Source organism: Diorhabda sublineata, chromosome 10 (assembly GCF_026230105.1).
Source record: "Diorhabda sublineata isolate icDioSubl1.1 chromosome 10, icDioSubl1.1, whole genome shotgun sequence".
Taxonomy (NCBI): Eukaryota; Metazoa; Arthropoda; class Insecta; order Coleoptera; family Chrysomelidae; genus Diorhabda; species Diorhabda sublineata.
Genome location: NC_079483.1, coordinates 10,619,072 through 10,750,854, shown reverse-complemented (window position 1 = coordinate 10,750,854; position 131,783 = coordinate 10,619,072). Strand labels below are relative to the sequence as shown.

At 32.8% G+C, this 131,783-nt stretch overlaps 3 protein-coding genes across 9 annotated transcripts; 2 read left to right on the top strand and 1 right to left on the bottom strand.

Moving 5' to 3' along the window:
* The first annotated feature begins 1,100 nt into the window (after positions 1-1,100).
* Positions 1,101-37,946, top strand: LOC130449607 (nocturnin). 7 transcript variants are annotated; one of them, XM_056787544.1, is made up of 7 exons: positions 1,101-1,360; positions 14,552-14,755; positions 31,105-31,322; positions 32,760-32,825; positions 35,080-35,201; positions 36,096-36,302; positions 36,473-37,945. In XM_056787544.1, the coding sequence occupies exons 2-7, from the start codon at positions 14,694-14,696 to the stop codon at positions 36,974-36,976; spliced, it is 1,179 nt and encodes a 392-aa protein (XP_056643522.1). In that variant the 5' UTR covers positions 1,101-1,360; positions 14,552-14,693; the 3' UTR covers positions 36,977-37,945. The 7 variants fall into 7 exon arrangements, with proteins under 7 accessions (XP_056643522.1, XP_056643518.1, XP_056643523.1 ...); XM_056787545.1 differs by lacking the exon at positions 1,101-1,360 and adding an exon at positions 12,613-12,630; XM_056787547.1 differs by lacking the exon at positions 1,101-1,360 and adding an exon at positions 17,099-17,219 and having other exon boundaries at positions 14,435-14,755.
* A 1,501-nt stretch (positions 37,947-39,447) lies between these two features.
* LOC130449845 (uncharacterized) lies at positions 39,448-41,914 on the top strand. The gene is made up of 2 exons (XM_056787885.1): positions 39,448-40,236; positions 41,012-41,914. Exons 1-2 carry the CDS (start codon positions 39,448-39,450, stop codon positions 41,912-41,914), a joined length of 1,692 nt encoding a protein of 563 aa, XP_056643863.1.
* Positions 41,915-55,002: 13,088 nt separating this feature from the next.
* LOC130449456 (BTB/POZ domain-containing protein Tiwaz) lies at positions 55,003-129,128 on the bottom strand. Its single transcript, XM_056787276.1, has 7 exons — positions 129,037-129,128; positions 128,902-128,986; positions 104,071-104,160; positions 102,721-102,912; positions 66,490-66,695; positions 62,858-63,155; positions 55,003-60,110 (listed from the first exon to the last, which is right to left on the bottom strand). Exons 2-7 carry the CDS (start codon positions 128,970-128,972, stop codon positions 59,957-59,959), a joined length of 1,011 nt encoding a protein of 336 aa, XP_056643254.1. The 5' UTR covers positions 128,973-128,986; positions 129,037-129,128; the 3' UTR covers positions 55,003-59,956.
* Between the last annotated feature and the right edge of the window lie 2,655 nt (positions 129,129-131,783).

Genomic DNA, 131,783 nt, shown 5'->3' with positions numbered 1-131,783 from the left:
AGTACATTTGGATAACACCTTAGTTTCTAAATTTGAAATTACTAAAATATCACTATTTGTCACTCGCTCTATAATAGTTTCCTGAAGATTCACATCACTAACGAAACAGTTTGTAGGAGATTTTAGTTTACTGTTTCATGATTTCTTTATAAGATAAATACACCAGTTATTAACAGTGTTCCGATAATTGACACCTGAAGGTTAAAGAAGCTAACTCCACGTTCCAGGGCCATTTTCAATACAAAAACTTAATAAATTTGATATTTGGTAATACTGTACCACTGTATGAAACAAATCGGCTGATAACTGCTTGTCATTTCAAAATGTGAAAAGTTTCGTTACCCATGTGAAAAAATTTGAGAGATTAGTAAAAGTAAATGAATCAGATATTATTTTTTAATGAGTTGGAACTTCTGGAACTGTTGGTGATATTCATACTGCTTACACCTTTCGAGTTCAGAGTTATCGTCTTCAGAGACAAAAGTTCTTGGTAGCGATGAATCCAAGTTTGAGTTATTCAGTCCAAAACGTTCGACGCAGTCCCCAAGAAAACATGATGCTAGACTGTGTAGTCCCAACGATAGTTCAGTTATGGTCTGGGGCTACTTTTTTGACCATGGAATTGGCGATTTTATCATAATTAATGACATTATAAAAAAGGAACAGTACAAAAAAATTTTAGAACAAAATGCCGTACCGGGTTTGCGATTAATTGGAGATGGATTCATGTTCCAACAGGACCATGATCCCAAGTATAGTTCCGAATTATGCAGAAGATATTTGGAAGAGAAATAGGTACAATGGGTGTTAATAAATATGGTTTGGCCTCCTCACAGCCCCGATTTCAATCCCATGGAAACTGGAGACAATTCTGGACCTTTTCTAATGAAAATATAAGATGAAGTGTACGTTATATAATGTAATCTCGGTTACAAGCAAAAAATGTTAATTATCAAGTCAATTATTTTATGTGCATCAGCTGAAATCAAAATTGACCAAATTTGGCGGAATATAATTATGAGAAGAACATTCTTATCTATTTGTAAGACATTGCCAGATTAAAAATTCTCATTAGAATTGGACTTTTAGATTATCATTCTCTTGAAGCATTTAAAACTAAAAGTTGTATATCGGTTGACCCTGTGAACGATTTAAGCGAGTTCTAGTGATAATAGAAAATACTCTGATTGTCGTTATTTAAAAAATGGGGATTATCTTAGGAGGCGGTCATTGGCAAATGACTTATTTACAAGACGAGATCAAATTTCATAGGAAGTCGTGATTGTGAATGTTTATTTGTTACAGTGAAATTTACCATCGGTTAACATACTGCATCGTCAATTATTTTTATAGTATGTCGGTAAGTAAGTAAATATTTATTTGGTCATTGTTTTTTTTTATTCTGATGTGATTTTTGAGAAAAATTATGAATATTTAATCTACAACTGAAAATAAAAGTGTGTCGTTATCGAAAATTTCTTTTTATGGAAAAGTAAAGGGATTATTTGTCTTACAAACTTTGTTCGAAGTTAGATGAAGAAAGTTAAAGAGAAAACAAAAAGAAAAATCTTTTTTTGTCGACCAAAGCTGACCAAATATATTTTAGTGAGAATTAAAACAATTAAATTTGACTTACGACTTTTTAAAGGTTTCAATGAAACTTTTTTAGAATTAATAACCGCCTTTAAAGAACAAAACCTTGATCTTGATAGACGTTCTCCTGTCTTAAAGCCGAGTTTACATGTATCAAGTAGCTAAAGCGAGTTACTAAAGCCAGTAACTAAAATTTAAGTCCAATTTTTCAACGAGTGTCTACATTTTGATAAGTATTCTGGTTTAGTTGTCATTTAGTACTGTGGAATTAAACATGGCTGAAAAAATACGTACAGCAATACGGCATTGTATCTTGGACATATGTGGTGAGTTATCAGAAACACTTGCAGTTCAAATTGTATTCAAAATCTAATTTTGGTCAAGCCCTTTCGATACAAACAAATCTGTTGTGCTATACCACATAGCATCCTGAGCGTGTTCATGCATATGTCGCGGAATTCAGACGTATGTTGCTGGGAAAATAGTTGTTCTACCTACATTCTGTGCATTTCCATCAGCATTGATAACATCCCGTACATGAATGTATTCTTCAGAACGCAGTTTTGCCTAGTTCCACCTGTTAAATGTGAATCGCTCAGTTATTCAGAGGCTGAACGGTAAACTGTTTAACTTTCAGTCTCTGAAGACGATAACTTGGTGATCGAAACGCGCGTCAGACAGCGTAATCGAGAGTGTTGGTGTAGTGGTGGTGTAAACAGTGTATTCAGTAGGTTAGGTTAGGTAAGACATTTGACTGTGGCCGAGATATTTTTGGGTTATATCATATAAAAGAATAGGCACACGTAAAAATTGTGTATAACATTTTTTTGCAGACCTTTGCATAAACTTTATTTTTGTTAGAAAATTTTTCCTTTAAAATCAATATTTCCGTAGATATTTGGTAAAATTGTTATAACATTGAAGGTGGCTGGGAGGCAAACGAAACTTTATTAGTTGGGATAATCTTCTCTTATCAAGGGCCAAATTAACAGCATGAAACTTCTCGGAATTTTATCGATCATTTATTCGGTTCGGCAAGCAACCGCTTTGGATAATTTCCATTTTAACTCACCTTGTATAAACGTAGAAAGGTCCTTGAGTTTTTGAGTCAAAATCTATATGCACGCGTCAGTGAAAAGTCTCAACTGAAGCTCTACTTAAAGTTTCAAAGTGCTATTTCGATCCATTTTATTATAGCAAAGCTTTATTATAGCAACTTGAGTTATAAAATTTTTGACTGGAGAAGTATTAACACGAACACAAATCAAAAATAGAATAGAAGTTTATATCTATAATTTTAAATAATTAAAAATTGGTCTAAGTTGTTTCGCTGGGGACGGAAATCATTAGAATATGACTACGTGCGGGAGGTTCTGAGACGGTGACTACTTCATAAAACATCAAATTACTGGAAGAAATTGTCGAGAGTGACCAGCACCAAGAAACAAAAGAAAATGTAGCACAAACAGGCATTTCCAGAATAAGTATTCTAAGGATCCTAAATGAGCTGTAAAAATCCAGCATCCAAAAGAGATTCCATGGAATGGCATCGGAAAAGAGAGTCCATGTTTTATGATAATGCTCCAGTTCACATTGCTTCGGTTTCTAGGCTTCTGTACACGAATATGGCTTCATAGAGATTATACACCCACCTTATAGTCCTGATCTGCCCTTATCATTTTTAGGCCAAACGCCATTGAAATTTTACAGACGACGTCGATATTTTTGAAATTCCCGCGACCTTGCAATCATTGAAGATATAAAATTTTTGTATCCTGGAAAGAATGATCGACCTCCAATGGAAGAGGATGAGAAAAGTGACTAAATTTTTGTGAAATAAAATTGCTTTTCATTTCTTTCTATTGTTTTTATTGCTCTCCCGGGATCGGGAAATACGTCGATGCTATCGATTCGGTTAGGTTAGGTGAGGTTAGGTGAGGTTAGGTGAGGTTAGGTGAGGTTAGGTGAGGTTAGGTGAGGTTAGGTGAGGTTAGGTTAGGTTAGGTTAGGTTAGGTTCGGTGCATTTACCATCGTATTTTTATTTTTCTTTCCTTTTTCGTGGCACGAATAGGCCTTTTTTGGCCGAATTTCCAATACCTCTTGGCGTTTTTCGGAGGTTTATCCCATTTTTAGTTCTGAAGGCTGAGTAAAAGATTTGATAGCGACAATGAAATTAAACAGGTGGTGTACGAAAATTTTGATTCTAAAGATGAATCATATTTTAATAGTGACATAAAAGTTTTAGTCAGACGTTCTGTAAACTCGGTATTTTCCACTGATTTATATAATACAACTGTTAGTTTTGTTCCCACACATTACGTAACGTTTTGTTTTTATTTATTTAAATACGTTCACCTCGCATTGGATTTTATCCTCGAATATAAAGATCGTGCATGGAATTTCTTCCTTTCGAGAGAGAAAGGAGTTTTGAGCGGAATTTTAATTTCTATTAACCATTTAAAATGTCATTTAACTTCTTCTGAATTAATAGAATAGTTAATTAGTTCCATATTTGTAAACATAAACTTAGGAGGTCATTTGTTTTTATTTCCTTGTGACTAATATAAAAACTACTTATATCCTACTACCGCGTTTCAACGTACAAAGCTAATAATTAAGGTTTATGTGATATATTACTATAAAATTGTTAGTTTAAATTGTTCAGGATCGTATTTAGTTAAATAAACGCAAAATACTGCATGATTATTCATTTATGGTACGACATAATAAATTTCTAACATTTACCGATGTTGATATGATAATTGATCCTATACCTAGCAATAAATCGGAAAAGTAATTAGCGGAGGAAGCTTTCTTTTCATAATTTTTCAAAAAAAAACCAATATCCCCTTCATTATAACACAGGTAAATGTAATTATGAATCTTAAGCGTTTACTACTAACCACTGTACTAAAGTCAGTTTTCTAAGGATAGTGTACGGGTACTGTTGTAGATTTGAATTTTGAATTTATTTTTGTGTGCATTTAAAGCTATATTTTCATAGTTTCTGTTTGAATTTCAACATGGAACCTTCGACTTCAGGTATGTAACAACATTTTAATAAAATTATATCTACAAAAAAGTTTATGTATTTAGTTAATATTATTTAAAACAAAAAACAAAATAGAACAATATTATTTTAAAATTTTCCATAGTTTTCATTTGGGTTCCGATATACTACAAGTTTTCAAATATTTTCTTTTATAATTGGTATTATCTAGTTTTTCAAAATTGTTTAATTTTCTTGCACTTATTTGCACTTTTCCTTAAAAAATTTTTTTTGTCTGTGTACTGATGAAATAAATTATTGTATTTCAGGAACGGAATCAAATAAAAATGAAATTGATGAACAATTTGATTATTTAGAAGATGGAATAATGGAACGAACGAAATGTGAAAGTGAAGAGCTTTTAAAGCGCTTAAATAAAACTTTTTCCTATTTCAAATCACAGTTTAAATCGCGCTGGATGAAAGCGTTCGGGATAGAAAAAGGTTTCTCAAAAATAATGCTGAGTGGCTTGATACATCAATTTCATTTACAATAAGAGAAGATGGAAAGATTCCTAAGAGGAAAAAAAGTCGTCCAGAAATTCCATTTGAATCTACTTCCCAGAGAACGAAACTACTAAAAACAAAACAGTTGATAGAGTCTTCATCAATTAATGTATTAAATTATTCCACTCAAATGTGTTTAAGAGCTACTGGACAAACGTGAGCTTCAAAAGTGTTAGAAGAAAAGCATTTGGGAAGTCGTCTGAGAAACAAATTATGTCAGGTGAAGACGGTTTAGCGGTTTTAGTGGACGCGACACCAATATGACATAATCAGGATGAGTACTCCAGATAAATTTCCTTCTTACAAAGGTTTTCAAGCTATATGTAATAGCCAGGGGCGTATCAGTCGTATCAATGATACGGGGCCCCCGGGCTACCGAGGCCCCTAACGTGTGTAAACAAAAATTAATGAAATGTTATCCCCAATGTCCCTTAATCTCGTGTTTCCTGGGAAAAAAACATATGAAAAATTCAGAAATGACAAAAGCCAAAAAAGTCCTTTTTTCGGGTTAAGCACTGCGTTATTCTTGTAAATACTTTTAACACGCCAAGCCTCTTCAATATTACAGGGCGTGCACAAACTATAGATTTTTCTTAGTGCTTGTCACATTTTTTCTTTACTATTTGAAATCATTGATCCTGTTTCTAAAGCTCTACAGCATGAAAATAATGACTTACTGAGTGAAATAAGAAATCAAAATTCATTCAATGGTTTGCTAAATGAGCCCAGAGATTTAGAAAAAGAGTGGAAAGTAAAAACTGTTTTTAAAAATAAAAGACGAAAGATAACGAAGCGTATTTTTAATGAGTTATCACAAGATCAGAGAATTTTAGACCCGGAATTATATTTCAAAGTTACTGTATACTATTGCTGTTTAGATATATTAATTTCTTAAACTAAACAAAAATTTGAGAGCCTTTGTGACCTGAATAATATGTTCTTCAAACGAAGTGATAAAAAATGCTTCCGGAAAACTGCTGGCTAAATACAGTCAAGACATCTCAGTTATGAACAATTAATTACTCTGAAAACATGCTAAAAATCTGATATTCAAAAAATTCTTTCCATTAAGGAACTCATGGAATTATTGATGATAAAATTCAATATCCTAGCATAAAGTTTTCCAGAGGTAGTAACAGCATGCCTTCTATTCGTGACACTTACAGTTACGACCGCAACAGCTGAAAGAAGTTTTGCAAAATTAACTGATAAAAAATTACCTTGGGACTTCGATGGAGCAGGAACGTCACTTTTGTCTATACAGGCAGAAATGAAATCGTCTTCAGCTATAGATGATTTAATAAATCAATTTACCGAAAAAAAGGCAAGACAAGTGTATGTTTAATTTGATTTATTTGGCTAGCTCAATTTCTAGGAGGAAGCGATTACTTATAATCAATAAATACTTATTTTAATTTAATGCAAGCATTTTTGTTTCTTTTCTGAGAAAATTTTACCCTTCATTTGGGCCCCCCAACTAATTTTGATACAGGGCCCCTCCAAAGCACGCTACGCCACTGGTAATGGCTGTATATTTTGTCTCTGGATATCTAATCAAGTAAATAAATAACTAGAAGAAAATATTTATATCTTACGATAATGTCTTTTTGAATTAATGTGATTTATTTGTAGTAATAATACATCCTATTGATAATAATCAACTTTGGCATATAATACAGGGTGCGGCAGCATAACTTCCTTTTTTAAAAAGTTCGCCATTTAGTCGGTAGATGTCGTAACGGAGTGCTAGTGGTCTCGTTCGAGAGGGGGGACTATAAAGTTTTGTCCCGGCACAGTTCAGTCGCCATCATGCGTTGGAACAGTGAGGAGCGTGCGTTTGCCGTTGAGGTTTACTTTTCGAGCGGATGTTCTGTGATCGCAACCCAGCGCGCCTTTCGGAATCGCTTTAATTTAGCCCCCTTGGCCCCTGTCCCGGACCGGAAATCAATTGTTACGTGGGTCACTACGTTCAGACAAACTGCAAGTGTGACAAGACGAAGAACTGGAGTCCCTCGGCCCATTAGATCACCGGAGAACATTGAGTTAGTTAGAACTTCAGTGTTGCGATCACCACGGCGTTCTGCGCGCAAACATGCGTCTGCCCTTGGACTTTCCGATCGTTCTGTGAGGAGAATACTTCATGATGATCTTCATTTTTATCCATACAAGATGGCAATTGTGCAGGAACTTTCTGAACGTGACTTCAATTCTCGGAGGAACGCGTGTGAGGTTTTTCTGGAAGTCGTTCCTGAGGACGCTATTGTTTTTTTTAGTGATGAAGCCCATTTTCATTTGTGTGGATCCGTAAACAAACAAAACGTGCGCTACTGGGCTGATACCAATCCTCGACAATTGCATCAACGCCCTTTGCATTCACCTAAAGTCACAGTGTGGTGTGCAATTTACTCACGTGGAATTATTGGTCCCTGGTTCTTTGAGGAAAATGAAGTCACAGTGACAGTGAATTCGCACCGGTATGTAAACATGTTACAGGAATTTTTTTTCCCACGGCTAGATGAGTTGGACTTAGGGGACACTTGGTTCCAACAAGACGGAGCAACGGCACACACTTCAAGAACATCGATGGCTGTTTTGAGGGAACACTTCCCAGAGCGCCTTATCTCAATTAGGGGCGATTTGGAGTGGCCAGCCCGCTCTCCCGATTTGACCCCTTGTGATTATTTCCTATGGGGTTTTTTGAAATCCCGTGTGTATGTGAACCGTCCAAGGACCCTACAAGATTTGAAGACGAACATCCAGGAAGAAATTGCCAACATAACGCCTGCTATGCTGGCAAGAGTCATGACAAACGCCAGAAATCGGTTTACTCAGTGTATGGAGAATGGGGGACGTCACCTAACTGATTTGATCTTCAAAACTCAGTAAAACAAAACTTTATGTATGTGCCTGTATTATAAAAAACGAATAAAAATTTTCTGATTCATACAATAAGTTTTATTAACTTTTGAAAAAAGGAAGTTATGCTGCCGCACCCTGTATTTATATGTAGAGTTCTTGATTTATTACCAGGTATAGGACCTTTTTGCCCCAGTATGCATTAGATGATAACCAGCACAACTAAAAAATATTCTATTCTTCTCTTTTTCAGTTTCTTTAGACAGTTTTCTTTTTCTGTAAACGGCTCCAGAGAGTTTTAGTTCCAAGCTTGACATATGAATAAATTTAAAAAAGTTTTGTTTCAATTTACTTCTGGATTACAGTCTTAACAGACTATCAAAGCGGCTATAATGTGAAAATCATAAAAATAAAAAAAACTAGCTTACCTTTAATAACCAGGCTCTACAACACACGTTTTATTATGATGAAGTTTGATATGAATAACTGGGTAATATAGATCTTCAATCAGTACCACAATATTTTATTTTCATATAAGGGCACAAAAATAACAATGGATCTCAATTCGGGACTTCATAAGAATGATTTGCTATGATTTTACAGATTTCTATCTTAGTTTTAATCGTTTTTTGGACATTGATAGAGGGTGCTAATTATTAGAAAGGCAAAAATTAGAACACAAATGATTGGTAACAGTTTCAAATTTATTATTGATTTTGTATTAAAATAACTGTAAAAAAGGCAAAAAAACAAAAATTGGGATTTTGACTAACAATAAAGTGGTGTTTATTCTTTGTTTGTGGTTTGCATTATTCAGAGATGTTTCATTCTCAAATTACTTATTTTTTTGAATTTAAATTTGCATAAAATCGGTTTCGAACGACCGACCCGGATAACCATTAAAATGCGATTGAAGTTGGAGTATTGTGATAAAATTATTATTACAGAAAAATCAGGATAAAAAAACAGAATAATTTTTCCAAATTATTTTTTTATTCATATATTACATAATTTACACAACTTTCATCATTCATCTTAAAAAAAGCGCCAAGCACACTACCTCATAAGTGGTGAGGAAATGGGTGCATATTACGAATAAAATATTTTTTTCAATTCTTTCAACTGCGATATCACGGAAATGGTAATACTTATGAAAAAAGTGTTGATACATTTTTTGTAGAGAATCGGATGATCTACAATTTTTGTCTAAACGATTTTTGCCGTAAAACTCACCGTTTAGCTGAAAATCGCGAAAAACCTATTTTTGCAAACTTTCACCATCAATAAAATTTTTTCCCCAAGCGGGATTGATGGGGACTTTTCACAATTCATTTATAATAGTATTCTGAGCATTCATACCAATTTTTAGCTCTATAGGAATTTTTGTAACCTTACTTTTATTTTAAGGACTAATTTGACTGGACTATAATTGTTATCTAAACATTTGGTCTTCCAAATTATTTAGGAAAATGCATTGAATGTTTGTACGTTAACACTGTCATTTGTATGGGAAGAGACAGAAAAAAGTAAACGACTAGAATGGCGTTGTTTGTTTTCCACAGAGCTATTAGTTCAAACACAACGTTTATCGAGTGTGTTTTTCTTATGAAAAACCTAGGCTAGGTCAAGTTTTTTTTGAGGCTCCCTCAGGCGCGAGGCCGTCGAAGGTCGCTGACGTCGCCGACGCCTACCTCTGCCACTGGTTGAAACTAACTCTTACAATTTAACCAACTGGTAAAAGTTATCTTCTTGTTGATAAACCTAATTTGAAATAATCACTGATAGTTGAGAATCATCTCACAGGTAAATTGTAAATGATAATCCGGCCTTAAGTGTATAGGATTTAAAAGAGATAAAATATTCGTTTTAACAGTAGAGTCACGATCAAACCGCACTCATAGTAAAATTCCCTGTAGTTTGAACGATAAAAAACTCAAAATAATTTGCAGGTATGTAGAGTAACCGCCTTCCACCTCGTAAAGAAGGGCGTAGGTCGAGCTATGTAGATTAAGTGTTTAGTGGTACCCTAATTTTTGCTGTGACTTACAAGAGGTGTAACTGTTATATCTGGTTATTGTTAGATAAGTTTTTACAGCTCACAGAACGAGACGTAACCAGTGGGGGAACTGCTGGGTGCGTTATGCCAGGTCGGTATTAAAGAGAGAAAGGTATCCGGATATAAGGAATAGTAAATGTGCGAGTCCAGCTTTTAGTTATTTGTTATTTTATTCTAATATTTTGTTATTTATAATAAAAATAAACTGTGAACGTGAAACTTTTTTTTCGAAACTCAAAAATACATGCAATAAAGAATGAATTAATTAGTTAGGTCAAATCGTAGCAAATATGTCTAATATATGAATTAAAAGTATCAGTTTCTGGCTGATAAAGAATGAGAAAAGTTGATATTTTGTATTAGTAAACAATTTATCTTAAACTAACGACAAATAAATAATTAATTTGGTACACAACAGATTGTTAAAATAGATATTCTTTCCTGGTATAATTTTTGAATATTAAGGTCCGTAATTCGATGATATATTTAAAGATACATCAAAATTACAAGCCTTTTAAAGAAAATTCGTTTTTGTAAGAAGAAGAAGAATGCAAAACTTGAAAGCTTAAAGCCAATCATCTTTTGATATGTGCATCCTCAATATTTTTCATACGATTCACTCTCTTAATGATTCCAATTGAGGAACAGGGTTCTACTAGCACTTGCCATGTTTCTTTAAAAGCGGTATACTAGCGAAACACAGTTGCTTCTGATGGAATTTCATCAACAACTTCACGTTACAACCAAACAATACTGTAAGTTGTAGTGTTCGGAAACGACATGCCTTGATAATTGAATTTCCAGGCTTGTACTTCTCAAAAGAAAATAATCCCGATAAATTGACGTTCTGGGCATCTGTAGGCGAACAGAGTATTCATGAGCCACGTCTGCCTGTCGAGTAGATCTTACAAAAACTGCTCTAGGTGGGATTATCATCTACTGCCATGGTAGTATCAGTCAAAGAGAATCAAAGAGATTCAAACCTTTTTTCTCTGCTTTAAACTGTCCAATTGCTCTTTTTTGTATTGAATCAAGCATCTTCAGGGTATGCTTGAAAGGCTAGCTCCAAATGTACGAGCAATACTCCAAAGATGGGCAAATCTGGGCTTTTTGAAGGGCTGGAAGTTGTTTCGAGATATGAAGCTTTTTGATCCTAAAGACGGCCACAAGGTTTTGTGAGCTGTCTTAGCTAATTCGGTACCGTGACTAGAACCAGGACATATTGCTCTCAAATTAGCACCCAGCAAACGAATTCGCGGTGATATTTTATCTAGACAGAACCAAATTCTGAGTCGCAGTGCCATCCTTCTTTGTAAAAATAGCAGCCTGCATTATTGCAGTATTAAGCTCAATCAGATTACTTCCATCTTACTCCAGAATGTTTTTAAGATTGGTATTGATGGTGGTGATTACAGATTGAGATAAACCCCTGGGGAACGCCAGTTTTGATCTAAAGCCTTTCTGAGGTGTGAACATCGATAGCAACCTGGAGTGAACGGTCTTTGAGAAAGCTACTAAGCCAGTAGATTAGAGAGGACAAGAAATTGTAGAATCTTAGAATTTAGAAGGGTTGGCATACCAAGCCCTGTCAAAAGCCTTCATTATTTCCAGTACGATTGCTCGGGATTTTCCATATTTTTCTATAGCTTCAGTCCATACGTTGGTGACATAGACCAGGAGATCTATGTTTACGGAAGCCGTATTGATGGCCACTCAAGATTTGCTGGTTTATAACTTTCTCCATGACCTTGGCGATGGCTAGGACTAAAGCAATCGGATGGTAATTATTGGCAAAAGTGTTTTTTCCATTGTTTGGTATGAGTTGAACCTCAACAAGTTTCCAAACTTCAGGAAAGATACCTCTTTTATGTGATAGGGAAAAGAGTTTCCAAATTGGATGTTTACTTAAACCAATTTTGAAATAGCAATTCATATGTTTTACTACTCACTACTAACCCAGGTATAACTATTAGTTTCCTGGTTTGAAATATTGGGATATTCTAAAGCGAGAATGATACATTCACTAATAGAAGAGGGGAAAATCATTTCTATTATTATAAGAAGTATGTCCGGACCTGGCTTCTACAATATAAATGAATTGAATTTATCATAAAAAGATTTTGATAGACTTCGTTGACTCCAGTTTAAGTCGAAACTTTTCACGATTGCATTTCAAATACTTGACGAGATTTTAGGCTATTGACGGTTTATTAGCATAACAATAAATTACTTGTAGTGTGAGAAAATAATTTTAGTTCAGTGAATACGAGTTTTCAAAGATTGCGAAGCTTGAAAAAACTCTGATTATTATCGAGTGTCAATTAATTTTTAATATTTTTTTATAAAACTTCGATATAATCATGGCTGGTGTAAGTTGTGAGGATTTGGTTATAACTTTAAATAATTTTCGTGAAAAAATGGATTTAGCTGAAGCGTTATCTGAAATAAATATAAATACAACGTCGAAATCTAGGAGAAAAAATATTAGAAAAAATCAAAAGTTTGGATATTATGATGAAGTTTCCGGGAATTTCGTTCCACCCAAACAGCTGCTCATATATTTGGCAAGGTAGTGTATCATTTTTTATATTTAGATGACCTTTTGTGTGAACTTATTAAATTAGAATTTTTTCTCAAATAATACGATTTAAGTACAATATATATAATATATACCTTTTAACCCAAATGGAAGTTTTTTTTTATCTGCCCATATAAACAGTTTTGTAAACTTGTCGCTGGTTCCAGAATATTTCTTTTTGTCCTATTTTTTCTTATTTTCTCCATTCAGAATTTCCCTAATATATACCAAAAGTGATCTTTGTTATTATCACTTTACGCAACGAGTTCATATTTTCCTTCTAAATTATACAGTGTGAGGCAGCTGTATTTATAAGGTCCTAATGATGATATTTTTCAAAATTATTTTCTCATAGTAATTTATCATCAATTTAGTCTACAATTTAAAATTATTTCCACCTTTTTCTGAGTAAAAAACTATTATCTAACTTCGTAGTAGTTCGGTTAGTGGCTGCTGTATGGAGATGCCTGTATATATAAAAGTTGTTCCAAGATTAGTTAAAAAATCCACCATACGAAGCTGGAAGTTTTTATTATTATTATCGCACGTTATTAGATGCATATTTTGAATGAGCAGGTTCTTGGGATTAGATTGATATTTTTACGTCAATCGCAAAGACATTGATCAGAAAAAAAAAATGAGTAAACTAAAAAAAAACGCGTTTTGAAAAATGTGGCTTCTGTTTGACGAAATAATCCAGTAAAAAATATTTGAAAAATCATTAAAATTACATTTTTTATTTATTAAACAAAATTATTTCGGCTTTGTATAACAAATAGAAACCACTTTTGATGGCAATTGCCAGTTAAATGTATTAATTGCTGAATAATTGTCCTTCAAAATCCCGTTTACCTTTGGACTTACCACCCAAAAAGTAGAGAGAGAGAGAGAGAGAGAGAAATGCTTTATTATCAAAAAATTGTAGACAAAAGCTTGTAAGAACATAAAAATAACTAAATAAAATAAAATTTCAGTATACAGTTTCATAAATCGAATTAAACCATTATGCAGCATGTCCGGAATTAAATATTATTATTAGAATAGAATTCGTTTACAGAGTAGAAGGCTCTTTTCGGTAAATATACACTCAAATTATTGCGGAATGCGGGTAAAGATGATATCGATTTGATTTCAAGTGGCAAGTGATTGTGCATTTTTTGCATTGTAAAGTATTGAGCCCTTAACTAATTATGAACAGGTAGATGAATGTCGTGCTTCGCGTTTCTGAGTGGATAGCCGTAGAACCTTTTCGAGGCGTGCTTAGGCAAATGGATTCAAAGATGAATAAGGAAGGAAGAGTCAGAATTTTTAATCTTTTAGAGAAGTTTCTGCAGTGAGCCCTGCTGTTTAGTTCGAGTAAATATCTAACAGCTCCCTTTTGTAGTTTGAAGAATCGCTTAAATTGAATCGCATCACACGTACCTCAAAGGGAAGGGCATATCGGAGATGCGACTCAATAAGGGCATAATAGAATGTTAAGGAGAAGTTCAGTTCTTTTAAAACTGATCTCAGCGTATATATACGGCAACAACAATAGACTTGTTCTAAAAATAATATTGATTATGTTGATAATAATTATTGATACATCGTAATTAACCTTCGTACTCTTAATAAATGAAAATAAGGATTTTAAAAAAATATGTGTTTTCTTAATTTATTATTTATTACATTTGACATAAACAAAACAGAATGACTGTTGATATATGTTCCAAAACAGACTGAGTGATACGTAATTTGCAGTCTAAAATTAAATCATTAGAATTGAACAAGGTAAGCAAGTAGAAATTGCGCACTTTTCAGTTGTATTTTAAATATCAAACTCGACGTGTTTTTCAATCTACAATCTTATCTATAACAATTTCTAACAATTATTCATATTCTTGATTATTAATTTTCCGTAAACTTTATTCAGCTCACTGTAATGACAACGAAAGGAACAAACGTCCGTATATACAACTTCCGAGAATTGTGTTTTAGTGAATATCAAAACTGTGAAATAAGAACCTTCAAGTTTAATTGACGAACTGAAAGTAATAGTGAAGTGGTTTTCGAGGATGGCTACTAGAAATATGATTCGGGTAGTTAGGCGGTTTAGTAGACTCAACATTTTACCAAGGTAAGTTTATACAACCTAAAAAAATATGTTATAAAGGCCTTATACTTTAGTAGGAGTCTCGAATACGAACGAATGAATTTTTGAGTTATGATAAAGTAAGGCATCAAATTCAAAATAAGTACGATGTTAATTTTTGAAAAAAATGCAAAAACGTCATATAAAAAGACTTGGAGAATTAATGGAAAACAAAATAAACTCGATTTTGATTTTACTAAAAAAACTACATAATTAAAAGAATTAAAGGTTAAGGAGGAGGTTGGATCCACACTATAAAGTCGATTAGGACTTGAATTCATAAACACTTTCACTCACTTATTTAATTTATTTAAATACTTACACTAGACATAAAGTTAATTATTAACTTACCAGGAAAACTTTACTAACTTATATAATTTGTTTAAATTTTTTTATGTCGTTCCGTTCATTATGACTTTTAATTATAAACTAACTAACTCCGCTAAACAAACTCGTTTATATACCCAAAACGAATTTATCAAAAATTCTAGAAAATAAACAAACAACAAATAAAATTAGTTGAAAAAACAATTTAAGCAAATCGTCGTTATGATAAAAACATATGTAGAAACAAACATCAAACGAATTCCGCTTTCGCAAAATTTTAAATATTTATTATAACCGGACAAGGCGGGCTTCATGGGCCACGTCCTGGACGAGTTAGTAACGATATCATTACATGAAAAACAATGTATTTATTCATACTATGTGTAAAAGCAAGTTCCGGTTGAATTCCTTTCTAATCTTTAAGAAATTGAACTTGTCACATCATTAATCATCTTTGATATTTGCGCCAAATGTCAGTACTAACGATGTATAAACAAGAATAAACTTTTGAAAAAGGTTATTTATGCATAAATAATCGATTTTTTGAATTATATTTACAAATAACATAAGAATTTTAGTATTGACAAAATTTTATTACTGAAACTGAAATTTCTGTGACTCATTTCAATACTTTTTTGGACCTTTGGAAAAGTTAGTTAGTAGTACGCCCCCGAAATAATATCAATCAATCAATAGTGGCTATCACCAAAAAGACCAACATGAAAATAAACTGGAATGAGTAAGTCGAAAGTGACAATTTCAATGATCTGCTATTTTAATAGTCGTGGGGTGGTCTACAAGGGGTTTGTTTCAACTAGACAGACCTTGAATAAAGTATACCATCGCGAAGGTCATGAACAATTGGGTGCAGCTTGACGATAATGCACCCTGCTACCCTCCTGCGATTTATTTTTATTCCTCAAAATCAAAAACGTTGTAAAAGGATTTTATTTTGTATCGACTGATGATATACAAATATTGCCGAATACTGGAATCAAATGACTCCAAAACTGCTATAACGCATGAAACAATTGCTGGAGATATTCATACTGAACATACTTTTCACACCACTACTACACCAAAACTAACAAATACACTCTCTGACGCTTTAGTCTCTGAAGACGATAACTTGGTTATCGAAACGCGCATCAGACAATGATAAATTGAATTGAATTATGCCATTCTACCACAGAAGAATAAGTTCTTTCAAAAAGGAATGTCTTTGTCAATCTTCGGAACTTATTAAATGTTTTTGTCATTTTTAATTCCGAAGGTAGCTGAAGATGATGAAATTTTTTACCAGATCAGAAGTGGGTATAGTTAAGTAAATGTTGAGTCTCTCAGTAGAGTTGCGAAAGTATTTGCTAAACAAACAAACGGATTCTGAAAAGAAAAGAGAGAGTTAGAATTTTGTATTGTTTTAAAATAGAATTCGTATTGTGTGTGAATTCAATGATAGATTCGAAGAGGTGCAATCTACAAGACTCCCAGAAAGGAAAGCCGTACCGAGGATTCGAACAACGAGTAGTAAGTTGTTAAAGCAGTACCAGAATCGAGCTGTTCAGACACATATTTAATCGCAAAACAAGCAGAAGATAAGCTTTCTACATGTATAGACCATTGAAGGGCACCGTCAATATGTAGATCAAGAAACTAGAAACTCGTATTAAGTCACTGTTGAGCTTTGGAGCTGGTAAAGCTCCTTTATAGGATAAAAGTTTTCTTAGTGTTTAAACAGAGACCATTCGCGTCAGACCAGGACTTAATAGAGATGAGATCTTTGCCTGAAGTAGAATGTAAAGTTTGTTTATCTGCACCACTCTAGGTTACACTGGTGTCATCTGCGAATAAACTGAATTTACCATTAATTCGTGAGTCTGTGATATCATTAATGAATAGCAACAGAAGAATTGAACTCTGAGGTACTCCACTACTAGCTGGCGATTTATTTGAAATTTTGGACTTGGTCCTTACCAATTATAAGATATAAACCATTTTTAGGAAAACACCTCTGATGCCGTAATATTCCAGTTTCTAAATCGGAACTTCGTGATGAACACAATCGAAGGCATTAGCATAATCACAAAAAACTGAAGCCGTATAAAATTTATTGTTAAGTGAGGTGAGAACAGAAAACGTAGCATCATTACTGCATTTATTAGGTAGGAAATCAAATTGTTGAGCTTTCAGGATTTTATGTTTAAAAGAAAGGGTAATAGACGGCTTTTTATTAGTCGATCAATCTTCTTCGATAGAATTGGTAATAATGGAATAGGACGATAGTTAGTGAGTACCAAAATAGTATTTTTTAATAAATAATTTCCACAACATTACTCATTATTTAATTGTGAACCTCGTGAAATTATTTAATCAGTATCGGTAATTTTGATTGTATTGTAAACATTGGAGGAAAAACACTAACACCTCGTACATGAGGATTTATGAAATTATATTCGAAAGAACCTGTAAAAAATAAACGTTTCAATAGAAAAAAAAAAAAAACAAAATAAAGTACAGGGTGCGGCAGCATAACTTCCTTTTTTCAAAAGTTAATAAAACTTATCGTATGAATCAGAAAATTTTTATTCGTTTTTTATAATACAGGCACATACATAAAGTTTTGTTTTACTGAGTTTTGAAGATCAAATCAGTTAGGTGACGTCCCCCATTCTCCATACACTGAGTAAACCGATTTCTGGCGTTTGTCATGACTCTTGCCAGCATAGCAGGCGTTATGTTGGCAATTTCTTCCTGGATGTTCGTCTTCAAATCTTGTAGGGTCCTTGAACGGTTCACATACACACGGGATTTCAAAAAACCCCATAGGAAATAATCACAAGGGGTCAAATCGGGAGAGCGGGCTGGCCACTCCAAATCGCCCCTAATTGAGATAAGGCGCTCTGGGAAGTGTTCCCTCAAAACAGCCATCGATGTTCTTGAAGTGTGTGCCGTTGCTCCGTCTTGTTGGAACCAAGTGTCCCCTAAGTCCAACTCATCTAGCCGTGGGAAAAAAAATTCCTGTAACATGTTTACATACCGGTGCGAATTCACTGTCACTGTGACTTCATTTTCCTCAAAGAACCAGGGACCAATAATTCCACGTGAGTAAATTGCACACCACACTGTGACTTTAGGTAAATGCAAAGGGCGTTGATGCAATTGTCGAGGATTGGTATCAGCCCAGTAGCGCACGTTTTGTTTGTTTACGGATCCACACAAATGAAAATGGGCTTCATCACTAAAAAAAACAATAGCGTCCTCAGGAACGACTTCCAGAAAAACCTCACACGCGTTCCTCCGAGAATTGAAGTCACGTTCAGAAAGTTCCTGCACAATTGCCATCTTGTATGGATAAAAATGAAGATCATCATGAAGTATTCTCCTCACAGAACGATCGGAAAGTCCAAGGGCAGACGCATGTTTGCGCGCAGAACGCCGTGGTGATCGCAACACTGAAGTTCTAACTAACTCAATGTTCTCCGGTGATCTAATGGGCCGAGGGACTCCAGTTCTTCGTCTTGTCACACTTGCAGTTTGTCTGAACGTAGTGACCCACGTAACAATTGATTTCCGGTCCGGGACAGGGGCCAAGGGGGCTAAATTAAAGCGATTCCGAAAGGCGCGCTGGGTTGCGATCACAGAACATCCGCTCGAAAAGTAAACCTCAACGGCAAACGCACGCTCCTCACTGTTCCAACGCATGATGGCGACTGAACTGTGCCGGGACAAAACTTTATAGTCCCCCCTCTCGAACGAGACCACTAGCACTCCGTTACGACATCTACCGACTAAATGGCGAACTTTTTAAAAAAGGAAGTTATGCTGCCGCACCCTGTATATGTGGTGTATGAAATTACTTAACACATGCCTTCTAAAAATAGCAACAGTTATGTAAATATTTTTATTTCCATTATTCAACATGTGAATTGTATAGCATGAAATGAAATAATGAATCGACAGTTTTAATTCAACAAACTATAGTTTAAAGTAAAATTTTCTTAAGTTTATTTTTATCCAAGTTTTCTTTAGTACGTCTATTATTTTTAACAAGTTTATTTAGAAAAATGTGATGCTCCTACGGTCATTATTTCGTACCGCCAGTAGATTAATACCAAGGTGAGTAAAACGGAAGCAATATCTATCTTGACCTTATCTGAGTTTGAAAGTAAGCCCAACAATTAAATAGTATAGAGAACTATACAACGACTGAAGTTCTATTTATTGTTTTAATCGGGTAAGATTATATTTATTTCAAATAACTTTAACAAAAAACTATGTTATTTCGAAAATTACAGTATACAAGGGGCGTTCAAAGTTATCTTAAATTGTAATTCTTTTGGTTATGGTCTACGAAATATAAAAAATCCTTGCCGACAATTTTGTTTGATCTACCATAGGCGTAGATACCTCATTTTATAAATTTATTGTTTTTATTATGCGAATTATTCTTGTTCAAATCTTATCAAAGATAATAAGTGGGATAATGCAAACAAAATTATTCAAATTTATTTGGTCCTTTTTATTTTTTTTTGTAACATTGGGACAATATACATAAATAAATAATGCACGTTATTTTGACTAATTATTATTTAAGAGCAACATTTATATAATGGTACCTAAATAGTTAAGTTATTGGTATAGTTCTTGGCAAAAAATCATTATTATACCTCGTTAACTTGCTACAACTGAATATTAAATTATAAAACTGTAAAAGTAAAATGTATATACCTGTAAGGGCGTTTGGTTTAAACAAGGTACCAGACATGAACTGAGCCCTTTTTGTACTCCATTCGTCTATTAGAACTTCGGTAATCTTTTAACTGACGCAAATCTTGTCGCTATCGATCGATCTTTGGCGGTTATTGCCATCCGTTTATTCAGTTTTTTGTGTTTAAAACCACATGCTGACAAAACTTGACGCAATTCTTCTAAACTGGTATAATTGTATTCAGGATAATTTGCACCCTCCGCATATAAACTACAAATTATCCTACGTATAAAATCTTGAGTAGCTTTGTCAGTTTTTTCTACATGTGTTTCCGGTCTGTGAATGATCCAGAGCAACCCCTTTCGTGACTACTCGATAAATGGAAAATTTATTTACTCTAGTTAATTCAACAATTCTTATTATGATTGCATCATCAGATTGCTAAATATTTCCATTTTTTAACTTTCGAATATATTTAAAATAACTTGCTGTATTTGTACATCTAAATCTTTATTATTAAATTCATACCTGTCTTTATTTTCACTACACTGTGCAATTTCTTTGTCTTCATTCGCCCATACGAAATTCATGAATTAAATTGATCGCAACAAGTGACGCCACTGTTGTTTGGCAGGAATATTTCGAAGAAATTGTGTACATACGCCGTCCGACAGCTTCGGCCAATAGAAATGCATTTATGTTCACAATTCGATGTTTGTATTGGTAAACAGTGGAGATGATAAGTCCACGTGGACTGACGGTTTGTTAGATGTTCACCAAATTTTATGGGAAGTAAAAAAATATAGCCATATACGTCGATATATTTTACGACATAACAGTAAAAAGAATAAAAAAATTATATAACATTTTTTGTATAGCTTCTTATTTCTTATGACCTTCATTTTTTGTTGGATTTTTTTACTAAAATCAATATTTTCGGATATATTTAGTAAAATAGTTATAACTAGTTATAATAAAAGACAAATTCTGGCAAAAAATTCGGCGAAATAAGGCGGTTTATCTTTTAGGAACTCCACCCTTTTTACACGCTAACAATGTTAATATTTTTTTAGGTTTAGCGTATTTTTGATATTTAAAATAATAATAAAATTATTAAAACAAATTTTTACCAATTATCTTATTTTCTTATGATAGACTTTCTCGGCATATAGATTTTACCTTTTTAATACCATTCGGTACCGTCTATGATTATTACATCGATAAACAGTGAATTTAAAAATAGATTCCACATTGATCTTGCCTTGCATTAAAGCAATATTGATATGAATAGTTTTGTAATAAAACTTAGTGTGATTCTAAATTGTAATTGATAATGATCAACGGGTTTCCTTATGGAAAAAACGCTGACAACGTTGAAGATTATAATTATGATACAGATAACGTTTGTGTGGATGCGGTCAAAAAATGGATTATACGTGTGAAATTGAAGTAAGTTTCATATCATATGAATATTTTTATTATTTGTAAAACTGGTTGTAGAATCAAAGTGCAAACTATATATTTTGATAATGTATAATTCGGTGCGTGATTTTTTTGTTTTAGAAAAATAAATTTTATACAATATTGTAGACGATATTACGGGCACAAATATTTCGCTTCGTTTTTATTATTTTTAATTATCTTCAAATATAGATGTTCGAATGAAAATGACTCTTGAACATACATCAGATTTTCTATATTTTCTATATTTTTTCTATATTTTCTTATAATCAAAAAATCCATAACTTCGGTTCTACTTAACTAATATTAGCAGTCTTAATATTCTGTAAAACAGCCTTTTTCATCAAAAAAGAGTTATAGCCTTAACCTAATAAGTTACATTTTGATGTGGTAAATTCTACCAGAGAAATTTAGGATGCAATTTTTGTACATGTGAACTCAGTCTGCCTAAAAAATCTAACCAAACCCAAAAATGTTAAAAAGCTCTAACAATGATTAGGATGCGAAACTTTTAAATAAGAAAGGGGGTAGTGTGGAAAGGGATTTTAGTCCTCTGTTTAACAATATAGAGTTTTTTAAATTTGGAGTATTCATAACTGAGAAAATTAATTTTTAAGATTGAAAATTTTGATAATATCTCTATCACAAAACAAATGATGTCGTATAATATTTAGAATGTATTTTTAGATGTACTTTATAATTATTTAATTAAATGGAATGATCAAAATGACCACCATTCACTTTTTGACAATAACCGAGGCTATTTAGGAATTCTCGTACATTTTGTATGACCTCAGGGGTTAATTTGTTAATTTCTTCCGTTATCCTGATTTTTAAATCAGCAATATTCTCTAGTCTTTTCAAATTTACTTCAGATTTTAAATTACCCCATAAGAATCAATCGAGAGGAGTCAAATCGGGGGATATAGCCGGCCATTCGATTGAACCACGTCTTCCAAACAACCTAATGGAATAAACTTGTTTTAAATAATTCCAAACTGAAGGTGGAGCTCCGTCTAGTTGGTAGTAAATAGATCGATCTATCTCATTTGGATGATTATCATCAGGAAAAAATCTTTGTAATGTAGGTACTAAGAAGTTAGTGTAAACCTCATCGTTAACTGTGCTCTCAAAAAATTAAGGACAATAATTTTATTGGTAATGATACCAGCATAAACGTTCACTTTTTTCGAATATTGAATGTGAGCCTCACACATCAAGTGAAGATTTTCTCTGCTCCAATATCTACAGTTCTGTTTGTTAACCGTTCCGTTTAAATGAAAAGTCGCTTTATCAGAAAAAACTGTTTTGATTATGAACTACAGGATCATCTATATTTAACTTCTGAACCAACTGAACTTTCTAAGTTTTCAAGTTGAACATTTCTACCTGGGTTTTCAATATTTTTTTCAGTACCTGTGTCAATCCGAAAGATTGTTCGACGAGTGCACAAGAAAATTTGATCTGCCGAAGTGAGTCCTAGAGATGGACAAACATACGAACTTTTGAATAATTATTATCATCAAGACAAAACGAAAAACTATCAGAAACATCTAAGATTTTCCAAAATGAGTGTGCAATATTATATCAACTATTTAACTGAAATTGATGAACTGAATTGAAGAATGAATGCATTTTTGGTATTAGGTTCAAAACAATTGAAAAATTACGTATTTCAAATTTTCCACAAAAAGCCTTTTAATTTAAAAATGGTTAGATTAGGTTAGGGTAGGTTAGGTTAGTTTAGGTTAGGTTAGGTTAGGTTAGGTTAGGTTAGGTTAAGTTAGGTTAGGAGACTATGACTATAATCGCATTGATGGGAAAGTATTAACTCTTTTTTTCAATGTCCAGTTTCACGAAACTTTTTCCCATTTTTGATACCTGTAGACGGCGACGTGGGGTATTTATTATTAAAAATTTCACTGTCATGCCCTGTGAGACTTTTTATCCAAATTTATTAGTTAATTTAAAACAACAGTTGGGAAACCGTAGGTCAGGTAATTAATTTGACATCCCTCGTAAAATAGGTCAAAACGTAAAACGTCAATCCCGACGATTTATCAAGAAAAATATATGAAAAGATTTAAGAAATAAAAAGATGAAAAAATATATAAGTAATGTATAGTTATTGTCATCCTATAAGGCTTTATAAAATAATTTAGTTAGTGCCATATGGATGGTAGAGTTGAAAAGAAGTTTCTCTTAACTTTCAAATGAATCCGTTTAAAAGCGAAAAATAGTATAGATGAATAATTTTCGGCGATCGCAAGCAATTCGGGAACTATCTGAAAAGGCAATGTACGACGATTGATTTTTTTTCATTTTTCAACATAATCTTCTTTTAAGGCGGTAACATCCTCGATTGATAAAAATCTGTCCCCTGCAAGTGAAGGCTAAAACAGGAAAAAGTGCAATTCCTGAATTTTAGCCATGGTGATCACCGAAGTTGTCTTGAAGCGCTTTATTCCTTTCGAATGATTTATCTTTTGAAGATAGTTGATGAACACAGTTCCGTGAATTTCCAAAAAAAAAAACGGTAGTCACTTTTTCGATCAGGAAAAAAAAAACCGTTTTTACTTCTGCAATCTTGCCTGTACGTTCGTTCCAGGAATGTAGTGGTGGAGCTATATTTCATCCAAAGTTAAAAATATCCTACTCATTTTGCTTAAATGTGGCCTGGGAAATGTATATTATGAGTACAGAAATCTTCAGATCGTTGTCGGAAACTTACCAGACAACCCCCGTATTCAAAAATATGCAATGATACGTCACAGTAATTTTATGGGAGAAAGCTTGTAGATTATTTGTTAAGATATAATGGATTGATAGAATAGTGGGACATTAAATGATGTAATAAAATGTTTAGTTTTTGTAATATTTAAAATAATAATTTCATTGGCGTTTTGCAACACGTGTTTATAAAAAATACAAACGTTACTGTTCACTATCAAAAGGTTGTATTCGAAGTCCATTCTACGGCTAGAAATAGATTGATCGGATGATTCATTCTCTCCGAGTTTATAGTCAGGAAGCCAATAATGTTGAAAATTCTCTAATCACATTTTTATAAACTTCCAATAAAAGTGTGTTTGAATATATTATATAACCTGACCCCTACTAGAACAAAGTTTTTAAATTTAAATACAGGTAGCTAGAGAAATATGTGAATTACGATATAGTCTAGGAGCCAGGTACAAATTTGGTCAATTTGGTCAATTATTCGAGGCGAAACTTCGTAAAATTCAGTAGAAACTTATACTATGAATTATCGCGACCGGCAGCTGCAACTCCGTGGGTGGGGCAGGCAGCAGCCTCGCACCTATTTGAAAATTTGTTTACCTAATATTTTGAAGGAAAAACAAAGTCAGGTGACAATAACATGGTGGTGGATTTCATCTCAACTGAAAATTTGCCTGGTCATTGTTCATATGCTGCTATGAATGAAAATTAAAGTCAGCTTGTTGTATCTCAGTGGAAATTCGTCAGCTGATAAGATTCAGTACACCTTACAATGTACGAGATAGTTAGCAGTCAAAGAGTAAATGTGAAGATTCCCGTCAAGGAGGTTTTCCCGCTGGAATTAATTTTTGCGGGAGAAGGTTTATTGGTCGGCAAATTTTGTATAAAACAGGTAAGTCAAGTCATTAGGTTTTAGTTTATCTTCAATCTCTGAAGACGATAATTTGGTTATTGAATCGCGCGTCAGACAATGTCATTGTGAGTGTAGTGGTAGTAGAAACAGTTTGTTCTCTGAAGACGATAACTGAAGACTGAAAGTCTCTGAAGACGATAAATTAGTTATCGAATCGCGCGTCAGACAGTGTCGTTGTGAGTGTAGTGGTAGTAGAAACAGTTTGTTATCTGAAGTCGATAACTGAAGACTGAAAGTCTCTGGAGATAATAACTGAAGACCAAAGGTCTCTGAAGACGATAACTTGGTTATCGAAACGCGCGTCAGTTAGTGTTATTGTGAGTGTTGGAGTAGTGGGGGTGAGAGAAAATCATTGAAATTATAAAGTTTTTTCACATTGAAGCATCCAGCTGACGTATAATCCACCATGTCATGGTCAGCTGACCTAGTTTTTCCTTCAAAATATGAGGTAAATTACAATCTGACAAATGTTCGAATGAGAGTTTTTCTCCATGGGAGGGAAACTCCCACTGCCCGCCCCACCCACATATAATTATTGGTCTTAATCTTCATGTAAAGAAATTGTTCAACACATTCTATAAATATGGAGGAAAAAAAGAGTTTCGTGTTTTAAATAAAATCATTTTTTACGTAAAAAGAAACCAACAAAAGTTTATTATTATGCTGAAACTGCTACATCCAATGGAATGATTTATTGCCTGATTTCACTTCTTCCTATTAAGTTCTGATCTAACCTCAAATATATGACGGAGGAAAGCCAGCTCAGATTAATGAATAAGTCATGTCAAAGCGCTCTCGTATTCAAGAGAGAGAAAGAGAGTGAAAGAAGAGAGAAATAGAGAAAGAGACAGAGAAAGAGACAGAGAAAGAGACAGAGAAAGAGACAGAGAAAGAGACAGAGAAAGAGACAGAGAAAGAGACAGAGAAAGAGACAGAGAAAGAGACAGAGAAAGAGACAGAGAAAGAGACAGAGAAAGAGACAGAGAAAGAGACAGAGAAAGAGACAGAGATAGAGAAAGAGACAGAGAAAGAGACCGAGAAAGAGACAGAGAAAGAGACAGAGAAAGAGACAGAAAAAGAGACAGACAAAGAGACAGACAAAGAGACATTCAAAGAGACAGACAAAGAGACAGAGAAAGAGCCTCATCCGGATGATTTTATTTAGTAATTAGGATAAATTTCATAAGGGAGTTGGTTAATTTCTGGAATTATTCTGATATAGGAAATATCTTCCTCTGCAAGGCTAGGATTGTGATTGTGCAGTTTTTACGAGGGGTTTAATTTGATGTGGTATCGCTTCATTGTGTACCTGTCCGCATACCATCGCGTGAGGGATATACGAAAAGTGGGTCAACGAATCAAACAGCTTTTTGTCGAGTGTGATGGATTTTTTTGTATTAAAGTAAATGCAGAAATAGCTGCGACTGTATTATTCCTTATCGTTAGCCATTTGGCTGGTGAATTGGTTTGAACAGGTTTCACGTAATGGCGAAGAGGGAGTTGTCGAAGAAAGCAAGATCATGTTCTGAGAGATCTTAATATGCCGTACAAGCAGGGGATATTTTCTCTTGGTTTTACAGGAAAGGAGCCGTCTAGCGATTAATAAGGGATTATGTCAATATCAACTTAAACGATGTCATCATGTTTGCGAGGCTTTAGCTGATTAATTTATAGCTATGACCTCAAACTATGCCCTTCACTGCAGAGAATATTGTTAGATTATGTTATTCAGTTGGTTATTTCAGTTTATTTGTTATACTAATTTGCTGGAAATATTTACTTTTTTTCTTACTGTTTGGAAAAACAACTGTACTGACCTTTGATCTACCAGTATAAAACGTCAAAGATTATTTTGACTAAGAAACAAACGGACGAGATAATATTTTTCATAAATTATTTATTACATATTCACGTCAATTCCTTGAGAAAAAAAAAGATGATTTCATCATTTTTCTAGAAAATTGTTGATGTTAATATGTAATATTTTCTTTAAATGTACTTTGAATTGTTTATGTCTATGCGACTCGAATATTTCTTGGAATTCAATTTTACTGCATTGTTAGTTCGTGTTGTCGTATTTAAATTTGAATCAGAAAAAACCGATACAAAGAATTTTATAAAAATGATTTTAGCTTAAGTGAAATTGATTAAAAATTTTAAATAAATGACTGTGTGAAAACTCTAATGAACACTTTTATAGCAAGATGTTCAGGCATCATTAACAGTAATATGCATTTAAAAAAACCTAATTTTCTAGAAGATGCAATGGCCTACATTGATGAGTATGAAAATCTCGGAAAGTTATATTGCCAATTCTATGAGCCTAAACCTCGAAAAAATTTGAATTTATTGATAACGAAGTAATCAATATAAGATTTAATTTCCTCAATTTCTTACTTCTTTGACCTCTTTTTTATGGTTTTGTTGATAAATTATCTCGATTTAAGGTCTCTATCAATTGAAATTTCGTTTAAAAGTATATTATATTGACGTTTCGACACTCGGTCTTAATCAAAATATTTCTGATGCTTCAAATTATATTATCGATACTGAATTATCTTAGGATGGACAAAAGATTATATATTCGATAGATCTGCCACTCTGTATAAAAATTTGACGACAAAGTTCGTTCGTATTAAGAAAAAAGATTTCTATAATCAAAGATTTGATCTAAGGCTCATATTCATGCTAATTTTGCGGGAAATTTAAAAATAACTCAAGTAATTTTAAGTGCTCGAAGCTAGTATAAAAACAGTTATTTGCCGATAAGAAAACATTTAAAATACATTTTGTAATGTATAAGAAAAACCAAAAGATTAACATTTTAGGTTTTGATATTGAAATAAAGGGTGGTGCGTTATTTATGGCCACGAGTTTATTTTATATAAATTGAAAAATATCATTTCCATAACACACGGTGACATTGTTAAATAAATTGAGCTGCTGTTGATTTTAGAGCAATAATATATTTATTTACAATTATCTAATTTAATAATTTTAACGGTTGCACGAAAAATAGTGTGTATGCAATGGCCCCGAAACTTTTCAACGACCAAACCCGGATTGAGCTAGATCACTTATCAGTTGATTGCGTATTCTCATACAGAACGTGATCTACAAGAACTTTCGATTTTTATTACTTTTTTTTGCGTTAATTCTTCCCTGATATTTATCTAGTTGTATAATAGATTCTAGACGTTTAATGATTGTTATTGACGCGTATTTTTCACTAAATTTTAATACTGAAATGAAAAAAAGTATAAAATCGCAAACCTGAGTAACTAAGCCATTTAAAGACAAATTAAGACCCGATACTTCATTTCTTCTTGAGTTTTCAATGAGACTGCTAAAACTAGGTATTTAATTAATTATTTATTTACAATTTCATCACAGATTGAAGTGATTATATAAAGAATAAAATAGCCATTTTTTCATTACAATTTTTATCTGTAAGGATTATAATTTTTTAGGAAGGGTGCAAATTAGTTAAGGATAATTTATGGGTAGTACATATGGGAACAAACAGAATTATGTATTATTTTTGTTTAAATTTAATCAATCATTGAAGCATCTGATCCGCACAAAATCATTTTTTTTTTTCGTTTTTAAAGGGCTGCAAATGGAAAATTAGAATAAAGGTATTTACTGCTTGATATATTCCAAAGCTTTCCTTAGAAGTATGAGTTTTCCGACATTACGTTTTGTTTATTAGCTTTTTTGGGGGATGCAAATTATTCAATAGCATTATTCTTATAGTACAAATAAAAATTAAGCCAAGCATGTGCGATTTTAATATAAAATCAATCATTATTCTGTCAGGGTCTTTCCGATGTCTCTCAAGGTAGAAAGGATCGTATCATATGACTACGAGCTAATTAACTTAACAGTTTCCGAACAGGTGAGTTTCTGAACATTCAGATCACGACATATTTGTATCAAAACATAATGCAGAGCAAGAGAATAAGCCGAGCAATCAAATTAAGAGTCTACAAGATTGCAATAAAACCAGTAGTTACATACGTCGCTGAAACTCCGAGACTAACAAGTATGGATAAAGAACAACTAAGAATATATGAGAGAATCCATGGACCAGTGAAAGTTGGAAATAATGACTATATTAATACTTATGAACATTAAGAATAAATTAGAAAATGAGGATCTAGTGAATGGGAGAACGGTAGGGTACAAGAAAAATTACAGAATCAAATTGTTGTACAAGATATGCAAAGTCTAGGAGTACGTCGAACAAACAGATACAGGACAGAAAGAAAGAAATGGAAAAGAATAGTCGATGCTTCAAAAGCATAATTAAGTAGTGATAAAATGTGGGCTGACAACCCACAAAAATACAGGATCAAAAGAGCTCAATTTGAGCGACTGCAAATTCTAAATAGGATGTATAGCCTTTTATATATATATACTAGCTGACCCGGCGAACTTTGTTCCGCCTTAATGGCAATAAATAAGCAGTTTTTTTTAATTGGAAAAAATAAAAAAAAAATTAAATACCTACATTAATCATTCATAATTATTTCTGTATTTTAGTACATAGGTTCCTCTTCATTTAAGTACCTTGTGATACACGACATTTTTTGTTTTATTATCAGGCGCAAAAACAAACAACGCAGATGGTCTTCCGACCCGTGAACATGCCACGTATAATTGACCATGGGAAAAACATGAATGTTCTAGATTTAAACCACAAACTTTTAAGAATTGGCCAATTTGTTGATGGTCATGGCAAATGCAAGACGTATCGGAAATTGAAGTCTTTTAAATTCAAACGGCATATCGGTTGGGATCATCGGTATCCTCGGAATGAGAATTTCTTCACCTTTGAATTTTCCTATCATTATCGTAGCGTAAATTACTACGGAGCCAACCTTTAGGCGTAAATTGAGCGGTGGTAAGCCAGGCACGTCCAAAGAGTTTAAAAATTCAATTGGATAGTTGGTGGCTTCATCTTCATTTGTGACGCAGTCAATAGATTTGAATGAATGCATTGTTCCAATGATCTTATTTTGAATTATGTGGTTTAGGTCATCTACATCTTTATTCTTAGCCGCTAAAATTGCTCGCTCACTCAACCATTCATTATTTTTGTAGTTAGAAATAATTTCTGGAAATACATTGTTGATAAATTCGTCTTTTGATGAGACAAAATTACAGAAATTATTTGGAAATGATATTAATCCGCTCGATTCATCGACAGGTACTTGACCATTACTGATAGTCAACAATTGCTCCGAGAAATCTTCAGCAGAGGTATCATTAAGCAATGTAACTCTCATGTTTGTTGTCAGTTGCAGTTTCTTCACATAGCGCCATAGATTTGACGATTTGAGGCAAGCGTTTATTTCGTCGAGAGCCGTAGATCTTGGAATTACTGGCAGTATTTGGCGGAAATCGCCAGACAGTAAAATCATTGCTCCTCCAAAACATCTCTCACTTCACTTTTTACGAATGGGCAATGGCACTATCATTACATTATAATTGTTAATTATTTATTTAATAGAAATAGTTTTATTATTGATTTCTTGCAAATATCAAATTGTCATCCATACGTCATTACATATCTGTCATTATACGTCAATTACATAGCTGTCATTTGCGTTTTGTTATTCCAAGTCTGATTCTTTTTTGTTATACCACGTTTTATAGTGACTGACGTTTCATGTCAAGTCACACGGGAATGCTGTCGAACGGGATAAATCTCATGTCAAGTCACACGAGAATGCTGTCGAACGGGATAAAAAGTATCCTATGTCCTTCTCCTGGCTCTAAACTACCTCCCTGCCAATTTTCAGCTAAATCGGTTCAGCCGTTCTTGAGTGGAGTAACTAACACGACTTTCTTTTATATATATAAGATATGTATGTGTATGTAATTGAAAGGCCGTTTCATATTTCTACATATTTACCCTTAACGTTAAGACTGGTACCATGTTATTGCTATTTGTATTCTATCGACAAAGATAGTTTCCGCCCGATTAGACAAGTTTTTCTATAATCAATACTAAAATTATAATTTAATGTAATGGAAACTATGAAAGAAATAGTGGGTAAATCTATTTATTTGGTAACCATCGAACTGTGTCCTAGAGATTTCTGGAAAAAGTTGGTCAGACTTTTCGATATTTTCTGTAATTTTACCACAATCCGTTGATTGATGCAATATTTTTTACAGAATGGGCAGCTTCACTTCAGCACCGAGGGTCCTAAATGCAGACATTCTCGATGACGATGTTAATCTTCCCAAAAATATTAGTAGATCAGAGCTGATTCAACATTGCCAACGGCAACCTAAAATACATCCTATGGTGAAGAGAGCGTTCCGGAAAGCTAGAAATTCGTCTGATACAAATTGTGGGGTCAAAGTTAAGAAGTTAAATGCGGTATCCAGAGGTAAATAATTAGATCGATTAATTATGTGATGAAACTTGATCCGAAATGCCAAAGTAACAAAATTATTACGTGTATTTATTATCGCTTTCAAAATAGGCTCCTTTCGAGCATACCAACGCTTAGTTCAATTTTCCATACAGTGGTTGTTGTAAGCCTCGGCTGGGATGATCTTCAGTACATTTACTTTCGATGGCGTGTTTTCCGAAGTAGATTTTTGCGTTTTTAATAGAAGAAAAAATCGCAAGAAGCCAAATCGAATACGGTGGCTGAGCGATGACACTCGTTTCTTGTTTGTCGTTTCCGAAAAATCAAACACAATCATGGAAAAATGTTGTGGACCATCATAGTGGGGAAAAATCCATGTGTTGTCTCCCTGCAAATCCGATCATTTACGACCAATTGTTTCATGTAGATGCCGCAAAACGTCCAAGTAGTACTTATTGACCATATTGGAACAAATTCATGATGTATCACCTTGATTTTCGATCGACTTCAACGTGTTTTCTTGTAGGAAGCTCAGCTACGCTGAGCATTTCTTTTGACACCTCTATTCGACTTCAAGATTCAAGTCTTATGATTCGAGTCTAGTATTGACACGTACACACCCAAAACATTAACCAAAATACGAGGATGGTTCGAATATAAACCGGAATTTTGCTATAACCGTCACACTCTACACACTTTTGCTACATTTCCGGAATCTTGCGAATGCCTTTTCCGTGAAAATCTCTCTGCTTGTCACGTAACCATTAGCGTACGAAAGATTCTGCATTGCTTTAGAATCGCAGTCCGCCAAGTGCCTCTTTCGATGGATCAAATAAATAATAGTCGCATGGCGACAAATCGGGACTGTAAGGAGGGTGTTTCATTCTTTTCCAACCCAATTCCCAATCTTGCAGTGGAATTGGGATATTCCATCGTTTTGATCAGTAGATAGGTTCCGCCGAGTTCTTTAGGAGGTTACTATAATACTGCGCGTTTCCAGTTTCCCGCTGACAGTGTAACCTTCGCTTTAACTGGCTCGCCTTCGTCTTTCTTCCTTAGCTATATAGACTCGCGTTTACTCTCCGAGATATATTGTTGTTTTACCCAAATCTCGTCTGTGTTGAATATTTGGTGCAATATATTTTCTCCTTCCTTTTCATACCGCTACAAGAGATGCCTGCAAACTTCTCAGCGTGTGAATTTCTGCCCAAAATTTAGAAGTTTCAGCACCCATCTGGTTGACATTTTGCAGTAACCGAACCGTTCATAAAATATTTGCTTAATACTGCGCTGGTCTCGTAAAATAAGTTAAAGCGCATTCAAAGTTCAGAGGCAAAACGAATTTAGATACTGTATACATTCATATTTTGTTAGGTGACGGACGAAGAAAAATATTTAAACAATCATTTAATTCAGTTATACAAATAACAATAAATTTTTTTATCATTACAGCATGCAGTGAATATACTTCAGGTCCACATAATATTAGAGTCTTACAATGGAACATTCTATCTCAAGGTGAGTGTTTTGCAAGAAACATTACAATCACAGTTGTATTTCAATAAATTATTGTTTTCGTTACTTGTTATATAAACCTAAAATAAATTGCTTAGAAAAATTCTTTTATAACAATTTATCTAAAATGCAAAAGCGAAAATTTAACTATCTCAACAATTTTGTCGGTTCTACAACACTCAAATTAAAGTTTAGATTAACTTTTTTGCGAAAATGGATCTTCTATTAAATTTACATAGCGTAATAAGTTTTTTGAACGGCCTTTTATAAATGTTATAGATGTTATAGATGTTATAGATGTTACAGATATTATAGATGTTATAGATGTTATAGATGTTATAGATGTTATAGATGTTATAGATGTTATAGATGTTATAGATGTTATAGATGTTATAGATGTTATAGATGTTATAGATGTTATAGATGTTATAGATGTTATAGATGTTATAGATGTTATAGATGTTATAGATGTTATAGATGTTATAGATGTTATAGATGTTATAGATGTTATAGATGTTATAGATGTTATAGATGTTATAGATGTTATAGATGTTATAGATGTTATAGATGTTATAGATGTTATAGATGTTATAGATGTTATAGATGTTACAGATATTATAGATGTTATAGATGTTATAGATGTTATAGATGTTATAGATGTTACAGATATTATAGATGTTATAGATGTTATAGATGTTATAGATGTTATAGATGTTATAGATGTTATAGATGTTATAGATGTTATAGATGTTATAGATGTTATAGATGTTATAGATGTTATAGATGTTATAGATGTTATAGATGTTATAGATGTTATAGATGTTATAGATGTTATAGATGTTATAGATGTTATAGATGTTATAGATGTTATAGATGTTACAGATATTATAGATGTTATAGATGTTATAGATGTTATAGATGTTATAGATGTTATAGATGTTATAGATGTTATAGATGTTATAGATGTTATAGATGTTATAGATGTTATAGATGTTATAGATGTTATAGATGTTATAGATGTTATAGATGTTATAGATGTTATAGATGTTATAGATGTTATAGATGTTATAGATGTTATAGATGTTATAGATGTTATAGATGTTATAGATGTTATAGATGTTATAGATGTTATAGATGTTATAGATGTTATAGATGTTATAGATGTTATAGATGTTATAGATGTTATAGATGTTATTTATTTTCCTCTACTCTATTTTTATCTTTTGTCTTCCACCCTATATTTCCAGTTCTTTTTAGTTCATTTATATTTCTCTATATTGCTTTTTGCCTCAGTCTCTTTTCTTGTAAGTCTGTTAATTCCCATTTTGTAAACGTGTCCACACTGTTTTTTCTTCATTTTTCTCATTATTGTTTCATTTCTATTTATCGTACTTTGTTTTTCCGCTATTATTTTTAGGTGTTTTATGTCCGATAAATTGACATACTGGACGTCTGCAGGCGAACTCGGTGTGCATGAGCTAGGTCTTGCAAAAAATGCTCTAGGCGGGACTATGCTTGGAAGAGAAAAGTCAGGCCAACGACTTTTCTTCTATGCTCTAAGCTGTCCAAGTTTCAAGTAAACTCTGCATCGCCTTTAATTCGAATTGCTCTCCTCTGTATTGAGTCGAGCATCTTAGGGTATGTTTGGGAGCCTATCTCCAAATGGGTGAACCGTACTCCAAAGAAGGACAACTCTAGATATTGAAGCTGATTAGAAGCTGTTGCGTTGTTAAACATTTACAATTTTAATTTAGCTTGGTGAGTCCGTGCTGTACGGAAGATATGGCATAATACTCCACCTTTTTTTTTTTAAATCTCCTGTGTTTAACAAGCGACGTGGGATGGGGCATGGTCGTGAAGAAGTATGGCTATCTCCGTCAGTCGTCATTTCCGGCGATTCTGGATTATCAGTCGCCCACTGCGCTTGTATCAGTTTCTTTAGTGGCGATGAACCAGAGTGTGTGTAATGAAACACTCATGTTTCATCTCTTGTAACAATAGAGTCCAACAACTTCTCCTTCCTGTGTTAGTCAGTCATCAGCCGGGGTTCCAACGAGCACTCACCCTGCTATAACCCAACATTTATGTTAATATCCTTTAAATTGCGTCATGTAAAGCGTTCAACGACATCTTCTGGAAAATCGCGATCTTCCATTCCGTTCTTTATCCGTGCAATCTTCAGCAAAACCCTGCGTCAATTCAGGAGATAATAAACGGATATGTACTTTTCAACATAAACCATGTTTTTTTTTTTCAGCTTTGGGTCAAATGAACGACAACTTTTCCAAATGCCCCGATGAAGCTTTGGAATGGAATTCAAGAAGATATTTGATAATCGAAGAGCTAGTCGAATATTGCCCAGATATAATTTGTTTACAGGTAGGTATAGATGAATTATGAAGTCCATTTCATGACTATTGGCAAATAAATGTAGTAAATGGTATGAATGAGTCGCTTAGTAGCTCTCAATATTTTAAGTTCCAATCTCCCAATCTGCATCTTTGAGTGGCAGAAAGTCCAGAAATCCACAAAGTGGTACTGGATGATCGTCAACTGAAGGTACAGGAACTAGCAGACATTTTTAAAAGTGCGGTACCTCGCGTATTATTTGCAAATTTGGATATTGGAAAGCTGTGCGCAAGATGGGTGCCGCGTTTACTCACAATGGAACAAAAACAGCGTCTTGAAGGTGTTTCTATCTAGTGTTTCATAGAAATAAGGGCAAATTTTGCGCCGTTTCATAACCACAATTCATCACTTCATAACCAACACAAAAGAAAAATCAAAACAATAAATTGGAAAGAAGAATCGGCTCCAAAGGAGGCAAAGACCGTTCCATCTACAGGCAAGATCATGACGTTGGTTTTTTGGGTTATCAAACTTGTTGAACATCACTGGGACAAGTATATGGAGCTAAAACGATACTGCACACACTGTTTACACTACCACTACACTTACAATTAAATTATTTATTTTCAGTATCTGAAGACGATAACTTGGTTATTGAAACGCGCGTCTGACAGTCTAATTGTGAGAGTTGGTGTAGTGGTAGTGTGTTCAATATGAATATTATCAACGGCTCCAGAAACTCCAGCTTGAAGCTAATAGGAGATTACGTTGAAAACTAAATATATTTTTTTCCAAAATTTTTGTGTTTTCATTGTTGGATCAGGAGTTGGGTCAAGCTTGCCCTTCTCAGTGTTGGCCACTATAATTTGAACAGAAACTAACGATTGATTGTACCTTAATTAAATTAATATTTTTTTTGTGTAGGAAGTGGATCATTTCAATTTTTTGAGCCATATCTTAGAGACCCAAGGTTACACTGGATTGTTCTTCCCGAAGCCTGATTCTCCTTGTATATATATCGATGGAAATAACGGCCCCGACGGCTGTGCAATTTTTTATAGAAAAGATAAATTCGATTTAATGAAAGTGGAAACGAAAATTCTTGAAATTTGGAAAGTACATAGCAATCAGGTAGATTTTATTTTATAACTTTTTGATGTTAATGAGTAGAACTTCCATGATAAACTTTGAGATAAAAGTCGTTACTTGAAAAAAATTTTTTTAAGTCCTTATTTAACTTGAGCGTACACAAGCCCGATCAAAGTATTTTTATATAATAATATGATTGATCTTCTTTTCAGGTGGCGTTATTATCTGTTCTAAAAATTAAAGAAACTGGACAGGAAATTTGCGTTACGACAACCCATTTGAAAGCGAAGAAAGGTGCTTTACTATCGACGCTTCGGAACGAACAGGGAAAAGATCTTCTACAATTTGTTCAATCTAACTGCGGAGACCTTCCATTAATCCTGTGCGGAGATTTTAATGCCGAACCCAACGAACCTATCTATACAACAGTTTTAGAAAATTCCTTGAATCTTGGTAGTGCTTACGCTGACTGTGATACCGATCCTAACTTAAATTCCGCCGAAAGAGAACCTTCGTATACAACTTGGAAAATAAGGGGAGAAGGAGAAGTTTGTCACACTATAGATTACGTATTTTATAGTACAAATAAACTTGAACTGGAAGCGGTGCTAGATTTTCCAACTGGAGAGGAAATTGGGGAAAATAGGGTACCTAGTTTGGCTTATCCTTCGGATCACTTTTCTTTAGTTTGTGATTTCAAGATCGGAAATAGTTAATAACTTTTATTTATTAGTAGGTTTATAAGTTATATGATAAAAATTTTATTTTATATTAAAATGAAATGAATTGGCTATTATTCTAAATTATTCAAATTCCATGTCATATCGTCCATGTTTTCCAGATTATTTCCTGGTTTATCGTTTTTCCCTTTAGTTGACTCTCCTGTATTTGATTCAATAACCAAGAATAAATTGCGCCAGCTGGGAAGAAATTGCGCAGATCTTGAAACTCTTCCTACGCAGCTCATATTTATATTCAGGCATAGTTATATGAAGAACTTGAACAAGTATTAAATAACATACAAGAAGAAGAAGGATATGTAAAAGTAATGAGGGGTAATGCCCTCATAGTATTGTTTTGGCCAACACACGTTAATCACAAATAGACTAGTTTCATCAAAAGCTCTCAGAACCATAACAAATGCATACATATACTTGAACATAATATGTTACCTCCATCTTTTGAGGTCTCATACTTTCGGCAGTCTCCAAATATAGTAATAATTGTGATAACATTGGAGCTTTAAGACTATTTTCAATAGGTCCCCGACTAAAAGAAACTCCTAAACACAATCAGAGTATTTGACCATATGAATTTCCACAATGTTATTACCATCTCATGGTATAGCAAATAACGAAATTGATGATGTCCTGATATAAAAGAAACGAATAAAAAGGTAACAAATATTCGATGTTAAGGAATAGCGACCAATTTCTAGTAATTACAGTACTGGAGACGATAAACTGCCTAGAATTAAACAAGATAATATAAAATTAAAAAAAATATATAGAGAGAACTAAATACGAGACCCAGAGTAGAATGAATGGAGGTCCCAGATAGAAATTTTAATGATTGATTCTAAAGGTAGTACTAAGTGGTTCGATGAAAAATGTGAGCTCTGGAACAAAATAATAAAATAAGGCGAAAAGTATTGAAATAAAATAGAAAAGAATAAAATAAATCGAAAAAAGAAGTTAAGCAGATATGCAGAAAGATCGAGATACATAATTCACTTTGGAAGGGATTTATCGAAAATTAAAGAAGTGAAATATTTTTTACAGAAAACGAAAAGGAGGTAAAGGATAAAGCCGGAAAGCTCCTTGGTTTCTTAAAAGCAAAGAGGGATATCTACTAGGAGACAGAGAAGGGGAAATAAATGGATTCACACAGTATGTTAAATATTCACTGAATGGAAATGAGGAAGGACTAAACGAAAATGAATTCGAGGGAGAAATGAATGAATAGGAAGATCTAGTCATAACGGTACCAACAACAATATTCCAAGAGACATTTTTAAATATGAAGGAGAATCATTAACTAAAAAAATATGGCTCTTGTTGAGGAAGAATGCTACAACTGCCGTGAATTAGTAATTTTGGATGAAAAATACAAAGTTCTGGCAAAAACATTGGAAAAAACAAATAACTCAAAAAATGGAGATCGACAATAGACCAAATATTCGAGTCTGAAAGAAAATGGCCTGGAAGCAAATCCATCGGCCACATAATTTTCTAATGATTCTACTAATATTTTTCAATATTAATTTCAATATCTTTGGTCAAATTAAGGGCGTGAGCCAATTCGGGATTTTGATACCCGCTATGAAATTTTGACTTTTGTTACAATGTACCAACTCGTTATTGTGATTGTCATGAAGATTAGACAACAAGATGCAGCTCGGTATTTTAATTATGAAATGAAAAATAAAAATAAAATAAAATATATTTACAATATGTTTTTTTTATTACATTATAAGCACGAGTTGTTCCTCCATTTTATCAAATGGATTTCCAACGTACTTCGGTATGTAACACCAATCGTTGGAAGTCTTCATCATTTTGTTAACTGCTTTAATTACACTTTGGATCGCACTTACTTCTGGTATAATTCTGTTAAGATGGATTATAAACTCCCGATATTGCCCGAATAAGTCAAGAGTTCTATCTGTTGCCACCGAAATAATGTTTGTGAATTGAATCAATTTTTTCTAAAAAAAATCACTCAGAACAGGATTGGACCCGTTGTACTTCTTCTTAAAGTATTATCTGCCTATATTTATAGGAAAAGTCAAGTAAATATTTTAGTTCTTCACAATTGAAACCAAAGAAATTTTCATGGACCCCCGCTTACGATTATGGACCCCCGTGGACCCTTTGTGGTCCACTTAGACCACTTTGAGAAACACGGATCCAAATATAGGTGATCTGTAAAGTGTGGAGTATATAAAATGAGTGGTTTGTGATTCACATCCAATTAATTATTTTATTTACAAAGTTAACGCATTCTCATAATGAAACAATTTTAAAAATGAAAAGTAGAATTAGTTGATTGTTTAGCTCTGTTATTGTTCAAAATTAACAAGTAATTCAATCAATCAACTACCATAGAAAACAACCAATAACATTAATGGGTTAATAAATAGTATTTTTCAATATAAGGACCTAGTAGTAATTCATTAGGTGTAGACATGTTCTTACAAAATATTGTTTTGTTCTGTTTAATTGTACAAATTTCTACCAAAATAAATTTGGTAGACGTTGAATTACGTGCATTTTTCGAAAAAATTGCAAGTTGTGAATCTGTTACTGTGCCGACTTGTCTTTTGAATTTAGATACCAGAGAGAATATTAGACCTGTCATTAGTTGGTACATTTCTCAAAATAAATGCGCAATATTACCATACATCGATAACATCAACATATACGAAAAATTCAAAATACATAGAGTGATTATTTTTGTAGCAAATTATCACCAAATATACGAGGAGAGTATTAAAATAGCGGAAAGTGTGTTATATAAAGTGGACATGGAAATATCTTTTGTTATATGCGAAAGGGTAATTAACAAAAAGTTTTTAAATCGATTACTGCCACATATTTGGTCGAAACATATATCTAAGTTCATCGTAGTTTTCGTTCATAATAAGTTACAGGTATATACGTACAACCCTTTCAAAGATAATTCAATTGTGAGAATCAAACATTTCGGAGAACGTTGTCAAAAACTTTTTGAAGATAAAACAAAGAATATGTACGGATATCCGATAAGAGTATTATTTTTCAAACGACCACCCTATGCTTATTTAAATAAATATAACGTTTGGGCTGGTGAAGATGTTGCCATTTTGAATCTAATATCGAAACAACAAAATTCTTCTACCACCATCCTAAATACAGATGTAACTCTTACAGAATCAGATGTTGGAAAATACTTATATTACAATAAAATTGATTTATTCATGGTAAGGGTATTTGAGGTGAGTGGAAGGGTGAATTAAATGTGATTTCACACAAATTTTCTAACAATATAATCATCTTTGGTACTCAAAATTTCACCACCTATAGTAGGATACTACAAATGTATAGAGTGACTCATATTTTTAAAGGACGGATGTAAATTGGTAGCCAAAGTGTTGTTTAAGTAACGCATTTGAATATTTCTTTGAGAATAACACACAATTTGGAATTTCATTTTGACGTAACTAAAAAGCAGAGATATATAAATTTTTGAAATTGGCACATTTATGATTGAACTACATTTTAGACCACCAACCATCTATGTCAAAATGGTATTCGTATGGTAAAAGCTTGTTTTAATTTTCAAAATAATTTCGGTACGGAAGTTTATGGAAGTTATTAGCTTTGTTCGCGGTAGATAATTTGGACTCATCCCGAATGTGTTTTGAATATCTTCTGGACGTGTCAAATGCGCATGCTTTGTTCAGAATATGTTCTGAACTTACATATTTACATGAACCATTTATGAATATCTAAAATTATAATTTATTTTTGATATTTGTGAGTATAAAGTCAACGACCACGTTTTTTGAACACAATTCCGTAGAAAACCACATAAGTTAGAGGTTATTTCGTAATAAATATCACAAAAAGGATAAATGCATACAAAATCCATTCCCACGTCCGAGGTTACATTGGACGAGTTCAGAATACGTTCGGAATTAGAAATCTGAGCGGGTTTTAAATCCTGAACTGTGTCTTGATTATAATTTTACGTGTTATTCTTTCTTTCAGTGTTTCTATTGGGAAAATTCCTCTTCATCTTATCCATATGGTATCGAGGATGAAGTAGTTTTAGTACCTAAGCCGAAAGGACGACCTTTATATCAGCAATTTTTCAAAATATTCTCAAAAGAAGTTATTATTATCGATATTTTATTGATGTTAATTGTATCTTTATTAACGTATGCGAGGCAAACACGACAAAATCGAATGGATATTGTGAAATATATTTTGAACGGTTCCTTGATCCTGGTTAACGCACCGATACCTGGCTTCAACAAAATCAACGACAAAATCAAATATCTCATCATTTTATGGATATTTGGTGTGGTAGTTATAAATACGCAATTTAATTGCTCTTTAACGAGTATGTTGGTGATGAGTAGAACAGAAGGAACGATAAAAACTTTAGAAGAATTGAGAGAAAGCAACTTTAAAATTTCTATTAATGATTATTTTCTCAAAAACGGATATGTGCCGGATTCGTTAGGATTGAAAGATAAGTTGCTTCCTGTTATTCAAACCGAAATAGAAATATTTGATTCATCACGTTATGACGATTTGGCTTTTGTAATTCGAAGGGACATTGCCGAATATTTTATTAATAATTATGAATTCAAAAAAGGTGATACTCGATATGATATACTGAAAGAATCTTTAATTCCAGGTTTTAATGTGTATGTTTTTCAAAAAAACTCACCTTATATTAGGAAATTTAATAAGTATTTGTTAAGATTGAAACAATTCGGATTCAATTTTAAAGATAAGAAATTTAAAATCAAAGTTACACCCGATAAAACAAGAATTCTAACTTTCTCTCATTTAATTGGTGTACTTATGATTTATTCGTTTGGAATGTGTGTGGCATTATTAGTATTCCTTGGAGAACTATTATGGAAGAAATATAATAAATAATTTCTTATGAAACTATAATAGATTTTGATTTAGTTGAGAATTATTGTATGCACTGGTGTTAGGATTCGTACTTTTTGTCGTAGAGAAAATATAGTTCGTTACTTGGCAGGAATAAGAAGAAAGTATTTTTTTTTCACCACAACCTCATTACAGAATATATTCTCTGTCTCTTTCTATTATTCTGTTAGGGACGTACCGTAGGGTGGCTGTTATGGTCCTTAACAGTATTTTTTTAAAGTTCTGTAGGATCTCTAAGTTCGAGAGTCCATAGGGGGTTTAACACGGTTTTGTATATGGGGGGCTTAGTTCCGAGTGATAAACGTGATTGTCTGCCAATTATCCGATACACTTGTTGCAATTTGAACCCAAACTCTTTTCTCTTGGTGAATATACGCCAAGGGTCTTGACAAAGGGGGTGTCATTCGTATTAGGACGAGTCCTCCCCAAAGACATAGAATCTTAAGCCTTTTATCCACAAAATATAACTACTCGAGAGTAGGACTTTGAATGCCGAGGTGCGAGTCCCGTAGAGGGACCAGAGGAAGGCAAATGAATCGAAAATCGATTCTTTGGAATTGTTCATCTAAAAGAGCGCTCTTTCGAACGAACGACGAAGAGCTGCGACTCTTTTTGATACCATACTAAGCATTGTTTTATTTCCAACGCCTCGGCGGAATAAAAATTTGGTAATCTAAATTTTTTAACATGATTAATAATTGAAACATTCGGTATAGTTACAAGATTATAAAGAAAAATTTAAAACTGACAGAAAATATCAAAAATTTCAACCTTAAGAAAATTAAAACATCAATATTTTGAAGAAAATATGTTACAGAATGTTATTCCATTACCATTGGGCAAAAAAAGTTTTAGAAATAAATTTTCAGCAATTCAAGCTACATACACGAACTAAAGATGATAATTTTTATTTTTTCTGCAATTACGAAATCCCGAAATAGTTATTTGTATGCCAAGGACTGACAGTGCTACTTTGTTAGACGAGTCTGACGAAGAACCAAAACTTTTTCTTTCAATTACACTGAGGAACGAAAATAAATAGTAGAGAACTATAAACATTTTATTTATTGAACAATATAATGTACTTAATGATATTTGCAATGTTTTCTTTTTCATCATCATTCATTGTTATTCATTAATTTAGACAAAACTTCGGAAAAAACAAGTAATTTCAGAAAATTGAAAATTTAAGGTTATGCAAAATCATCGAAGTGAAATTGTCAACTGTCAACAGAGTCACATTTGAGGTAGTTCAAGTTTTCTACTCCATAGTGTCCCGAAAGTGTTTTGCAGTACGGAACTGTCACTTTCACTACATGGAACACTCAAAACGTAACTTTCGGTATGTAAATGAATATAGAACGAACAACTTTCAGATGGCGTCGTTTAAAAACGTTTTTTCGAACCACCCCAATACATAGCGCTGTTTTGAGTTGAGAATGTTTTATTTCTTATCACTATTACTATTATTATTATATTATTATAGTTAAAATGATATTTTCTAATGCAACTTATAGTCCAATATTTTGTTTATTGTAAATTTCACCCCGAATTAAAATAGATTCCTTGGATCCATTCGATGTTACGTCGTTGATTGTAATTGAGTTTTGCAAATGTTGCAAAAGCGCCTTGAGTGTAAAACTTCTCAAAATTAATTATTCAAAATTACCATTCCTGACAAATTAAGAAGAGTAGGTAATTGAAATTAGCTACGAAATTAATATAATTTTTGAAGTGCCCGTAAGGTAAAAGCATTATACTTTTTGGTCCCGTGTCAGAACAAGATGCGTGTTAGGGCTCGCCACAACTTCTCTTCATCCCCGTTTCCACCCCTTTCGTGGACCAATATACCTCTGGGGGATTAATTCTTGTTATTAACAATTCATCGCTGTTGGGGAGGATGGGATTCTATTGAATTATGTGAACTTTTGTTTTCGATACTTCCACAAAATATAATAAGGGTGTGAACAAACACAAAAAAAACTTTCAATAGGTTGAAAATCTGAATGCGTGCATCGAGCGAACGTGAGTTGAAAAAAATTCCGACTGCGTGCTATAAATTGTTTCAAAAGGCCTAATGTTGAGAATTCTCTATCTCGTGCGCCTGTTTTTGAGTGGTGTAAGTGCTTTAGTGACGGCCAAGAGAGCACTGAAGATGACCAGCGCCCAGATCGACCTGTGACTGTTTCAGCTGCGGAAACAGTGACCAAAATCAACCAAATTGTGCGTGAAAATCATGGAATGAGCATCCGGATGATTGCCGAGGCTGTAAACGCCGATAAAGAAACGATTAGAAAAATTTTACACGAGAAATTACACATGATAAAAGTCTGTAAAAGTTGGTGCCAAAAAATGTGACTCCTGACCAAAAGTTCCTCCGTCAACGGGTCTGCTCAGATTTCCTTGAAAGGTTAGGAAAATATCTGCTTTGAAAGGGACCCGATTTGAGTCGATGGAAGCGGTAAAGCAAAAAACAGCAGAGCTGCTAAAGGCCCTCACCAAGAAGACTTCCAGCACTGCTTCGATCAATGGAAAAAACGTATGGAAAGGTGTGTGGCGAGGGGAGGGGGATATATTGGAGAGGAGGATTCGAATGTAAGATAATTTTTATAAAAAAACCATTTTTCGTAATGAGTCTTGTTATTTAATAGCCAGAACTCGTATTATACACTTAACTAGGTAAACTCGACATACTCTACAGATATGTAGTTCTGGGAATTTTTAACTGGTGTTGTGAAAAACATGAAGGGATGTTCAATGCTTATCTAATATTTTATTTAATGTTCACCATCCAGAGACTCAACAGTAAAATCGTGAATATACTATTAGTGCGCCGATATATTATATCTATTAATATTCTTGCTTCTTCGATATTAATGTTTTGTAATTTTTCTTTTTAAATAAACTACTTACACCGTTACCGAATTGGACGTTAAACTGAAGAGTTTATTTATTAGAGGTGTGTTTAGGAAAGAAGAAGCAAGTGTAAAGGTTCACTGAAAACAACTGCAGTCAAATACGATGTACTACAAGCAACGCCTCATCAGTGTATTCCAGATGTATCTGACCTCTAACCTAACCTAACCTAAGGGTCACTCGGAATAATTCTTTCTACTAATTTAATATTCTCTGGAGGCTTAGGACCTTCCCCACGTGGGTCATCTTCGTCCCTAATTCTTGAAAATGATGGACACAAGTCACTGTAAATAATCTGTTTGTATCGGTTTTAATATTTTTTCATAACAACTCAATTTGAGATTTTTTAAGAACAACTTGACTGTGTTTAAGATCTATTATAATGAAATGGATCGAGGCAGCAACTTGAAATTTGTGTAAAGCTTTTTGAGATTTGTCACTGATGCGCGCATAAAAATTTGCTGTTTTTATAAAATTTTTGGAAATCAGGAAAAATTTCAGTATATCTTTATAAAAGGCATAGTATGCCTAAAGTCTACCATTTTTTAATTATTTCACATTTTCGAAATTTTTTGACTAATGCAGCCCTCCACTAAAAACATTATATTTCTAAGTGTAAGTTAGTCAGGTCTAATATTTTTGGGATTTGGACAAATAACACTTACAGCTTTCAAAATCTGTGAAAACTTTGACAAAAATTTTTATAGGGTATTCAGGAAATCTAAAAACTTCGAAAATTTAATTTTTTCAAAAGGCAACCCTCATTTTTCTCTTTACCATTGGACTCTACGCTTTAAATTAAGGGGACTTTGTTTGTAAATTCATATATCTCAAATAAACGGTTTTTATAGAAAATTCAAAAAACTGAAATTTTCATGTCTTTTAATTGTCACCTGCCGATGGCGAACTACGAATAATAAAAATTAACGTATCAAAAATTAAAATACTTTAGTCGATTAAAAAATATTTAAATACACTACTAAGTGGAGAAGAACCAAATAAAAAATTAAACTAAAGTAAATGTTCGAAATGGTTACCCCCAACTTCCAAACATTCATGGATTCTTCTTAAAAGCCCGTGCTGAATGTCGTTTCGAATTTCTTGCGGTGAAAGAGTTCGAAATGCATTCCGAACTCTTTTCTGGCAGCCTTCTTTTATAGTTAGCGGCGAAGCATACACGATATCTTTTATACGACTCCAAAGAAAATCTAATGGGGTGATATCCGGTGAACGGGGAGGCTATTGATGCGGTCCATCGTGTGCTATCCATCGGTCCTCAAAATAAGTCTGTAAAAAGTTGTTTACAAGCTGATTCCAATTCAGATTTAGTGGGTGTAAATAATTTTCTAATATTTCTAGATATCTGTTACCTGAAAAAAACAAAATTCACCCTCAAATTTAAATAGTAAGATTACCATTCAAATTTTCGTCTGAAAAATGTACCACCAGCAAACTGTCATTTTTTATCGCAGCAAAAAATTTAAATTCCAGTACCCTTGAAACTGTTTTTCACGCAAAATGTGAGAATTAGTATCACTCCAATAATGGGAGTTATGCCGGTTAAATATTCCATTCTGAATTTTACACATTACACACCTGGCTTTAAATTTTGTACCAACGAGATTGAATATAGATAGAACTTGTGTTTATTAAGAATCCTGTGAATACTTATCTCTGATATTCCCAAATCTCTTTCCGCATCGGTTAATGAATTGTTTCATTGCCTTCGACAGGTTTCATTTTGCTGTTCGATGCAACAAACTGACAGTTTTACAATTATGAATGAATCGCGTAAGTGAATCAGGGGTGAGTAGTGGTCTATCCGGATATCGCAAACGGAAAGTATCGCAGGCTCGTTTAATAACCCTATCATATTTCCCGTATATTACCAGTAAATTGAAATATTCTTCATTAATAAATCCCAAACGGGACATGATGAACACTCTTGCGACGCTTAACGTCAAGCTGTTTTCATTGTTTGTTTATTTCTTTTTAAATTAAATTAAAAACCATGAAGATTTCAGTTTTTCAAGTTTCTACAACAACCGGTTATTTGAGATATATGAATTTACTAACTAAGTTCCCTTAATTGAAAGCATAGAATCCAATGGTAAAGAGAAAAATGGGGGTTGTCGTTTGAAAAAATTAAATTTTCGAAGTTTTTAGATAGCGAAATTCGGCACCATTTTCTGAACACCCTATGTAAATTTTTGTCAAGGTTTTTACAGATTTTGGAAGCTGTAAGTGTTATTTACCCAAATCCCAAAAATATTAGACTTGACTCACGTAAATTTAATTGAAACCATAGCACTCCGTTTAAAATAATGAAGTTTGGGTTCACTTCCGGAAGTTTCAGAAAACTGAAATTATTTTAGCTGAAACGAGCATTTCGGAAAACCCATGCAAGCAAATTTTCAGAACACTAGTCCCAGTACTTTCACATAATGCATATCGATTCAGCTCGTCGCGAAGAACCTTGTACATATATACCAATTTAATAACAGCATATTAAAAACGAACTGAAGATTTTTTTTGTCATTTTTCAGTTAAAATTATTGTACTTGCACTAATAGTTTCAATATTCACATGAATAATGTCATAGTAGTGAAAATGCATTAAATTGTTTTATATAAATAAGAAAAATGCATCAAGTCAATAACTGGATGCTGAAATTATATTTTAGATTATTCCATAAGCACCTTGTATATACACCTTCCAGCTTCGAAACTCAATATCATCATCAACAAAGAAAAATTTGCTCTAGGCGCTACAGGCAGGGCCCCAACAGCACCCGTGGCGCTTTGGGTGCCGGGACGCCTGCGGCGCTAGACAATCGACGCCGTCGCCGTACAGTGACACCCTCGAGCACTGTGCCCGTTTTTATTAGAGTTGTGTTATTATTTAACAACTGTTATTCATAACGAAAGTTTATAGCCTGAGGATTGTTTGATATATAATTGTATAATATTCCATACATCACATCATGTAAAACATAATACAGGGTATTATGTATATGTAAAACCACTTCGTACTTATTTTTAAAGCGAATGTCATAACATAAAAAATTTTAACGCGTATGTGCTGATTCCAAATGAGAAACTATTTACTGAGATTTGTACTGAACTGGGAGTCTATATATTAAATGATACCACGAAACTTGGGCAGTTCTTATCTGTTATCACCGTGTAAATTCAATTTAACATCATCATCTTCATACTAAAAATGTTCCTTTAGGTTTACGAATAATAAGAAATCCTATTTGGCCAAATCAGGTGTATAAGGTGGATGTTCAATGAACTTCTCACTCAACAGATCAACTGTCCGCTCTGTAGATTGATGCATTATCCAGATGCAGCATTAACCTTCAAATTTTGATTGACTCAGAGCTGCAGGTTATCATTTTTCTTTTTCGCTATTCTTTGAATTGATAAATCTTCGTGAATCCACTACGGTTCTTCTGGCGGGTAGAAATAGCTTACAGTAGTATGTATGTTCCATCACCTGTTACTATTCGAGAAAAAATACGATATCCACCATTTTTTAACATTTCTAACTACGAGGGCTTTTTTTTAAATCTCCGATCGCTCCGTGCAGACGCTATACAGGTAGAAGAAGCGGGCATGCGCTGTAGGCAACTGCGAAGCTCTCACATTACACACTCCGCCATTGTTGACATTCAGGTGTCAGTCGGCGTTGTGCTACAGACACGTAAACATGTACGCCATTATAGATGCTAATGCCAAGAGTGGCAAAGTATGATTCCGAAGGCCATAGTGCTGCAGAAACCCATCGGAGAATAAGTCGTGTGTATGGGGAAAACTTCATGAGTGATGGTATTGTGCGTGAATGGTGTCGAAAGTTTAAAGATGGCATGATGAAGGGAGCAAAGGACGAAAATCTGTTGTTTAAGATGACCTGGCTCTCAACGAGTTTACAGAATGGTAAAGAAAACTGCAGATTCACTATTACTGCTTTTTCTACAGAATTTCCAGAAGTTCAAGGTCTGTTTTGTATTGTTATTGAACGGTAAGGCTACATTGGATGCAACTTTCTTTGAAGAGGGTACTGTAAAGCTTGTCCACAGATATGACAAATGTATCAATCTCTTCGGTGATTAGGTCAAAAAGTACCTATCTTTTGGTAATAAAATGATTGTTTTCTATTTATAGTCTAACGGAGGTTGAAAAAAAAACGGTCCTCATAATATTTCTCAAGAGATTCTCACTCGTCTTTTAAAAATCATACAGCCCTCGTATAACTGCTAGTATTTATATAAAAATTTCATCGTACGTTGAAAACTTAGCTCGTGTTGGGTAGTTTTGTATTATTTATAACAATTTCATCACTATACCAAACAAATTTCAAGCTTCAGGCTATTCTTTTCTCAGTCCTCTTTTAGGAGGTTAATATTTCTATATTTCTTCTACTCTTTAATGAGATGGTTTATAATATGAACGTCTTCGGGTATAAAAAATTGTTTATTGAAAGACTAACTCATGGAGGTACCCAGGTACCTCGATTATTTAAAATTTTTGCAACAAATGGGTATCGACGAAGATTGCGTACAGATGGAATTTAAAGAAAACGGCGTACAGCCAGACAGGTTGATGTTGGACGACCCTAGCCTAAGCTACCTTAACCTAACCTAACAAATTTTTATTCATCAAAATATGTGTGCTATAATTCAAATGTTATATCCGCTGTATTACTTTTTAGTCCATTACTCTAATTTATATACGAGGGTTATGCTATAAAAATGTTACTATTAAGTTACAGAGCTGATATTTTTCAGTTTTTCTAGATAGTCTTCATCACTCTACACACTTTTGCCACTTCTCCGGAAGCATACGGATGCCATTTTCGTATAAAGGAGGGTGTTCCAAACCCAATTCGTTCAATATATACATTGTTAGCCAAGCTGTACGGTATGTCGTTGTCTTGCAGCAATATCTCAATTCTGATTGGAATTTCGCATCTCCAAACACGGTACACAACATCTTAGACGCGTGTTTACTCTCCGGAATATAGTGGTTTATCCAAGTCTCGTCTATTATTAATTAATATTTGGTGCAATCAATTTTCTCTTTTATACCACTACAGGAGACACCAGCGTGTGAATTTTTGTTTGAATTAAGCAGTTTTGGCACTCATCTAGCTGAAATTTTGCGCTAACCTATGGTTATAAGTGCACTAAAAAGCGAGGTTATGTAGTACGCTAGACCAATCTAACATCCAGTGTAGCAACTTTAACGACACTAAATTTTTCGCGCGTTTATTCAAAAAATTCGGTGCATATTTTAAGCAACCTTGTTGTTAGTGAGTTTTATGTAATCACTAAGAATTTTTTGGCTGTTTATGTCAAATGCTTTAAGTCAAAAGCTGGGGGTGGTTCTTGGTTGTGTACTCTTTGTTCACCTGTCATATTCTCGTGTATCAAGGATGAGGACTTGTCTCATCCTCTTCAAATATCAAAAGGCAAGTTGTACGCAATCTTCGCGACACCATTTCGCAAGGATTGAAATGATCCCGAATTATTCCCTTTTAAGAATTTGTTAGCATGATCCAACTTTGTGAAGTTACATACATCGTTTCATTTCATTATATATATCATTTTAAATTTCATTATTTATTTCTCATTTCTTAGACCTTTTGATATATCAATGATTCTAGATGTACATGTTTCTTGGTCTTTACTATTTTAAAATTAGTTTTTTTAAATAATTTTTGATAGATAAAAAATTTATTGATAAAAAAATATTATTTCATGGTTCGTTAATGCAGTTTTATTTTTTTATCGTATTGATGACCTTTTAGACTATTTTCTAAATAATGAGATGTCTGTCCCATGTATACAGCGTTACAATTAACACAAGGCACTTGATATATAATATTACTTCTTTTGCTTTTTTTGGTCTTTTAGATTTTCATTTTGTGAAATATAAACGTTTTATGTCCTTTATGACTTATACTAATATCATATTGGTTCTCAAGATATTTGACCTTCAATTTATGTCATCCTATGTCACAAAAAAGATCATTGATAATAAGTTTGGCTGATAGGTATATCCAACTATCAGATCTTGTGTTTAGATGCTTAGCTATTCAAAAAGAAAAAACTGCTTTGAAAGAAAATCATTATCCGAAAAAAATGATAAACATCATATTCAAAAAAGGTAATCCGACTACTACAATTAATTAAAAAACAAAACTGAAACGAAACATCAACACATAAAACATTTTTCCTTACTATATTTACAAGACTTTTCCCAACAATTATTTCACTAAATTGAAATCTAAAACACCAAAAAACAAAAAGAAGTAATATTATATATCAAGTGTTAGTTGTAATGCTGTATACAAGATTCAACATTCTTGGAATAGAATCTAATATACGAAAAAGAGAACTTTTAGAAATGGTTGACGAAAAAGCTATAAATGATAAAAAAGATCTAAATAATTTATAGCTCCATTTTGTAAATTCTAATAAAACTATAAATAATTTAATTGATTAAGTACAGCTACATGTTTGAGATTTAAGGACTGAGGAAAAATTAATTTTTCTTATTAGAAAAAATCCCTTTTTTGATTTTATTCTTATTTTGATGTTACTGGTATAGGTGATCTATTGATTGATGGATATCATATTTTGATAAAGACTGAAGTCTTTATCTCAATCTCTCAAAAATATAGGGATGTGGTAAACCCATCTCTATAAACCGTTTCAGCTCAGTCTCGGTATCATTTCTCATTCTCCTCGTTCTCATTATTAGGCCGTTCTTATACACAAAACGGTTAGGAATTTGCTGCGGGATATATTCGAGAACTTTCGTATAGGCCAGAATATTAGGGTTGCTATCCTGAGAGAGGATTAATATATAAATACAAATAATTTTTGATCGATTTCAGAAATGCTAGAAATTTTCGGTTACAAAATTATAATGAGTACTAATAATCTTAGAAAAAGATAAATTGGCTGAGAACTAACAACGAAACTTCTCTATTTTATTAAAAATATCATTTGCCATAAATCAAGAACGCCAACGCTAAGCGGCCAACAGTTTGAACAACTACTGTAAATTTGTCAATTTTGTTATTGTCGTAATACAGTTTTGTTCAAATTTAATTTGTGCTATTATTATTTTTAATTTCATTGCCAATTTTCTTATTTATAAAAAATTTAAAGACGTTCTTGATTTATTGCGAATTTTTGATTTAAAATTTTGAACACCCTATATATCAGCAACTAGGCCCCTTAAGGGTGCGTATTCCTATATCAAAATGAATCTTTTATTGAGATCTCTCTGTGGCAGAGCGTTGTCGGCTGAATATAGAAACACCCTGTATAAAGAAGTGTAAAGATACAGAAATAATATTCGTTGTACAAAAATCTAAAACTGTTAAACTAATTTTCATCGTAGCTTTCGAAAATTTGTAGGCACTTGTTATAGCGTGGTACAAGTTTTTGTATGTCTTCTTTGTAGAAGGTTCTCGCCTGTATTTTCAACTACGTGGTAACAAGTTCTTTCAGCTCCTAATCATCGTTGAAATGTTAACCAGCATGGAAACATTTAAGGTGTAAAAAGTCGCTAGGAGCGAGGTCTTGGCTATACGAAGGATAATCAAAGATCTCCCAGCCAAATTCTTGTAGGAGTGGTCTGTTCTGTATAGCACGAATTGGATGCTACAAACACGCGCTCGATATCTCGAGCTCGAAAGTTGTTTTTTAACACATACTAGAAGATTACAGCAATCTTATATAATGATTTAATCAACAATTTTGCGGACTAATTCACTCAGATAATTGTTGTTTATTACAATTGAAATATGTCTTCGATTTTTCTTTTGAATTAAAATTTGAAACTACCAGTTTGGATAGATTGGAAAGACTAATGTTTTGACGCTCTGATCGTTAAATTCCAAGTTATAAGAGTTACTGTAATAAAATAAATAAAATATCTATGTCTTCAGCAACAATCGCGACTGGCTTCTTGTCAAATGCTGTTTGTACAATCAAAAAGTTATCATATTTTCATATTCATGTTTTATTTTCTTATTATTATAATCTATAGTTCAATCCTCTGCAGCGTTTAGTCCTAAAATTGTTTTTATTTGTTCAATTCTTTCCACACATCTTTTATAATAACTTTGTCATAGGTTCTTCTGAAATATATAAAGACTACAAGCCCATTTCTGTTATGTTTCCAATTTTTTATATTTACATTTTTGGTAATACATCATTGTCGACCTTCTTGCTTTAAGTCTCTCAGATTTTCGAAGTTTATCATTTAAATGTGTTTCTTATATGCCATATTTAGTAACGTAATTAGTATTTGGAGACACGGTTAACTAGAGCAAGCAGTTCTCGAAGCAGTTAAGGCCGTTTTCGACTCCCTATAACTTGTGGATCAAACTAGAAGCCTAGTGACCAAGTAAACATTGTATAAACACTGTAAATTTCAATTTGAGCTAGTAGTTTAAGAATTATAACTAGTTAAAGTTTTTAATTTTGTTACTCAATGACTGACTGATCATCAAAACTCTAGGTCACTTCTAGTATACATAGAAGCTTCAAATTTTGAATACAATTAGTGTTTAGTGAATAAATTACGAAAAATTGAGATATTTGACAATTTCAGTCTATTTTAATATATACACAATGACTTTGTAGTCCCATAGAATATATGAAAAATAGAAATCATTAAACGTTAATGGTTCTATCGGTGCAAAAAGTCACAAGCTTTCAAGATATCCCCCCAAATATGAAACTATTGCATTTAATTCTATGCAAATGGACCCCGTCGACCAATCCACCTATGGAAATATGTTATCAAGATGATTTTTTACATCATTTGGGAAGTGGAGAAATTCTAAGTTTCGCTGACCATTTAGGTTATTATGAAAAAAATGTGGATCTATCAAATTATTACCCACTATTCCTGCCCTCACGTTAAAACAAAATTGATTCTTTGTTTGAATTGTAGCGGCAGATTTTCATCTGCCCATAAATCTTAATTATGGGAATTAATAAAACCATCTCGTGTGAAACCAGCTTTATCAGTGAACAGTATTTTTCCAACAAATGTATTATCAGTTCGTTGTTTATCTAGCAACCAACGAGCGTAGGCCAGTCTTACTGGATAATCCTCTACTTCCATGGAATGAACTTTCTGGATGATAAAAGGTTAAAGAAGTTGCTACTGAAGAATCCTATCAATAACTGTCGTTGAAGCGTTGAATTGTAGTGACATTTTGCGTACGCTAGTTGTAGGAGCAGCATCAACTACATCTAACGCATTTTGCTCTGGATCAATAGTTATAGTTGGTTGTTGACCTTCGAAACCATTTTTCGGTAGGACTAAAATATCATTTTATAAAAACTAATGGAAACTAGTTTACTTAATTAATTTAATGTAGACAAACCTGTTTCCCGTAGGCTGGGATCTACCCGATCAAAAGTTATACAGTCGGTTATAATTTTGCTCGGAAAGCGTTGAGTTACCAGAAGCCAAATCAAATGCATGTTGGCATATACGATGTGATAATTATTAATGACAAGCTTTGAAAAGATTGTTTTAATACCTCCTGTATGTATTTACAATAATGTTTATGATAATTTTCTTCAGAATGTCTCTTTATGGCAAACGATTTGCTTGGTATGTACAATGACCTAAAACTCTAACCCTAAATATTATCGAGTTCAACATTGAGTACCTTTTTATTGAAAGAAGATTGAAAAATTGATTTTTGTAGTTTTTAGATTGTACAAGTTGTCCCTTTAAAAGTCACGGATTGTTAACCATTAGGCATGAGCCGCCTCGAGCCTTCATATAGTAATGTAGAATTATTTATTGCGTCAAACGTAAAAATTCATTATGTTCGAATGTATAATTTAGAAAATATAATTAAATATAAGTTCTGATTTCCCAACAACGCATAACGAAATTTTTTTGATGTCACGGCATTATTTTCAAGTCATCTATTCACTCCCGAATATTTTGCATCAAGTCCCTGAGCACCCTGTATCATTTTTTTATTCCTTCTTGAATTATTCTTGTATTTTCGCACAATTGGGGTAATTAAAATGTCTTCTATCATTTTTTCCTTATCGTATAAACGTTCTTGGAATTTAAAAGGATAGTAAAACAATTAAATTATTTCAAATAATATTTTATTAAATACATCATATAAGTAATATATTACAATAGTAAAGTGGTCGATCCAACTAAATTTTTAGAAGGATCACAGCCGATTAGATCTATTTTGAGATCAGTACATCTGCTCAGGAAATAGTTACAGATATATAAAACGATTATTGATGAAAAATTTTGTTAATCATATTTGGAATCGTTCAGTTTTCCTCAAATTAATGCTTTAATTCTATCCAGGATTCCATCATTACATTTGCATTAGTTTTTGAATATGTTTACTAAACAACAGTTGATATTAATGTAACTATAAATCCACATTGCATCCAGAATGTATCCAATTATGTTTTATCAGAAAATCAAATATACTAACCTCAGATATCAAATGTTTCAAACCTTTTACTAGATTTGTGAAAAAAAAGTATGAGTTTTACTCAATAGTTCAGTAGATATAGAGAGAAATGCTTTATTCTCAAAAAATTGTTACAATTTGAAGATAAAAGCTTATAAAAACTAATAAACAAACATAACAATAACTAAATAAAGGTACAAATAAAATAAAATTTACAGAGAAGAAGGCGTTTTCTAGTAAATATGCCCTCAATTTATTACGAAATGCAGGAAAAGGTGATATCGATTTGATTTCAATTGGCAAGTGATTGTGCATTTTTTTGCATTGTATAATATTAAGCATTGACTTATTCCGAACGTGGAGTTGATCAACGTTCTTTTTGAAATTGGAGAAGGATGCTTACGAATTAGGCAATCGGATTTAAAGATAAATAAGAAAGGAATATTCAGAATTTTTCTTTCAAAGAAGTCTCTGCATTGAGCAGTGCAAGATATAATCGTAAAACAAGCTTTGATATAAAAATATAGTAGAGAAATTTATTGTACACTATTATACGACACTCATGGGATATTTTAAGCATTTGTTCCTATAGAATCAATCATAAATGACAGATCTGTCAATCGTTATTCTTTATCGAAATCCCTACACATATCATTTGAACTGACATTTTGAATGAAGTAAATTTAGCTCAAATTGTTCACTTTAGTCTCTAAGTAAATTTAGTGAAGATAAAACTTGTTTTAGGTAACTCTTGCATTCAGTGCCAAGAAAACGATAGTGGGGGTGAAGAAATGATTAAAAAACGTGGATAAACCGGCATACAGATCCGCGCATATCACTTTTGTGTTATCTTCATTCACAAAACATGGTTAAACTAAAAAAACTGAAGTTTGAAAAATAGAAATATTCAAGTTAATAGAGCATTTGGCAATATACGAAAACGCAGTCGATACAGCGCTTAATATATAAAGCTCAGACAGAGAAAAACGCTTGTCCGCTCATTGGCTCGTTGACTTTTAAGCTGAAGCATGAAAAAAATCAATTGTTAGAACTTACAGAATTCATATTATCACATTACACTAAAAATATAATTCTTATTTATTTATTTATTTAATGTCGCATCAACTGCAAGGTTATTAGCGACATGTCAGTTGTTCACAATTTATGATACGGTTGAGTGTTTTTTAGATATTTGATCAAGTCTGCGGTATTACAATTATTGTTCAGCATCATGGAACTTTCGTCTAGATCTACTAAAATGGACAGTAGCTCTCCGAGAAAGCTTTACTGGCTCGACTTGCCGTGAAAAGATTAGCAAGACTGAGATGATTATAATTGAATCAATAAACCACCATTCAGACAGTAGGTTTTCTGTCCACTCACATAAAAGGCTTAGAATATTCAAGAAAAAAATATTTAAAGTAAAATGGAACATGAGGAAGACTAATTAATAGAGAAAACATTTTTAAGAGTGGTGGAAGCAATTTGATTCAGTTTAATGCAGCAAAGACCAAAGCTGCTGTTTTTACAAAGACGGCTGGATTTGGTCCTGTCTGGATATAAATAAATATAAATCACCTGGTCAATTTAGTCAAGGCAGCTTCACAAAAAGCTACATACTCTGCAACAGCTCCTAATCTTGTACAAGTCTCAGATTCGTTCATCTTTTGAATTTTGAATATTGCTTGCACATTTTGAGCTCGTCCTTAGCATTCCCTGAGGATGCTCGACCCAATACAGAAAAAAGCATAGAAGAAAGGTGGCAAACCTGACTCTGTTTTACCGATAAAACTACGGCAAATGCTCTTCCGAGTTGTCCAATACAATCCCACCTAGAGCAGTTTTTGACAAGCAAACATGGCTTATGAACACCAAGTGATATTTGGAGAAGTGGAGTACAGCCTACGGAAGATCAATATCCACAGGCATCCCTCACGGCAGACATCACTCGAATTACTCTTGTGCTTGCTTTTTATATAAAAAAAGAACAAAGAAGCAGAATTGCAGCACTGAGACATACCAGTAAAGTTCTTTTCCAACAGGCATGTAGCAAACGACTAGAGGGCAGAACGAAGAACAATTTATTAGATGCGATCACACCATATAGTGAATGAAAACCACAAGTACAATGTAAAGAACATAAACAGAAATTGTAGGTTTTACTCATGCCATGAGACTTCGATGCTTGTAGCTCATAGAACATACTTTTTAGAAGAATGTGAGGTGGAAGACATAGTCAGATGGGGATGTAAACGTAGAACAGCTTGAACACGTGGACAGAATGACCAGGGATACGATGACCTTTAGGAAGACCTCCAAAAAGATGGATGGATTCATGGACATCAACATCTCAAGGATGACAAGCTGGAAACTACAGGCCTAATGCCTACAATACGTTGAAGAAGAAGAAATTACTAATCATTTTCCATCAAGATCAGTGCCAAGTGTCCTCGAAACATTTCCAAAAAAACTTTCTATATTTCTCATCCAGCAATTCGAATAGGGAATACTGGCTTCAAAAAGACAAAGTCCGCCATTAGGTTTCCTTTATTTACAAGGTGAGGATGAGTATTCCAAAAATTGGCTTCATATCAGGCGATTTGCTGCAATTACTTTATTTTTCAACACAATCTTTTTTAAACTCTACATACGATTCCTTACGGAGAATTTTCAATTCTTTCAAATCATTCAAAAAATAGCCCTATGCTTTTCCGGAATATAGTATTTTGAAATCCCAATAGACGGAGAACTTTAAGGATAATTTTTAGGTCTGAAAAGTCACTCATTACCAAATGTTTGTATGCTTGATAGGGTGACGATTCACTGAGACCTGAAAGATCTTTTGACCCCTTTCCTCTACTCAGTCCAAGAACTGTGCATAAAAATAATAGTTTTTTTATTCCTATTCATTTATAATTAATTAAAGGATATCTGTCGGATTCAGTTTTCCAGATTGATTCAGTATGCTTGCAGGTGCCGAACTCTTAGAACTTAAGTGCTAAAAATACTTTCGATTCTCAACATATTTTCAAGACGTATTTATTATATTTATTACCTCTTTAATTCAGATAAAAAACCAGACAAATCTTCTCCACATCTCAAGATATTTTGGACGCCATAAACTGATAGGTACAAGGATGGTGCCAGAAGTACTGGCCTGATCTAGAGGGGGCGGTATTTGAACAATACAATCTATACAGCACATATGTTGAGTTTGAAGATGCCACGTTGTTTAGTATTTGTTGGCAGCTACCAATAGTGAACGTGTTCAGTGAATTTGTTAACATTGCTCATCGTTATGTGATACAATATTTTAATTTGAAAGACCTTAACTAAGATAAAATCTGAGCTAGATTCTACTCTGGGTGAGACTGCTCTTTAGCTATTAACGGTAAAATATTGGTTAGCACACTTTGAACGAGGACGTACGACCTGCGAAGACCAGCATCACAGTGGTCGACCAAATGAGGTGACAACTCCAGAAATTCACGAAGCGGTACTGGATGATCGTTTATTGGAAGTGCGCGATCTAGAAGACATAGTAGGCATTTCAAAAAGTGCGATACATGTTATGTTAACTTAAAAGTTGGACATGTGTAAGCTGTGCGCAAGATGCATTAGCACACAATGGAACAAAAACAGCGTCGTGAAGATGTTTCGTTTTCATCGAATGTTTGGTAATGTTTCACCAAAATTTTTGCGCCGTTTTATAATTATGGATGAAACGTGGGTCATTCACTTCACACCCGATACAAGAAAACAATCAAAATAATGGAATGAAAAGGGAGAACCGGCTCCAAAGGCAAATATCTTTCCATGCGCAGGCAAGGTCATGGCGTTCGTTTTTTGGGATACGCATGGGATAATTTTTATTGTCTACCTTATAAAAGGAAAAACTATCAACATCGAGAATTATGCGAGTGTATTTCAACGTTTGAGCGAAGATATCGAGCAAAAACAGCCGCATTTGGCTAAGAAGAATCAAGACAATGCACCAGCTCACACATCTGTTATTGCAATGACCAAAATTAAAGAATCAAAGTTTGAATTGCTACCTCATGCAACTTATTTGCTAGATTTGGCCCCCCAGAATATTTTCTGTTCCAAGACTTGAAAAAATGGCTTAGTGGTCAAAGATTTTCCAACAATGAAGGGGTAATGTCGGCAGTTAATGGCTATTTCTAGAAGTTTGACGATTCTTATTATAAAAACTGGGAAAAGTGAATGGAACTAAATGAAGATTTAATTGGAAAATAAATATATTTTCACCAAAATTTTTGTGTTTTTTTGTTGGGCCAGATACTTCTGGGAACATCCTCTTATTGAATATTATTAATTAAGTGGAAAAAAGCTTGCTTACTATCTAAGTAGTCAAAGGCTTCATCAAATCGAATGAAAAAGAATATTAACTATGTCTGTTAGGGATATTATTTCCAATAACATTATTATGTTGGCAAGTAAAATTTTTTTTAATGAAAATCGATGAGATTTTATAGTTACATTCTGAAAACAATTCGCAATTATCCGAATCGAGGATAATTTTTCTAAAATAATTAGAATTCTTCATTTATATAACTGCAATGATTGTCTGTTAGTTGGAATGGAACTGAATCAACCAGGTAGAACTCTTCTGATGAACAGGTACTCGGAAAATTGTTGACCTTCAACACCTCCTCCATTGCTAGCTGCTATCTTAAAACCGGCGTTTAAAAGTCTCGTTATCACTTGCACCGAATTCAATTTGCAGTAGCCGTTTAGAGGAAATCTGAAATAAAATTATATTATAATAAGAAAAAAGGAGGAAAGTTGCTTCAATGGTGTCAAAGTAGGTCAAAGTAGCACATATTCAAGAAGTATGTTACCCAGAGCCATTGGTAATCTATACATAATATGTGGTATTACCCATATTTTTTTTTCGAAAATTTAAACTATTTTTTTTGTTTTGTTCTTTATTTATTAATAATCGCAATAACAAAACCAAAAAGCCTAAAATAAAATTTTTTACACAATTGTTACAAATTTTTTTAAGATGATCCAAACAAATTGGTTTATCGCATTCTTGACAAACAAAAAATGTCTTCCGCTTCAATTTTTAGGGGCATAAAAACAGGTCTTTTTAGTCTGCAGTCGCTCATCGTTTGTATCTTTTTCTTGGGGATCATCTACTATTTGCAGTAGACACTCTATATGATTTCTTAGCTCTCTTGGTAATCTAAGGTTGTCATTATATCGGTGTTGCATGGATGGCGTGATTAGATTTTTTGCCAGTATTTTGAGGAACTCTGGCTTTCCAGTATCTGGGTCATCTTTTGGAGAATGGCGAGAAAATTAGCAATACAGTCTTATTTTTCTTAGGAACATGGGAAAGCAGAGTAATGTTTTCTTTGGATCCGTATAATTTACTACCGACTTCTTTCTTTTTGTCTGACAAAAAAGAGGCCGGATTCATCGGTTTGTTCTTTTTCAATGTACCCAAAAATGTCAATTCTCTGTTTTGTAATTCTGTCACAAGTTGTAAACTGCTAAACCAATTATCTGCTGTCACGTTTCTGTTGGACTTTTCTATGGGCTTTACTAACCTTACCACAGACTGAGGGAGAGCTTGCAATTTTTTTTCTTTTGCTGATAATCCATGACGATCCGAACCTTTCCCACAATAAATGTAAACATTATACAAATAATTATTTGTGGCATCTGTGAGGCACATAATTATTATGCCATATTTGGCATGTACGTTACGAATCCGCATGAGCCACTAGGCACTCATCCACTCAAACAAATGTCTTCAAGGAAAAGTTTTTTGTGAATTATCAATAAACTTCCTAAATAGAGCTGCACCTCTATCTTCCTTCGTTCTCTCTGCTATATCCCTGTCATTATCAAATCTCAGTGCGACTTAGAAAGTTTCAAACTTTCTTCCTGATATTGTACACCTAAATACAACTCTTGCAGTGCCATCAGTAGCAAAAAAACCCTCTAAACTCTGTCTTCCTGCCTTAAAAACTTACACAGGTATGTAAGCAACCCAAAAAAGCTCTCTTGTACTGTCCGAATTTGAGAAAATTTATGATTTGTCCAATGTACAAGTTCATGCAGCATATCTGCGCTAAATAGTAGTTCCCATACTTGCAGAGGGCTTGCATTTTCTTCCAATGCTTTTGCTCGACCTCGTAACCCGGGTGAACTCTTCACTAAGTTGTGACTTCTTGTTCTATAATTTACTGGAGGCGGTTGTTTTGACTATTTCGTAGCGTTTACCTTCTCACTTCCGTAAAAAAATCTTGTCTTCTTAGATTTTCTTCAAGTTCATTGTTTACTTCCTCATGTTCTCCTTCATTTCCGATTGCTCCGATTCTGTATCATGCTCACTTTCAGAGACGTAACTTTCATCCTCGTCGCTTACGAAATTATTGTCTTCTTCAATTGATTGATTCAAGCATTATTCCCCAAATTTTGGATCGTTCGGATGCATCGACGATGGCACCACCCTCTGTGATATCTTTATAGAAAAAACCCTTAGAAAAACGAGAAATGAAAAAAAAAAACAATAACAAAAATTCCAGCACCTAACTTACACGTGTTATTCCACTGACTACCAGCGCGTTACTAATGTACGCATCAACATAAACTTGAAAGGTACTGAAAGTCTCAAGGTCAGCAAAAATTCATTTCAAAAATTAAGGCAGGAAATTCAACAACGTCGGTATGAGATACCGCTAGTTAGCGGTTAAAGGTCAAGTATGTTTACAAATATCAAATTCATTTAAAAATCGAATACAAACATGCATACACATTGTAGATGGAAGAAATAACAGAAACTAAGTAAATAACTTTAATTTTTTGCTCACACTGTGTTCAGAAGTACAATTACATAGTTTGAATTCTACACAACATTTAATGACTAGTTATTCGAGAAATTTCGTAGCAAATTGGATATAAAAATGGTCATATCTTTTAAAATACACTTTATAGGAGGAGTCTAACTGTAAGGAAATATACCAGGTGTTACAATTAAAAAACGTATCGCTATATTTTCCAGATGAAGAGCCCTGCGCTCTTTCTCCGCAACCAAGAACTTTATCTTATTCGCATTGAACGTGTCACTTTTACTTTTATAAAACAAATATACTATTTTCGACCCACCCTATTAACCCTTCGTGAATAGATTTGCTCTTGCTGACCAAATCGCTCTTTTCATAACTAGTTACGTAAATAACTATTTCCTTCATAGTAATTCGAATAAAATAAGATCAAAACGTTTAAAAATACTTTCAAAATTCAATTAAGAATTAGTTAACAAATAATTGAATAATTTCATGAAGTTTCTTACATACTGAATAAGTTGGTGTCGGTTAAGACCCGCCCAGAGAGGGAACGAGCTAAAATTAAGATAATTAGGAAGTGTTTATTTGGAAAACCTATTATGGTAAAGCAAATCTGACTCCTAGGGTACCTAAAGCGCTTTGACCTTCAAAGTTATTGCGCGTTTGCTATTCTTAGAATAATACTGACCTGATAACATGATGCGCATCTTGTTGATTCCAAGCAACCCCCGACCTGGCATCCATTACTGCTTGATTAGTTTCTGGAAAAACCTCATCGAGTAGAGATCTGTCTCCCGATAACATTATACGTTCTCCTAGATCCGGACTTACGTGCAAAGCTACGCACTCGTACATTTCTTGTCCTAATCGGTTATTCTCAGTCGATTTGTGATGGTTATTTTCGTTTCCGGTAGATTGAGATTTGTGAAGAATCACACCGTTTTTTATCCTTTCCCTTTTTAGCTGTTCAAGATGTTTAACCATAGCTGCAAATCAATTTACTTCGATAATAGCCATTAAAAACAATTAATAATTGTATAACTTTATTACCAACATAAAAATACTAATTTATATTATTTATATTGATGCTTAATTATTTTTATAACGACAAAAGAATGTAGTAAGTCGATCTACAAATGTTTTTGTATGTTTGAACAGAATAATTCTGGTCGTAGTAGTAATTTTAGTGTTCAAACTAAAATATGTATCAGTTGATAAGTTTGTAATAATACACAATTTAAAGGCGCATTTCATATAATAATTAGTAGTCTGCTTCATTATTGAGGCCTGCCGAAGCATCTGCCAAAGTACTTCAATGTTGCTTATACAGGCTTGTTTTGATTGTTATTTACTAAAAACTAAATTTAATAAAAACGACCCAAGAATATTTGGTTTCCCATCAAAAGCTGACAGTATTTTTGATATTCAGACTTTGTGAACACCATCAAGGAATTCGTGGATTTAGTAGTCATTTTCTGATCCAGAGAAGTTTACTATTTAGTATAAGTTCAAGATATTTCCTTTGTGTTTTCCATTCCATGACTTGTCGTCTACCTTAATGGACTTGAGATTGAGTTTTTTCTTTCTAGTGAAGGTTTTAAGGCAGGTCGTTTTCGGGTTCACATCAAGTTCCACCAATCCACACCACTTCTTTTATAGTAGAGTTTACTTTGAGCTTTGTCACAGAGTGTATGTTCAATACTTATACTTTCATTTCTGCTGTTCTAGTGGATAGTAGTTATGAACGAGGACGGTCCCAGAAGTACCTGACTTGACTTAAAGATGCCACGTTGTTAAATATTTGTTGGCAGCCATCAATAATGAATTTTTTCAGTGAACTAGAATCTATTCTGGGTGAGACTCCTGCTTCGTTATCAACATTAAAATATTGATTAACAGAGTTCAAAAGAGGCTGTATGACCTTCAAAGACCAGCATTGCAATGGTCGACCAAATGACTCCAAAAATGTTGAAGAAAATTTACGAAACGGTGCTGGATGATTGTTTACTGGAAGTGCGCGAGCTAGCAGACATGTAGACATTTCCAAAAGTGTGATACATGGCATGTTAACTTAAAAGTTGGACATGAGAAGATGGGTAAGATGGGTGCTGCGTTTGCACACAATTGAACAAAAACAGCGTCGGGAAGATGTTTCCATCGAGTGTTTGGCAATCTTTTACAGAATTAAAGCCGAATTTTTGCGCCGTTTCATAACCACGGATAAAATGTGAGTCCGTCACTTCACACCCGAAACGAAAGAACAATCAAACAATGGAACGAAAAGGGAGAACTGACTCCAAAGAAGGCAAAGTTCTTTCCATCTGTAGGCAAGATTATAGCGTCGGTTTTGGGATGAGCATGGGATAATTTTCATTGACTATCTTTTAAAAGAAAAATCTATCAACAGCGAGTATTATGCGAATTTATTGCAACGTTTGAGAGCAGAAATCGAGCAAAAACAGCGGCATTCGGATAAGAAGAAAGTGGTGTTTGGTCAAGACGATGCGCCTGCTCACACATCCGTTATTACAATGACCAAAATTGAGGAACTAAAGTTTTAATTTCTACCTCATGCACCTTATTTATCAGATTTAGCTTCTTCAAATTATTTTCAGTTCCTAGATTTGAAAAAATGGTTCGGAGGTCAAAGATTGTCCAACAATCTAGAGGTGATGTTAACGGCTATTTTGAGGAGCTTCACGATTCTTATTATAAAAAGGGTATCGAGCTAAAAGGATATTCAAAATTTTTGTGTTTTCTTTGTTGGACCATTCTCGTAATACATCAGGAGGCTGTCCCAACTACTCCTCTCGTATCTAATACTCCTTTGACAACTTCGTGTAAGGTTTCAACTAATCTCTGTTTGTTCATTGTGTTTAGTTAACAAGATGTCAGGATGCTTGTTGTGAAGGATATCGCATAAAATTCAAGCTTAAAATTGGGGAGAAAATAGGTTAAGATAAAATACAAAACCTTGTCTGATACAATAGCCTTGATTCCCATAACATCAACAAAGGTAAGAGTTTTATCTATCACATCGAAACATTTGGTGGTGTAATGGTTTTTCCACCCCTTTTGGTATTCGTTGAATTAAATTTACGATCCGTCTTAGGGATTATGGAATCTTCAATAAAAAATTCATATTCTAGCATTGAGAAACTTGACAATGTTTCAGTATGATCTTCTGGAGCTTAGAACAGAATCTTATTAATTTTTTCACGGGCAAATGTTTTAAATTTTTTGGGTCTATAGCCAACTGTTTCATTTTTCAATTATGCAATAAATTTCGAGTATTTGCTGATGTCTACGTCGTTAGTTACTATTAGGGTGCCTTTCAGTTTTGTATAAGTCGATCAAAGTGTTGAAGCCTTACACATTTTGGATTTAGTTTCAAAGTATGCTAGTAACACTGTTTCTGTGAAGCTGTTTATGCCTTTTTTAGTACGCCACTCCATAAAAGAATTATATTCCGTTAAATACTGTTTCCTGGATTTCTCAGGGAGAAGATTCACAGTTGCAGTAGTTGCCGATTCAACAACATCTTCTGGTGTGTACTTCTTACCTACTCGATCAGGATGCTTTCGTTATGTCGCTAGTTCTCGCTGTTAATATTTCCATTTTTTGAAAAGAATAATGAAAAAAAATTGCTGGACTTTCGAGTCGTATACATAGATTCTTAGGAATTTTTAAATAGATATAACGAGCGGAAGTTAGTGCGGTTATTATAATTATTTATGGGTGGTGACTATAGTTGGTTGGAAATTTAAGTTATTTATAATTTTCTCGATGTATTTTGTCTGGATTCGTAAGAAATTGGAAATCATTGAGTGTTTCCCGCAGAACTATTTCTTTTTCACTAGAGAGTGCTCGTATAGATAATACTTTGGAAATTAATTGTCTATAAATCGACAGACTAGCATGAAAACAAAGAACCTTAAGAAAATGTTACCGAAAATACAGAATACCTGCGTTGATTGTGATTTTTTTGCCAAAATTCAATTTACAAATATTGACAGAAGCTATTAAGTACACCTTGACTAATATGGTGAAAGATATGCGTGCCATCACTAATAATAATACTACTCCCTTTTTAACTAGACACAAAACAGATTTTCTTGAACGAATATCAAGTGTGACACGTTACGGCACTTTTCTTAACGCCAAAGCGTGACAAAATTAACCGCTACGGCACTTTTTCCACTTTTCCACTTTTTTTTTGACCGCTTCGGAAATTATATTCTTTATGAATGCAAATTAATGAAAAAAAAAAAACGTGAATATTATAACGGACGTAGAAAAAATCAATTTATTGATACTTACGAGTGATATCGAAATATTTAGCTTCTTCTAATAGTAAATCAAGATCTTGGAAGTTTTCAGGAATAAGTAATCTTGAATTACGCATGAAATTAAGTATATGTCTAAACATGCCACCATCTCTGTCTATAAAGTAGTGTTGTTTCAGTGAATCAAGAACAATGGGTATACTACCATTGAAAAGTTTCGCTAATTTAGATTCTGGGTATCTGAAAAGATAAAAAAAAAATTAGTTATAATTATAAATGTCTTCAGGAATTCTATCAGCAAATATGATCTCAAATAAATAAGGAAACCTTATACAGAGTGAATTTTATGTATGAAACGCCTCAAATATCTCGGAAACGGCTACAAGAGTCTTGTGATACGATCGATATTATGGTGTTATCTACATTGTTGTCAGATCTTACCTTTTCCGGACAAATAATGAGAGTGTTATTTCAAATAGATCACCCTGTATATATTTCGCTTTAAAAATCCATAAGAAATACTTATTATTTTTCATCTGATGTTTCCTATACCTAAATGTCATAATTCAACAAGAAACGTGTAATATCTTTAATAATTTATATCCTAACCGAAATCCCATAGGATCTACTGTCAGTAAATTAATGAAAAAGTTTAACGAAACTGGTTCAGTAAAAGATTTATCCAAATCCGGGCGCAGAAAACCTAAAACAACTGAAGACAAATCTTTAGATGTTTGTTTCCTGTTAGAAGACACATTTGAGTACTAGACAAATATCCAGGGAACTTGATACATCGCAAACATCTGAAATGATAAGTGATAATAAATTCCATCTATACAAAGTAACTTTGGTTCAAGAGTTGTCAGATGCTGGAAAAATTTTACAATCAAATACAATCAAATTTCTTAAGTAATGTTATGTTTATTTACAACCATATATGCAATGCTGTCAGTACTAACGTCATTAAAGGTTAGAAAGGTCATATTACATACGCCCTCAATTTTGATCGAAATATGATGATTGTAAATAAAATAACATACAAACCTCGGTAGGAAGTTTCATTTTTGTCTCGAGATCGACGCTTCGCGTTTTGGTTAACTGTATCTAATCTCTCGACAGTAACCAAATTCTTCCCACCTCGGTGTGTAATATACTATTTCGTAGTCTTCATTTGTGTATATTTAAACCTCATGTTATTTCAATTCAACCATAACAAAATAATAATGAAAGAAAATAATTATCCGGAGAAATCACTAGAATCATTCAAAAACAGAAACGAAATATCAAAACATAAAACATTTTTCCTTACCATATGTACAAGGACTTTCCCAACAATTATCGAATTATTTCAATAAATATGGTATTAGTATAAGTCATAAAGGACATAATACGTTATTCAAATATTTCACTAAAATAAAATCTAAAACACCAACAAAACAAAAGAAGTAATATTATATATCAAGTGTCTTGTACTAATTGTGACGCTCGCTACATAGGGCAAACATCTCAGTACTTTGAAAATAGATTAAGAGGTCATCAATACGATTAAAAAATAAAACTGCACTATAAAGATTCAAAAATTCAAAAAAGGGGAATCTAATACGAAGAGAATTTTTAGAAATGGTTCACATTCATAAGAACGAAAAAGCTATAAATGATAAAAAGGATCTAAATAATTTAAGTGAAATATATCTTTTAATTTCTAAATTCTAATAAAACTACAAATAATTAAATATTTGAGATGTAAGAACTAAGGAAAAATTAATTTTTCTTATTAGAATAAAGTTCTAGTTTGATTTTATTCTTATTTTAATAATTATGATGTAGGTGATCTATTGATTAATATAAATACGCAAATTACCAGTGTCAAAATCATATTTTGAGACTTGAAATTAGCCGAAACGTTAATATTTATCTTTCTTTTAAAAAATTTAAAAAAAAACTAATTTGAAAACAGAAGAGATCGACATCAACAACATTTAGAAATATAAATAATGTGCACTAAGCTATAGCAATTCTCCAAAATAGTTAAAACAATTATATTATACAAAACAACAAAAGATACTAAGAAAATTTAAGCTTAAATCGTATTAATTTTAGGCCAAACTTCAACATAATAACATGATTAGTACGGAAAAAGTTTCAGGTTTGGAGCTCTGCCTTCACAGATAATGGTTTTAAAATTGAACAGGACTTAGAATGCAGAACGCATGTAAAATATAAAAATATAATTAGAATGTAAAATCAACAAAACGCCATAACTTATTTCTACAATACAACTAGAAATAGCATTGAGCATGTTTTTATTTTCAGTGGGTTTGGGTTCTTTGTTGAGAAATGATGAAGTCCAAAGTTTGAGAAAATGTTCAGTTTATTGAACAGAGTGTCAAAATTTACCTTTTGATTAACAAAACTCTTGGTAAACAATCGTCGGATTGTTACTCAATACTTAACAATTCTTGAAATTACAAATTGGAGCACGTTTTCCTGTCAACATTTCATTTCGCTTTTTACTGTCACTTGAACATATCAAAAAGTGCTTATAGCCTGCCAACTTAACTAAATTAAAAATTGACATGAACATGGCTACCAACTTTGACTCTATATAAAATAAGGAGGTAAGGATAGGGTCAAGGTTGGGATAGGTCGGCTCAGCTGTCAATTTGATCAATTCTCAATAAGTAAGGAAAAAGTTTCTGGTTAGGAGCTCTGCCTTTACAGACAATGGTTTCAAAATAGAACAGGCCTACTCAATTAGAAAGCAGAACGTATGTGAAACGTAAAAATATGATTAGAATGTGAAATCAACAAAACTCCATAACATATTTCTACCATACAACTAGAATTAGCACTGAGCACTAATAACAAACATTGACGCGAGCGACGATGTCGACTGTCAAGGTTGAGTAAAGTTCAGTAAACAAATGATGTCACATCAATATCTCTACAACTGTCAAGTCAGAAGCGCCTGTACGTGGATTTGTGGATTCCAACGTGACGACACATTGTATGTGTGTACGCTACCATTTTTAGAAATGTCACAACAGTGAAAGAAAGATATTAAAAAAAAAATCATTTATTCAGATTCACAAACAATAATATACCGAATGTCTCAATCATTTGTTATTTGTTATCAACTTGAATTGTATCATTTTCCAGTTTAGCGATTCCCTGTTTAAGAAGTTCAGGCATTTCAGGTTGAAGAACGGACCGATCTTTTTCGATTTCCATTATAATATTATTTAATTCCATCTTGATTCTATCGTTGTCTGCTTCGAGTTCTTTTATCCTCTGTTCCAATCTCGCCTCTTCGGTGGCGTAAAGTTCATTAGTAGCATCGTCGAATTTGTTGCCTTCGATGAACGTTTCGGAAGATACTTCTCGCATGAAAGTGCCATGTAATTCACTTTGCGTTTGAAGAAATTGTTGAGCACTATTAGCCGATACTGAGTGAAGTTGTTGTAGTAGATTCGACCTTTCGTTTTCTAATTTCGAAACTATTTGATCTAATTCTTCTTGCGTATTTTTAGATTTTGTTTCGTTTCTTTTTTCTGAATTAATATACCAATCGTTATTTAAATTCTTAGTCAAGTCGGCAATTTTCATTTCTAATGATTTAGTCAAATTTTCCATTTTAGTTTCTCTGCTATCACCTTCTTGTTTTTCATTATAAGACATTGATGTGTTAGGATTTGGTGGCAGCTCTTCCGTAACTGGAAAATTGGGAGCAGAAGATATTTTGGGAATAGTTGTTTCGTCTTGTAATTTTGCCAATTTTAAATTATACATCAATACTGTTTTCTGAATATCAATTTCATGTATTAATTTTTTAATTTCTGGGTCTGATAATTCCGATCGGATTTCATCGATTTCGTTGGAAGAATTCTGAATAGTTTCTTCTAAATCGTTGTATAATTTCATTTTCGCTTTTTCTAATTCGATTATTTTCTTATCAAGATGGGAATATTTCGTTTCTTCGGTTAATGCTGTCTCTATTTGTGGAAAAGCTATCAATATTTCTTTTTCTTTTGCTAATAATGAGTCTGTATCTTGTTGGTTTTTGGACTTATCGTTTACTGCTATTTTTTTTTCCGAATCTTCGATTTTACCGTATTGCATTTGTGCTTCTTTTTCTTCAATTTCTGATAGTTGAGCTTTTAATTTACTACTTATAGCAGTCAAAATAGATTCTTTACCTTCAATTAATTTTATACGTTCTTGAAGAGATTGTTTTGTTGCTTGTAGTTCTAGAATAGTATTTTCTAGTTCAGTACCTTCCGATTGTGACATGTGTGTTTCTTCATTGTTGTTGTTAATTTTCTTGCCCGTTTCGTCAAGTTTTGATCTTAATTGTATATGTTCGCTTTCTAATTTCAATAATGTCAATTTAATATTCTCTTCATCACTCATTAATGCAGTAGCTAAAAGTGTTTCTAGATCGTTCTTGGTCCTTTCCAGATCACATACGGTACCCTCCAAAGATTTAGTTTTTTCTTGTAACAACGAAGCGCTGGCAACGTTCTGATCCGCTACGTCTAAAGTGGATATCAATAACCTTCTCAGCTTGTGATTTTGATTTTCCAAGTGTTTAATATGTTTCAATATTCCTGGATTTTGTTGTCGATCCGCCATAACTACATGAATAATTTTTTCTATGTTGAATGAACAATTTTTATGGAAGGTATTATTTTGTAAATCAAATTAATTTTGAAGGAATTGTAACGTATGTCATCCTGAATAATTATTGTCTTTAAACGTCAATTGAATATGACGTTTTTAACTGTTTTATCAACTCAATCGTTATTTATATGCCAAGAACTGAAAGTGCTACTTTGTTGGACGAGTCTGAGTCCAACAAAGTAGTATTTCAACCGCGGCGCACACAACATTTTTTAGACGACGCATAAGATCCAAAACTTTTTCAATTACGCCGAGGAAAGAAAATAAATAATAGAGAATTATAAACATTTTATTTATTGAACAATATAATGTACTTAATGATATTTGCGATGTCAATATTAATTTATTAATTATTTGCAAAAAGTAATTTTGATTGTACCTCCAGAACAATTATTAATATTTATTGGATTGGATGCAGATGGAATATTTATATCTCTACTAAATGTCAACTGTCAACATTCAAGTGGCTAGAATAACAGTTAAGGAAGTTAAAATTGTATACTCCAAAACGTCCCGAAAGTGTTTTGCAGTACGGAACTGTCACTTTCACTACATGGAACACTCAAAACGCAACTTTAGGTATGTAAATGCATACAGAACGAACAACTTTCAGATGGTGTCGTTTAAAAATGTTTTATAACAGCACGCGGCGTCGCGATCCTATTGGCAGCATCAATAATTAGAAATACACAAAATAAATTAAAAACCCCTTTAAATTCGCTGCCTTCAGCACATATGTACCAATTTCAGTAAAGGTAATCCCATCTATAGGATATATAAAAAACTAAAAAATATTTGGGGTTTGCTTGGTAAAAAATTTTCATAGCGCCATCCGTATTCAAGATAAAGGGCGTTGAAGAAAAAAGATACTAAACCGCCATCTGGTTGGTGGGTGCGTCCGTGTATGATGTTTCATTTGTTAAGTTTCTATGATGTCATCATAGAAACAGCAGCCTTCTACATTCTTTTGTCTAAGAATTCTCTCTGTACAGGTAGCAACCCGGTGCCAAAATTATACCTCGTGCAGCATCACCTGGACGATATTGTCAGGATTTATGCTGGCGACAGTCACGAAGAACGTGTGTTCGGCATCATCAGAGTGTGAAGATACCGTCAAAAGCTGGGTAATGTCCAATCATCTGATACCAATCTCACATTCGATAATTGTATACAGTATTAGCGATCATATTCTGTGTTTATGTCTATTCAGAATGTTTGACAATTTGTTTTTTTTGACATACATACTTCAAACGTCTTTTTGCCTCCATTTATCTAACTATTTTAATAAAGAAAATGGAAATTGAAAACGAAATAAATAAATTAACGCAACGAATCAATTTGTTGGAAAATCAAAATAATCGTTTTAAAAATTTATTGGACTCAGCGATGGAGATGACTAAACAAAATATATCTCAGACTCAACTTCAGAATAACGAGAAAGAATTTTTATCTGAAACTATCAAACTGATAAACGCAGAAAAAACTCAGCTACAAGATGATCTGATGAGCTTGAAAGAATCCGAGAAAGAAGATATCATGAACCACATCAATCATTTGAGAACAGAAAATACCGATTTAAAAAATAAAGTCAATACTCTTTTATTAGAAACAGAAAAAAACAGAAGGGATTTGACTCAACTGAAACTTGAACACAGCGAATTCAAGTTTTTATTAACACAATCCAATTCAAATGCGGATCACTTGAAAAATATCTTGTTACTCGACAATTTTCTGGATGAAAATGCAAATATAAATTTAATGGAACAAAGATACCAGCTACAACAAAAAGTTTATAAACTAGAACGCAAGAAAACTGAACTTCTCAATGCCATAGACGATATAGCTGCTCCGAACAGCATTAGAGAACCGATTACAAGCAAAACAGAGCTTGAGAATACTCTAAACAACACTATTGATGATGCAACTCAAAAAGAATACGAAAATCTACACGTTAAAATCTTAGATTTAGAACAAGAACGTTCGGTTTTATTGAGCCAATTGCAATACGTTCTCGAGCGTTCCAGGAAAGAAATAGCAGATGAATATTGCCAACTCCAAAAAAATATATTAGAGATACAAATGGAAAAAGCTGAACTGAAAAATATTTTATCGGAAAAATCTACCGACAATGAAACTTTGGCACAAGAAGATGTAACGAGTGGGGATGATATTACCGAAAAAACAGAAAATGAAACTATCGAAAATGTATTAAATGCTTTTGGTAATACGACTACTAAATTTAGTCTCAAATCTTCAAAAAGGAGACAATCACAAACTGACGTCCGAAAAGGAAATGAGTTTTGTCTAATTTCGTAATAAATTTTTAAATTGAGATTTTATATTTTCACTTTTCATACGGTTCGAATTGCATCTTAAATTCTTTATGTAAAATTATAAACCTCTAGTATGAAATTTTAAAGGTTAATTCCAATTTTCAGGGTACATTACAACGTATATCTATCCACAAATCGGTGGTAAATTATTTACATTTTACTTGTTATCGAAACGTCCATCTGGTAGTGTTGGTGTAATGATTCGAGTATACAGTGTGTTCAGCTGGATTGCGTAGATATAATTTTCCTAAATTTTAGACTAATCACAAAATTGTCGAACTTTGAACACGAAATATATCCCCCTATTTCATTAGGAGTTTACGTTCTAATAGACTGTGTGGTGATGAATTAGTAGATTCTTTTACATCTTAGAACCAAAATCCCTATGCTTCGATTTAAACAAGTCGCAACTTATTATGACTAGTTTTTTATTTTATGAAGATTGCAAAAGCTTCTCTTTCTTATCATATTTCCTTTTCGCAACTTCCTATTTCCTATCTTTCCCCACCAGTTTTTAGCTCCTACTCTGCTTGGGTCATCCCCATTTCTTTTAACCATTTTTTCCTCGGTCTGCCGCGTCTTTTTCCACCACCGAGATCTCATTGCATCATATTGGATAATATAGATTTTGTTCTTCCTCTCCATACATGCCCCAACCACCAACTTACCTGCTTCTTTTAAAAAATAAAAGATACAAACGTAAACGGAGGTTATTTCAACTTTTATCAAACCAAATGTTATAAATTAGTATTAATTATGGTTTGAAACATATACAGGGTGTTCCCAAAAAGGTGATCTCGTGTCCAGGATAGATAGAAAATTGAAAAATATTTGGGGTTTGCCCAGTAAAAAATTTTACACGTTTTTTACGATTTTGTCGCAACTACTGACAACATTGGATTGAAATTATATACGAATATGTTTTGGAAGCTGATACATCCAATGAATTTGTTTTTATGTTTGTCTCTCATAGAGGGCGCTAGTTACACGGTTCGTATCAAGTAGTATTGAACACAACTTTTTCAATATTAGATTTATTAAGCGAAATTTCTGCTTAAACATCATTTAATTTTACACCAAAAATGTACTCTTGATAAAACTCGATACTGTATACCGTTTTCGGAATATATTGATTTGAAAATTATAGAGTTATAACCGATACTGGTTTGAAGTAATGATAAATGCATTAATTAAACAAAAAATCACGAGATGAAAATTTAGAAAAAGGCTAATAACTTAAAATAAAATTCAATTAATTCGAATTTTGATTTTTGCCAATTTTGGTAATAAAATTAATAACTAAAAATCTTCAAAATAAAATATACATCAAGTTTTTTAAAGAACTTCAACCATCAACAGTCGCTGAAGGGTTTGTTGAAATAATACCAGATTTGTAACCTAGTAGGTATATCCACGGGAGTTGTGATGGCAGGAAGAAATATAATTTCAACATCAAAAAATTCCACTGTAGCACCGAATAATTTGAGGAACGTGTGATTCATGTGATGATTCTACTTCTTAGCGTGCTGTAACAAGTCTTCTTGACGTTGGCGATCAGCAAGGCAAAACTTTTTAGTCTTTAGTCTAAATAACTGTCCTGCTTCTCTTATCCCAGTACATTCTCTAATATTATACAACCAAGGGGCTTGTTTCCTTTCAGTTCCTCTACGACTGGCTACCACGCATTATGTGTCCCAAATAAGCTATTTCCTTGCATTTAATATTATCCACCAACTCACGAACCGTTTTGCTCTTTTAAGGATTGCATCGTTTATTTGCATACCTGTCCATGTCATGTGATGCACATTAAATAATTGTAATTATGAATGTAATTTGAAATTCAAAATGATGAAATTTACATTTTTTCATAGTGAAAGTATATGTAATATTCAAATGCGCTTCAAAAACTTTTTCAATTTCCTTTATTTCGTAATTCTCTTCTGTACTACTTTTGTGCGAACTAAAATTTTGCATAAGCTTCAAAAGAAGTTTGAGTCTTTAAAACCGTTTTGCAACATAATACATTGGAGTCCCAATAATCCGAAAGGTCGTTTAATCCCAAACCTTTATAAGGATGTTTTTAAGAATGAAAAAATGGAGAAAGAATAAAATTAATTAGTGAATTAATAAAGTTGGAGTATTTTTCGAATATAATAAAGTATAGTGAACAAAACAGAACAATAATCTAAACTATACTGGTTTAAAAAAGTCCGTTACAGTTTTTTGACGAAGAGACGAAGACAATACGCGACGTCCGTGTGGAACGCTCACTATCGTCGTCAGCTTCACTTTCACTCTTATCTGACAAGTTGTCTGGTTCTTTAAGAACCATATCAACAATATGCTGATCATTTAAACTTTCATTATCTTTATCGTCAGCTTGTAGCCACTCTTCCATATCATTTTCATTAGCGGCCGCAAAGCCAGGAATATTTTGTAATATCTCTTGTACAACATTGTTTCTGTGTGCTTGTTGATATGGGGTTTCTTCAAAAGTTAGGCTTGTCCAAAGTTTTTCCAGAATTTTTTCAATTTGTATCATCATCATCTTCATCTATTAGTCTCAATAACTTTTCCTTGCACGAGAGCTTAAGATATCACAGTCACGTTGGGTGGCAGGATAACTAACTCGTCAGCCGAGGGATGTGAAGTGGCATTATTGAGAAAAGAAAAGCATGAATAGGGAGGTCAATTTCTTTACAAAAACGAGTGCCTTCGGAAACAAATTTGGTATGAAACCAAATCTTAAATAGCTCTGAGATTATCCATGCATTTTTTCACTTTTTATAAATGACAGGTTAATTGACATTTAGGTTCTTGAATGCCCTTTGTTTTGCTGATTTTCCGATAACCATAACAGGAAAATTATGATTTCCTGCAGCATCACTACAGGCTAAAAGCGTTAATCTTTCCTTGCTTATTTTGAAACCTTCTGCACTTTGTTCTTGTTTAGCAGCCAAGCTTTTTTGTGGCAATGCTTTAAAGTTAAGGACAGTTTCATCAGCATTATTTATTTGTTTATTCTTTCATGAATTGATTCAATTGTAGATAATGGGCGCACTAATCGGGGTACTTTTTTCTCTATCTTTAGGAAACCAAACAAACAGACGACTGTCAAGTTTCTCCAATGCTGTAGTTTTTACTATATGACGAGTTTCAATACACATACATGTTGAAGAAATACAAAACTGTTCTATTTTTGATCGGTTTTTCTTCCAGTCAGTGATTGTGGAATTCCTCACTCCAAACCCAACAGCCAATTTTGAGGCACCCCACTATTGACCAAGCGTTTTAACACTTCAAGTTTGTCTTGTAATGTACGAAGTATGTTTCCGTTTCGAAGCCATTTCACTACATTCACAGTGTCTAAAACTAAAGAAACGACAGAAAAAATAACAAACATTGACACAGATTGCAGATAGGATGCAGGAAATAGCCAAACAAACGATAATGTAATTGTTTTACACATACTGTGCTGTACCATATAAGCGTTTTACAACATACACGATTAAATTAAATATGCTTGGAAATTTGTAGAAAATAATTTAAGGAAAGGCATATTAATACTATTCAGTGATATCAGATAAATTTAATAGCTGCTACAGTACGAAATTGGTATGAACTGTACTGTATTTTGAATGTGATACCCTAAAAGTAGAAAATTACTTTTATTTTTAGTTTACAGTATTATTCCTGCTACGTTTAAAAACTTTCGCTTTCTTGTTATAAAAAATACGCACTTTATACACACAATTGGTTAGTTTAAGATTTAATAAAATAAACTGTGATTTATACGTTGTATTTCGTATCCGTTTAATCCGAAATGGTTCCGGTCCCAATCATTTCGGATTATCGGGACTCCTTTGTATAATAAAATATTCTAAAATTAATGATTTACCCGTGTTTATGTGTATAGAGTAGATTTCACAATTTTATCAGATATCAGGGAAGGAAAAATCACAAGGTGTCAGGTCACACGACCGTGCGGGCCGATAAACAAAACCTCGTCTGCCTATACATTTTCCAAAATAATTATTGAAATAACGGTTGTTCGAGCTGGATTCTTGTCCATATTCCCAAGTAAATCTTCAAGCATTTCGAACTTTGGTCTGCCCACACACACACCCAAGACAGGATTATTTCTGGTCGTTCCAGTACACGCAGTTATGCCGATTGACAGTGCTGTTCAGTTTCAAGGTTGCTATATCTGACCACAAAATGAAATGCTGGAACTGCGGATCATTCTGACTTCATCCGAGGTACCACTGCGTGGAGGAGACGCGGGTGTTAACTCGAATGTGCACGCGTTTCAGCATTACTCATAAAAAGCGATTTGATATTTGAAGTTCTCTCGATAGCCGCACTGCAGATCGATTCGCTTGCTCAATTAACGCCAGTGCCACTGTTTCCATATTTTTGTTAGTTGTTACAGATATCGGTCGTCCAAAACGAGGCGCGTCGGTAACAGAGCCTGTTTTTAAGAATTTCTGGTTATGTCTTTTACACTGTTGAACAATTTGGTAGCGGCGAGTTCGGAAATTGTTGTTGACATTCGGTAATTAATACTTGACGAGCACATGACAAAGAACTACTGTCTGAAGCGCGAACATGCTTCGTTATAATCTTTTTCGAGAACGTTGCAGACTTATCAGCATTGCCGGACTTATGAAAATTTTTTGAGAGCGTTGCTTGACTTATGCCGACCTCTGCATTAATTTTATGATTGTAGGAGGTTCCATTGTTGAAAAGTCATACTGTTTCCTGTGTGTAATGTATATTTCACTAGGCCATAGCATATAATTAAAAATATTTTATAACCTAATAAAGCACTATACACGATCTAAATTATATGTAAACATGCGCGGATCCAAATGCTTGGAAGCATTGAATTTTCCTTTCAAAAACTATCCTGTTGTGTTTATTAATCCTTCCTATAAAGGTTATCACAAACAAAAGATAATAATCTATCGATAATTTTGTTTATCTTGAAATAAATATTTTTTTGATAACGGTCCAGTAATTGGACGTATTTACATCGGACGGTATCTGTTACCGTAAATTTATAGGTAGAGCTTATCGCGTGTTCTAATCCTTTATACATTAAATAACATGGCGTTTTATTAGAACTAGTGACGGGAGCATAAATGGGCTACTAAATTGTTGAAGTCGTCATATTTATAACGTTGTGCAAGTGTGGGATGCAACGTTGTAATATACATTTGAATTAATTGTTATTATTTATGCGTTAAATTATCATTAATAATCAACAGAAACGTTAAACAGTGTATAATAGTTACATGGAATGATTTTATAAATTGAATACTAGGAGCGGTCGAAAAATGAATCGATGAATTATTATAAATTTCTCTAATTTCTTATTTTTTAGACCTTTTGATATATGGTAATTTTATACTTTCGCGCTTCCCTCGTTTTTTGGCTCTATAAAATCGAAAAATCATCCGATTTCGATGAAATTGTTTTAAAAATCCTCGTTTTTACGGCGGATTTATGAACAAAAATATGAGAAATATCTCACCTGGAGATTTTATATGGTTTTAGAACTCTCTTTAACAGTCAACTTTAAGACACCATTTTTTTAATGGTGAAAACTTTCAATATTTCAAAGTGTCGCCAATGTGGACGCACACTAAGGAATAACACAAGGTCAATTATGAAGGTACACCAGCATTTGTTTGCCAGGAAAATCTTGTTCTAATTACCACTATTTTAGTAACTATACATATAAATATGTACTGTAATGATTTTAATGTTATATTGTATTTTATTTATTTATTTTAATATTATATCAAATTTTATATAACCCTCGTATGGATTAAAATTTTATTAATAAGTATACGAGGTCTGGTTATTAAATAACGAGACTGCGCGCCTAGAGGGAGCCCTAAATGGGTGGGATGAAAACCGAGTATTGCGTTGGGTATCTAGATATTTTGTCTATGCACGTCCCACAACACCTTTCCGTCACTATTATACTATTTGTGCAGTAGCGGTTTAAAACGAACGTGCTTATTTGCCGTTTCGAAAACCATTTGTGAGGAAAAACAGAAGCAACGTATCAATTTCAAATTTCCCGTTCATTTGAAAAATACTTCGACTGAGTGCTACAAATTGTTGGAAAAAACCTATAGGGACAATTTCCTATTTCTTGCGCTTATTTTTGAGTGGTATAAGCGTTTCAGTGAGGGCCGAGAGAGCTCTAAAAATGACCAGCGCCCAGGTTGCCTGTAACTGTTGCAGCTTCGGAAACAGTGACCAAAATCAACCAAATTGCGCTTGCAGATCTTCAAATGAGCATCCGGATGATTGCCGAAGCTGTAAAAGCCGATAAAGAAACGGTTAGAAAAATTTTACACGAGGAATTACACCAGACAAAAGTATATGCGAAATTGGTGACAAAAATCTGACTCCTGACCAAAAGCTCTTCCAGCACTGCTTCGATCAATAGAAAAAACTCATGGAAAAGTATCTGGTGAGGGGCAGGAAGGTATTTTGAACCCTTTTTCGTAACCAGTCTCGTTGTTTCATAGCCAGACTTCGTAATATGAGTGTGACTACGGCTAACTCCATAAGGTCTGTTGATAGCATGAGAAACTCTGTTTTCCTTTGAGTTCTGGAGTTAACAAATATTAATTATAAATTATTTGTATTTTATTAATAAATTTAGATTAAACTTATTGTGAACAATTTTTTAAATTTTGATAAATATTATTGTTAAGCTAAATTTGATTAAATTACACACCGGGACCAAACTACACAACTTGGTTATATAAGATTGTCTAAGATGTAGCCAAGACAGAAGGAAAAAAAAAAGAAAGAGAGCGTCCTCCTCTTGTATTTCCTATTTATAAGTTTCTATCTATCCCTATGTAACTTTCACATAGTCTAAACCATAGATATTTACACAATCCCAACAAATTTCAAGTTTTTTATATAAATATAAGTAGTTTTGGAATACTGTCAATAGTTCATCTATACAATCCCTTAATTTGTCTATATTCTAAATATTCCTTTGATACGCAATTTATTATTTTAACTAATTCATAGTCTATGATCCTTGTGAATTTTACCACCAACTTATCTTAATTTTTACAACTTCTAAATTTAACGTATACCACTCTTCTTATTAATATTTTTTAACATTAAACTCAACTTATTTTGAATAAACTCTTTTTTAATTTTAGATTTATTTCTGTTTCATCAGATTCCTTAATTAAAATAATGTAATAATGGAAGACAATTTATATTTAAACTAATAATTTACTTATCTGATATTTGAATAATAAAATAATCTAATTATATATAGAAGTAAATATTTAATATATTTTATTATCAATGTATAAATTTTATACTTAAATTATTGATAGCCAATGCGAATATATCTTGTAACAAAAAAATACAGGCAATTCATGAATTTAAATATACTGTATCATTACAATATATATATAATAAATTACAAAAATTACCTCAGACAAATATTGATCATAAACTTAATTTAGAAAATACCAAAAATTTCAACTTGTACTGTCTACGACAATAACCAATTTTCTTAAAAAAAAACCACTAAATAACGTCTATAAGTTTATAAACATCAAAATAATCACAATAAAATTCTCGTACCGAATCATACCCTACGGTATTTAATAATTGATAAAAATTGTATCGTTGTGGGAAAACAATTCCTAAAACCAAAAAGAGCGACCTAAGAACACGATTAACCCGTAAGAGTCTAATACACACAATTAGTGACGTTTGGCCTGAAGCGGAACCACTAAACTAGTACCGGGCGGCAGTACCAGTATCGTACAAGAGGGTTCCCTGGTCTCGTGATGACCAGGGGGAACTCGCGCCATGGGAACATACGTGTCGGATCGTCCTCATCAGAACATAATATGTCTACGAATCCTCTGGTACTATCACACCCCCACCTGATAGCGTGTTTTGCCAAAGGGATTTTTTTTAATATTTACAAAGTATACCGGGTGATTTGTCAATCAAAAGGAAAAATTAACTGAGAAGTATGCTTTTTCTAATAGATATTCAAATGTAATTGTTTAAATTGAATGTACTGAAAATTATTTTAAGATATTGAATTGTTCACGATCTTAAAAAGTGTCTTTTACTACCGAAACTTATATAAAATTCGGAAAGCACCCAAAGCCGCAAATTTATGGCTACTTATTGGAAGGGCATTGTGCAGGGCCATACTGTTATATTAGAATACCCTGCATTTTCCTTATAGTTTAGTTATATCATTGTTGGGATTGAAATTTTAATATACAGGGTTTTTCAAAAAAAGGTTATCCCAGCTAGGATAGATATTTCTTCTTCTTCCTTCTTGTATGGTAGGTTTAAAACCTGATTCTTCTTCAGTTTCAGCCTCCTGGATCCAGGATTGCACAGGATAGATACAAAATTGAAAAATTTTTAACTCAGCAAACCCAAAAAATTTTTTAGTTTTATATCTATCCTAGGGATTACCTTTTATTGAAACACCCTGTTTACCAAAATAATGTCAAAATGCTTGACGTAATATTGTGCTAAAGACAAAGAAGCTAAATGTTTCTATATATCTTAAAGATGGAATCAACACCCTGTATAAATGCAATAAATGTTATACAATATATCAATAGACCAGTCATTTAAGGTATTTCACCTAGGAAAATCGAGATACTCAGCTATAAAATCGTTTATTTGACATTCCAAAACTCCTATCAAAACTCACATATAATTCGATGTGGGCAACTTTAATTATCGGGGATCAAATGTCAAAAAAATCGATTATTTGCAAATAACTCGTTTTCTACGGGTTTTACGCTATTTGTATTTATTATCAATATTGTAGAACATTAAATTCTCTACGACTTTTGTTTAAAAAATTTTTTCATACGGTGAATTGTTTCTGAGATAGAGGTCGGCTAGAATTCCGTTTGAAATCAACTGGTAGTTCCGTTCAAAATAATCTCTTATAAAGTTTATAAAATATTCCTAAATATATAATTATAAATAATTTTCATTTTTTATTAACAATTACATTATATTTAAATATTATTTTTAGTAATGAACTTATCTATGAATTTAAAAATACTTGTAGTTTATTTCTGTCATTGAACAATCACTAAGGGACATTAGGGACTTTAATTGCATTTTAATTGTATTCTCGTTTATGCTAATTACATTTGAAGAAGAAAATAATTTAGTACATCTCGTTTAAAATGTTTAAGCTCTGAACTCCAGCCGCGCGCGCTCGGCACTCTATCTCAGAAACGATTCACCGTATGAAAAAATGTTTGAAACAAAAGTTGTAGAGAATTTAATGTTCTACTATATTGATAACAAATATAAATAGCGTAAATCCCATAACAATGCCAAAAGTTTAGATGTACATTCGTGTACGATATACAAATAGAGAGCAGAGAGATAGAATCGGCGATCCGACAATTAAAAAGTCCTGGACCAGACAATTTTTACCAATGAACTGCTTAAGCACGGTGGTCAACAATTCACCCAACAACTAACCAAACTGATTAGAAGTATCTTGACATACCACAAAACACCTGATGAATGGCGAACAAGCACCACCGTTCTTATGAATTACAGAGCCATAAACCTACTGAGTACAACATTAAAACTAACAACAAAAATAATAACAAACAAAATAAATAGTATTATATCCCTGTCGGATGAACAATAAGAATTTAGAACGGGGAGATCATGCACTGATGCAGTGTTTGTTATAAGACAGATTGCAGAGAAGTCGATCGAATACAACAAACCAGCCTACATGTGTTTCATAGATCTACAAAAAGTATTTGACTGGGTTCAGTTATAGGATGTTGTACATTTACTCTACGACAGAAATGTACCCCATACCTCAATCAAAGTCATAGAGAATCTAGACAGCGCGAACAAAATCCAAGCCAGATCGACGGAGAGCTCATCGAACCAATCCCTGTGGAAAGAGTAATACGTCAGGGCAACTCACAGAATAGCACAATCCAGTATATCCTATATCCAAGTAAAACTGTGAACTTCTCTTCACTATGTTTTTCCCCATGACATTTTTCATCTTTAAAAGTAAGGTCTTCAATTTACCGCGCCAATCTAAGCAAACTGCAGCATCAACACTTCCACAAACTTTTTTAAACACAACTTCATCTTTCTTTTTGAAATTTGTAAGCCACCCTTCACTAGCTGCAAAGTTTTTGGTGCTTAGACTAGACGCGAACTATTTTGCTTTATCCTTCAATAAGTTTAGACTAATATAGACTTTTTGTCCTCTAAACTATCTTAGTTAAAGGACCAGGCTTTCGTCCAGGCGAGGAAATACACCTTTAGTAGTTCTACTCCAGCAATTAATTTTCTCATTGTGCTTTATTATGGTTGAGAAAGTACTCAGAGGAATCTTAAATTCTATTATAACATCACTTTCCTTCTCAACTTCCTCTACTTTTTCGATTAACTTCTTCTTTTCAAGAATCGTTAAAGACAATTTTTTTATCTGTGTACAACAGTAACCGAAAAAACCCATCCTTGAGAAGTGTCTGTCAAATAGTCAAATTAATCATAACAAAAACAAAGGCTCCTGTACTTTGATACAAGTTTGAACTTGTCGCAAAATGTACTTTGAATTGTCGAGTATTGGACACCTATGAGTTCGAATTAAAACGTCGTTTTGTTATATAGCAATGATTTTTTCATTCGAATTATCAAGTGCATAAAAATATATTGAATTAGTTTGAAATATATTGAGAAATTTGTAGGGAACTCGTGATAACTATGAATTGTAGAGAGGTTCGAATTAACGCAGTTTTGAATTAACGAGAGTCGACTGTATTACATTTTTTTATTATCTCGCAGCAACTATGTTGTTTATGGATTTGGTAAAATAATGAAGATTTATTAATTAACACGTTTTGACTGCCAACTACGAGTTATCTCGTCTGGTGTTTATTGGCCATTTTAATGATCTTGGTCTCAAAATATTCCATTTTACGGCGGATTTAAAAAAAAATTAGTAGAAATAGCTGGAATGAAAATATCTCATAGTTTTACTGTTTTAAATCGTAAAAAAAACGGTTTTGCAAAATAATCCTTTACAAAAAATTATGGTAATTATACACTTTCGGGTCACCTGGTTTTTTGGTTAGGTTAGGTTGGCTCTAGAAAATAGAAAAATGGATTTTAATGATCTTGGTCTCAAAATGTTCCATTTTACGGCGGATTTATAAAAAAAATTAGTAGAAATAGCAGGAATGAAAATTTCTCATAGTTTTACTGTTTTAAATCGTAAAAAAAAACGGTTTTGCAAAATAATCCTTCACAAAAAATTATGGTAATTATACACTTTCGCGGTCACCTGGTTTTTTGGTTAGGTTAGGTTAGGTTAGGTTGGCTCTAGAAAATAGAAAAATGGATTTTAATGATCTTGGTCTCAAAATGTTCCATTTTACGGCGGATTTATAAAAAAATACGAAAATTCAAAATAAATAAATATTTTTCACAGTTTCATGAAATTAACTTTTTTGAAATTTTTTTTTCAAAATATTCATTTTTTTTGAAAATTACGAAAAAAATATACGAATTTGATTCCACGACGTCAGAAACAGTTACGAAGGATTATATGTAGAAAGTAATTTTTTTTTGCATTTAAAGTCATGAAACTGTAAAAAATATTTATTTTTTTTAATTTTCGAATTTTTTTGGAAAAATCCGCCGTAAAATGGAACATTTTGAGACCAAGATCATTAAAATCCATCCATATTTCGATTTTCTAGAGCCAAAAAACCAGGTGACCGCGAAAGTGTATAATTACCAAACTCGGAATATACAAGTGCTAATATCAATAGATGGCTTCTGGGAAAAGAACAAAAAATTAATGCTGGCTTGCATGAAGAGAAAATTTATTAAAAAACGAATGAAAAACGAATATAATTCACGAAATGAAATAATATTTTATTGTTTTTGGAACTTCTTAAAGCAATCTTCCACACAAACAAAGGGCTGGCTTTTCTTTACAAGCTGGAAAGAAATAACGCGTTTCTCTGCGTTTTTTTGCTTGGGTACATATACATGGCTTTGTCGGACGTTGCTTTTTTTTGGTAGGTAGTAGACTCTCTAAATAATGAAACTCTTGCAATTTCATTTTCTTCGAAACTGGTTGAATCTCTTCTCCAATCAACGCGACGACGAGTTTTTCTCTAGACTTGATCAGTTTTAATTTAGAAGAAGTTACTTTTTGAAAAAATTTGTGAGCATTGTGTATATATCTCTATAATATGTAATGAAATCTTTTTGGGCCATCTAATAGTCTTTCTTAGATTTGCGTAGTACTCAATTTCATCTTGAGTCAGTGGTCTTTTCTTATCCATATTGGATTCTTGATAATTTAATTATAACAATAATTATAAAACAAAACACTCAAGAAAGACGCAAATGTAATGCACTCGACAATATATAAGATACTACTGACGAATATGGAGGCGTATATATGATTTAACTTTATAGAAGCGACAGGTCGAATCGTCTCTATGTACGAATTAACTCGTAGTTGGCTTCCGCGAAGTGATTTATGTTACAGAAGCCAACTACGAGATAACTCGTAACACTTTTTTAAAGAAAAACACGTTTTTTATGCTTTTTATGAAAACTATGCACTAGAATTTCAGTTTTTAATAATATAATGTAATTAAATCAAATTGTCAATTTAAATGCAATTCTGAACTTTGCCGTGGCAGTTAACGTGTTAAAAACGTTTTTAACAGATACTTATAGATATTATCCATGTCGCGAGTAATGTGAAGAAAAATTCAGAGCATTTTAAAAAGTAAAACGCAAGATGAAATTATGTAAACAACTGTCAGCATTTTATTAGTATAAATATGAATATTGTAATCATCAAAATAATTAATCTAGTTCATTTCGCTTGAAAAATTGTGAATTGTGTTTTTTTGTATTGATAAAGATTTTTAAAAATATATTTTCAAAAGAAAAATCTTTGGCTCGCGATGCTTTCTTAGTAGGATTTTCATGTCATTTGGGAAATTGGATTGTTGTCATATCTACGTGTATAATGTACGTTCTAAAAGTATGTGTCTCTAAAAACTCCATGTTTGATTGGACGAAACAGTTCGAAGAGGGACGTGAACCACGGCGAAAACTATCAATATAAAAACACCTATCACCCCTTACCTATCGACGTTAATGTTAACTGTTAACTGCTATTTTCAACTGATCGACGTCTAACCGTTCGTGCATTATCTGACGAATTGAATATCAACAAAGAACGCCTCCACAATATATGTGCGCATAATTGGTACCTACCAAAAGTACTTGCACAAGAAGAAAAATAAATGCAAGAGTTGTTGTTGCACTCAGATCGACAACAGAAGCTTGGTAAGTCCAGTAATCACTGGGACATGCGATTGAATGATTTCAATGCTATCCAAAAATTGGCAGGATAGCTCTATGTTAGCGTCCCGGACTATAGGAATGTGTTTTCCTTGTGCGACCTCAACTCCTAAAGCTCTAGCACCACGACAACGCAATAGTCCATCTACCATTGACTAAGTAAGAGTTTTTGACACAAAATGTATTCTAATAATGCCTAACTCAACCTATAGTTTTAATATTATTCCTTACACTTTTATTCCGTTTCACACATACCTGTAAGAAGCTTTTGGTAACGTAGTGGAAGTTGGAGAAGGTTTACTGGTACCTACTTGTTTTTTATAAGAAAACTAGCAATACCCGTCGCGGCTTGGCCCGTGTAATATAGGGATAATTCAATGAGAATTGACTTATGTATTCTATGCATTAATTCAATTTGGAAGTGTTATAAATAAAAGACACATTATCATTTAAAAATTGCACACATTTATTATTTATACGATAAATAATATAACAAATACTTACATACATTTCATTAACATAAAAATATGAAATAAACGATTTATTAGTAAAGTTACAATGATTACAAAGGCGTAAAACAAAATATTGTATCATATATAATTTATGTCAACACTTCTTCTGTAAACCACATCTGTTGTTTTGCTAAAGTAACTAAACTTGACGGAGAACTTACTCTTGAACAGGCTACATAAAATTGACCATGGGAGAAACAGTTTTCTCTCAAATCGATTCCTGCCACTTTCAAAGATTGACCTTGTGATTTATTGATTGTCATATCAAAATAATCTCTAATAGGGAATTGCATTCTTTTAAATTGAAAATGGTAGTCTGAAGGTATAAGGGGTATAAAGACTGATTCCTGTATGGCACATCCGGTTATAAATCGTAGCCTCGATTACGTTTTTCTGAAGAGCGTTCACACGTATTCTCGTACCGTTGCACAGTTTAGGAGGATTGTGATTTCGTAACAACATTATCGGTGATCCAGCCTTTAGAATAAGTCTATGTGCTGGAAAACCTGGAGGATAAAGTGTGTTTAGGAACTCTGATGGATATTGCACAGCACTATCAACTTGTAACACAGAATCGATAGATCGAAACTCCATGCATTCTTTATCTTTTTAAAGAAATCAAAAAAAAAAAAATCTCAAAAACGGAGAAATTAGTTTTTAGATATTCACACGGGACCCATTTCTAAAAAAGAATCGCTTTGATATCTCATTTCGTCATGAAGAATTGTTAAATATATGGTTGCGTAATAAAAATTTTTGTTCAACTCTTTGAAGCCTTTCGAAGTCGCAGAAATGGGCTTTTAGGTACTTGCACGGAGAATGTTTTAGTGCAAAAACGAAGTCGATATTTCTATTAGCGGCCGAGAAAAACGAAAAAATCGAATTTGCAAACATATCCCGTTTTAACCCTTTAAAATCGAAATTTCGTAAAATCCTTTTTTATCGCACCTCTATACACCGATACAAACAAACCCTCAAAATTTCATGTCTCTATCTTCAATAGCCTTGACTGGGCATTGATGAGTGAATCAGTCAGTCAGTCAGTCAGTGACATCCTCTTTTATAGATATAGAATATTCTTGGAGCACCTCATAATTGCCTCATAAATCTATTTATAACATTTTTGTGACATTCATAGTTTTTTTCGTGAGACGTTTTAGGTCTCGTTTTCCATTTCTTATCTTTATATTTTACCCATTCATCAACTAAATAATACCGTTTATTATGAATCTTCAACAATCTGCGTTATTTGCATATGAATGTGACCAATATCAATTTCGAAATTGTTGAAAATGACTTTGGCACCTGAGGTATTAACAACGATTTAATTGCCTTATCAGAAATATCGTGAGGCAATCTGTTACGAACGCCCGCAGCAAAATCGATAATTTTCCTGTCATAATAGGCAATATTCTCTATTTCGCAGGTATTAATTCGGTTTTTTACAATCGATTGACTTGCCCATCGCTATTTCGAATGAGAGTGAAGGTGAAAACCTGACTAATATGTTAATTTGCATAAAATAAAACCCGCAGGCGTATAATATAGATATAGAATGCCAAGAAGTTTCGATTATACAAAGATATCATTCCAGGCTGCATATAGTATACGAGGATGGTCCCAGAAGTATCTGGCCTGACCTAGAGATGGAGGTAGTTCCTTGCAAAATATCACTGTATTAGAAAGTACAGAACGTTTTCAGATTTTACTTTGTAAACATGAAAAAAATTGGTTATCGTTATGTGATACAATACTTTTATTTCAAAGTCCATAGCCCAACCAATAGAAAAGCTAAACTGGATTTTACTCTGGGTGAGACTGCTCCTTCGCTATAAATAGTAAAATATTGGATAACAGAGTTTAAACTAGGCCCTACGACTTGCAAAGACCAGCACCACAGTGGTCGGTCGAATGAGGTGACTGAGTTGGAATTTCTGGAACAGTTGGCGATATTCATACTGAATACACTACCAACTACCACTACACCAACATTCACAATTACACTGTCTGCCACGCGTTTCGATAAGTTATCGTCTTCAGAGATTGATGGTGAAATAAAACCTATTGACTTATTTTATACTAAATTTTTCCACCAATAACCTTCTCCCGTGAAAATTCCAGCGGGAAAACCTCCTTGCGGCTATCTTCACATTCATTCCTTGACTACTTATTTATAGAGTAAGGAATAGGCCCCTAGAGAAAGTTTTTATACTATTTTTGAATTAGATTTTTTTAAAGTAAAAAAGTTAAAGGATGCTCAACATTACAAAGTAAATATTAGATGATTTAAACACTCAATTTGTTACTAATTTCTATTTTTTTTTTAATTCAAAAACAAAACAGGGTTTCGGTTTTGGGCACTCTCCTCTAATAATTGTAGTCAGAATCGTATTTGCTAGAGACATCATTTAGTTGAATTATGAAGGGTTGTAAAGAGGTTGATGATAAACTATCGATTGTACCTCGCATAACTGTATTCTGCATTCTGCAATTAATATTGGAAAAACTATACCTTAATATTCCTTTGTTTTATAGTACTAAGTACTGTAATTCCTCAATATAATCAAGTATGTCATTTTCACACTAAAATTTATAAGTACGTCGGAATGAAACATGGATTAAAGCACGGACCTGTTTTAAAATTTGAAATGTGAAAAATATTTTGTAGTTGGTCCGCCGTGGGAGGATGATAGTTCATAATAAACAAATGTCGCGGCTGCGAGCGGTTCTATGGGATGTTTCGATATTATTTCCATATCATGCAGCACTAATAACCACAAAGTTATGGTAAATTATAGATGGTTTGTCCTCGATATATTCGTGGGTTGATATCTATATTTTTATAGAGTGGGTGTTAACAACACTCTGTCGCTACAGGAAATAAAACGCCAATTTGTTTTTATATTATATTAATTTGGGTTTCTAAGTAGTAATTTGTGCAATTTTTTCTTAATATTATAACAGAAAAGATTTTATTGTTCTTATAATTGTTTGTGAGGGAAAAACTCAAAAATTAACAAAGCAAATTACATGACTGAAAGCAATAAAAATAATAAGCTTCATTGTGGCTCCCTCTATTTTTTTTTCTTATTATTCTGCTTTGATTGGTGGTTGCTTAAGTTTTTGCTTCAGTTTTGCATATTTCATATTCGTTGCTTGTGTCATTTCTTTGTATATCTGTGTTGCTTATTTTCTACTTTCTGTGTTAACTTTTTGAGTTAACAATTGAGGCCTTTCTAATAAAAACCACCATAGTCCAGTTTTGACTTTTTGGGAAAGTTGAAAAACTATATGTCGCCCAAAGTTTTGCTTAATTTGGTTTTTTCTTATGTAAGACATATTTTATTTTATAATTAGAGAATTATCAAAATTTTCGTAATATTACAAATAACAACGTAGTGCTTCCTTTTTTTATGGACAATGTTTGTTTTTACGGGAACTAAGGATTTCAATATGCAAAGGTTGAAAGAAATGATTATTTTTAAACAATGGTTAAATTGTAATAATTACAAAGAAAATCGGCATCATTGTTTGATGTTCTGCGCCACTGCTATTGTCTTCGTTGTCTATTTCATCTTCAGGCCCAGTACTAGTACTGGTGCTGGGTTGAGCAATATTTGATTGCAGATTGAGATAATAGTAGACATTCTCGGGAACTTTTAGGCATTTAGAAAGATTTCGTAGAAAACCTAGATTCTGGGGTTTGATTTAAATGTCACCTTGATACAGGGGTTTTAATGTTAGTTGGGTACCAAGCTTCTTCCGGTTTTGCAGTTATTTTAATCACTCTTAGTGATTTTATTTTCATAAGCGGCTTTGGATTTGGCATAAAAAATGGCTTTAGAGCTTTAGCCGTATTAATAAAATCTTTTTGCTCTGCTTTCACAATCTTAAAAGGAGTCAGACTGTACTTCTGCAGTGTTCTTCTTTTTTCGTCTTAATTGAACTAAAATCTTGATCGTTGGGCAGCCGGGAATGTCCTCTAATAGGAAAATAATATTTAGTGCTTTTGAAAATTTCAAAAATGTTAACTAATGCGTAAACCTAACCTAACCTAACTATCAAACAATTTTTGTTTTGCCCCAGGTATCCATAACTAACAAACAGTTTTTGTTGCCCATATCTGCCCTGTTAATATAATGCAACAACAAAGAAGTAACATTATTTTGGCCTTTCTTGCCAACAGTTTCATCGTACACGACTATAGCTATTTTTGTAGAGCTACTTCATCTTTTGGCGGCTGTAAATTCTTACTATGGTTCTTTTTGTAGAATCTGACTTTTCTGGTCAAACAGGTGGCCCTTGAATTATGAGTGTCAATTTAAACCGCGAAATCCGACGCCTCAATTCCTCTCCTGGTGATTTACTACTGATTTTTATTTTAACAAGCTGGGCAAAGAACAAGGTCATACACTTCTCAGATTACCTCATTACTATCGCATATTTAACTCTATAAGATTATTATGGGCAAATGTAAAAATGTAATCAGTCTCCAGAACTGATTAAGAGGTTGTAGAGCTCGTAAAGAGAGTTCTAGCGGCAGACCGCCAAGAGCTTTGGAAAAACTGTTTTGAACATATTATCAAGAAGATCAGTATGAGGTATCACCCTTTTTACAACCCTTCATAATTCAATCAAATGATGACTCTAATTCAGACGATTCTAACTACCATTATTATTTATAAAGATACTTTGGAATTGAAATGTTTTTCTTATTTTGTTTTATTTGCAAAGAATCAATTTTCCTTTATGGTTTATGATTTGAAATTTCGTTTTCCAGGATAAAAAAACGAATAGGTTACAAAAAGGCTTCAGTTCACATCTGGTACCCTGTTTAAGCCTAACTCCCTTACAGGCACGAAAATTCTACTCGTCTATTTACGTTTTATAATTTAATATTCAGTTGTAGCAATTTAACAAGGTATAAAAATGATTTTTTTTTCAAGGTTCAAGTAAAAAATAATGAATTTATAAAATGAGGTATCTACGCCTATGGTAGATCAAACAAAATTGTCCGCAAGGGTTTTGATAATCTGCAATTGATATTGGAAGAACTATAGATATAAAGGGCTTAGGGTTCCAGGTAAAACTTTTAAAAAGTCCGTGTGTGTTGTTTTGGTTTCTAATAGATATCTACATGTGTTTAAATTCTATTTCTGACGTTTGTTATGTATTTTTTCATTAGTTTGTTGCCCTAATGATGGTAATATATTTACCGAAACTTTTATTTTCAATAAGTTTAGGAATATTTTATTAAAGATCTACAGCTCTTCCCAACAAAAACGTTCTAATATAACTTATCGAAATATTTATTAAAAGTTTTGTTAAAAATGTTTATTTTAACCATAAAAATTGAAAAAAAAATTCGATTTATTCGTAAAAAGACGATTTGACAGAAATTTCGATTTGAATCAGATGAATATTGTTTCTAACGTATTAACCACGTGATGGAAGACCTCTACTGTTTCTACGTTATTTTTCTTTGACAAGCTATTTTGTCTTAGGAGAATGATGTGATTTTTTAATGAAAAATATCAAAATTTAATTTTTAAATCCATAACTTACTAAGTTTAAGTAAAAATAAGACTCAAGCCTCCATGCAGACGGCGCCATTTATCAAATTTTTTGATCTTTCTGAAAAATAAGCGAATTAAGAAATTATGGAGTTATGTCTTGCAAACTTCTAAATTATGTGGAACTATAGACGTACTACCAATGATTTATTCAAAGATTTGCTGATGAGGCTGAACTACTAGAAATCATGTGGACAATAAGAACTTATACGCGCCACCTAAGGATCTGATCAACAAAGGACTGATCATGTCAGAAGAAAAGTTGCACAAGTAGATTTGTTTCATTACTGTCATTATTTAACTCGGCCCATGCCATTCCATTTTTTGCTTCGGTTAATGTTTCTCGTAAATATGCACAAATATGTTTTTTCTAAGTACTAAAAAATATTATTGCTCTGTGTGGTTATTTAGTTGGTAATACACGGCCAATTCGATTTTGAAAAATCGCTTGTAAAAGTTTCAAATTGTTTAATCCTATTAGTCCTTAAAAATATAATAATATGTAATTAGTCCCTTTGGATGTGGAATAATTATGGTTAATATTGTAACGGTTACAAAACCGCACGCCATCTGATGGCGTGATGAAGAAAAACTTATCTCGGTCTAAGACTTACACTAACCTGGTTAGACTTTTAAATATTAAGGATTTCGAACAAAAATTGGAGAAGCAGACGATTATAGTTCAATGTGTTTAAGAAGTTAGTTCTAACACTAGAATGGATGATGAGAAACATGTTTTTCCTGCCGAATCGACAGCAACAAACAGTACAACCATTCCTAGCAGTGAACAAGGAGTAAGAGATGTCAATCAGTGATTTTTTAAGACAATTTCAATACGTGTTTTCGTCTGAAGAACGTATATGAAAAATCATCAAACAATGAAACAGTCACCAAGATTAGTTCCGTTTACCAGAAGGTTGAATAAATGTTGGATGAAATGTGAATTTAATAACATAACCTAAAATGACTGGAATACAATTACAATTTAATTTAAACCTTGTATTTGAAGCTATACATTTGCTTCAATGTTTCATTAAATAATGTTTAGGATTGAACAACAAATGGAAATAATTTCTAGGAATATTTTCGATACCAAAAGCTTCAAGAAACCGAGGAACCGCAAACTCAAGATCATTATTATTATCTATGATAATTATTTCATAAATTATTAATAATGAATACGACTGATGACGCTGAAACACCTAGAGCAAAAAGTTCTTCGTCATTTCAGGCAATTAGAGTATTAAAAGCCCTCCAACTGTTGAACCGTTTTTTTCCATTCGCATTAATCATTCCTTTAGGGCCGATGTATAAATGTTTGATATATCTGTACTTATTCATTGTTGGTTATTATTAAAGTTATTTTTAAAACAAGGTTGTAATTCGCCGTCGGTGCAGTTTTTATCTCAAAATTATTAACCGCATAAAAAATAATTATATATCTGTTTTTTTTATTTTCTTGTTTCATAATTTATTTGAGAAAATACGTTGATGCATGTAGATACGAGGTTTAGCTATTGAATAACGAAATTGACATCGCTGCAGAAATGCATCAATAACAGACAGCTGTTAAACCTTTTATTACGACGGCGCACTATAAACAAATCAGCATACCCTTAGGCTTCAATGAAGACTCTTCATTCACCAGGAAAACGTAAAGTGTAATGACTTGTTGTGAAATTTCACGTAAAACTGCAATTGAAACTCAAAATTGATTAAAATAAGTGAATGATTGTGAATGTTTTCAAGAGTTCTGGATATAACCTGCATTGAAAATGCGAGTTTCAGTGCCTGTTTGGCCGAACGAAAACAACCAATTTCATACGACGGTTATCAGAAAAGTTTTTAGTAATTATGCAATTTAACGCCCTCACCAACGATCACCTTGAAATTTCTAATTTTAGGTTTTGGATCATGCAGAACTTTTTATAAAGAATAACTTTTTTTCGTGAAATTAATAATAAAAAAACTTCCCATATGTCGCCAACTTACGTGGACACACTGTATGTTGGGCGCGGAAAGTATGTTTTCGCATAGTTTTTCAGCTTTTTCTAATATAAATGACAACAACGTGCGAAGAATTTGCACAAAATATCATATCTTAACGTGACCTAACCTAAACTTAACTTAAATCTAACCTAACCTAACCTAACCTAACCCGTGTTATAAAACTAGTCAAATAATCATTTTCTAGACAACTTTTTAACACATCCCGCGCCCCTACTTACAACTTCCTTTTGCATCAGACATTCGTAAAGTATAAGTAACAAACACACTATTTAATTTTTACATGTTTCAACCTAAAAAAACTATGTGAAGATGACGTTTCCGCGCCCAACATATTTATATTTTTGTTTGGCATGTAAAACTATACAACGTATTATATACAGCATTTTCATTTATATTCAAATTTCTGTTATTTCTGAGTATAAATCTTTATATACTACCGATCAAAACTTTTTGCCCATAATCCATTTATTAAATTTCAAAATAATGCACTTCAAGTGAAGGTCGAAACGATGTCTTTCAAACTAAAAATAAGAGTATCCGTTATGGTTTTACTTTATAAGAGCGCATGTTCATATTTTGTGGAGGAATGCGACAAGTTAAAACTTGCAAGTACCGGTTAATTTGTTTTTTATTTTTGAACAGAGGATTCTTTCTTCGGTGTTTATCATTGTAGTTAATTAAGCACCAGCTAGAAATGTTAGTCGAAAAAACGTACTGTGATTTATACTTTTTGGAACAATACATCTTTTTGTGTCTTCCAGCATGATAACGAACCCGATCATTCCTTGAAGCTGTGTAAAGAGGATTTAAAAGAATTGAAATTGAAGAATATATTGAAAGTAATGATTTGACCGTCACTGTTGTGGCAAGTCAAAAATTAGTGTCCTACGTCCACTTCACATCTTTGGAATATCCTAAAAACGAATGGAACCAAATAGACGACGATTATTTGTCGAAATTGTTAGGGGGAACTTAACCTACCTTAGCCCAACCACGTTTTTTCAGCTACTGATATTTTATGCCCATATTTAGATTTTTTATGACGCAAAAAACCTCGCAAATTCCTTCATCCAGCACCGTCATATTCTTTTTTTGCTTTTTGTAATATCTTCCTTTTGGTAAAAACGCGATTTTCACAAACAAACACAAAGTTGTTTGGTGTCATACAAAATCTAAATTGAGGCACAAAATATTAGAAAATATGTGTTTAAGTTAGGTTAAAAAATGTTAAAAATCATGATCATTTTTTGATTATGGTTCAATTGGAGCTATTAGGAATAACTAGTTTTTTATTATGTAATTTGGGTAGGACAAAAAAGGAGGGAGAGGAGGGTGATAAGATAGATATCATCAATTTCAATAATAATCCATAAATTAATGCTTCTGAATGTTCTTAATTTTAGGTCTCTTCTGTTTCAAAATTCTTCTTCTGTTTTTTTAATAATCTTCTAAAAATTAATAAAATAAAGTAATTTTAAAACAGAAGAGACCTGAAATCAAGGACATTTAGAAGCATTAATATATCAAAAGGTCTAAGAAATTAAGGAAATAATACATATATATTTTTTTATAAAAAAAATGATCAAAAACAATTTTTTGGATATAATCGGTGGGTTCCCGTTTTTGGAAATTCAGATTATTACTATATTCTTACGTTTCCCGGACCTGATGCAAAAAATTTGAAAGTGAGTAGATATCGTGAAAAAAATGCTATAACATAGAAAAAATCTTGTCATACGACCCTCGTTTCTGAGTTTTAGGCCTTTCAAGTGCGAAATCAGCGCTTATATTTAAGTATATTTTCTAAATTATATATTCAATTATATGTTCAATGTTTAACAATCCGTTACTTTTACAGAGACCGTCTGTATAATTTAAAGATAGCAACAATGAATTTTTCAATTGATTCTCCAACAAAAAGGTACTCTTTGTTTGAATCGATAAAATTTATGGTTTAGAAGATATGTAGATTTTTAGATCGTTGTATATGCCAATGAAACCGATCACCATAAAGAGACATTCTGATGGAAATTATGATAAATTGTAATCATTTATTGAGAACAGTAACAGAAGGTTTAAAACACTTACTTCTTAGACAAATTTTTGGTTGATTTTTTCGCTCAAACGTTGTAATAAGTTCGCATAATACTTGCCGTTGATACTTACATAATACTTACTTTTTCAAGATAGTCAATTAAAATTATCCCACGCGATTCCCAAAAAACCTACGCCATGAACTTCCCAGCAGATGGATTTGTCTTGACTTTCTTTGGAATCGATTCTGCTTTTTAAGTTCATTGCTTTGATTATTCTTTTGTTTCGGGTATGAAGCGATTGAGATACGTTTCATCCAAGGTTATGAAAGGGCGCAAAAATTTAGCTTCATTTCTGTCAAACACTCGATGGAAACATAGTCACGAACGACGCTGTTTTTGTTCCATCTTGCGCACAGTTTTTTCATGTCCAAATTTTTACTTAATGTGCAATATACAGTACTTTTTGAAATGCCTCTATGTCTGTTAGCTCGAGTACTTTCAGTCGACGATCATCCAGTACCACTTTGGTCGTACACTGCTCATCTTCGCAGGTCGTACGGCCTCGTTTAAACTCTGCTACCCATTTTTTTACTGTTGATATCGAAGAAGTGAAAGGACAGACTCGATGATTTAGAATTGTGAATCTTCTATAGACCACTAAAAATTTCATGGATTCATATACCTAACGATGAAGTGAAGTATGGGAAAGGAAAGAGAGTTAGTTACAACAATAAAGAGAAGATAAATCGCTTATGTGGGCCACATATAGCGTAACATATGATATACTGAAATTAATAATAGAACGAAAAATCGAAAGGAAAACGTGGACCTGGTCGCAGACAACATTCATAGTTAAAAAAAAATGAGCGATAGGGCTGGTATGAACACATCATCTTCAATTTGCAAACTCAGGACCGAAATATATAAGCCAAAATTGTCGCGAACCTTCATTAAATGGAGATGGCAACTGAAGAAGAAGAATCGAAAGAGTAGAACCTAGTTCAGATGTTACAGTGGTTGAGCTAAGGTCTGCCAAAAAATAGTAAACAACGTGGCGTCTTCAAACTTAAAATATATGTTGTATAGATTGTGTACTTTCTATACAGTGGTATTTTTCGAGTAACTACTGACATTTTTAAGTTCGGCCAGATACTTCTGGGATTTCTGCCAATAACTAGTGCATTTATCTGAATTTAATACCCGATTGTGATCTCTTTCTAAAGATATGCTTTCGCCATGTTAATATCTATCTAGGTGCAAACTTAGAACATTGTTTAGTGTTACTGGGTGGCGTATGTTTGCATAAAGTATCTTAGTTGACTTAATTACGTCAGCTTTGATTTCCACTAGTTCGTCCAGTTTTGAATCATATTTTAGTTTTCTTTTGAATCCTTCTTTGATATGGTTTGAGGATTTGAATGTCTTGCAATATTTACCGTGTCATCAGTAAACGTTGTTTTCTGGTAGTTGTCAGATCATAAATATAAATTAGATAAAGTATAAATCCAAACTTCCTTGTGGTACCCCTGAGTTAACTGGGTTTAATCACGTATGTTTATTTTGACAGTTTGAAAAATGAATAAAACAAAACAAAATGACCTGCTGAAACAAAGCGCTGTTGGGCTGTAGTGACTAGGAAGAACGGTAGATAAAGCTACATCTGTGTTGTTTCCAGTAGTAGGCCATTTAACTGATTATAGAGTTCTCTAGATTACAGAATAATCATAAAAAACCTGACAAATCTGATTGCGATAGGGTACCTAAGAATTGAATGCTCTCAAAAGAAACGCTTTTCAAAAAATTGCTTGGTTAGGGTACAGTAGACGTTTTCTTCATATTCAATTATGAATCATACGTATATGAAGTAGAGGGCTGGATTCGTCCGGACTTTCTTCCGATTGCCTTTATGAGACTGTAGCAGCGATAAGATCGGCTATCAAATTAATAGATTTAGTAAATCGTATTCCCAAATAAGCCTCTCGAAGGGTCTTGAAGCGTTCCCTCCCAAAGCATCAGGTGGAATTGCGTAGTAGAAGTCTTAAGCTTTGGTTGCTGAGGTAGTTAAAATAATAGATTGAATATCGAGGTACTTGGGTAATAAATTTATAAATTATGTATAAAATATAAGCTGCTGTGCAGCCTTGAAGAAAGTCAGTCGGGAGGATATTACAGAAGCTTCCTAACAAGCTCAGCGTGACATACCTGGTCGAAAGCTTTCTGAAAATTCATGAATATGGAGACAAAGCCTTACTCTCCGTTCATTGATCGGGTTATAATAGAAAAAACAAAAATATTTTTGGTAATATGATGAATTGTCTACATAAAACAAAGCCGCGCCCATGTTACATACAAATACGATGAAATTTGCTAAAAATGTAATAGTTTTGAATATTTGGGAAAACATCTAAGTAGAAAACATTCCATTGATTAATTAGCTTTCTATTTAAATAATAATTATTCATCAAACCGCAGTACCATCAAAGTACTAATGATGTATGAATTCTTCAGTTGATTGAATTTTCCATATGGTACAATCCGTTTTACTGTTTTTATGCATGAAATACATGAGCGTAATTGAAAAAATAATACTTGGCGTCTGCCATATGTTGACTCTTTATCAATGTTTGTTTTTTATGTCGTTGGTATGAGTAGCAAATAGATTCCGAGAACAAAATAAATCAATTAAAAATAGCGGTTGTCAAAGTGTAAGCAACAGAAAACAATTAATAACACTGGCCGACAAGATTTTCATAATACAGACGAGACCCGTCCAATGATAGAAAAAATATTTATTAAGCGCTAGCACGTACCACTTTTCAATAGCTTAATTACCACTGTATTACATTAGCAGGTAGGTCATTTTATAAAGGGGCCGTAAATATCGGTAAATTTTATGGCCGAAAAAATACCTGAAGTGTATTATTTAGAAAAATAACATTAATAATTAGTATTCTATTGAGTTTCATAGTAAATGGTTCTCTGTTTATAGTGCAAAAAGTGATTATAAAGATGAAAATGTCGAGTCAAACGCTCCGCAGCGGCAAAATTTCTCCTGACAAATTTTGCTATATTTATGGTGAAATCACAAGCAAGGCCATTTTCCGAAAATATGAAAAAAGCCTATTTCAAATATTTTGGTACTTTAATTGGAGACCAAGACAAGCAGTGGGCCCCCCACGCGTGCTGTGTTAGTTGTAGCGTGTCTTTGGTACTGTGGATGAATGGGAAGCAAAAAAGCATGGCATTTGCAATTCCAATGGTATGGCGGGAACCTACTAAGCATTGTGCCCGCGAAATACTGTTTTAGAAGATACTGGAGACAACGTATCATCAGGAATCTCCGAAGAACAATGCACCGACCCTAATTTTACTCCTAGTATCAGTTCCGGCGAGCCACATTTGATTGTTCAAAGTGAGTTGAATAATTTAGGAAAAGAGCTCCAGTGAGGGTTTACGAAACATTACTGTTTTCGTTGTATATGTGACAGTCGAACAGTAGATTAACACTATGTAAAGAAAATTGGCAAGCAAGAAGTGAGTTTATATCCCTTGTAGATCCCAAAAATTTCTTCCCTCCTTCATATTAAACTTGGATCGATGAAAAACTTTGTAAAGGCTATGGATAAAGGGGGTGATACCTTAGAGAAGTCTTTCCTGTGAGTGATGCCAAATTAAAGGAAGGTATTTTTATTGGACCATTTTGCAAAAAAGCTCACCAGACAGGAATTTAGATTATGGAAGGCATTTGTTAGTGTAGTGAGGGGATTTGTGGACAATATGGATCCAAACTACCAACAGTTAGTTGATGAACTTCTAGTTGCCTGCAAATCTCTTGGTGGTCAATGTTATTGAAAATTCATTTCCTCCATTCCCATCTGAAATTTTTTCCTGAAAATTTGGAAGCTGTCAGTGATGAGCAGGGTGAAAGTTTCCAACAAGATATTAAAACAATGGAAATTCGGTATCAAAGACGAAGGCATTCGGCCATGATGGGTGATTACTGTTGGTTTTTAAAAAGTGAAAGTGCAACCCCTCATAGAAGGAAAAAGTAAATCTAATTGATATTTAAAGTGATTTTTTTTTTCAATTTTTGGTTTTAATAGATGTGAGGCATGTTTATTAGATGTAAACTATAAATATTGTCAATATTTACGATTTAAAAAACGCGAAATTATTTTTTTAATAAATATTAAATATTTTACCAATGAATATGGTTCTATAAATGTAACACAAAACCTTACGTGTTTCAATTATTTTTTCATATTTTCGTATTTCTATATATATTCTTGTGTTACTTCAAAAATTTTTTTTGTCGTCTAGTGTAATAGACTATAATATTAATCTTATAGCGACAATTGGGATAAATACAGGACTTTTTAAATATATTTTATTCAATTAATTGGTTTGTCTATCTGTTTAGATGAACTTGTCCAATCAAATGTTCACAACCTTCTTCTTCTTCTTCGTGGTGATGGGCTCAAATTTTCACTTGTAATTACGCATAATTTCTCGCTTTTGCTGATAACAGAATTTAAGAACAAAATTGGTGAAATATTTAATGATATTGTGTGATTTAATTAACTTAATTTTCATACGTGAAGGGATTTTCTAATTTCCATTCTATAATCTACTAGGACTTCAATTTTCTCTATCAGTTTTCTTCACTTCCTTTGGCACTTCTTGCTATTGCTCTCGACTCCTTCATTCAAGCCTCATCTGTATCCTTTGTTGTTCTCTTCTCTTTTTCCCACCTCCTCCTCCCTCCAGTAATATTGTCACAAACTTTTGTTTGTGGCATTCTTGCATTCGATCCTATCTTATTCTTTGTTCTTCATTTGCTTTTTCTATATCATCATTTCTTCTCTAGTTGAACGTGTTTTCCAGATACTTTTTACCATTTTGACAGCCATACATTTTTCCCATCATTCCAGTTTATTCTCATTTTTCTTCATCATTATCAAAAATTCTGATGCATATAGAACTGCTCCTATCATATTGACTGCCCTTGAGAGCTTTCAAGCTCTCGGTATTCTTTATTTTGATCCCTTTCAGTTACCTTTCAAAAACTACTGTTACTTCTAGATGATACAATTGATTAACTTTCTACTATCACTTGGGACTAATGTATTTCCACCATATTCTAAGATTGCCTCGTGGATATCAATTTCTCCAACACTTGTAAAAGTTTTTAAGTTCACTTATAATTGTGTATACTTCATCTTCTGTTGAAGTTTCTTCCCAATCATCGTTTATTTCTTTGCTTTCCTTGTATATCTTCTTCGTCGCCATTTAATAGTTGTTGAAAATTCTCTGCCATTCTGTCTGTCATTTTCTTCTTCTCTACATTAATACGTTCTTATCGTCATATAATGTGGTCTTAATTTGCTTATTTCTCGTACATTCTATGGTATTTTTAATTGAATTAGTTTGATTTTATGAATTAAATAACAATTTTTTGAGAATTAAAATATTTATATGAGTTTATACATTTATGCATATTGTTGCATTAACGCATGCTCCCTTTGAATCGTTTAGTATAATACGTAATATCCGCTCATACGTTTACCGAAACTTCATTTTGATATCCACATTAACGATTACATTTAGAATTTCTTTATCGTAATAGAAATGATATCAGCTTCCTTATAACTAGTTATTAATACGTATACTCAACAGAAAACTAAATTACTCACTTTGTTAACGTTTCCAAGGATGATGTGTATATAGTCCCCCCAACGTCTATATGTACAGGGGCGGTATATCTAGAAGCAGCAGCTACGCATGGTATTCCGGTCATTTTATTATAATTAACTGCAGGGGGCGTTGGCGATGAAGAATTCGACATTGTAGGTGACGTAGCGGGTGACGTACTAGGAGACATTAACCTAAAAATGTTGAAAAGATATATAAACAAAACGAAAGTTATAATATTATGATAGAAATAAATAAATATTAGCAAAAAACTAACATGAAGGCAATTGACTAGTAATATTTAAATGATAGAATAGAAAGACCTCAGTTAGATTTGCCATTTTTGGAATGTTAGTGATAAGATTGGTTGGAATTCGGATAATCCTGATTTGGGATATTCTCAGAAGGATTCGGTTTGGTATGTTGTTAATTGTTTCACATTTGTCTTCCTGTGAATTGCGTGGTATCCTTTGGTTGACTAAGAAGTGGCTGGCTGTAAGAAAAATATAAAAAAAAGGAGAATCCCAAATGCATTAATCACCATAGTGAAGATTTGAAGATTTCACTCGGTTGTAAGCGAATAGCGGAATGAAAACAAATAATTAGAAAAATGAAGAGAGATTAAAGTGAAAAAGCAAAGAGAAAGACCATGTGAATAATAGATTAAACTTGAAAAGGGCAGAAAATCCTAGCAAGATGTCTTAAAAGGTATAAAAATGAATCAAGACTGCCGAGAATTGATCAAATTGACAGGTGACCCAACCTATCCCAACCTTGTCCCTATCCTTACCTCATATTATTTTGTTTTAGAGTCAAAGTTGGTAACCATTTTTATATTAATTTGTCATTACGTTAAGTTGGCAGGTGGTAAGCACTCTTAGATATGTTCAAGTGACAGTGATAGTATGACACAAAAATTATGACAGGCAAATTTGTAATTTTAAGAATTTTTAAGTTTTGAGCAACAATCCGACAATTGTTCAGCAATACTTTTGTTAATCAAAGTAAGTATCATTTCTTCATCATTTCTCAACAAAGAACCCAAACCCACTGAAAATAACAACAAAGACCGTCCTTAACGTCCGCGGTTCCATATGTCCTTTAGACACTGGAAGTTCCATTAACTCACTTACCCTTATGTTTGTTGACTCTGGCGACAATAAATATAATTAATTATAACTTTTTGATACAATAGGATTGGTATTTAAGACAGCATAAACACGCATAGAGTGTTCTATATAGTCTTGACATCCAACAATAACAGTAGTCAGATTATAGAAACCACTTTATTTATTTATATTTTATGTTAATAAACAGTTATTCAAAGTTATGAATAAAGTTATTCAACTCACCTCATTTTTATTTGTGCACTAGGAAACATATTTCTATTTGTCAAATCTTTGGGCTCTTTATCTAAGTCATTCCTAAGCTCAGTCTTTTTCCTAGAACAAAAAAAAACTATAAGAATTGAGCATATACTGTTTATGCATAATAAAAATTGATTACAAAGACACATTCACATGGCAGTGCCACGATCTAGTACAGCAAAAATAAGCGACGAGATACACTGACTGCATAAATAATTTTGTAATCTCTTAGGAGACAATCGCGCTAATACATAGAGCAACCTCTTGCTGTTCGAATATATCTAGAAATTTTTACTATAAATTTCGAATTTTATATTAGTTTGACAACGGAAAGGCTAATTTACTAATACGATTTGTACACGATTTGGACGTTGTTTGGATAATTTTAAAATATATTAATTCGTTTTAAGTACTTCAAAGTCATTATTTATTAATAGTATTCCTGTACCAAAAATCTCTTACTAGTAATCTCAATGGACTTGAAAATAGTATATGTGAAATACGTCCCCTCTAAACTAAATTTAAATTATTTTGAACAATTTCCATATATACAGCCTATGCTTAACTATATATAAAAGTCGGGATTAAGTAATTCACTAATAGATATCGGTTCTGCAATATTCACATCTAGTTAAGGTTAAGTGACACCCAAATCTGTACGGCTTTCATTTAATTAATGTCTAGTTTGGAAATATTGAAGCTCAGAAATCCTCAAGTTGGAAACCCATAGAGAGTGAGCTTTGAAAAAACGTCGATTGAGGTCGAGGGACTGTGATTGATGTCTTGTGATGTTTATTGACGTCGATTAAGGTCGGATCACACCAATTCATGTATATTCAGTTGAATTGGCGTCTACTTTTGTCAGATATTGTCGATTAACAATCTATTGAAACCGATTGACGTCGATTGAGGTCGACGAACTGTGATCGATATCTTCTGATGCCTATTGACTTCGATTGTATGTAGTATATGCTTTCTTTCCAATTTCTTCTCTGTCCAATTTGTCCTACAACTCATCAGGCTGAAGACTGTGAAGACCAAATCATTACTTTTAGTACATTCTCTCTTTCCATTTATTTCAAATATTCCTTGCACAGCTTCTAGGATTCTTTGAGAAATTTAATGAATGTATTATAATATGATTATTAAATATCAGACAACTTATTGAAAAGGCCAGAGAGTTTAATATTCCACTGTATCTCTGTTTTGTAGATTATCAAAAAGCGTTTGATAAAGTTGACTATACCATAATGGAGGGAATGGGAACGTCAAAATACCTGGTTCAACTAGTTCACAACCTCTATCAAAAAAACAACGCGAAAATCAGAATCGACGAGGTTTATTCAGGGACCTTCAGAAAGGTCGCAAAAGTTAGACAGGTTATGTTGCATTCTTTCACCTTCAACTTATTCATCGCATGTATCTGCGGTAGCTGGGACATAAATCTAGAAGATCATGAACAATGGAACAATTAATCATAAAAGGGAAAGTAAAAAGTAAACGGCCAAGAGGTAGATCAACTAGATGGGTAGACCAAACAAAACCTTAATAAAAACGAGACCGCATCATGCCGAAAAAATTGCACAGGATAGGCAAGCATAGAAACAAATGCTGAATCAAATTTGGATGATGTCACTTTATCTTTTGGAGGATAATGGAAAGAGGAGGAGGAGGAGGATTATGGGGTTGGTAAAAACTTTTCACGGGTAGTGTACTTTAAACTATTGTTTATATCATTGGTCCGCTGGTACTGCAACATCATCTTTATTGTATAGTGTATTTAGAAGACTCTTTTGTTTTATAAATAGTATTTTCTTTGCATCTTTCCTCCATATTTTATGGTAGAAAGTATAAAACCAACCAATTTTCAAGTCTACCTACTTTCATATATATTTCGGAGCATTAACCTAATGTTTCAATTATCAAATCAACAAACAACATTCCTGATAAGATAACAACAAATAACAGTTTATTTAAATGTAAAAATAAATCTTTCCGATAAGTGAAACGAAAAATTCGTGACTCTCTACTAAAAATTATTAACTGATTTTAATGGCAGATCACCCACGCGCACGTTCCAAAAACCACAACCAATAAATGTTCCTCGGCGATAATTGCAACTCTCATAAAGATTTAAAATTTCTCTCAAGATATCTTAAGTACCACATAAAGCTTCGACGTTTCAATAGTAAATCAAACGTCCTTACTGTTATCTAAAAAAGTTGCTTTTTATTTTAAGTTGTTTTTGCATTGGCGTAGCTTAATGTACAGTAACAAAAATGGAGAAAGTAAGTTCTGAAAAAAAAAAAAAATTTCAAGATACTAAAGCAAATAACGATTTATGATGCTTTTATTTACGTTTTGTATTTTTTGCAGCATTTTGAAAGTTCTCGTTGTCCTTTCAACAGCTTTAAGTTATTTTGCAATAATATAAACTCAAATTCCAGTCATATAACAAGAAAAACTTGAGTAATTAAAATAATCTTTGCCTCTGTTCATTTTTATGGTTGTTATTAATCAATGGCCCATGTAGATCTTTTGTGTTTGGCGAAATCTGTCATTTTTGAAACTTTTATATCAACTTTTTTGGTTTGATATGGATATATATTAGGTAGTAAATCCCCAAGAAGTTTCATGAAAAAGTATGAGAGATAAGGCCGTTCTCGAATCAATAAACAAATTGATACAGACACTGCAAAATGTATTTTAACCTTCTTTGTTGTTTTTTCAGAGACGGTAAACCTTTTATAGAGGTTTTTTCACCACATTTGGAGTCTAAAATATCTGTCGGTTTAACCTTGACGTAGAATTCGACTAGTTTGCCAGTTAAAAAGATATATTCAGTTACTTCACGCATGTTGAGAAGTCCCTCATGTTTCATTAGTGTTCGATAAACAATTCTAAAATCCTTCTCACTAATTAATACAATTGTCTAGGTTTCACCAAATCAAAAACTCAAAATGTAATAAATTCAGATTGAAATATCCAATACTAAATTGTAGATTGTTTTGGGGAATCGTTTTGGTATTACATCCACTCTTCAAGGTATTTGAGCCTTGTAATGAAATTTGTAGAGTAGAATCTGTAGTTATCATCTCCTGCCATGCTTATCATCTTAAGTGACCTGTCAGAAGACCAACCACCAGTTTGATGTCATTTCTAGTCATCACTAGGAGTTATTCTCTTAGCTGATATGGTTATGAATTGGATTGTCTTAGGCCTCGGAGTGTATCATCAGTGAGACTCTATCTAATTCTTCAGCGATCTCTTCAGTTTATTATCGATGTGGCATCTCATGAGGCCACAGTAAGGCTCTGGTCCTAAGTATTAAGTCATTGCACGTTTTTTGACAAAGTCGTCTGCTTCCTCATTGCCTGGTATACCCTGGTGGCCTATTCAGCACATTGGGGTTACTTTGATTTTGTTAGATAGTACTTTTAGAATTTGTTTATACTCCCACAGTAGTTTGGATGTACAATCAATACCTTCAGTACCTTCAAGGCAGCTTGGCTATCTAAGAGAATATTTCTAACCAACACTCCTAAGCACATTGGTTTACTGCTAGCAAATCTACCTAAAAAATGATGAATGATGCTCCTAGATGTATGGAGAGCTTGCATTTTGGCCCACAAATGCCCAATTCAGAATACCATCTTGAGCTATAGTCCCCACATCTTGCCAATTAGCATACGACAAGTCTATATAGTTGTAGTATCTTTCGAAATTATTTTGTCTAAGTGATTGTTCTAACTTATTCAGTATTAAAGAGTGAGGTTATTTTCTTACATACAGTACTGTGGTTGAATCGAATTATACCGCAATTTTGAAGATGAAATCATCAAGGGTTACCCAAAAAAATTGAGATACACTAAAATTGACATTATTATTATTAATCTACCAAAATCGTCTCCAAGAAATAATTTAAGGGAATGAGCTAGATGTTAAAGTCCATGTTCAATCACACTCGTTCAAATTAATCTGACGTAATAGTGAAAATATACTTAACACGCTAAATAATGACAATGACAAACTTAATAAGGTTCTTAGGTTCTTAGACCATGCCGGTAATGGACTATTATTCTTTTAAAATAATTAATATCGGTTTCAATACTTTGAAAAGACGTATTAATAGCAACAAAGATAATATAGAATCGTGCGTACTCGTGCAAGATCCTTTTGAGGTTAGTTCTGTTGCATACGAGTTGCGTCCCGCGGTCAAATTTGTAAGGATCGTAAGTGGATCTCGAAGAACTTCCCATGATTATCGATATCTAAATATTGAATTCTGGTTAACCATTTTCTTACCTGGAGCTTAGGTAAAACACATATTACCAACTTATTAATCATAATAACCCCTCTCAGGTTGGGATAACTACTGTTACGGGCATGTACGCTATATGGATCTTAGAGCCGGTCCTGTCCGATTGTAGTGGAATTCTAAAATTCGATAAAGCCGGTACATTGGAAATATCCGGAATCCGTTTGATGTTTTTTTTATATAAGTTTTTATTATAGCGGGCAATTTATTTACATTGTTTCTTTTGAATAATTTTGAGGTAGGTATATTTTCTTATTTGTTTAGTTTCTTTATTTTTTGAACTTTTGAGAATTTCTTTTGGGATATATAAGGAGTTTGTGTAGCGCAGTTTTGTTAGTTGGTTTATTTTTTTTTATAATTATGCAGAGTTTAAATAAATTAATAACGTGAGAAAAACTGTTTATTAATTCAGCACACGAATAGAAATCGTATAAATAAATATTATTGGTTGAAATATTATGACGAGACATGTTTTTGCAAATTTCATTCCCGACATTTTAGTATTCGATATACCTTTGAAATGTTTTAATAATATTGTAACAATGCAGTCAAAGTCCGTTATTCTAAATGTGTCCGAAATGTTAAGTCAAAAAGGAAAAGTCTTGTATATTGTAGACGATTTTGAATTTAGATTTCAAAAAATTCTAAATGTTAGAGCACATTCATACCTTTGACAGGTCTGGTTGACCGCGGAACGCAACTAGAGTGCAGCGGTAAGCTCTTTTAGAACTCGACACACGATAAATATTTTTCATCATTTCCATTTAGTAAACTATAAACTGTCCAAATGCATCAATTAATTTTTTGACTTATTTTTATAATTTAATAAAATATCACTCCTGGGGAGTGATTATTTAGAAGTGGAAAAATATAAAATAGGAATTTAAGGATACGAAAACAAAATTCGGAAATTTCATTGTTTGAAAGATAGAAAAAAGCTCAACCATTTTTGCTTTTCCTAAAACCCCAGCTTTTTTCTAGTATTTTGAAACATTTGCTAGTCAAAATATGAGTGCAAAATATTCACAAATTCATAACTATACTCATGGAAAGAGCTGAGCTTGAGCTTAATGTAGAATTATTATTAACACTTTCTGCTAGTGAGTCTGCTGTGTTATCAATTAATATAAAATTAAGGATAAATCTATTTTGATAAATCACGCTCTCTATACTGATAAGCTGAATATTATTGTGCCTATAAAAATAATAGAGACCATCAAAAATATTTCAATATTATGTTCAGACATTTAATTGTTTGGATAGCGAGGTTTTAATATGGAAAATTATGAATATAAAATCCTTGAAGGTAATTTACGTGAAATTTGTTTTTTTAGTTGCCGTTGATTATTATTTTCTGCGGATTTGTTCGCTTGGTCAATATTTATCAATTACGGTAATGTTAAAATATTCTGTGAAGAATGTTTTAAGACTAATATGTATATGTATATAAAGATTTGGGGTCTCGGATGCACTGCGACCTAAAAGATCTAATGTGTACTCCTTTTAGAAAGTCTAGAATGTGGGATAGAATATGAGATCTTCGTCTTCTATAGGTTGTCCTAATAAATGGTTTTGCTCATATCTACCTTCTTTTCCAGTACTTTTGCCATTGTTCTGCAGCTGATACCACAGAAGGGTTGGGGTCCCATGAAGGGCTTATCTGCCCCCGCTTCCTTCGATAGCTCCTCTTTAGATTGAACTGAACACATTTTGCAATTGTACAGATTTCTTCTTAAAAAATGCTTCGTGAACTGCTTAAGTTTCCAGAGTGTTTGGTTTCAGTCCCGTACATGCCTATTCCAGTTCCATCTGCTGTTTTTGATTCGTCCGTATTCCATTTCTCTTATGGTGCTTTGCTTTTACAGTTTATTATTGAGGTTAAGTTTTTATCGAAGTTAAATTTTTCGATGCAACGTCCCGAGGGATGTCCCAGGGTTGGTCATTATTTAGGAACGGGTTTTCTTTGATGATTCTAAGTGATGTTTCCTCTGCCACGCTTACCAGTACTATGCGGCGAGGTGGGAGATTTATATTCACTTCTAGCGCATCTGTTGGGCAAAATGTTATTGCCGCAGTTGCACATAAGTTAGTCAGTCTTGGTACTTTTAAGAGATTGTTCCTCGTGGTATTCAGACCGGTTCTAGTAAAGATCTGGTTCATATTATTCAAAATCACATAATGTCGTTGATGTTATTCATAGGAAATATATTTATTTCAATACATGACGAGGGTTGTTATGTATTATGCAAATGTACTTCTGCTCTAGAACAGCACCTTTTGGATCTCCAAGGAAGATTAGTTTGGCATTATATATCTGCCCTAAAGAGCCTACAAAACGTAGAGCATATTTTCTCGGAATGGAAGAAAATTATTCAATTGATCATTCAAAGCTTAATAACAAGCTAAGCCCTACTAATAAAACGGGATGTGAGAGTTCGATGAGGACATATTTATGATGAATTTAGAAAACAACTGTACCTATATTGCCAACAGATTTTTTTTCACATTCAGATTTATGTCAAAGTATTCCGAACAGAAGTTGAAAACATTTTTATGTAGAAGTTTCCATTACAAAATCATTCTTAAGTCAAACCTCCCTCGTAAACCACAAAACTTAGATTTCAAAGTCATTGTTTCTTCTTCTTTTTTCTTATTTGCACTCTACGTCTATGGTTCCGATTCCAAAAACAGATTTCTTCGTGACCATCAGATAAACAGAAATGACGCCATTTTCGTTGGGCGCGCTTGTCACATTTAAACTATTACAATAATGGGTCTCCTTTTAGAAAAACATCTTGGACGATTATATGAAGAAACTTCACATTATATTCCCGTCTTACATAGTGGTAGTTTGTTATTCTTTATATGGAGTTATTGGTTTGGAGAACTATAGCGAAATAACATGAATTTACTTTTATTTTTTTGCTTGTTAACTTTTATTCATCGCTATATGGTCATTGTACGTGTTGAAGCAAAAAGTAAAAATAAGAAATTGAATGTTTTGTTAGAGTTATTATAGTAATGTGTAACGAAAATTGCGCATTTCATTCAATTATATACTATTTTCAATAGACATTCAAGTTATCACACTTCTTTACGGGAATTTCTTTTTTTTCCTCGTTGAGATGTGACAGAAATAAACAAATAATTTTAGATTACTTCTTCGAATATTAACAAAGCGTTCCAAACATCATTGTTTTTGACCAGAGGCGTTATTTATTTTCTCTGATGAAGGCCGTAACAATAAAAAAACTATAGATAGACAAAACACAGTGATATTAATAACTCAAAAATACTTTTTCGTCATTTTAGAGCAAAATAGAGTCAAGCAGAAGGATTGAAAACGAAAACATTCAATATCTGGATAACGGTAAGGTTTAGTAATAGGAAAGTATGAATGAATTTGCCTTATTTTTTACCCCTGAATGCATCAAAATGAAAATAACCTAGTGGTTCTTTTTAAAAAAATAAAAAAAATTGATATTTATGAAGTTAAACTTTGAACACATTTTATTTACACCCTGTATAAAATGAATAATTTTGCAACATAGATTAAAATACGTTTGATATTGTTAATATCAACCGAGCAGAAACTATTTTCATATCTTTAAGGGTATTATCGTAAAAAAATAATTTATAAGGGTCTGCAACGGTCAAATTTTTTTATAAAAAAATTAATAATATTATTATTAATAATAAATTAATCAAAAAGTATCCATTTTTCGACAACAATTTTTTTAACAAAAGTATACTAAAATTTTACGTAGATTTAAAAAATGTATTAATATATACGGTGTTCCATTTAAAATATCAAAGTCACAGGGCCGAAAGTCGGTCATATTTGAAAATATTTTTGTTAAAAAGATCGTATTGGAAAACCCAAATGTAGAAATTTTCATGATTGTAATGTAACTATTATGCCATAATATACAGATAATTTTAACTCGTCGTGGGACACCCTGTATAATATATGCTCGTGCAGAGAATGTCATAAGAGAGGCTGGCAAAACTAGTGATAGAATAAAATCTTCCTTTCAAAGATAATTATAAATTAGGGTAGCAAAACTAATAAAAGAATCTACGAGGTACATTCAAGAGTAACTTCAAATGGTGTTGTGGGTTGAGGACTTCAACTTTCCAAGAGGTTTTTTATACCACATTCATACTGTTATCAACTTTATCATTCAGTTTTATGTTTGCATATTTATCCTCCTCATCCAGAATTTTCAAATCATCAAAATTAAAGTTGTGAACATCGGTGAGATTATGTTTGGACCAGAACCGTTTTATCTTTTTTGTTCTTATTAAGATCTTGATCATATCCATGCTGGTATATTCTGCATTTCGAGTACTGTTTCTTCACACCAATGTAACTCTTATTGCAGTCTAAATAATTTATTTTATAAATCACATTGGAGTGCTGGAGGTTAGGTGTTTTTTCTTTGATATTCGTGAATAAGTATGTAAGTATGATTATTTTATTTGTGTATCCATTTAGTTATTTGTGTTTGTTAGGAATTAACTAGCTCTTGTCTACAAATTATAAATAATTTTTTGACAAGTAAGTTTTCTTTTCTCTTTATCTCTGTCAATAATTTTTGAAACATTTTTGGAATGCTAAAATAAAATCCTTTATAGGCCAAGCGCCAGAGCAAAAAAAGTAGTTTCATAGTGCAAAGTTCTAGAGAACGAATTTTGTTTTAATATGTTCAGGAGTGCGAGCGTCATGGCGGGCGCCTGCGTCAGCCGCCATCTCGAAAAACACATTTTATAGTTTAACTCGCGAACCGCGTATCGGTAACTTTTTTGTATAACGCTTAACTTTTTAATTATAGCGCACCAAACTTTTTACAATTTGGTTTTTGCTAAACATATAGTTAACGGTTCATGATAAATAAAAATGGTGTGTACTGAATTTGTAGAACATGAAATTTCCTGTAAGTTTTATTGAAAACTTTTTTTTGTAGCATATATAGTTTAGGAGCTGTAATAACGCTGTAAATGTCGAGTGTATTTCGGGTCGTTCGGAATTCCCCTCTCTTAGCATTCCAACAGCATTTATGTATAAATCCTAATGTTTCGTACCCTCATAACTTTCATTATTATTATTATTATTATTATTATTAATAATAAGAATAATAACAATTTTTATGGTGTAGCGTGTTGTTTTTTGCTACATAGTCAATCTTCTATGCCGTTTTATTGCAAGTAACAATAAAGATCGATAAATTATTAGTTGTTTTCCATACTATTTGTAATTTTTATTGATTCGCTACACAACTGTATCGATATTCGAACACTTTGCCACCACCATTTTTAATTTATAATGAACCATTAACTATATATTTAGCAAAAACCATATTGTAAAAATTTTGCAGCGCTATAATTAGAAACGTATGCGTTATACAAAAAAAAGTTTCAAATAAAAAAGATGGCAAATATTATTATCTACAAAAATGATCTCCATTATTTTTGTCATAAAATATGCGGTTCGCGAAATATTGTATAAAACGTGTTTTTCAATACAGCGGCTGTTACGGGCGCCCCCCATGGTGCCATTTTGGAGTTAAATTCAGGGGACATCTCTGAACATATTCCATATAAAAGTTACCCAGTGGATGACCTATTATCCGTCAGATTCCGGCCCTGTTTTAAATCTTAGATAACTATAAGTTTTCGAGTTTCTATATGCTTTTTTTCAATACAGTATGCACTTAATAATTATGACAATCATTAGAGTTATAAATAACAGACTTCATTAACCCCACAACTGGAATTCTTACCACCCGCCGTCATTTTATTGAATAATAAACTGAAATTATGTACGGAGCTGTTCGAAAAAAAGTAAGAGAAGTTATAAATCAAAACGTTGTCAAACGGAAGCTCTCGAGATCTCCGTTCTCTCGGTAAGTTTAGTGTATGATCGTGTATCAAAGAAACGAGCTTCTAGCTGTGATAATTGTTTCCAATTATTTTCAAGGATCGCGCATCGTTATTGAACCCACTAACCACTACTATTAGTCTAACTACTACAAACTGTCCGGTAATTTACAGTAGCCTGTTGAACACATCGCTTTCGTAATATGGGATACGTGAAATATCAATTTTTTGTTAAAAATAGGATTATTAGGTTCCATGTATTTACAATAACTTCATCTGCAACAAATCAAATATATGCTTTTTGGTTATACGAGGGGGATAATTGAAAATGTTAATACAGGTCAGGTCAATACGAGCTTCATTATGGCACTGCAAATCAATGAAGTCCATGTAGGATGCAAGTTACATAGTCTTTTCACCAATATATTCTACATATTCGATGGGATTGAGATCTGGTGCTCGTAGTGTCTATGGCGAGACGTAATCATTAGCTTCGTAGAAATTTTTCATAGTTTGACGTTTAGACAAGGTAGTAAATGACATTTTTAGATGACGCCATCTGAAAGTTGTCCGTATTCATTTACATATCGAAAGTTGCATTTTGATAGTTCCATGTAGTGAAAGTGACAGTTCCGTACTGCAAAACACTTTCGGGGCGCTCTGGAGTAGACAACTTTAACTTCCTTAAAAGTGACTCTAGCCACTTCAATGTTGACAGTTGACAGTTTCACTTCGATGATTTTGCATAACCTTAAATTTTTAATTTCCTGAAATTATCTGTTTTATCCGAAGTTTTGCCTAAATTAATGAATAACAATGAATGATGATGAAAAAGAAAACATCATCAAGAAAGCTATGCGTCCGTTCTTAATTCGTTGCCGGATAAATCTCGTGCAAGGTACAAAAAACACTACGAGCTCTTTATGAAGTAGTGTCATCAGAAAAAGGCGAAAAACCCAACGGAAAACGTAGTGTTCGCTTATTTTTCAGAAAAATCTAAATTTTGGAAAAGTTCTACTTTAAGGTCTACATTCTCAGGGCCGGATTAAGATTTATAAGGCCCGGGGCTAAAATAATGACGGGGGCCCTCAAGGAATTCGAAAACCCGGAAAAATTCACAAAATAATATCAATACGTTAGCTTTGTGGTATCAACACATCAAAAAATACAGAATGATTTCCAAATGATGGGGCCCTATTGGACCTGGGGCCCGGGGCTATAGCCCCCCAAGCCACTAGCTTAATCCGGCGCTGTACATTCTCTATGGTTAAAAGTACTCACGCAGTAAAACAAAATTTGACAACAAATGACGTCACTCAAACAACGTCGACGTTGATAGGGGTCGAATAACATTAATCAACATCAATCGAATTCTATGAATATAAATAGACATTACTCAACGTTAATAGACATTAAAAGACATCAATCATCATCAATTGACTATCAACTGTAATGGACATCTATAAAGAACATTAGACATCAATTAACTTCAATCGACGTCGTTTGACAATTTGAATCAATCGATTTTAAATGACATCAATCGACAACAAAAGACAACAATCGATGTCAATCGACAACAATAGATATCAGTTGACATTACTCAACATTGAACCGTCAAACTCAACATCCATAGGCATCAATAAAGATAAGAAGACATCAATCATCATCAATTGACTATCAATTTCAATGGATAATAGAGAACATTAGACAACGATAGACATCATTTGACGTTACTCACCATCCGTCGACGTCAATAGAGATCAACATCAATTTATAATCGGAATAAATCGACTTATTGGACATCATTCGACATCATCCACAACAATACATATAAATTGACGTCATACTACATCAATCAACATCGATTGACAATCGATATAAATCGACACCAATAGACGTTTTCGAGTGATTGCAAATTATGTGTTGTAACCATTTTTATCTATATAAAGATAAATCTCCAGAGATTTATCCAAAAAATTAATTTATAGGCATTTTTGCTCGTTATCATATATATTCAAAGTGACTTTGAAACCTTAGACCACATAAACAAAATTATTTTAACTGCCAATATTATGTGTAGTCATTTATTTTTTACAAAAATTCCAATCTTCCTTTAAGCCATTAAATAGTATTTGAATTACCGCCCAAACGAGTGTATATAGCTAGCAGTTCCTCCAGGAATTTCCATTATTTTCCTTGTAGTCCAGTGTAGCCGTATTTGTACAGGCTAATTGAAACGAAAATGAGAGAGTTTCAGAAGAGAAATTGGGTGAATTATTTCCTCGGTGCGCTTCTTTAACCCCGCACAAAGCTAATATTTGTGTTAGCGAACGACATAATATTGCCCGAGGTATTTTTTAGAACGATGCTTTTTGTTTAAGAATTTTCTCCGATGGTAAAACTTACAAAAGGGTGGTACGATAAAAATAGAGACTTCAGATAATGAATGTATAGCGAAAGTGAAATGTTCGATACACTAATATAAATTTGATACTTTGTCATGAAGAATAATTAATTTCGAGAAAAATATCACTAGTAAATCGTCTAGTATACAAGATTCAACTTTCTTGAGATGTGTGACAGTATTTCAAATAATAGCGTCTCATTTACAATCCAGTCATGCATCTTTTCTACACATTAAACTCCCTATGGAAATAGAAAAGGACAGGAGAGCGCTTACAAGTGCGCGAGCAAGTGGAGCCTGTATTGCGGTAAGGGGTATCAGTACCTCCCTTTACCGAAGGGAGGTACTGAATAGTTTATAAGATACCAAAATACCTAGAAGTCTCCAGTTGTTCCCTCGAAATTGTTTGAGGTAAGTCTGATTTTTTTGTAACAAGATGATACGAGGGTCGTTTTTTTCTAACTTCCGATCGCTCCGTGCAGACGTTACGCGGGCAGAAGAAAGCGGGCATGCACTGTAGGCGATTGCGAAACTCTCGCACTACACACTTTACCATTGTTGACATTCAGGTGACAGTCGGCGTTGTGCTACAGCCACGTAAACATGTCCGCCATGAGGTGAATTGCGAAGTGTGATAATCATCAAAAACAAAATTGTGATCTGCTTTGGTATATAGATTAAAATCAGTGGATACAGCAATGGAATCGAGTTAAATTTAGTGACGAATTCGGCTTGGTATAAGGAGATGCTTGGAGAAAGTTGAATAAAAACAACAATGTGATTTGGAGAAATACGAGATTCAGAAGTTATCATGAACATTATATTAGGTGCGCTATAATATGAGATTCTGTTGGTTATAGTAGCATCAGTTTTTATTAGAGGCAGCATGACATCCTGGTGTTTCTCTCAGTAAATAGTCAAGGTCAAATTTCATTCCATATCGTCACATAAACCAGGACAATGCCAGAAAATCTATAGGCGTCAGAAACGAACATCAGATTAACTGTTTATCAGGGAGACCAAGATCATATTACTAGGTCGAGAAGGCTCCCACCGATCAGTTGAGGAGGCGTGTTACATCTGCTCAAACTTCATCCTCATTTGTCACCTAAGTGTTAATTCTTCTTGTGGAAGAGGTGATAATCGCAGGAGGCTAAGTCTGGACACCTAAATTTCTTTTGTTTCCTTATTCAGAGATCGATGTTTCACAATTTCGGTCCGTTTATTGTTGTCGTAGGCTGCGTGAAATCAATGAGGAGTATCCTCTTCGGATACCAAAAGATAGTCACATTAACTTTCCTGCAGACTGCGTTTGTTTGAATTTCTTTGATGTGTGACGAAATTATCGTTTCGTTTTGGAATTGTAATTAAGTATTAAATATATTTACCAATAATTATAATTGAATGAAAATTGTGTGCTCACTTTCAGTTTTTTAGTTTAATATATCACTCTGTTATCATTTTATTCTCCTAATCTTTTCTTCTAAATATATGATCAATTTACTTTTACTGAATCCATAAAAAATGTTTGTTAACTGGACTATGTTTAATGCAACAAATATTGCTTTTTCTCTGGTTTTGTCAAGAGACTTTTTCAAAAGAATGTTGGTTTTTATTTACATGAATAATAACTGGTTTACTTAAATGTGTATTGTGTTTCACACCTACGTCGGATGAATAAATAGGTACAAGGATAACTTAAGTGAGGTAAGTCTTGTTTGAATTTCGTAAAGGAAACAGTATAGTTCTTCCAATATCAATTACAGATTATAAAAACCCTCGTCGACAATTTTGTTTGATCTATCATAGGCGTGGATACCTTATTTTATAAATTTATTATTTTTATAAACACTTTCAAAAATATATATTCGCTTAAAGGCAATCGAATCATTATAAATTGGACGGCATTTTATGCCGTTATTTAGACAGATGCAGACAATGTAGTCCTACTTGGAACTTGGAAAAAAATCATTATTATAACATGTAAACTTGCTTGAATATTAAATTATAAAAGGAAATAGACGAGTAAAATATACCTGTCTGTAAAGGAGTTTGGTTTAAACAGGGTACCAGACGTTACCTGAGCCCTTTTTGTACCCCATTCGTTTATTAGAGCTTCGGTAGTCTTTTATTTGACGCAAATAATCTTATTGCCATCGAACTATCCTTGACTATTAGGTTATTGCCATCCATTTATTCACAAATGGGAAATTTATTCACTCCAGTTAATTCAGTAATTCGTATTTTGATTGCATAATCAGAGTGCTGATTATTTTCTTTTTGAAACATTCGAATATATTTAAAATAACTTGCTGTATTTGTACATCTAAATCTTTATTATTAAATTGTCTGTCTTTATTCTCATTACTCTGTGCAAGTCATTGTCTTCATGGTCTAAAGAACGCCATATTTCTATGTATTTAAAGAAATTTATTAATTAAATTAATCTCACTTAGCCACGCCACTGCTTATGGCAGACTTTCTCGCAGGAATATTTCCATTTATGTTTACGATACGATGTTATCATTGGTAAACAGTGGAGATGATGAGTCCACGTGGACTGACGATTGTTCCTCGCATAACTGTCTTCTGCATTTGTTATTGGAAGAACTATAACTATATTTTTATTACTATAACTATAATCATTTATTTGTTCCCTTTCTTCAACCTTTTCATCATTCCTCACTAGAAAAATTATCAAAAGAATGATAGAGAACTATAACTAAAATTTCAATTATGATGAAGTTTCAATCAAAAAATATCAAAATAACCTTGATCTAATTAGAAAGGCACTAATTTTATCATTGAGGGACAGCAAAGGTCTATCATTCACACCAGAGATCGGCTTAATTAGGTAACAAATTTGCAATAACACAAAAAATGCATTATCGAAATGAGTAATTACAAAAGGGATTCGAAAAAGGGTTACTGTAAAAGAGTTCAAATTGTTGCCCATCTTTACGGCAAAGTTTTTAACGGAGAGGTAGGAAGCATGTTAAACTGTCCGCAAAAAGTTTCAACATCTTCTTCAATTGCAATTCTTAGGTTGGGAGGGGTGGGTGGTTCTTGATAAAATAAATAATAATAAATAACGGATGTTTGTGAGTGTAGAATCATTGTCCATTTACCCACTTATATCTTCAAGCATTTCTAGATAGCTTTAGCCCAAAAGTAAGGACCCTCGAGACCTTAGTAACTCTTTATAAATAACATTTAGTTCTTTCAGGTCAGTTACTTAAAATAAATTACACTATGGCAAATATGAATGTGAAATAGCCACGTCCGTCAATGCGCGTTACTAGATGATGGTAGTAGGGATTAGTACGGTACCTCAATCGGGTATACTTGACTACTATTGTCAATTCTATTGTGTCTGTTAGATAGTGAAGAGCACTGCGTGGGTACCTAAACAAATCAAAAGTGGAAAGAAAAGTTTTGACTGGACAAAATCGAGAAATTTTGGCCAAATATAATTTATTTTATGTGTCGGGAAGTATCAGAAAATAAACCTATAAAGGTAATTCAAAAAGTTAAAGAACGTATTGTTATTGCTACAGGTGCAAACGATTTCAAATATTGAAATTAGATTAGGCAAATAGAAAATGGGGAATCCTCATCATTTTCTACTCCAAACAAAAAAGAAGAATACCAAAAAACAACGTCTCCTGAATAATCAAAGAATATTACTTAATATATATTTTATTCTGGGCTACAAAATTTAGTACTTTGAATATTTACGAGCCTCTCGTACGTTTCTCGACATTCACTCCTGTTTTTGCCAAACTGTACTTTGTACATTGTTAAATTGTTTATGATTCAGTATTAATGAACAAAATAATTCTACTCATAGAATAAATATAATTACTGTTCAATGAACTAATCTCCTATCTAAACTAAAATATTAGTAAGGAATTATATACCACTTAATTGTAGTCTATAGAAGAATAATCAGTCTGTTTCGTTATTTACGCCTGGCAAATTAATTATAAAAAACTGAATTTAAATTTAATAATAATGATATGAGAATATTAGGATTGACAGGAAAAATTAGATTCCATGGAAAATGTATACAAACAAAATAAATCCCCAATATATTTAGGTATCGTTAAATGTAGAGAGCTTGATATCAAGTTTCAAAAGTATGTATTTGTGCAAAAGATATTAATTTATCTGATTTGAGCTTTTTCTGAACACGATTATCAGAAACAAACGATACATCTATTTTGTATAATTCTTGTAAGTTTGAAAAGTATTTGAGGTGTTTAAGTACGTAAAAATTCCAATTAAAATGAAGGAATTTTTTTTTATAATGAAACATTTTCCCATATGGCATTTTCTGACCTCGTATTTTATCAAGTCTTGACGACATGATCCATGATTATATAAGTGCTACAATTAAATAACTCAATTCACCAACTTGCTTTTTAAAAACAATTTATTTAGCAAACTGAGGATTTGATAATTTAAAGTTACAGTTGATTACATTAATCTGACTGGCGTACTAGACGAATATCAAATTGAATAAACCCAGTATTAGTTTTACAGGCTTCTTTATATATTAGTTCTTATCTTATACAATAATAATTATAAAATTATTACACATTAAATAATATATAATTGGAAACGATACCTTAATGGGGTTGCATTTGAATCTATAAAACTGACAGACATACTAAACACAGACAATTTATAGTAAATATAACTTAATGAGGTTAGAGTTCATAATAATAAATAAGTAATTGATGATGATGCGCCGCTGTGAAAAGGGTTGTTTGGAATTACTTAACTCTACCTACCACTTTTTTAAAAACAATATTCACTCAGTTTGCTGATTTGGTAAAAGCATATCTTAATGTATCGATAAAATATAGTGATACTGAAACGTTTGGTGTCTTGGTAGTGGAATGTTTCGAAATTTACATTTTATATCACTTGAGGTTTTCACTATAAACATAACGAATAAGTTATGTTGATTTGATATTATCGAGATTCAAGGTATTTCACTTTTTACCTGGTCTTAAAAATTATGCGAAATTCTATTCAAAAGTCTAAACGTTGGGATTCTATTATTAAACCAGTTCTGTCCGAAATAAGAACTTATATTTTGTGTTTAACGTATATGCTTTGATAGATAGAAGCCTTTAAAAATGATAAAAAGTGAAAAATAATAGAAGGATGAAATTCATTGGAAAAGGAAGAGAAAATAAAGAAATAAAGAAGGAAAAATAATTTACAGGTGATCTGCGGTTGGAAATAGGAAGGTTTATAAGGACAAAAACGGTATCTCCATTTCCGGCAAAACTACAAATCCTTTTACAAAAAAACATATTTTTTTCACTAAATTTTATGAAAAATTTCCTTTTTATATCCTACACACAATTTGAAATACTCATTTCCTACTTTATTTGATGAATTGATATCGAAAAAGCACACAATTTCCAATAGAAAAATCTCAAGTCAAAATATCAGCTTTTTTAAAAAATCGGTTAGTTTTTTTGTTGTTAAAATTTCTGATTGTGTAGACATCACTTTGGTGAATGTTCTCATAAAAGGCAAAAACATAGGAAAAAAACTCGCATACCAAAAAATCATTTCAAGCATTTGTATAATTTTTGGTTATTTATTGAAATTTCACAATCTAATTACACGGAAAACGTGAGATTTAGTATTATATTGACATAAAAAAATTAATAGAGTTCTAAAATTTTAACGAATAACTAAAAATCGTACATAAAGGTTGAAAAAATTTTTTGAATGCGAGTTTTTTTTTCATTTTTCTTGTGTTTTCTGAGGAAATTTACCATGGTGATGGTAATATTTTTTTACATCAGAAAGTATTTATCGACAAACAAAAAAACTTTTTAGAAAAGCTAATATTATAATGGAAGAATTTTCGATTGAGAATTAGGGTTTCGAATTTAATTCAAAACAAATATTTCAAATCAAATAAATTATAGTGTGTTTGGAAGATAACAAAAAGAAACCAATGACTTAGTTATTTGAATTTTTCACATAAATTCTTAAATTTTGAGGTTATGTGAAAAAAGTCATTGATACAAAAGTTGTAAATCCTGACTCATCCCAACCTCAGTTCGCCTATAAGTTGTTTTCCTTGCATTTTTATTATATTTTCCTCCTTTTCCAATGGGTTTAATCCAACTATTATTTCATTATCGACCATGTCTATAAAACGAAGTAGGTGATTGTGATTCAAATACATATTCAAATACAAAACATTACATTATATCAATAAAAAATAAACTTTCTCTTAATAAATTTTGTTGATTTTAGGTCTCTTTTGATAGAAAATTAGTTTAAAATAAAACAATATTTTGATAAAGACCTAAATAGGTTGAACCGTCAATTTGTGTGTGTATGTGTATGTGTATGTGTGTGTGTTTCAACCGCTAAGTGTTATTAGCACTTAACCTTCTTTATTCTACTATACTTAATGTAATATTTTTCTTATTTATTTATATGATTTCTATTCGTGGGGTGAATTTATCGTACGATCTCTTACGTTTTTCATTTATTTAAATATTTTACACTACACTAACTTATAATATAATTCACTTATCACTTTCACTTATCTAATTAATTTATTCGAATTAGTTCTGTTCACTACGACTATTTGTTATAAATTATAAACTGAAATAAGCCAAAAGAATTCCAAAAGTTTTAGAAAAATAAAGAAACAAAGCAAATAAATAAATGCTTGCTATAAAAACTGATATCAAAAGCAGACATAAAACGAATTCCAAGTATTTCATCAAAGGCGGCGAATTTGTCGAATTTTATAATTCTACTATATCCAAGCAGGACCGGCTCCAGGTTGAAGATGAGTTCGTAATAGTACTATGCGTAAACATTCTCACTCTTTTCTTAAAATATTGTTTCTATAAGTATTTTAAATATTTGTAACTGATTTCATGAAATTTTATGAAATAGAAATACGTTATTTCACGGAAAGAGAGCCACATTGTCACTTTAATACAATATACAAAAGTGTTAATGGACGAAAGTTTAAAAGTTACTAGGTAGACGCCATTGATCCCGGTAAGTATTTTTTCACGTCTTATTTTGTTAATAGACTAATATACATATTTTGCGCCAACTGTTTTTAAATATCTTGTTACTCTACTAATGCAAATTGTACGGTATTCCTAACATTTCGATAGTTATTTATGCTTATTAATTTTGAATAAATAAGTCAACTCAGTTATAAACGATACCTTTCAATCTATTGGCTACTTTTCGAAATTAATTACTTTTCCCAAGGTTTGTTTCATAATTTTTATTATTCTCATACAATTGACTATCAAGAGTACCATTGAAAATACCGATGAAAGTGACTTGAGCAAATTCCACCTCCCGATAAGGTATATCTTCGCAGACCACCTGGTCGGCAATATTTCTTTAAAATACTTAATACCCTTCGAGCAAAGGTATATATTATAGTTAATCAGATACGTATTATCGTTTCTGGAAGTTTAAATCAATCGAGTATAGACTATAAACAATGTGATGATATTTAGAAAACTGGTTAAAACTTGATTCTCTTATCATTATTGCGTAAATGGATTGGTACTTCAAATAACTGTTACAGAACATCAAGCCACTGATTTCTTTTACAGTAAAATACTTCTTTGGCGATATATTTTAACATATATCTATCCAAGTCATTATTTATTAATATGATGTTGATGATGATGAAAAATTTGCTTTTAATTACACCGCTTGATGAATTATGTAATGAAGTGCACTTATGGGCAAAAAAATCGAATCAGACGACTCCCTAGTAATCGCAAGTCACTAGCAAAATAACAAAATGATATTAGCCTTAAAATAATATACAAATTAGCTTTTACCCGCGGCTTCGCTCGCATCGAATTCATTAAATAAGTATCAGAAATCATTATAATAGAAAAGAACGAACTCTGTAGCTATATTAGAACCTGAGATATAGATCATTGAATGTAGGAAAATTGCCAAAAACCTACAAAATCCATAACTCCACATTGAATGTCCGCGCCTAGCTCCTCTCCAATTCAACCGATTTAAGTGTTCAAAAACTCAAAAGAAAGAGGGTGTTTCAATGAGTGTTCTTAACCTAAAACGAAGTCTCTATCTTGAATAGAACCTGAGATATTGAGGATAGAACGTGTGTATGTGAAAAACTGAAAGTAATGTACAGGGGGAAATCGCATTTGAATATAACTTGAGAATGGTGAAAATTAGATGAAATCCGATGGTTGATGGCTGATCTGTGCATCAATACCTTTCATTGAGAAAAAATTAAGCAAATCGGTTGGGTAGAACGCCTGAACGGACTCGGAAAGGAAATCTTCAATTTTTTTATTATATAAGATGGGGAATGTCAGCAGCTGAACATGCGTCAGTCTGCTATTTCTAGATATTACTGTCGTCGCCTTTTGCAACATTTATTTTAGATCAGTTCAATTTACAGAAGACAACAAGTTTGGTTTACCAAAACAGAAAAAATTGTACAAAACATCTATCCAAAAAAATGAACGGTGCTTAAACTAAAACCAACCAATGAATTTCTAATAGCTTGTGTTGCCGCCTCTCACTATAATTACAACTTCCATTCGTCTTGGAAGGCTTCTAAACAGGTTCTGGACGTATCCTTACGACATGTTTTCGCACAAGTTAAAAAGAACATTTTGAAGATCATCTAGTCTTTTTATTGGTGCCGAATGTTGCTGAATTTGCCATCCTAGATGGTCCCAGACATGCTCCATTGGGTTAAGGTCTGGGCTACGTGCAGGTCAGTTCAAGGTGGGTATCTTGACCTCTTCTGTGCATTAGCACAGAGTTGTCGTCGACATGAGGCATATAGGGCACTACATGGGGTTCTAGGATATTGGTTATGTACTTATTAGTCATTCATTTAGTCTTACATCATTCAATGATACTAACTCCGTGCGACTCTCAAAAGAAATTTCTCCTCAAACCATGATAGAGCTACCACCAAAGGTGATCATGCGGTTCGCCACATCGCCTATATACTAGTACACGCCTATCTAATGAATACAGACAAAATCTTGATTTATCCGTGAATAAAATATTGGACCAATCTTGAATATTCCAATTTCCGTGTTCTCGAGCAAATTCCAATCTTGCTACTCGATGTTCTCTGGTAAGACGTGGACCTCTAGCTGGCAATAGAACTACTATAGTTTATACGTAAATAACACCTATTTAATATGAAAGTATTATTTTGAAATTGATTTTTTTTCTATTTCTGTGTAAAGCAGGTAGCTTCACTCAATCACTATTGCCTATAGATTAAAATAAAGTATTTGTACTTGTCAGGGATGTTGGTTGAGTATGAGCAACATGAGTAACAACCTTTGTATTTGAATGGCTGTAGGTAGTAATGTTCGGGAAAAACGTGCCGTGGTAGCTGATTCGCGCTTCTCCAAAGGAAGGTGTCTCGATAAATTAACGTTCTGGACGTCTGCAGGTGAACTTGGTGTTCATGAGTCTGTCTATCATCGAGTAGGTTTTGTAAATACTGCTCTACGTGGGATTATGTTGGATAACATCTGCCGAGGTAGCATCTGTTTTGTTTTATGCTCTTAGCTGTCCAAGTTTTTGGTCAACCCTGCATCGCCCATATGTCGAATTGCTCTCTTCTCTATTCAGTTGAGTATCCTTAGAGAATGCTTGGAGTCTGAGCTCTAAATATGCGAGTAATATTTCAAAGATAGACAAATAAGATAGTTTGTACATTTGCAAAAAAAGTTTACACTGAATGGTTTGGATCGACGGAAGATAATTTTTGAGTTAGTTAAGGGATGATACTTTGTTCAAATGAGCAAATAAATATGTTGTTCTGATACTATTTATTATTTATTTCAAAAAAAGTTTGGAAAGCTCAACATTGTTGAAAATTTTTATTACCTCAAGTTGTTATAGTTTTTCCGATATCAATTGCAGATTATAAAAACCCTTGCCGACAATTTTTTTAGATGTACCATAGGCGTAGATATTTTATATCATTTTATAAATTTATTATTTTTATAAAAACTTTTGAAAATATATATTCGTTTAAAGGCAATCGAATCATTATAAATTGGACGCCAATGCACTTAATCATAGTCGTATTTGGAACTTGGAAAAAAATCATTTTTATACCTTGTTAAGTTGCTATAACTGACTATTAAACGATAAAACGTAAATAGACGAGTAAAATGTACCTAAATGAGAGGGCGTTTGGTTTAAAACAGGGTACCAGACGTGAACTGAGCCGTTTTGTACCCCATTTATTCAATTTTTTGTGTTTATAACCACATGCTGACAAAACTTGACGCAATGTTTCTAAACTGGTATAATTGTATTCTGGATAGTCTACTACCTTTTGCTGTATTACTTCTAATGTCGCAGCCCTGTTCTTATATAAACTTTAAATTTTCCTACGTATAAAATATTGAGTAGCTTTGTCAACTGATTTCAGTTTTTCTTCACATGTTATTCGGATCCACAGCAATCCCTTCCGTGACTACTCGATTAATGGAAAATTTATTTACTCTAGTTAATTCATCAATTCTTGCTGAATGTTTTTCTTTTTTAAACATTCGAATATATTTAAAATAACTTGCTGTGTGCGTTTATCTAAATCTTTATTATTAAATTCATCATTATCATCATCATCAAGCCTTCCAATCTCATGTGGATTATGGCTACCGCTTTTAGCGCTTTAAATCCTTTTTTTGAGATGGATTACTCCTCGTTTTCTAATTTTTATTTTCATTATAGTTTGTCATTTGTTTTGTCTGATTTTGTTATTATTTTCTATTCTTTTTGGTTCCGGAATTTTGCTCTCCAGTTTTCTATATTTCGTTTCTCCAAGTTTTTCTCGGCCTTCTTATTCTCTTTTGTTTATTACTGTTGTTTCCATCGCATATGTGATTACTGGTCTTATTAGGGTTTTGTACATTTTTATTTCATTTTGTTTGGTTATTTTTTTTGTTTTTTAGTAAGTTTTTGTTTCTTCGTTAGCCTTTTGTATCCTGGTTGTTTGTCCCAACGTTATTCCTAGATAGTTAAATTCATACTCGTCTTTATTCTCATTACACTGCGCAATTTCATTTTCTTCATCGCCCATGGTCTAAAAACCGCCATATCTCTATTTATTTAAAGAAATTTATGAAATAAATGAATCTCACCAAGCGACGCCACTGCTTATCGCATACTGTCTAGCAGGAATATTTCAAAGAAATTGTGTACATATGGCTTCAGCCAATAGAAATGCATTTATGTCTACGAATCGATGTTTTCATTGGTAAACAGTGGAGATGATGAGTCCACGTGGACTGATGGTTTGTTAAATGTTTACCGAATTTTATATGGGGAGTAAACATTATTTTCCATTTCTAAATTTGGTATGAGTGCCGTGCGTATTTATGAAATATTGATTGCTCCTCGCATAACTGTCTTCTGCAATTGAAATTGGAAGAACTACATTAACCCCTGTTTACTTTTGATTCAGTCAGGTTTCGGTTTGTTGTGTATGCAGAAAATCAGTTGGCAATCGGTTAGTGATTTCAGTCACTTCCGAGTTTATTTTCTCTACAGTTACTCTTTGGATTTTAAGCTAACAATGTAGTTTTTTGTTTATTCAAAAACATGAGTCATTAATTCGAATTTGGTTAATTAAATGATTTATTGATGCTGCATTTATAAATAGATATTCGTCCTACATTTTCTTATGAAATTTAACAGTCAAAGTTCATGATTATTTTCATTCTGATACTTCATTTAGTGTTGCTAGTGATAAAAGGACAGATTATAGATGAAAATTTCATTTAGATTGTAATCAAATATTACAAATATTTATTGATTTTACAAAATTTACCGATATTTCAGCATCGTTATGAACTAAAAGTATACAAAAAGTGTAATGGGATCGAAAAATGACAAATTGGCAGGTGTTGTGGATGTTGTCACTGTCCCATGTTGTCTTTAATTGTAACAAGTATCATAAAAATATTAAATAACAATAAAAAATATTAATTATTGAGGTATCAGTGGATAAACGTATGTAGTGCTGTACATCAGATATGTAATTCCCTTGATACCTAATGAGGAAATAAATTATAGTGATATATCAGTAATTTTGCTTTTAATTTTTGAACAAAATAATCGGTTCATGGAAAGTATAGTAAATGAATAAAACACATTTATTTACCTGTAGAGAATCAAACTTTGTTCTTCCAAATCACTTGCACTTCGTTTCACCGAAACACCGTAATTAGCCATCACTAAAAATTCCACTATAATCAAATGTCTTAATGATACATTTCGAACATTTTAGACACTATACCTATACATTATCGAAATCCAAAATGTCTTGAACGTGTAAAACGAAATATTTGAAAGAATATCTCACAGGCAACGAACCGTTCCTTCTGAAATCGTTAACGCAACTGAAGTTGTCTCACAACTGTTTTCAGAACGGGGAGAATTGAGAAGAGCAGTAGGGGTGAAACTTCGTATTTAACTGTACTGTAAATAGCGAACGATTTACAAAATTATGGATGGAGATGTAAATAAGTTTTGGATTGAAGTTGTATCAGAACGATAGTTTTAATTTCTATTTTTTCTTAACTTAATGCAATACTTACGTTTATATAAACTGATTAGTTCTTTGGAAAAAAGATCAATTTTCTATTCTCTCCTTTGTTATATATATATGTTCCATCCAATCTTTTCTTCTTCTTTCGGTACCGTGTCTGGCTTCAAGCGTGGGATGTCTCCATGACAATTTGATTGAATCTGTTACTACTCGAAAGAGTTGCTCTACATCCAATGCAGACCAATTTTTTCAGTATTTTTTAACTACAATAGCTCTTTGCAACCTATCCTTTTTCTGCTCACAACCTTTCCCTAAATGATTAGGTATGATATTTACCCGAAATAACTAACCTTTCTTGTTTTTAAGTTGTTGAAAAGTTCTTGAATCATATTTAGTTGTATGACCTTTCCATAACTGGCGCAGTCCACGGGACCCTGAGGATTCTCCGATGGCATCAAATCACGAACGTTTCTATCTATTCATGATGTCAGCTTTAAGCGTTCATGTTTCACATCAGTATACAGAAAGCTCCATACGTAACAGCGTCTGAGGTTTCTTATAGGGAGAGTTTCCATTTGTTGAATGCTCTACGTGCCGTTTCAATCCTCGCTCTTATCTCTTCGTTACACGTTATGTCATTGTTCAGCCAGCTGCACTAATATTTGAAATGTAATATAAGTTCAATGTTGTGTCCGTTGATTGTAATCGGAATTGGTTCTATTATAATATTGCTATCCCGTCTTCGACCAGCCACGCGCAGTCTACACAGCAGTTTTTTGCAATGATGGCAGTGTCATTTTCATACTTTACGTTGTCCATAATTTCGCTCTCGTGAAATATGTTCTTTGAATAAAGTTGACTGATTGGTGATGGAAAACCTCCTTGTCTTGCACCGCTTTTTATTCGTATATCATTTGTTGTATTATCTACTTCTATGATACGGGCGCATATCATGATAATCTACGTTAAATATGATTTTAGACGTTGAAAAAGTTGTGTTGTTGTTTGTCTCGGTTAAACGCTGTTTCGAAGTCAATAAAAAATATATAGATATTTTCTAGTAACTCTTTTGTAGATGTATCCTTATGCAGAGGTTTTCACGTGTGCCTAGTCCTCTGCATGTTTTTTTTCTGTTCTGTTCTGTTCTTTAACGTGTGGTCAAGAAAAACCACAATTATGCTCATCCAGAATTGCAAACTTACGTGTTTATACTTTTGGACGTTTATATCGGCAATCTGTAATTGTTCTGGTCTACTCTTCAATAGTACTGGTGTAAGTAATTTTGAACTTTTTTTTAATAGTTTTGTCATCTCTTATTGGTGTCGTGTGCTATGCCAGTTATTGTGGACATGTAGTTACCTTCTTGTTCATCGACCGAGCTGCTCGATAGGTGTAATTTTTACAGGGACAGCCTGTACAATCTAAAGATAGTAAAAAATTTTTATCTATTATATCTATTATATATCTACAAAAAGGTAATCTTTGTTTAACTTGATAAAATTTATGGTTTAGGAGATATTTAGATTTTTAGATCGGTGTACATGCCAAGGAAACCATTTGCCATAAAGAGACATTCTGAAGAAAATTATTATAAATTGTTATTATTAAAAATTACTAACAGGGGATATTTAAACAGAATTTTTTTATGCCACAGCATTATAATATTATATCTCTAATAAAACATAATTGTTATTTTACTTTATTTATCCCATAGCTAAATACGGAATACTATGTCTAATTATCTACATATTTTGCACTTATTCTAGCTTGTAGCTACAGTGGAGTCCCTATAATCCGAAATGATTGGGATCGAACCCATTTCGCATTAACGAATATTTCGGATTAAGCGGAATAATTACCAAATTCATATAAATACGAAATACAACGTATAAATTACATAAACTGGTACAGGACAGTTTATTTTATTTTATCAAATCTTAAGCTAACCAATTTTGTGTATAAAGTGCCGATTTTTCATAGCAAGAGAGCGAAAGTTTTTAATCGTAGCAGGAGTATTACCGTACAGTAAAAATAAAAGTAGTTATCTACTTTTAGGGTATCACATTCAAAATACAGTACAGTACATACCAGTATCGTACGTTAACAGCAATGAAATTCATCGGATAGCGGGGTATTAATATGCCTTTCATTAAATTATTTTCCACAAATTTCCAAGCATATTTAATTTAGTTATGTTATTGGAAAACGCTAAATATGTATAGTACAGCACAGTATGAGTAAAACAATTACATTATCGTTTGTTTGGCAATCTTGGAATGGGTTTTTTAACATTAAGCTTGAGGGGGAATCACCTTATTGAACAAAATGTCCATTTTTCGTTGGCGCGCTATTTCCTGCATTCTGTCTGGAATCTGTGTTGTGAGTTGTTTTTTCTGCCGTTTCTTTAGTTTTCAACTTTGTGAATGTAGTGAAATGGCTTTGAAACTGAAACATACTTCGTACAAGACAAACTTGAAGTGTTAAAACGCTTGGAC

Excerpts from the sequence above, each read along its gene's own strand:
- LOC130449607 (XM_056787540.1), top strand. The coding sequence starts at position 12,422 with ATGGCTGGTGTAAGTTGTGAGGATTTGGTTATAACTTTAAATAATTTT. Across the intron at positions 12,631-31,104 it reads CTGCTCATATATTTGGCAAG|AATGGGCAGCTTCACTTCAG; the intron begins GTAGTGTATCAT and ends TATTTTTTACAG. Across the intron at positions 35,202-36,095 it reads CAGATATAATTTGTTTACAG|GAAGTGGATCATTTCAATTT; the intron begins GTAGGTATAGAT and ends TTTTTTGTGTAG.
- LOC130449456 (XM_056787276.1), bottom strand. The coding sequence starts at position 128,972 with ATGGCTAATTACGGTGTTTCGGTGAAACGAAGTGCAAGTGATTTGGAA. Across the intron at positions 104,161-128,901 it reads CAAAGTTTGATTCTCTACAG|GAAAAAGACTGAGCTTAGGA; the intron begins GTAAATAAATGT and ends TTTTTGTTCTAG. Across the intron at positions 66,696-102,720 it reads TCCTTGGAAACGTTAACAAA|ATACCCAGAATCTAAATTAG; the intron begins GTGAGTAATTTA and ends TTATCTTTTCAG.
- LOC130449845 (XM_056787885.1), top strand. The coding sequence starts at position 39,448 with ATGTTCTTACAAAATATTGTTTTGTTCTGTTTAATTGTACAAATTTCT. Across the intron at positions 40,237-41,011 it reads TCATGGTAAGGGTATTTGAG|TGTTTCTATTGGGAAAATTC; the intron begins GTGAGTGGAAGG and ends TCTTTCTTTCAG.